Genomic DNA, 123,930 nt, shown 5'->3' with positions numbered 1-123,930 from the left:
CCTCAGCTAATCTTTTGTCATTTCTGCACAGAGAGACATCTGAAAGAGGATTTGGATTTGTTTTTGTTTTAGTTCATGTTTAGCTCTAAACCATGAAACAATAATCACATAACTTTTGGTTAAACAGACAAACAAATCAATCAATTATTTTGTACCTCATTTACCTTTGTGTTTTCTCCACACATCACCTTGAAAATACTATAATATGAGACGGAAGTTTCCTAAAAACATCTTAAGTTTATAAAAGTTGACTAATATCCTCAGTCATTGTAGTGTAGTTTGTCTATTGTTTTTAAGATTTGTAAAAACATCCACTGGAGCTCGTTTTAAACATTATGGGAGAACCAGACCCACCAAAATGATATTTTTTGTGCTTTATGGCTCATTTCTGCAGCACACTGAGCAGTGTTTGTGACTCCGGGGGAATAAGAACAATATTTTTGATATTTTCCTGCGAACACTGGCTGTGATAGCTTTTATGATGATTGCCAGCAAACGGTCAGTTCAGCCCCGGGGTGTCATTATACCACACGTAGCGGCGCATTCAGTATATTTTACTATATAAAACAATGTTACACCAAACCACAAGAGCAACTCTCTTTGTACTGAGCAAAAATGATGGTGGCGTGTTTGAGCATTTATCAGGTTAATAAACTAGTTCTCTCTCTCTCTCTCTCTCTCTCTCTCTCTCTCTCTCTCTCTCTCACGAAACGATGAGTCTTCACTTGAAATGTCACATAAATGTTTACAATCTGGAGGCAATGGAAAGTGTTTTCTTCTTATTCCAATACCACACATAGCCTCTGTGTGTCTGGATAAATGTGTTCACACTCGGCTTGTTGGAGATCAGTGGTGTCAAACATTTGGCCAACAGGCCAGAATTGGCCCAAGATGAAATCGACCCGCTTTGAGAAATGATGGCACTAACTGCAATACACTGATTAATCCTCCGGGGGCACCCTTTAGTCTGTATTTTGTGGGGAGTCAGTTCAGACGCTCAGAAAGTTGTGTGCAGATGAAGGTTTTTGAAGGTCAAGAAGAGCTGAAGGTGTGTTTCTTGTATGTTTATCAAATACCTGCAGCAAAATATCTCATTGGATGCGGTTTAAACAAAAGTGTGCCAAGGCAAGCATCGGTGCTTCGCTAAGACCATGAACGAAACAGTTTGCGTCGGCTGTCAAACGCGCCACTCTTCAAGCTCGTGGTTCAGGCTCTTTATGCATCACAGCCTCAAGTTGCCTGTTGCGCACACTTTATGAATCCCCACGCTCTCGTCTCAATAGCAGAATACCTTCTCCTCTCGGTCCCTACTATAAAAGCTAGGAGCCCAAAAGCACAGCGGTGCGCAGTGTTTGCACTCAGTCACTCGGAAAATACAATTATTCTCCCTCCCCTCGGCTGTGAAATTGCTGTACGACCGCTGTTAAACACGCTGCAGTCATAATCACTGATAAGAGATGCATGGGGGCCGGCCTCCTCTGCCAATACGGTATGCAGGCGGCGCCCCGCCATTCAGCCCTTCTTGTTACTGAGTGATATTAGGGTTGGTAAAGACACTTAGGGATCGCAGCAGATGTGGCAGCTGTCGGCGAGTAACCCCCCCCCCCCCCTCCCCACCCCCCCATTCACTCCCTGCAATCAGGACTCCTGGTCAGAGCACATGGAGAGCCTCATGAGTGATTAATAACATAAACGTGCACTGCAGAGGCACAAATAAAAGAGGGACAAAGACAAAGAAGGAAAAGTCTCCATAACCTCAGAGTCCAGCAAGTTCTTCCTTAACTTCCTGGGTTGAGGCCCCAGTTCCACACAGGAAACATTTTAAAGTGAAAACGTAAAACTTCTGTTGCGTTTTGGACGCCCATTTACACAACGGTGCTCGGAGCCACTGAAAATGTGACTTTTTGAAAAGGCTGCAATTCCCTCTCCATAGAAAATAGGGAAAGTGGAACTTTTTGGAAATGCTGCGACTGAGCACGAGCACCAGTCAGTAAATAGTTCTTCTGCACATGCACAAGTAGATGGACAATAACAATGTTTTCCTCCAGAGTGCCATGACTCCACATCCAGGTTTATGGTGACTACAGTGTTCAGATATATAGAACAACATCCAAGAACCATGAAAACACATCTCAAAAGGCTTCATATGATCTGGAGCCAGGTTGTGACGCATCTTCAAGGTAATCAATGAGATGTTGAGACAAATCCTTTTAACAAACTGCAGCGAGGCTGAAACGTGATTTTGTCAACGGGCTCTGAGCGAAAGCCTTCTGTAGAGCTCTGAAGTCGTTGAGGCTTTTTGGAGTACGATTGCAGCAATAATCTGTCAGAGGCGGCATTCAACAGCTTCTGTAGCTCTGAAGGTTAAAAGAAATATTCTTGTAATGTTACTGCGGTGATAAAAACGTGATCCAGCAAGCCTAATGAGGAAATGATGAAAATGTGAGATTTCCATGAACAGATTTGATATATTATAAAGGCGACTGGTAAATTGATTTGTAATATATGACTGCAAAGAAATAAAGATGTATGCTTCACAATATTGAGCTGAAATAATTACTTTATTTTTGGGGTTTCAGACCATCCTGTTATCAACTCGACTGTGAAAACTCTCATGGCCCCGTTTAAGTTTCTCCTCAATTTCCACGGAGGTGGAATCAAAGCGTCCTTGGGAAGCGTTTTAAAAAGTTGCCTTTTCAGTGGCTCTGACTCTCTGAGCACAGTCGTGTAACGGACTATTAAACATGACAAAAGTTTTTTGTTTTTAATTGAAAACATGAAAGCAGATCCAGAACGTCGGATCAGAACTGATAGATTAGAGTCTGAAGACAGTAAAACTCCCTTTAAGTTACAACTAAATAAAACAGATTTTTAAAAATATCATCAGCTTACAGTAAATATAAAAAGAAAGGATATGTACTGAAAAGAGAAGTGGCTCCAGGATGGAACCTTGCAGGATGCCAGTACTTGTTTTGGATGTCAAATAGGTTCAGTTTTGAAATTGATAAAAGTCTTTAAAAACCTGAAAACGTTCAAACCAAGTCTTTTTATTCAAATTTACTCAGAGGTCTCATCGGTCTCAATAGTTTGTGTTATTCCAACAAATGTCTGGCTCCTTTGGCGCGAACGCAAGTTCCGTTTTGGAGAGAAACTCAGCCTCTTCAGCCCCGCGTGGGATGGAGTGTTGCTGTAGTGGCTTCTTCGTTGTGACTAAACAAATCATCCAAGATATTTCCAGCACGGCTGTTATCTACAGTTTGACATAAAGATTCATATCGGGCTAAAAATAGTGCATCACTGCAGTTAAAGTGGGTCATATCGTCTCTTATTTCCTCTCCTAAAAAATATGTTTTTTTTCACTGCTCTGACAGAGATTCAGCGTCGTCTTGGGTGAAAATACCACCGTGGGTTTGTTTGCGTCTCCGGCTGAACCGCGACACACCTCCACACCGATGTGCACGCCGAGCCAAACACAAAGGGAAACAGCAGAAGGTGGAGTGCTCCGGAAGGCTGCTGGGATCCAGGTGTGTGTGTGTGTGTGTGTGTGTGTGTGTGTGTGTGTGTGTGTGTGTGTGTATGGGGGGGGCTTCAGACTAAAAACAGAAGAAGAAGCTCCACGTATTACACCCCCCCCCCCCCCCCCGCACAATGTCAATATCAGACTCACATCCAGACAAAACAAACGATCAGAATATTTCTTACCAAAAGTTTAATTAAAAAATATCTTACACATAAATCCTAAACAGGTGAAAAACAGAGGGAGTCTGATAATCCATAATAATCCTGCAGACTACGGTACTGACTCAATCGAGCGCCTCGACACAAGACTGTGTCATTAGATGTGTAACATTTAATTAATTAAAGCTTCAAACTATTTATTAGCCACTGGGATGAAATTGCGTTTTGTTCTTCCACCCTGCTGCATTATCAAAGTCTCACAAAGTGTTTGCTTGAAAAGAAAAAAAAACAAAAAAGAGAGAGAGAGAATAAGTCATAAACAGCACATCCAGGTGACACGTTAGCGCTTTGAGCCGCCAGTCCTGTGAACACAAACGCCTCGTCTGTGTTTGAGACGCAGAGAAAAAGTGAAGACTAGAAGTTGTCCACGAGATCCATGACCCTCTTCCGCTCGGCCTCCTTGAACTCCTCGCTCTTCCCGTCCCCGATGCTCTCGGCGTACTCTGTGGAGAGACGGAGAGGAACCGGAGGATTAGTGGCTTTGACTTCGGAGGACGTCCGGAGACTCCAGAGGCTAATGAGGATCGACCTGCTCTGCTAGAAATGATTCATTTCAGGTTGAGGAATTTAGCCGCTACTTCTGCTCAGTGCGGGGGGGAGAAGACGTCCGGGACGCTTTCGGGTTTCAAAATGAACAAGAACATCTGCTTCATTAAGCTTGAATTGCTGATCATGCCGCCAGCGTACTTAACTTGTACTTCATCAAGGAACAATTGTGAATTCTTTGGTCTTTTGCCACTTTAGAGACCAAAGTGTCACATTCATGATCGTTACTTCAACAAACATCAAGATCCAGCTGCAGAGAAACGGGCGACATGAGAACACGTGCAGACAAGACAAACCTTGATACACAATTTGTTGTTGGAAAAAAAAAATCTAATAAGACCTGTTGAGTCTGTTCATCTCTCGAGTCATATTGGCTGCAGCACAACATGTCTGAAGCACAAAGACTGACCCACAACTCTCATGTGAAATGAAAGCAAATGGGGAGAAGCAAAACAGGAAAAAGAAGAAAAGAGAAAAGAGAAGGAAAGAAGGAAAAAGAGGTCAAGAAAATGGACAAAAAGGGAGGGGGGGTTAAGAAAATTGTCAAGAAGAGCTAAAACTGCTGTAACCAAAGTAGAATAGGTATAAAAAAGTTTTTAAAAAAAAAGCCACAAAAAAGAGCCTAAAAGAACCAAATTGGCTAAAGGTGAAAAATCCTTAACTTAAAAAAAATACCACAAAAGCTACAAGTGGAATAAAATGTATCTAAATTGTACCTGTGACACAAGCTGTTTCCAATATGGTTTTCATCCTTTGTTTTGTGGCTCTAAAAAAAATGTTATTTGATGGAAACTTGTGAAGGCAGTGGGGGTTCAGGTTGCAGACCCTCCTGCCAAAACATTCAAATTAAGAGAGAGAAAGCACAATTTGTCTGTGTGGAATGAACATTTCACCATTCTCTGCTGTATAAAAAGAGAAAACACATTTTTGACTTGGTGGAAAAAACAAGCAGAATCTTTCTCTTGAAATTCAGTGCGAGGCAGATTGTCTGGATCGACTGTGATCCAAACGGTGTTGTTGGGTTCTGTTTGGAGGAGAAGTGGCTCATTGGGAGTCACGCCGTCTATTTTGGATTTGGAAAGTCAATTATAAGTGGGCTGAGTTTTAAAGCGAATTAAATACAAACTAAAGGGGAGAACCGACAGATTTGCAGCTATTTCTGGAACCTGCACATCAGAGCAAGAGATTATATCCAACTTCTAATTATTGTCAACTGTGGTCGCTTCAAACCAACACAGTGGATGAAAAAATATTAGAAGTTATGGTGCAGTTGGTGGAGAATTTTAAGGTTTTCTAATCCACGTAGCAAAAAAGCTTCAGCGGATGGTGAAAAATCAGAAATACCGAAAAACAAGACCATATAAATCCACAGTCAAGGGAACTTCAGTTCAACGTGAAACATTTCCGAGAAATCTCATTGAACGTAAAATGGAACTTCGCCAAGTCTTCAAACATCAGGAATCAAATTTCCTTCGTCTCAGCTGGAAACAGCCAGTCCATTATCACGAAACAAAACTTTATTTATAAGATCTTCCCTCTGAAAATATGTCTTCAGCGCATCAGGATATTTCCACCTGAGCCACAAGACTGCAACCCACACTCCGTGCTGCAGTGCTTTATTGCGTTTCCTGAGGTGCTTTCTGTTTTGCCTCACGCCGGCCCTTGGAGACGCCGGGCTGTCGATTTGTGAATCTAATGAGCAGAAAGCGAAAGTTGCAGCTGCCGCGGGCCCGGTGGAGTCTGGGCATCCGCTCCGTCTCTCAGCCGGCCTCTGAGGCTGGGATTACACATTAAAACCTTGGAACGAACGGGACAAAGAAAAACAAAAGTGTATTTTTTTTTTCTCAGGGAGACGCCGCAGAGTGAAGGGGAACAATGAGGAGTTTCCTGACAAGAGCCCGCTGGGTACAGGTTAGTTTGTTTGTTTGTTTTTTTTAAAAGGAGAGCGATGGATTTATATTATTAGATTGTACATAATGGACAGTGATGAATGCACTGGAACCCGGTTGGTCCACGGAGATATCTGGAGGAAATTTCTCGGCTATTTCAAGAATTGCAGGTAAAATCCAGCACATAGAAAACTGTTCCCTCAGGCCGAGCTCGCGGGCCATCACCGCCGGTTCTGAGCAGAGCTGCGCTAATAATTAAATTCTAATCAAGATCACGATTTGGGCTTTTAAGATTGAATTAAATTTTGGCTGACGAGATGAAATTAATGAATTGTCTGGATGGCACAATTAAATTTGCGGCTCTGCTGCATATCGAAACAAACGCTTTCTTATCTCGACAGTCAGTCAACAGAACGGCGACGACGGATCACATTTCAAATGGGGAAGCGTCACAATCCACTGACGTACAACAAACACAGGAAGCTGTGTTTCCTACTTAGTTACTTTTCAAAATAGTGACTGTCTTTAAATCAAGTAACTTTGTTTAGTATGAGTGTAATTCAGTAAAAAAATATAACATTACATTTTCAATCCTTGATACATGATTTATTTTTTAGTGGAGGGTCAATAAATGGAACATTTAATGTGTATTTTGCGTCACAGGTTGAAGATATACATACTGAAGATGAAAGATTTGTACTTTGATAATTTGCAGTAAAAACAATAGAACAGAAACTATTTTTTGAAGGTCTGTAACAAACCAATAATAGAATAGAATATTTGAGCCAATGAAATTTGACTAGTTATTAGGAGTAGCATTTAAAAAAGCCTTCAAAATGGAAAAAACCGCGGCCAATATTAAACTAATGCATGAAGCGTTTTCCTGAAAATAAAACCTTAATCTGCAGATTATGAGCAGTTTGCTCGCCATTAATACGGAGTTGTTCCCCCTCTGTTCAGCCGATGCGCCTCTCTTTCTCAAATTAAAAAAAGTCTTTTGTTATCTTATGACATAATTGGACTTTATTATATTCAGAATGGCCAAAATGATTACATTACTGGTTGTTATAAAGCAGAATAAAACAGTTCATTATAAAATAATTGCGATTCATAATTGTGGGCAATAAATAGTTCCAGGCAGTTAATTTCACAACAGGACTTTGTCCATCTCGAGTGTTGGTATAGAAACTACTTCATCATCTGGTCGTTGTTGACGTTGTTGCTGTAGTCCCACAAGCATCTTAGAGACGACAGTTTTGATTGACTAACCCACAGCTGAAAGTGGACGAAAATTGGTTTTCATAAGTCTTTATGGTACTCTGCTCACAACAGGAATCCCTCCCAATACAAACATTTCTACCAAACTTCAAAATGAAAGCAGAAATCCAGAGAAAACTAAACCCAGACAGTCTGGAAGCAAATTCCAACCAGAGCTTTCAATTCCGTAAAACTACTCAGAGTTAGTTCGTCACCATGGTGACTTCAGTCAGGCAGTCAAAAGGTTGGAACAGAGCGACTTTTCCAAATGTAGAGATGTGACCCCATGGCAACATCTTGTATTCTTTGGTGAAATCCTACAAAGCATCTTCCAGAGCTGGGAAACGGTAAAGCAGTAATGGGATCATGGGTTGACTCGCCTCATTGATTCCTGTTGGACTGTTTGGAATCTGCACATGGGAGGTTGATTGTCGAAGAAAGCAGGATCGAGAGACGGACAGAGGATGTTTGTCTGAGTGTTGATCTGGCTCTTACGTCCTCAAATCATTACTAAAACAACCAATAGCGCCAACCCGTGACCTGCCACGCTCAACACATTTTCAGTGTTTCTGCCATTTACATTATTTTCAATGGAGTGTCAACATAAAACGGTCTTGAAACAAAAATACTAAAACCATGTGTTTTCTACTTGAAACCTTGTCATATAAATGGAGCCAGAGTGCAGTGACTGGAAGTAGAGAACAAATCTGATCCATATATTTGGTAGGTACTGGTTCCTAAACCACAGCACATTAACACGGTTAAAAGTATAGATGCAATACATCACATTACAGCAGTAGCCGGCCGTCAGGGCCTTCAAGGTCTGGTCTGCAGGCCCAAGAAAAAGAACTGAATCACAGACTGACGTTGATTATACTTTGTCCATGAATTAAATAATTCCAAACAGTCTTTCCACTTCTTCACACAGCTTCTCCCCCCGGCTGCGCTGCTTCCAGAGTACTTCCATATTAAAGCTTTTAACCAACCAATCACATTTTAGCATCACCTGTTGCCAGGCTAAAGAAAACTGCATTAGGCCTTCACTTTCAATTCTGCAGGCATCTGCAGTGTAAAACTAGTGTTGGTGACGTGGCTGCTTCAACCAATCAGATTTTGATATAGCGTGATGTCAGTGTATTCAAGCCCTCTGATTGGCTCATCAGAGAGTTCACTCTCCAGCCCGCTAGCTGCATCTGTAGCGAGCTGCAAGAACAAAAATATAGTTGTGTTTATTTAATAGTGGTTTTATCAGCCTACAATGACTAAAGGAGAAGATAAAGACATTTGGTTGCAGATTTATTGCCAAAACAATTTTCAAGATGGACTTTTCCAAGAAGTCATTGAACGCACCACAGCACTCCAAGCGCACATCCGGTGCCATTTACCCACACTCACTACAAACTCCATGGCCGGAGTCAGAATGATATTATTTGCCATTTCATTATTTTCAAGACCACAAAAAACTGACGTCTATCACCGTCCTCGATCCCCAGAAGTTTCTGGAAAAGAAGCCGCTTTTGTATGCAGCTGCAGCAGGAGAAGAGACGTGAACTTGGATTTTTTTCATTCGTAAAGGCTTTCATTCCGGCTACACGAGTATCCATCTGTGATGCAGAGGCTTTTTATACTGTATTTCTGCATGGTAACATGGTTTTTGTAGCCATTAAAAAGTTATTGAGGGGTGGATTGACTCAGACCAGCAGTGACGGCCTCGGTCTGAAATGCACGACCCGCCACTGCATTACAGCCAACTCCTTGTAAATAAATGAAACGTGTTGTTTTGTTGAGCCTCTGTGTCTGAACTGGTGAACTTTCACTTGGACATGCAGCGAGGAGCTCACAGGATCGACTGCTGTAAACCACAGCAACACTGCAATGACGGCCGAGCTGAGAACACACGATGGAGCAGAGCGTAGAAAGGAGTCTTTTGTTTTTTTATTATCGTTGAAACAATAATGTAATTCAGAGCACAACAGAAAAAGGCAGCAGTTTTGTAGCTAAGTAGTTAAGTCAGAGGCATCAGGATAGGAGAGCTGCGAGGGGAGAACGTGAACGGTTTGTTGAGACGGAGGTTTCCGGTTCAGGTTGGATCAGAAGAGGAACAACTGGGGATCAGAGGACACCCCGTCAATGTATATTCTGCTTCTGGTATGAAGGTGCCTGGACCTTAAAGGACCACAAGACTGATCCGGAGCTGCTGGGACCATTTCGTTTTCTCGCCCAGGTTGACTGAGGAAAGCAGGTGAACAGAACATGGAGAGTGATTCAACAAAAACATGAAAATCTCCATCTGCTGGTCCTGCCGGCCCGTCACTGTGACAGTGTGTGTGTGTGTGTGTGTGTGTGTGTGTGTGTGTGTGTGTGTGTGTGTGTGTGTGTGTGTGTGTCTATAAATGGCGTCGCAGTCCCCCCCACACAGACAGAAAGGTCAGAGATTATGTGACTCTTCAACTCACTGCAGAACCTTTTCTTTGGCATGCTGGTACGCTCTCCTGCTGTCACCACGGCAACACGGCGGAGGACAATACAGTGCTGAGCATCGCCATTATTCAGGTCAGTGACTGGGACCGAACTGCCACGAATACACGGAGAATCATTTCTACAAGCAGCCTCCGCAGTCGGAGTTCATGCTGGAGGACTTTCGGTGGGTCTGCAGCTGCAACGCGGCCGACTCGTTTAGAACACTGTTATCTGTGTTTGACCCAACATCAGAGAGACGCTCTGGTTCACCCCTTCAAGCTGGGAACCAAGGTTATTAACCTCTGATTGTTTATTGAGGAGATTTCTTTTTCACAGTGTGTTTTATGGGAGATTTGTCTTAAAATTCAAGTTTTATGCTTTATTGTAACGATATTTCAATTTATTCTTTTACAAAGAAAAATATATATGCCTCTGCTGGTGCCCGTACCTACCTCGGGAATAAAAAGAAGTTTAATTCGATTCATTGCCGAGAAACCACAGTACTACATTTAACAAGAAAACAGTTTCAGTCACAATTTGTCTTGAACAATATTTTGTGAAAATCGTAGCGTGGCCATAGCATCATGAACTGCAGCGAACCGTGAGCTCAGTGAATCGTTACATCCCTACTAATCAAGCAAGAGGTGCATCTAATAATGTAAAAAAATGCCTTAGAATGACCTCAGAAGGTCCGTTACTTGTCAACACAAACGCCCTCTGACAATACAAACTTTCCAAAGAATGGAAACTTCACAGCAGGTTTTCACAGCATCAGTGAACTCCATGTTCTTCCTCGCTGCCTTGATCACACTCCCTTCCTGCAGAGCTGCTTCTCATTTGGTGAATTAACACCGTTAAGGTCAAGGCTGCGGAGAGGGCACGGCGCAGAGAGAGGGCTCCACACGGTGGCCTAATGAAAAGGGTGAAGACGCACGTATCTGCAGACGATTACACACGCATATAATGCAGACACGTTACGGCGTCCGTTTGATGACGAATAAATAAAACCCGCCAAGATCGTGCAAGGGTAAAAAAAAAAATCTGCATTGGTGTGTAAAAGACACACATGAATACAACATGAAAACTGCATCATAGTGACACAGGCGGCACCTGCATGGATTATCTCTCAGTGGAATGCTAATATGGAGGAAATATGCAGATGAAAGCTGGTGTGCTTGTGTGTGTGTGTGTGTGTGTGTGTGTGTGTGTGTGTGTGTGTGTGTGTGTGTGTGTGTGTGTGTGTGTGTGTGTGTGTGTGTGTGTGTGTGTGTGTGTGTGTGTGTGTGTGTGTGTGCATCAATATGTAGACATGGTAATAGCAAACACAACAACAAAAAGTAAGCAGAAACCGACTGCGGACAAGTAAATATGCAGATGAGAAAGAGAAGCCTCGCACTGCCACAGTTAGGTAATAGATTCCTACACACAGCACAAAATCCGAGGTGTGCTTTGCACACACACACACACACACACACACACACACACACACACACACACACACACACACACACACACACACACACACACACACACACACACACACACACACACACACACACACACACACACACACACACACACACACACACACACACACACACACTCGGGGAGGACTGGAGCGTTGCCACGCTGGCTGGCACTGCCATGTGTGACGGATGGCTCTATCTGCACTGTTACATGCCACGCGGAGCCAGCGGCGGTGTGAGCGGCGCCACGTCCTCCAGCTTCATCCCACAATGATACGGGGAAGAATGGATGTCGCACCGGGAGGAAAATAACACACCTGCCCGCCCGTTGACAAAGCAAACAGGGAAACAAATGCGTCGGGACAGGAAATGTTTGGGCATCGGGTGGTGGGGGATAAAAAAGAAAGTAGAAAGGCAGCCTTTTTTTGTTTTTTTCCCCCTCCACGGTGACAAAAAGATTAAACAATGGGGGATTGTTTTCTGACTGAATGCATTCAGCATATTGTTTTACTATCAGGTGATGCAAACACACTTATTAAATTCACATTTACATGCTTATTTACTGCTGCTATCGTCATTTCTCCATCTATTCCATCAAAGTGGGGCGTAATGACCCGGGCTGACATGTTGACCGAACCCTACCAAAATGTATTAGGGCGTAGAACACAGTTCTATCGTATTCACAGCACGGGCTTCCCATCAAACACTGATTACACCAACGTTTTACCCTGAAATGATGCTTCTCGGAAATATGATTGTGCCAAAATGTGTCAATAAAAATGCTTCCCTCAAAGTAACACGAGTCACCGTGAGGTGCAGGATCAGCAGCATTATGTGTTATTTCAGCAGAGTACACAGCGTTTTTCTGCTTTCAGCCTCTCTGAGAACAGTGGATTGCTTCCATTTATTGATACGTGCCATTTCAAAATAAGTTGGACTGAATACCTTTATTCGATTCCCAGTAGAACATGAACATACCAGATGTTGAAACTGAAGTGTCGAATCATTTCACGCAAAAATATCGGCTCATTCGGAGTTTGAAGGCAGCGAGACGTCTCAAAAAAGTTGGAACTGATAGCGCCGCGGTTACCGTTGTTTAGTCCCTGCTCTTCTTTTAACGCCTGGGAAGTGCAGGTACCAGAAACCCCATTTTGGGAAGGTAACGTATCAGAATGTTGTCTCAGGTAAGAATCAAGCTGCTCTATATATCATGAAATGTTTGGTCTGGATGAAAGGTGTGGACGGCAGGCGCCTCGACGCTTCCTTCCACTGTGCCGCCATTCTGGATGCAGGATTAGGTTTAGTACAGTCTCGTTGAAAGATCAAGCTCTTCCCCAGATGGGACAGTAGATGTGGGAGGAAATGTTGCTCTAAAACCTTTCAAAGAAGCATTGACGGTGCTTTTCTAGCTGTGTAAGCCACCTCATCCACACTCATTGTAACAACCTCGTACCATCTTACCTGCAGGCTTTACACCTCTATGGAGGAATGAAACTGCCCGTGACTTCTCTTTATATAAAGATATATACCACAAATATAAATATAAATATGTACAGTCATAACAAATGCAGAAGCATAAAAAGTATAAATAGGAAGTACAATGTGTGGCAGTTTGCTGCGCAAAGTTTGCAGGTGAGGTAGACGTGTGTTGCGTGTGTCAGTCCTTCAGTTGGTATGATTCCACACTGAAGTGTGTATCCTGTGTGTGTTGTGTGTCTAATTAGGGGGGTGGGGAGTGATGGAGGCCACGGCTCTGGGGTAGAAGCTGTGTTTCATGACGGTTTGTGCTCGACGTGATTGTTCTGAACCGCTTCCCAGATGGAGGCGGTTCAAAGAGCGAGTTGCCGGGGTGTTTGTGTGTCAATAGTCACATAGAATAAGAATTTATAGACGCAACGGACAGAATTACAGCTGAATTCATCTTTTGTGATTAAAAAAAAAAAAAAAAAACACCAAACAAACCACGAGACGGTGTGTAAAACCTGAGGCAGTGCCTCTCGGAAATGCTCCTTTCATTAGCAGATATCTAAGTGATCTGTTTTCAATTAACCTAATGGGGCGTGAAATACTCCTCTGGTTGTTTTTGATTTGATGTTTGGCTCCCCTGTTTAAACACGCACATATATTCCATTATATGGCAAAATTGTGTTCTGGTTTTATGGAAATAGGAATATGGATTACGTTTTATGGAAAGGTCAACGGATTGTCTTTGTGTCGGGGTTGCAACTTTAACGACAGTGTCGCTGCTATGTTGGCGCACGTATGACCATTTCTCAAATTTTATCTGGAAGCAGGCCTGTAATTGGAAAATATACCCAATATTTGCATTCTCATAGGCTTGGGTTGTATATTTTGTTATATATAAGTAGGGAACTGTTAATATCTTTGGTTCACGCTTAGAGTTTTTCAACATGAATGCCCTAAAAGACACAACTTGTTAAGAAAGCTGGATTTTTATTTGACCAACATGGGGGGAAAAAACGAAGGAACTCACCTCTCATGATGTGACGCACCACCTTGACAGAGCCTCCTCTCAGGTTGAGGATCTGATGAACTCTCTGCTGCAGCTGAATGCAGAAGAAGAAATCAGATCAGAAATGAGCGATCAACCTCGTCAGGACATTTGAACTCTCCTAGATTACATCCTGGTCGCTTGTTAAGCATTAATCATAGACGCTACTGTTGGACTACATCAACGCCCAAATCAAAGTAGTAAAAACTTGCCACCACTCTTTTCTAGAACTCTCTGGATTCATTGGCTTTTGACACATTTCTCTGCTTCTCCCTTTCTTTACGTGGCATCTCATCAAACACAAGCTCTTCTGAATGCCCGCATCAGCATTTACATCAGAGCTCGCTCTACAGGGAGAGAGAGAGAGAGTCTTTGTTCTTCGGGGGCTTAATGGAACAACCATAAAAAGGAAACAATGCATTTTTTTCCGGAATACAGTCTGAAAATGTTTGCTTTAATCACGTAAACAGACTGATGTTTGCAAAACATACGTTTTAAGTTTTGTAGAGTATAAATCCTTTAGATTTCCTCAAAATGTGGCAACGATGGCAGCCAAACCAGCCACTGCAGTGATCAGTTCAAATGAAGGCAGAAGAGCAGCCACAGGTGTGACTGGCTCTTATTGGACGCTCCACTGATGAATATTTTCATTTTAGGAATCCTTCATTTTGATTTACAGTCAGCAACATTATTGAAATTCAGCCAGATGTCTCTTTTGTATTAAAATGTGACTGCTGGTCTCCCCGAACAGTGAATAATATGCGGATGACATTGTTATTGCAGAGCACTGAAAACAGACGTGGGTGTGATTTTGTTCAGGAGGTTTAAACACTAAAACAGAAGTTTGGACTTTAAGAAAAATCCATCGACACTTGATTCCAACACCTTTACAGGTTTGGCAGTAGAGTGTGTACAATCACAACAGCGTGAACTACCTGGTAAGAAAGCCATCCTGAAATAGGTTTTATTTCAGCGGCTGTTGTTCAGAGGCTCACTTTACATGTGAACGGGGCTTCAGATTGTCAGAAGAAGGTACCAAACTGACATCTAAAGTGCTCAGTGGTCAACAGCAAGCTGACTGAACAGATGTGTGATCCTGCCGTCACGTCGCTCCTCTTCCTCCCGCCTTCTCCGCGTGTTGCAGATTGCAGCATCACCAACAGCCTCCGAACCTCCATCATCCACACGCCTTTGACTGGTTTATTGTTTTCCTTTGCTGGGACTAAACTGCCTCCCCCGTCTATGTTTTGTCTTTGCAAAGTGAGTTTGGTGTGCCTCTCCAGACACCATTGCTTTAAAGAAGCGACAGTAAAGTGATGCATGGGTGCAGGTGAGCGCTGGCTTCACAGCAGCAGAAGGAGCAGTGAAATAAATGCAGCGCTAATGAAAAGCACCCGACGGCTGCCTGCTTTGATCGCTCGTCTGATCAGACGTCTTGACGAGAAGGGATCGGGAGCGAGGGAGCTCGTTCGGCCTCCGGGTGTTTGCCTGTGTACCTGTGAGATCCCCGAGTTGCTGATCTCCACCATGATGTAGCAGATGAGCTGGAGGACGAAGAGGCCGGCGTCCAGGCGCCGCAGGTAGAACTCGTCCTCCATGCTGTCGTCCAGGATCTCTCCCCGTCGAACCATTTCCTGTACCGACACGGAGACACACGATGTTAACAAGAGCTTGTAAAAGGAAAAAAGGAAAGAAAAAAAAAAACACACCTGAAGCAGCCAGTAAATACCATTTTACTGTTCTTCTATTCTATTAGAGTGAGAATCACAGAGCAAGTTTAATTTAGGAGTTGTTTTTCAGCCTTTTCCACAAATCAATTTTCTCTATTGACCAGACAACAAAAATCAATTGATTTCACGGCTAAGCTGCAAAAATGGAAGGCGGTTGGTGGAGGGGGGGAGGGGGAGGGGGGGGAGCGTATCCACACTCTCACACACACAAACACACACTTGCATAGTTATCCATCTTAACAACCCTGTCAGTATGCCAATAACACGGTGCTGCCAATAAGCACGGAGCCCACATTAATCATCATTAGAGATTAAGAAGCAGAACTGAGGGGGGAGAGGCGCAGTCTGGAGTGAAAGCCATTGGAGTGCTGCAGACAGCCAGACAGTGGAGGGGAGGAGCGCTGTCGCAAAAACTCACAGCCATGGAGATTGTTCTGAACTTTTTTTTAACGCAGGATAAATGTGCGTGTTTGCTTTAACTCACAGAGATGTGGTTAATAAGACATTATTCCGGGGAGGTCGGGGTTACAGCAGCACACAAGCCCAACAAACCATCTTCTATTAAATTTACCTGAGGATACCAATTAAAAGCATCTAAAAAGCACAAAAATAGGTATGCTTTTGATATTCCGAGGAGCCCAACAGTGACATCAAAGGGGTGTTAAGTCCTCCAACAAGCCAGAGCAGGCCGGGAAGTAGCACCAAGTCCTTGTAATTTGACACCTGCAGCATGTGTGTCAAACATACAGGTCAACACGAGACTCAAGTTGAGACTGTGGGATGCTTTTGCAAACAATGTAGAAAGGAATGCTTCATTTTTACTTTTATGGTGGATTTGATGAAGAAAAAAATCATCAAATGTGAACATTCACACACATTAACCGTAAAACTACAGGAGTCTTTCAGAATTGTTGGTCACTGTAATTTGTTACACTTAAATTCTGCTGGTCTGGCCCTATTGAGATCAAACATGGCTGAAGGTGGCACCTGAACTGAAAGGATTTACAGCAATTTGAAAGCATAGCTTTACTCTTTAATCATTAAAGCATTATACCCTATATACTATGCAGCATATCTGGCTGGCCTGAATATGCAAACGCTTTCGTATGTAAAGGATGGAGCGGCACTAATGAGCGGAGGGAAGTGCTCTACAGTTGCCACATGAGATAAATCAGCTTTTCCCACAGTTCCTAATGAAAACAAATAGATTTAAGCACCTGGCTAAAGGGTAGCACACATGACATTTACATCGCAGTGATTTAATCTCTTTCAAAAGGCCTTGTCCTTAAAGATCAATCACACTGTAAAACCTGATTACAGCCATGAAGTTCAACTCATTAATGTGCCTCGATCAAAGGGCAGATTCAGAACACTACAGTGCAAAACTTTTCCGGAGGAAAAAAAAAAGAAACACTTCGAGAGACACGTATGTCTTTTTGGAAATGCATTATTAACACAGGACGTCATCTTTCTTTAATGTCTTCATCAGGATAATCAGATTCAGAGCAAAGCCTCACTGTACAATGTTAAAGATGCAAAACAATGTGGATAATTAAAACAAGAACCTTTAATAAAGCCATTAAATGTAGGCCGTGTGTCTCCCTGTGTCCTCTGGGTGAAACACTGGCCTAGAATTCTGTTTTAATCCGACGAGGAGAGCTCTCACATTGTAAAATGAGACACAGAGCCGGGCCTCGTTGCTGTCAACCGGCTCCCACTAAAGATGCAGAAAAACTTTAAACAAAGCCATTTAAATGTAAACTGTGTTTCCTCACCTTCCTGCAGGAGTAGAAAAAAAAAGAAGAAGATTATCTCAGTTTCCCGGACAACTTGGCTCATTACTGCGAGGAAATACAGTAGCTGGTGGCAAAGTTACACAAATCTCTCAGCCCAACTTCGGCGAAGACACGGAAATGCAGCGTGTGACAAATACACAGGACACAATACATACATGTGCCCCCGAGGAGGGGGAGACGACAACATGTTCCCATTTTCACACAGGAAGCCACTCCATTTCATGTCGTCCTCATTACCGCTCCCCGCAAAGCGGAGCTGGAGGCGTTCTCTGAGCCGGCCTCGGACGACTCAATTATCCACCTGCCTCGGCTCGAGCCGATAGCCGAGGAGCTGCGACAGCACGGGAACTCCTCCAGAACACGTGAAGCTGCGTGTGGAGGTAAGATTAGCACCAGCGCCGAACACGGGCTCCACACCTCGTGTGCGAAAGTGCATAAATTAACTCAGAGATGAGGTGTGAGCATCAGAAAGAAAACAAAGAGAAATAAGTGTGGAGGCTGTTTGTGGTGGCGTGCTCCCTCAGCACAGCACTTCATCATTCACATGCATCAGCCACTGGGACTGCTTTTCAAGAGGGACGCATTCGGGCTGATTATACACTGAAAGTACAAGGTATGGCCTGATTTTAAAAATAGACGCAGATTTGCATTGCGATGAAAAATAACCAGTATAACACACAGATGTGTAAATGTAACATCCTTCTGGTGTGATAGGAATCTCATGTCATTAGTGACGTCCCGATTCATCTCTTCTATTTGCCAACGCCAATACTGTCCTGATCTGATACGTACTTTCTTTTTGTGCATTGACCTTTAAAATACTTTTATGGTATACGAACAAGCGTAAACCAAAAGAAGAGATAAAACCAAGATCAGAATTGATGATTTATATTCTATATATACTACATTATACTACACCGATGTACATTTGTTGTACAGTTATATGTACAGTTGTTTCTTAAGAATAAATAACTACCGATTAGCACTTAAACTAGCCAGAAAAAAGATAAAGAGGAAGTCTTTAAAAACTATTTGAAAATCAAATGTTATAATTTTGGATTCAAGGTTGCTCCAAACACGACAATGGAGCTCTGAGCCAACTGAAAATTTATGTTTTTAACAAAGACTCCCAATCTGCAATTTTTCAAAAACACTCCCGACTTTGTGGAAACAGCGGAAAATACAGCTTTTTCGAAAATGCTGCTCCTGTGCATGCACACCACGGCTGTAGAAAATAATTGTTATGCACCTGTGCAAGTAGATGGACAATACCGATAATGGCGGTCTCCAGAGCAGTATGGCTCCTGGTCCATGTTCTCCCGGGTGATAAAAGGGTTTTATGAGAAATGGGAAGCAGGTCCAGCCGACCTCTGATTCTGATCAACAGCTGTATGAATAAGGACATCGGATAAACGCTGACTCGGCGAGATGAACCGTCGTCAAAACGTCATTAAAATGTGCGCAATGTCAATGGGAACACGTTTGAATGGTTCGAGCGTCCCTGCAGTCATATAGGAATCATGCAGTTCAAAGTACGACTGAACGTCAAAGAGAAGCAAACAGCAACGTTTTCAAAATTCCAAACTCGCAGTGACAAAGAGTCAAACGTCCATCTGTGTGTAGGGACAACTGACACATCAAACCAAAGGGACACAATGCTTTAAGCTCATACGCAACGTCTGAGTTTGACTGAATGTGGAAAAGCTTCGTATGGACTCTAACTCGTCCTGTCGCGTCTCTCGGAGCAACAATTGGCCTCGTCATTCAGAACCAGGAAGAAAAACCTTCTCCAACAAGGTCTGAGACAAGTCAACTGCCGGCCCCTCCAGGGAGCCTCCCTGTAATGGAATATAGAAAAGATGTTCAGCGTATGATGAACTGAGCCAGACCTTTGAATCAGTGCCGGGAGAGGATGATTCTGAACAATGACAAGCGCATTAAATATTCATTATTGTGAGCTGTGGAAGCGGACGTTTGGGATATTAAAACCGGAGCAGACGCAGGCGGCGTGGCCGTATTCATTACAGCGGCCCGGTTCGTTCCGTTTGTGAGTTTTGACATTGCGGCCAATATCTTTTTGTGTGTCGGCTCGGACCCTCTGGCAAACACTGGACAGAGGCAGCGGAGAAAGAATAACGTGTTGAAAGGAAGGATTGGACAAGTCAATTACTGCAACCTCGGGGGAACCTGGGAGCCTGGCTACAGTACAGACAAAGTAATAAGCAGTGATTTTCAGTCTCGGTCCCTTTACTGTAACCCGGCCGCATTGTGTGTTTGTGTGACGGCGGGGTGTGTGATTGATGGAAGACCGCGAGTGTGCCGGAGAGCTGTTGTGCCCAGTGGAAAGGCTGTGTAGGTGTGCTTGTGCTGGTGTATGACAAATGAAGAAGAAACAGCTAGAGCTTGAAACAAGAGCCTTCATACGCTCTGTTCTTTCAGAGGTGTGTGTGTGTGTGTGTGTGTGTGTGTGTGTGTGTGTGTGTGTGTGTGTGTGTGTGTGTGTGTGTGTGTGTGTGTGTGTGTGTGTGTGTGTGTGTGTGTGTGTGTGTGTGTGTGTGTGTGTGTGTGTGTGTGTGTGTGTTATTTGTTATTTCTGTGTTTTCTATTCCACTGGGATGCTTAGATGCAGAATTAACGTGATTTCTTTGTCAGCACTTTGGTGGAAACCCACTGTGACTGCACAAGCGTGTGCGTGGTTGTGTGTAGGACATAAAGCTCTTTATTAGGCTTAAGCAAACACCAGAATGAGAAGTTAGATGGCCTCATTAGAAGACACGGATACAAAAGTTGATAATAAGGAACACTCGGAGGGAAACGCTGCAACTTTGTGAGAGCACGACACAACACACTGACTTCCAGTTATGATGGAGAGAGAGAGAGAGAGAGAGCGAGAGCGAGAGAGAGAGAGAAAGAGAGCGAGAGAGAGAGAAAACAGCCCCTGTGCTTTTGGGCACACATCAATTAGAGTTTACTCATAAAGTGGGGCAAAGCAAAACAACGGCGTTACCAGCAGGGAGGAGGTACTCGCTATCGGGAACACTGCATTCAGGCTGTGCTCGGCTTTGTCAAAAAAAAAAAAAAAAGATCAAATCTGTCGTGGATGGAGGAAAACACGATGTCCGAGCGGAGCGCAACGCGGCTTCTTGTTCCTGATCTACGACGCCCCCCCCCCCCCCTTTGACTGTCGCTATAGTTCGACAATCAAGATGTGGTATAAATAACAGAAGCTATCCTGCCTGGATGAGTCACTTGGTGAAGCTCCAAGCATCAGCAGGACGCTGCTCTTAATTGGAGGTGGTAAAGTTACCCACATATACTTTCGGCGAATGAGACCATTTTTTTTCCCTCCATGTTTTGAAATCACATTTTACACAAGATGAGAGGAAGACCAACGTAATAAATGTTTTATGAAGCGGGCAGTGGTGGAGTAGAGGTTAAGAGGAATAAAGGTCAGGGTCTGAGTCTCATTGAGGGTTTTGTCAAAAAGGGAATCTTGAGTTAAAAGAAAAAAACAAAAACTTGTACCATAATACATTTTCCATTGCAGCCACGCCAGATGGGATGAAGATATTAAGCTTCGCCCTGATGGTATATATGTTATGGAGCACGGTCCTCAACCAATTTGAATCTTAGAGCTCTAAAGAGAGCAAAGTTGTATGAATCAGCCGCCTTCAAAAAGTTTAGGAAAATCCCAGAGGGTCACTCACAAGAACCAACAAAGCCACTATGTTCCCGTGGGCAATGTTAGTGTGTAATCCTTGTGACACCATAAAATTTGGCGCCAACAGTGTTTTCATGACATATCGCACCCAATCGAGAGTTGTCATGGTCACAATTTTATAAATGCGATGGAATTCTTTCTGATTCTGGGGTCAGATTGTCCCCGTTTACATGGAGAACTGAGTCATCGGAATGTTGTGGCGGTTTATACACACCGAGATTCATTTCAGTGGGCCATTCCCATAATGCATCAAACAACCATTGAGAGCAAGCCAGCCAGCGCCTCTTTTCATTTTTTTTTGGAAGTGCAACATGTGCCGTTTGCACGACGAGCCGGTTTTTACCACAAACAAACCAATGAATAAAACTGTGATTTTAAAGAAGGAGCGATGGGGAGGGGGGGGAGGATGACGGACGCAGAGACGTGACGACGGGGAGATAAACAAGCTGCCAGACTCGGCGCATGCGTGAATCGGGGGGGAAAAAACACATCAGGAAACCCAGAGAGCATAGCGAGGAGGGCATTTAAGAACAACTAAATATATCATATCCAGGTGCAAAACCAATTTCAACTTAACACCAACTTTCTCTGGGAAAAAAAAAAACCATGCTGTCAGCAAAGCTAAAGTCGCTCGTTTCTGCTACAGCGCCATCGAGCACGCACGCACCTGGGCTGTTTGGCTGCTGCAAAAGTGCATTCAGGCATTTTACGGTATTGAGGTCGGCCTCGGCCATGTTTCGCTGAGCTCCATCAATCTCAAAGAGCCGTTACCGGTGATCTGAGAGCAATAGGAAGGAAAGGAGTATGGGAGGCAGACGCTGTAGGTACAACGGAACCGGAGAGGAAGACTGACTGTGTGACGGGAGATGGAGAGCAGGTAAAGAGACGAGTCCAAAAAGAATTTCTTAATGAGCACAAGCAATAGAGGGAATGAAGACAGTGATCGATATGGAGGATGAGCAAAAGGCAAGACAAAAAGTGAAAAGTGACAAATAGAGCAGATTTAACGGAGAGAAGAAGTGAATCGGGAGGCGAGAGAGAGACGGGAGGGAAGAGAGATACCAAGGTGGGAGGGAAATAAGCAGCTTATTAAAACGGACTGGGCTGGAGATGCAGAGAAAAAGCAGCAGCAGCTTTTTCTTCCGCTATCCTCCTGAGAAATCTGTGGATAATATGTTGCGGAGGAAAAAACATTTTGCTTACCACCCTTTAAAAACAGGCTTAACTAGGGGAAAACCAAAAGGCACGGCGGAGAGAGATAAAACACTGCTGCTGACGGCAGCCGAATCAGCCCAGGCGCCGGACAGAACTGGGTTGGCGTCTTTATCACCTTATTTAAGGGAACGCGGCGTTTCGCGGAAGCTTTGATTCACAGGGACTTAAAATATCAGCAGTGTTTTTTCGGCAGGAGGGGAAAAAAAGAAAAAGAAAAAAATGGGAAAAACAAGAGTGAAAACACAGACTCAAACATTCAAGATGAAGAAAGTAATCAGTAATATGCAACAGTCACGTTATTTCACACTAAAGAGATTAAATAAATCAGTACACAACAAAAAAAAAAAACAACAACAAAATACAGAAAACATTATGGGAACATAACAGCCCCTTAAAACCTTTTGAATTAGCAAACGCGTCTTTATCTTCAGCTCAGTTTTGAAGGTGATGATAGAACGATTCTTAAGGGACCAATTCTACTTGTTTGTGCCTGGTGAGTGGGTTGAAATGAGCAAATATAAACATAGAAATGTTTCATTAAACACCATTTCCTCCCACTCTGATTGTTTCGCTATGTTTTCTGGCATTAGGTATAATTGTTTTGCAGCAAAAAAAAAAAAAAAAAAAACCCAAAACATTAAGTGAGATTACGCCGTGCCCTAACAGAAGCTGCAATATGTTTTTTTTTATTACCTCTGATTCATGTTTACCACCCCCAGGTTAGCGTGCAAACTCTAGATAATTAGCATTAAACACAAACTACATTTAAGCCAAACCTATTTACTAAATTCAAATTTGGTGTTACGAGTGATGTCGCTGTTGCCTTTCATGGTAAATGCTGGTGTTGTATAGAGCACCCAGTTTATTTATTATTACAGTCATACCTGGATTGTCCAGATAGTGTTAAGCTGACACACTTTCTCGTGTGTGGATAATAAAGAAATGTGACTTAAAACACAGTATGTTTTAAAGCAAAACTAAATTTTTCAATGAAACACATAAGGCATGTTCAACAACACTGTGTCATTCCTTTTAAACTTGTAACAGGATGAAAATAAGTTTGTGTGTAGCAATACAGTGTTGCTTAAATGTATAGTTTATATCAAGGGCCCCAAAACCACCGGGGTTGTGAACCAGCACCGGCCCAAGGATCATTTGTTTACAGATCCGCAGAAAGTGTTAACAATTTTTTTTATCATGTTTTATTTTGGAAAAAAAATGAGGGGTGGGTTCATATAAGTTCTTTGAACTTCTTCCTACTCCTTTGGAGCACAATTGTATTGTTAAAAAACAAAGTTTGCACTACTTTGCTGCTCAGATAAATAAATAAATTAAATGAAATGAACTCCATCACAGTCTTGTTTTTTTTCCCCCATGCCTTCGAGAAGGCCTTTTCATATACAGTCCTGCTGGAGAAAGGATGTCGCTTAAAACTGGTCCGTGGTGCAAAAAGAGGATTTAGACTACAGCTCCACGACACCTCCAGGCTCAAGTCTGGGACCACGCCTGGGGGCACCTGATCACAAATGGTTACCACGTGATGCAGCGCGCAGTTCGCGAGAATCGAAGCCGGATAACCGAGGTCAGACTGTACTGCCATAAAACTCAATTCTCCATTTATATTTAACGTAGTGAGATACTTGAAAACCGAGGCCCTGTTTAATGAGGGACGACGTTTTCAAGTGAAACTAGGAAAAAAATAACCCCGATACGATTTCACTCAAAACGTTATATTTTTGCTTAACCATATCAACAATAGAAAGGAATACCACCAACTTGACACCAGTCTTTTTTATTGCTCGAGTACTTCCTGTTGCCTCCAGGTAATGATTAAATGAGTTTCCACTATTATCGGCAATTGAAGCACCAAACAGCTGCAAGATCCTGGAGAAATATTACTCACTAAAATCTGTTTACAGGTATTAAAAATGCATAAAGGAGTTTAGCATAAACCTTTCCTAGCTTCAGATGTGAGAGTGGAGTCGACAGAAATGAGCTGACTGCACCTCAGACGCCCTCATTTCATCCCCTCTGCAGGCAAAAAGGCTCCAGGCAACACTAGCCACTCTAATCTACTCCCATATAGATACCAAGCTCATATTCATGTCAGGTTTCTTTGAACTGGCAGTCTGTGGCTTCTGCATAGGGATCCTTTGCAGCGCAGCATATACTTAATAACATATTGTGAGTTTTTATTGCACATACTGAAGTTCCGAGGCCACAAATTGGTATTTTATCACTTTCGTTTCTTTCTTTTCTTTTGGCCTCGCGTGTGAGGGCTCGCAGCACGACTCTTGACTGACGAGGGCTAAACCATGTGGCTTCAAAGATAGCTGCACACACAGACAAGGTTTCTTATCATCAGATTATCACAAAGTCACACTTTCGACATTCCCAGAGGAAGAGGCGAGAGAGCGACAGAGGGACGCCGATGGAGAGGAGGGGAGAGAGAGAGAGAGAGAAAGAGAAAATGTCAAACTGTCTGGCCTTTTCTTGGTGATCCCACCCCGATGTCGGTCTGAGAAATTAATCTTCTGTCATCTCTCGATAGGAATCCCACACTTATCTGTCGCCACCCCTCATCGTTCCCTCTTTCGCTCAAGTTCCGTCACCTATCCTTTTTTTCGATTTCTTTTCCTCTTGCATTTCCCACCGTTCTGAAGCGCCCGCTCCTACAATTTGTGTCTGATATTTATAGCACGTCTCTGGGTCGTCCCCCCCCCCCGTCTCCCCCTCATCTTCTCACCTTTTCTGAGGACAGGATGATCTTTCTCTCCCTGTTCAAGCTATTATCCCCTGCCTGGTCACTTATCTTCCATCTGGATCCCGCCATCATTCTGTCTAGCCCACAGCTCAACACACCGACGCACGCACACACACACACACACACAATGGGGTCCCTCACACTCGGCTATCAAAACTTTTCATTTCTCTGTAAACTGTCACACTCTTATCAGTGGGACTGTGATGGTATTCTCGGTCTCCTCTCTCCCAGGATGCAACAGCGCACGCGACTGCATGTCTTATCTCGCAAAAAAGTGGTGGTGATTGCGCGACCCTCCCCTTTATAACTGGGACTGCTGGTGATATCTGATCCTGCATAAAGCAGTTTAAATGCTTTCTATCAAGCCGGGGACGACAAAAACCGTGAAGGAGTGACAATAATGCATCCGGAGCCCATGTTTCGTGTCTGAGGACGACCCTAATGGAGAGTCATATCTCCTGCTTTACTTCTCTCTCCATCGGGTTGGTTTGAAGTCTAAAGCACTGATTTTTAAAGTATTGGGCAGACTTTCTGTGAACGGTGCTGCAGGAGGAAAACAATGGGGTAGATACATTTTACAAGCACCATTTTATTACTTTTTTTTTAATTTTTGAAAAGAAAGCAGGATCATAAATATTAATAAGTACAAGGTTTTGGTTTTTTGTTTTTTTTTTACCTCAGTGTAGAAATTGACAAAGTTCAGTTACAAAAGTTGCAGACTATATCCGATATGGTTCAAGCTGTTTGTAGAATCTGGTCTAATGCAAAATGACTCTCAAGGTCGACCACCTGCTCAAAGAATGGGTTTTACTACTGCTTTAATACTGTTTCAATCATTCTTTTCAGAATGAACTGGGATTCCTTCCAATCTACCAATCCAGCTCTTCTCTATCCATCTTTGTCCAACTAAAGGTTTCATGACACTGGAGGAGAGCCCAGCTGGGTTTGGGTGGAGGCTGGCTGCCAGTACACCACAATGACGCGCAGACATTTTAGATTTCAAGTTTTGTTTCTGCATCAAAAACATAAAAGAACCAAGTGAATAAGTGGTTTGACAGCAAATAGCCGAGTGAGAGGACTATGTGAGGTGATGGCTTCAATCAGACCCAGTTCCACAACACATGTGTAACACACTCAACGTTCCCCAATTTAACGAAAACATTACTAGAAATAAACACATAGAGCTGTATGTAAGCGTTGTATTTGTCATTTTACTGGTCCGGACCATTCTACGTCAAAATGGCCCTCATTTGGGTCACGCCCCGAAATAAGTGTGAAACTCCTGAATGTCCAAGTTCCAATACAAGCTGGAGGATCTTTATCGCAACTTTCCAAACGACTTGGAACTCCAGCACACCTCAAACACATTCACTTCAACGTGTGGGTTTTCTGAGCTCAAGGAGCAAAACGTGCTTCATTTACGCAGGTAACCTTGCTACGTGCAGTTGAAACACTGTTAAGCGCCACTGCCTTCATGCTCCCATGACTCCCACGATGTTGTGTCTGTCAACGTTGTTGATTTCAGGTAGAAACTTTGAGTCCAAACATTGATGAAATCATTTGATGTCCAGGTGAGGTCATGTGGTAGATTTGTCTTTCGATGAAGGGGTTGTTTTTTCTGTTGTCGTCTAATTTACCTTCTCTTCTTTGTTTCAATACCTGGTCAAACATTAGCTACACTGCCTCCACAGGCCATCAATGGTTTTACTCGAGTCTCTATTTGTCTGTAAGATCCCTGGATACGTTCCGAATTACCAAATGCAGAAGACTGATGAAGGGTCCTGTCCAAATCCCTCGGAGTACTTATCATCAAGCATATTTGAGCTTAACATGAGATGGGGAACAGGACAGAACATATATCAACTAACTAAATGACAGCCAACAAGCCAGTCCAGGAGAAATAACAGTCGTGGAGGACTAAGAGAAAACCTGTACTGGCAAATATGATGGTTGAACACAACAACACCTGCACCCCTCACCAGTTATCACAACCAAACCATATACTGTGATAAAACAGTGCGATTTTCACTCCATCAACCACTAACACCTCTGACAGTTCATTTATTATGTTTTTACAGCTTTGGCAGCCACATTCAACCACACACACCAAAGATGAGTGAGCTGCTATGCATGGCCTCAAATAGCCTCAAACGTTTGCTTCAGTGTCTTGCCTGAGGACAACTGAGCAGACGGACAGGTGAAAATGCAGATCAAACCAGCACTCTTACATTTACAGACAACTGGCACTACCACCCCCGTGCCAGGTGGACGTTTACAGAATCAAAATGTACATCGAAAAATGATCAAATATGGTATATCTGCAGCTTGAACGTGATACTATAATGCAGCTGAAGAAGAGTAGTAATAACTATGTTGGGGGGAAAACCAGTGGGAGACTGTTCACGTGCAAAACTAGCCAAAACGATGTGATACAAAGAGATGAACTGCATAAACAAGAGTCAAAAAAAGGTTGTTTTCTTGGCTAGAATCTCTTAGTCTCTCTCTTTCTTTCCCTCTGCGCCTCTGCTGTGGTTTGAACCTGGCTGGTCCTCTGTGTGCCGGTGATAAAAGCAGCGTCGGACATTTAACACATGCAAATGCTACATTTCAGACACAACCTCCTCTGCTGCTCGGGGTCAGTCTGGCCTCATAAATTAGCTGCAGCGGGCCATAAATTTCCTCCTCTTCGCCTCCTGTTTTGCTCATCTAAATAGGAACACCTCAAAGTACACAGAGTTTTTGTTGCCCCTACGGAACAATGTACACAAAACTTTCGGAAGTAAACTTCTGGTAAAGTCGTATATGTACTTGATGCTCATTCTGACACAAAATCCAGGAACTGGACAAATGAATGAAAACAGGGCTGACATTTTCAAAGGCCAAACAATTCATAGCCATAATCGTCAAAACAATCACTCCAGTTAATAATGATGAAACTTGAAGGTCAGATACCGAAAAAACCGGGATCATTTCTGTGTTATTTGTATGTGTTGTGGAACTTAATCAGAGTTAAATACCCCAAAATCTACATTGCCCTTTAAAAGTTGCCTGTAATTTGACACCAGCGTCATGGTCCAGCTGCCTCCATCTAATTTCATTTCATAGTATCAAGTACCCTTAATCAAAGGTTTCTCTTCTCAGGAAAATCGGACACGGTTTATATCGACGTTTGACAAGGGAACGTTCAAGAACAAAGTTCAAAGTTATGCAGAAGACATCGAATAATATCTGAATAAATCAGGAGTATTTGCGGTACACAGTGTAGCAATTTAACCGTTATAGCTTTTTTTAGCTGGGGTTTGCTTTTTGTTGTTTCTTAGATGTTCGTTTGTTTGGTGACATGTTGCATATTTTAGGTGACAAATTACTGAAATATTCTTTATCCAAGAGTCAAATTTGTCACCTGTCACCAGACACGGGCAAAAAAGGAAAAAAAGTAAAAATATGTGTTTAAATGTCACATTGTAAAAGCTGCAGGGAGCCTCTAAAGAGGGGCTCATCAGCTGGACGCCGCCAGTAACATCCATCCTCACAGCAAAACACCAAACAAGCTGCTGAACATGACTCAATCTCATGATGTCTCAGTAAGAACACCGAAGACAAAGTAGAAAAACATCCAGGTTGGGTGGGAATGAAATGAGCGGTATTACATAAAGATGCAGCACAGAGATGAAGATGGAGGGGATGGACAGAGTGGGCAGAAAGAAGATCCGATAGAGAGAGAGAGAGAGAGAGAGAGGGGTGCTTACATGTTTCTCCCCTTCGATCCTCTTGTCGGCCTGTTGAACAGCCTCCAGGTACTTAAAATGCAACTCCATCAGTCGATCAACCTGAGGAGACAACCAACCCCGGGCGGACGGGGAGAAAGTGAATGAGGCGGTGTACAAGAAAACAACTTGAAAAGAAGAGAAACATGAAGGGAGAGGAGAGGGTACAAGGCCGAGGTAGATTAACACCACGGCAGATATGAAAAACACATACTGGAAGGAAAACATAACAGCTTGAATAATCTAATGAAAGGACAGTTTCGAGACTTCTGGCCTGAAACCGTTACACCCTGAATATATTTGCTTTGCATACCCCCTCCATACAAGTCAGTAATAGATTGGGATGCATACAATCGGGTGCTTGGTGTGGTTTCGTGTCGTGGTAAAATTGAAATCCCTGAAATGAATACGTAAGCACAGAGAGACGCTGATGGAAGCGAGTCCCTGGGATGGCTTTGTAACATGAAAGACATCCACGTTGGATTCCTGCGATAGGCGGCTTCAAAAGTGCCGTGTCTCATTCAAATGGCCCTGGGCGAAAGACTGAACACCAGACATTTCTGTCCATGTTGCTAGAACTGAACAGGTGAGTGGGGAAAATAAACTGGCGGTGAAGGTGTCAGGTGTGATGATGTGATTGTGTAACATACAGTGTTCTCGCCAGCACATTTCATCGTAGCGGGTCGTTGGGAAGTTCAAGCTGTGATTAGCTCTGCTTCACCGCTCAGTGCAGCGGCGGCTACCTTAGTGGATTTATCGGGGTCCTTTGCGCGTGCGTACGGTGTTAAAGACCGATTCACCTGCACCCTTTGCTCCCGCACAACCTCCGCTACGGCTTGGAAGCTTGTGACGAAATGCTAACCGTACCAAACTTTTCAGAGGTGATAAAGAAGATTGTGTGAAATACCGCAACTGCAGACTAAAAGCCTGTGTAACATGACTGTGTGAAGGTTTGGGTGTTTGATTTGTCCATTACAATAAACGGAGCAATGGCACCTCTACGCTAAAACACTGACAGTTGTTGCAAATTTGATCATCTTTGACTCTCAACCGTCGGCTTTGGCGGATATATATATATAAATTGGCCTAAAAGTGTCTCCACATTTACAAAATTCATGACAGGAATGCAAAAGCCACAACACAAATGCAGTACAATGGCAGAAAGTACAGTTAGATCCTATTTACTGCTAACTTTGGCTGTATTTGGCTGACTCATCGGCGCCGAGTACCTGAAAACAACACTTAAAAAAAAAAAAGAAAAGTGCCACATTTGCAAATCGCATTTCTATTCATCTGTGTAAACAGGGAAAACAAGCCTTTTCCAAACCTACTGCACATGTGCCATATGGCAAATAATTTCTGTGCCCATGTGTGAGAAGAAAACATTGACAGATACTGAGTGGGCTCATAGGATGAAGGAGGAAAGGGAAAAGCAGCTTGAATATTTACATCCTGCTGCTCTCTGTTGCTGTATTTGAAAAACAAACAGCAACGAATGCAAACTGCAGCATTTTCGGCCTCGCTTGCGTTTCCGGACGGCAAATGTTTTCAAAAGGCTGCTGTCTGAACGAGGAATTTTCCTGAAATGAAAATCGACAAATCATGTGGAAAACTGGATGTTTGTCAGCTGAATTCCGCCTCAATGCAACGTGGCTGGGTTGGATTGTTGCCGACTTTGAATGACAGATATGAATAACAATATAAAAAGCTGTTATTTGGTTTTTAGAACTGTGCTAAGACTTTTTTCTTTTGAAACATTGTCCCTTCTGTAACAGGTTTATCTGCATTTGCCAACCTTTAGTAAACAGAACTCCATATTTAAGCTCGATTAACATTATTAACAGTTTTTACCTCAAATAAAACTGCCTATAGCGATGAGAACACACCCCCTTCATCACCGCAATAAAAGTCTTCTTAAATGTCTATTTCATGACCACATAAACATGATTTTAATGTTCCTGAAGGAGCAATCAGCTTACAAACAAAAACGGGAAATGCGACAACACACACACACACACACAAAAAAGAAATTGAAGGAAGAAAAGAAGTCGAGAGGAGAGGTGAACGAGGCGCTAACTAACCTTCTCACAGTCGTTCTCTGTGAACTTGTTGAGGAGCCTGCTCCTCTGCTGGGACTTCAGGTTTCTCAGCATGGAGGCGATGATGGAACAGACGTGTTCTGCAGAAGAAGAAGGAGAAGAAAAGCTGAAACTCAGGCTCCATTTACACAACAGCTTAAGATAAAACTGAAAGCTTTTGTTGCGTTTTGAGGGTCCGTTTACACGATAACGTTGCTCGGAGCCACTGAAAAGGCAAATTATTCAAAACGCCTCCCAAAGTGGAACTTGGTGTACTCACCATAAAGGATTAAAGCGTATTGTTATCTGTACCATGTGTGTGGTTTCACTACAGAACCAAACAACAGCACCCACTAGTGGCCCTACATGAGGACTACGTTGCAATCAGCATTTCTACGGAGTAAACCAGACGTCGTTTTTAAAACGTTCCCGATCACACCTTTCTAAAGATGAAGATCATGTGATGACAGAAAGACAAGAGCCGACCCATCTTTTAACTCTGCACAATCTTTACGTAAGCCATGAACATCAGCTAACACCAACATCCTCACTCACTCACACATCCATAGAACCAACTAATTGATTAGCGTTTGATCGTTTGCAATTACAGAAAGCATGCGGCTGAGCGTGGATACTCTTACTGAGTGAGCACGGAACAAGGAGAGGAGAAAATGTTAATGGAATTTAGGAATCAATTTTCATTTTAGGGCACGCTGGAACGTGTGGAACAATTCTGAATTACATTTAGCGAACGGCGGGGAGTCTAAAACGCGTTTATTAACTAAATTACCAACACAGGTTTGAGAGCCCCGCCGAGTCCCCTTCTTAACCCAAGACTCCAGTCCTGTGTGATCGTGGTTTAAAGCACCGTTTGGTCTCTGGCTGCAGCAGGAACTGACCACCTCTGTGATATTTCACAATGACAGTGAACGAACACAACAGGGTATGGCAGCATGAAGTCTTTGGATTTACACAGTGGAGTGGGGAAAAAAAAAAAATGTAATTGGACTTTATCAACAAGAGGTCAATATTCTCTCTCAACAAGGCTTTGCAGTTGCTAAGCAACAAGAGCGCAAGAATCAATCGCATTTTTGCCGTTTAAAAAGGGGTCGTGTTTAATGTCAGCTCCCTCCGCGTGATCCCCCGTGACCCGCGGCGTCTTTAACCACGAGACGCCAAGACGGAGAAAGCCGTGGGCTGGAGCACCTGCGGGCGTCACATCGGCCACATTATGCAAACATCTCGCAACGTTATAAGTGGGAGGGGGAACCTCGGTGGAACACAGAGAACGGGCCGGAGACGAGCTGCTTTAAATAAGACTGAATGGGAGAGTCGCAAGCAGCTGAGCAGCACGGAACGTTCAGACATCAAAGTGCAGAAAGAAATGCACCCGAGTTCTGTCAAAATGGGAATTCCTCATTAAGAAACTGGGAAGTTTGCGAGAGATGAGATAAGAAAAATTTGACATCAGCCAACATGGCAGCATTTACATGTATGTTTGGGTAATATTTCCTGACGAGAAACTGAAGTAATCATACTTAATACCACTAAGGTTAAAAGAAAAACAAGGCTTTTTTGCCAAGCTCAATAGTTTGTCAGCTAAAAACAGCAATAAGTCCAAAATGTAAACAAATAAACCGCTTATGTAACCTCAAAATAATCTTGACATTTGTTTCTCTGGTTATGAATGTGAAGGTGGCTGTGTTTGTAATAGGTCTTGGGATTATCTATGAACTGATGTGCAAACTTTTCTGCTCGCTTCCGAGTGGAATTTCCCAAAATGTCAGTTTTCTAAATTCACATAAATTCACCATTAGAGCTCCGTTGTGCCAAGAGGGCAAACGCATAAAAGATTAGAACACCAGTTTTACTGGGTGGAATTTATAGGTAAATGACTCATCTCAAGTCTTTTATAGTGACAAACCATGTCTGGGCCCAGTAGAGAAACCTGGGGGACACTGAAAGTATGATTTGTAGTCCTTTAACTTTTCTGTGCTCTTTGGCCCCGTTTACACGTTTCAAGTGTAAACGTACTATTTTTGTGTTTCTGTTTCAGAAACATGTCACATTTACATTACATTTTGAAAATAATGTCTTTACACAAGAACATAAACCCTGAAAATGATGTAGGGAGCATGCCAGGTCAGGGTTAGTTGGTTCTGTTGGTTGTTTTTGTAAATAAACCACAATCATGAGCACCGACAACAACACGCTCTACACATTAACAAAGTACACACACATTTGCATGGACTGATGACGAAGGCTGTTGCTATCATGATGGACATTTTCACTTGAGAACGTCGTGTAAAAGGGCCGGAAGTTATTGAAAACCACCGAGAGTTGGAGTCAATCTTCTGGGAGTGAAATGCCCTTGAATGCCCTTCAAATGGGACTCTTTGTCGTCCAAAATGTAAAAAAAAAAAAAAAAACATGTCACCAGTATTTATGGATGTAATAGAAAAAAGTTAATAATTCATTGGTTTGTCGCCATCTATTACATTTATTAGACCTGGCAGTTATTATTAAAGCCAAACCAGGGTTTGTTTTATTAAAATGTGCGTGCGCTACAGATACCAGGACCTTTGGGGATGTTTACTAAAGATTTACGGCCCGTTTTTAGGTGCGGAACGGCCTAATTGTGATTGCTGTTTTACTAAAAGACCACAAGTGGACCAACTGAACCGAGGCTAAAATAACAGAATCAGTCATTTAGATTAAAGTGTCCGGCGTGTTTACTGAGGCAAAATTAAAGTTTAATTAAGACATTTACCTCAAGGTTTCATAAAATGCCACAGTGAAACATTTCAGCTCAAACCTTCCAGTCTTTCTGAGGACATGCCCGTAGAGCAAGTTCAAATGAAACTGCAGTTTTAACGGCATGCTAAGTGTTGCACTTTTGTTTTGTTTTTTCCGTCTTTGTAACATGTCAGGATTGTTCACTCAACAAATCTCTTGTTTTAATGTAGACAACCTTATTTCCTGCACACAATGACAAGGAGACGCACTGCCATTTCCAAAAGAACACTACTTTATCAACTTGATCCAGCCTGTAATTGATGTCGCCACCTCCACGCCCTGCCACGGAGGCTATTGATCGCCGGCTGTGGAAGGCTCCCTCCGAAGAGTTGAAAACTACACAGAGAGCCGCTCCTCGGAGATTTGTGAAGGGGTGGAAGCGGCCTTACATCGTAGGCACCAGATCGAGGGCAAGGCCGAGTAAAACAGCTTCCTCGCCTGTCTGTGGAAATCAATACTTGATTTACATGTACTGCTCCATGTTTCACTATTGAGGATAAGAATAAGGAATAGATGAGAATAAAGGAGAAAGTCTAACGCACCTCATCTCCCCCCCGCACATACGGCAAGAAAATTCAGAAAAGACGTAAATAAAAATGTACTCTTTTGTTGCGTAGTACAATTACAAGTGCCGCACAACCAACTGATCCACTTTTGTCTTGGGGTGTTTTGTGGGGGAAGATTATTGAACTGCATACAACTTAATAGTAAATCCTTTAATATCAAAATAAAAGTTTATAAGTAAGGTTAAAAATAAAAATGAAATAAAATAGGTAACCTGATTCAAAACAAAAACTAAGACGACAACCCAAAACATACAGACGGGAAACTTGTGCGAGTCAATGCTATCCAAGAGTATAATAAAGACACAGGTGGAAGCAGGGGGTCAAACACAGAGGTCAGAGGTCACATCCAGCCCCCATTTCATGTTGAGTCGGCCGGATAGGTAAAATACTGCCATCGTAACCTATTAATACAAACATGCTAGTTTTTCTTTATTGTGGTGCGGCGTACGTGATGAAAATGTCTACAAGTTTGAAAAAAAACCAAACAATTACTATTGAAAATGACTACAACCTCAACATAAATTCAACTTTAATGCAAAGTTGTGGTGCAAAATACATTGGAATGTGCAATGCCTCATGTCTGACATCCATGGGTTAATGAAGAGGCACAACTGATCGTGACTGAGCCCTCCCTCCGTTGTGCTTTATCTCATTTTAGGTCACGGTGGGCTGAAGCCAATCCCAGCGGACTGTGGGAGAAGGCAGGATACACCCTGAACAGGTATTACTGAAGGTGCATTACATTGAATACATACAATCGCAATTATTAGGATTACTACTGTGTTTACTAACAGAAACTGTTATTTTTAAAGCACAATTCCTCCTGTAAGTCAAGACAATCACCTGAACACTATGTGCTCCTCGGATGGACAGATGAGTTTCTGAACAACCCCAAAATCAATTTACAACATTCCGTCCATCTCACCTCGATGGTGAAGGTTTGGTAAAACATTCCCACTGTTTTCTCCAGTCGTATGCGGCAATGACAATGTCAATTTAATCAGTGGAAAACATAAGGCTGTGGCAGAAAACCCATTTAGTGTGAACTCCTCTGCCAGCCAACAGGAAGTGATGCACCAAACCCTTCCATCACATCAAATTGATCCACAGCAGTGAATGGTCTCTTCCACAGCTCTTCATTCACATTCACGGTACTTATCTCAATGCGAGCATTCGCTTATCCTGCATTAATCATTCAGCAATTGCCTCATTGTGCAGGAAATCCATACCTCTGCATTAACATGCAAATAACCCCAAGGGGGCTGGAGTCATGTATTGACTGACAGCTGAAGGTAGGACGAAGTACACACACATCCTGCAGATGATTGACAGATGGGGACTGGACTAAGTGTGCCCTGGAGAAAACAATCAGTCTATGAGCCCCACAGGCAGGCCTGGCCGGGGTTTGAAGAGTCTGCATCCACTGTCTGAAGAAGCAGGACTGAACTGTGGCGCATAAACCTTGAGGGTTCGTAAAGATGTGAAAGCCAGGACAAATAAGCTGTGAGTACCGGCTTTTGTAATTGCGTGCTAAAGTTAGCTGTGATGAATTCCGTGAAACAAAGAAATCTCATTTTTAGATTTAAATGCTCTGCTTCCAGCCTCGAAAATTACTGTCTGGGAATTAGCCCATCATAATAATACACTGAATACGTTTGAGTTTTGGACTGATAGCCACATTTAGTGAAGCTGTTTTTTTTTAAAACATTTTCTCTCAGATTTAAAAACTATGAATCTGTGACTCTAAAGACTTAACAATTGGGTTTAGCAGGGGAATGAAAATCAATTGCAACCCCAAAAAGAGATCTTAGTTTTCCACCCATGCAACTTAGGTATCCATCATGAGACACCAGAAATCTTGCAAATAAAATTACTTTCTATTTTTCGAATGAATAAAAAAAAAAAAAAGGATGGTGCTCTTAAATCCTCCTGATAATGTTGTTTAAAAACATCAGCAAACACACCGAGGATGCTAGAAAATTAAACTGAACTGTAACAGTAATGGAACATTTTCCTGTTTAGTTGCATTGATTTTCACACACCATCATAAAAATTAATTTTGTAGCCACAGTAATAATGTTGTGGATAAATTTGCTGCTCGCACTGTACTCGCTAAATAGCCTTATGTTCATTCAGCATAGGTGATCTGAAAAAACCCATTAGTGCCACAATCTGGTTCATTCCACCGCGTTCTGAAATCACATTTAAGTTCACAAACACGTCATAGACAGAGCTTTGCTTTACCTAAAAGAACTGTAGTTTCTGGTGTGTTTTTGAACTTCAGGATACAAGAAAGAAGTAAATCAATATAATTATAAAAAACATAAATATGTATACACCAGCATAGCTGACAGTGAATTCAAAGTAATCTTGGGTGCAGATTCCTGCAAATCCCTACGCAACCAGGGTTTCAATCCCTCTTCACAATATCTGTCTGTCCGTCCGATCCTTTCCTTCCCCTCTACCCCGTAACCCCAGCTGGAACAGCAGAAAGTCTCCACCCTGTATTGTTTCTAAAATGTGACACTACACAGTTTACCTTAACCTATGTATGGTCCACATTAACACATATTATTCCACTCATGCCATGCCTGAAACATATCTTGCACAATATTTCACATCTTTGCCCAACAAAACCAATGCCGCATTATTCAAACTTTTCATAAAACAAAAATCTGTCACATATATTTGAGCCATTTTGTCCCAGTACAACAAGCCTCCTGCACATTGCATAAGGTTTTGAGTTATGATCATCCTCCCAGTGAGTGATGCATTCCTGCCAAGCGTGCATGTGCTCCTCCTGATCAGAATATCAAGTGTTTGGAAACCAAATCCTCATGTATACATCAAAATATACCGCCGCATTTTTTCATTAAAGTTTACTGAGAGAGTGCAAGAGAGAGAGAGAGAGAGAGAGAGAGAGAGAGAGGGAGAGAGAGAGCGATCAATCCCCACCAGAGGAAAGACCAAACGTGAAGAAGATGCTAATTAGATGCGTCTTTACACAAGGATCGAGCTGCAAATCTCTCCCTCTGAAATACACTAATAATAGGATTACACAGCACGACTCTGACAACACAGATTACAATCAAACTTGCATCGTGTAAAATGTTACTGATCGCAATCTGCTCCTAAGGCGCTCGGTTAGCGGGCGGGGGCGAGCTGATTAAAGAAGGGCTCCGTTTGATTCGCCGCTCTTGACTGCAAGTTTCGTCATTAAACTCGGATAACTAAGTTTCTCCGCTGCACTCACTTATCTGATGTCATATATTCGGCCATGCAGTCACGCTTTGAACATTTACATTTGTTAATATCAGAGGCGAGATAGCAGTGATAACGTAATAGGCTGATAAAATTCCCTGTTTAGTCTTTGTAATGAAGCCGACATCTTCTCCTCTTCCTTTCTCTCTCTCTCTTTTTTTTTTTTGGTGGGGAGTGGCTGTAATAGAGGCACTCTGTTTGCATTAAATAGGCTATTCCATCTTTTTTTCCCCTCGCAGCGCGTGCATCCAACGGAGCGGCGGAAGCAGGAAATATGAGTGTTTTAGTAGCGTGGGTCTCTCTCTGCCTGCATGCCTCACTCATTACCTATTGTAGTGCATTCATTAGAAAATAAGGGTCACGAGGAGGCCACTCGCAGCACTGGAAGGTGTTTGTGCGGCTTTCAAAACATATCAAAGTACAAAGGCCCGAGTTCCCCCCCTCTCCCTCTCTCTCTCTTTTACACTTTCCCCGGGTTTGGAGCTGGAGTCAGGGAGCCAGGACAATTGTGCCTGGTCATGTAAATTACTTGTTTACTTCTGTTCCCCTTCCTCGCACTCGCTCGCATCATTAGCCGCCTAAATATAACAACCGGCTGCCACCAATTTCCATCACACAATCTCAATTTCACTGGTAATGACAAGAGTCCACCAATGAGCTGACGCCCTAAAACAAGGTGAACGGCAACGTCATGGCAACAATACCCGCCATGGGCAAATGTATTCGCCGTTTTGGAATAAAAAAATGTTTTTCCCCTCAGTTAATTATGTTGTTCTGTGTGGTAATACGGCCTGGCAATCCCTCGCCATTTAGCCTGTTTCAGTTTGAGAAAGGATTTCACGGGGATCAATCTTTACACTGAGGTTTTACAGAATAAGTGGGGGACGAGAGAGAGGACCGAGGATAGAAGGACTGAGAGGTCTCCACCTCCTAATTACTTCTGTTTGAAGCGCATGATAGTTAATTAATCGACAGTGTCGCTGTGTTAGTCAGGAGAGCCACTTGATTTATGCCGTTTTCAATTAGCGGTCTCATAGAGAAGGAGGGCTCACTCAATACGTCTCGCAGCATGACAGGCATCTTATTACACCTGTGGCTTGTCAACCTTTCGGGGGGGGGGGGGGCACGTATGATCCTCGTCTCCACGCGAGCTTGTTATAGACAAACAACACAAACATGGCCTGAACCACACGGGCAGGTTTGATTTTACCTCGTTGTTGTGTCAGATGTTTAATTAGTAATCGTGTGTAACATCACAGGATTGTGAGGCGACGCCTAATAATGGCTTACCCTGATTCTCTTACAATAACGAGCACTCGTGATATTTAAACACAAACCAACCAAAGCCAGGGTCGGTTAAACTCCCTTTAAAAACTTATGGAATTCAGCCTCACCACTGTCCCAATGTTCTTATTTATAGGCCAGCAGTAGAAATAGCAGCTCACAAAGGGCTTCCTACACACTTCATATGGGGGGGGTAAAATTGTTTTTAAATATTCTGACTTAACTAAACTTTTCTGAAATGCTACTACTGTGCAACTGCCACGTAAATAATTCTTCTGCACGTGTGAGTAGATGGACAATAACAACAATGTTTGCCTCCAGCGTGTCATGACTCCCAGTCCATGTTCTCCTGCGACCTGGTAGTTTTATAGTCGAGTCACCAGAATCACAATCAACCATGTTGGCAGCACATTGCTCTGTGCTCTGCATGTGTGTGTGGTTTCATTACAAAAAACAACCAACAGAAATATCTCCTGGCCTGGCACGAACTACATCATTTTCAGCCTTTCTGCAGATTCTGTTTAAACAGAAATGTTGCCGTGTAAACACGAAACCTTTCTGAAACAAAAAAAGTAAAAACGATGTGGTTTCACTTGAAGCGTCGTCATGGAAACGGAGCCCGAGACACAGCTTCTTCTGGGGAAAACAAATAAATCAAGATTACACTGGTCTTGCTTCACAGGAGGGGCATGAACCCTCTGGTTGGATTTAAACAACTGTTTCTGTGAGTGTGTCTGCCTTGCTGTGGTGGGGGGATGGTGGGGGGAGGGGGGGGTGTTACCTGAAGAATAGGTTATCTCAATCACTGTTCCTCCGACTGCTCAATGGGGTCAAAGGTTAATTCATCAAGTCCCTGTGTGGGATGGGACACAATGGAAGACAGGTTGTTCTCCTCCACCGAGGTGGTGAACCTTAATTAATAGGAACAGTGTTTGTGGGGGTGGGGGGTGGGGGTGGTATTCATGCGGTAGATGCAGGTAATCAAACAAAAGAGCAGATAGACGGATGGAGTTCCTGCTTCTAAATCTATTTTATATGCTCTTCCCGTATGACATGGGCCCGTCTCTTTCTCCCTTTCTATCGCAGCCGCTTGTTTGCACTTCCGAGCGCTCACTCAAGAGACAAAAGTGGTTTGAGAGTCGCAGGCAGGAAAATCAATCAAGATTGAATTGATAGTGTAAACTGACAGGCTGGAGAGGCAGCAAACCGTGATACATGAGCAGATTAGGGGCCGAGCGTGTCTGCAGGAAACGGGTTTGACTGCACGCCGAGAGGCACCACCAGCAAGAGGGAAAAGAGAGGCCCTGGCATTGATTAGCATAATCACGTATATTAGTGCCGTCAGCAACGTATGGATTTTTTTTACTTGACAAATAACACAAATCATGAGCGCTGAAGGTGGTTGAAAAAGTGGCTGTAACACTTTATCAGTCGTCATCTACATCTTCAGCCGTCGTTATGTTTTCATCACAAAGCCTCAATGATGTCTGACACTGGAGCTTTTAAACAGAAGTACCATTTCTCTCTGCGCTGGCTCAGATAGTAAAGAGGGCTGTGTTGTAGTCCTGTGGTTGCAGGTTCAATCCCCCATTTACTCCTGCAGAAGTGTCATCAGGGGGGAATAACCAATCCTCAAGTTTCACACAATAGGATCAATAATGCAGGGCATCTCTCAGCATGAGTGTGTGAAAATTCGAAAATAAAAGAATCTATTATTGGAAATTGTAGAAGATATGTCCAAAACTTAATGAGAATGACTTCTAGATATTCCAAAGCGGATGCAGTCAACAAGACTGATAACGAAAGTGCACAACACATGACAACAGAACAATCAACCGCTTTCTCTCTCACTGACTTTTTTGAAGAAATCGCATCCAAATAAGAAGAATTACAAGGTGATACCAATGGAACAGTCAAGGAAAACTTTAGGTCAGAAAACAAAACAAGCAGTTGTGAAAAATCTGAAGTTATAGTTGCAGGAAATTCCAGAGAAAAAGCTGAAATTCCATTTGGGTCTCAAAATTGTATTTCTCTTTACATTCCTTTTGCTTTTACTTTAGAATATATCAGGAATGATTTATGAGGAAATTCAGCATTCAACAGAGGATTATTACCCGGCATGAAGCTTGTGTAGTGTATCGCTTTAGATCTTCTACAGGGGTGGAGCCAGGCGTACTTACTTTCCCAATGAGATCCACAATGGCTTCACTATCTTCACTGGCAGTGCCACAAATAATCCAAAAAGGATCTTTCACTCACTAATATAACCACCTGTCTGATGATGCCACAACATCAAAATTCAAGCTATTTAAAAGGTCCGCATGCACGCATTGCTTTGCTCTGATCACTAACCTTCATGCTCTTTTTCTGAAGTCCCCGTTTTCTTCATCTTCTTGGGAGTTTTCATGAAAAGGGGGAAAATGGTCCGCAAGCCCAGGATGTCCACAAACTTATGGCAGTTATCTCCTCCTTCTGGTCCGATCATGCCGTGGTCCAAAACCTTGAGAGCACTGGTTCGAGACATCTTCTTCTCTCTACATCAAACACGCACACAAAAAAAAAATGACATGATAATGGACTGTACAGGCTGTGGTAGGTGTGGTCATGTGACAGACCAGAGGTGTCCCACATACTGCATGCGGACTAAACGTAGCCCTTTGTGATTTGCTCAATTTCCTTTTTAATCATTGAAACTAAATCTGTAAATAAATGCAGATTGAAGATTGCAGAAATCTTAAGCCAAAGAAAGTGTAACTTTTTTTGCAGGCAACCAACTTCCAAGAGAAAATATTGTAATAATAAAGTTATTATAATAAAATCAAGTTATCTATGAGATACTTCTTGTTCACAAAGTGCCTTATAGTAAAATATTAGCTGCAACTAACTGAACTTTGCATCAGGTGGTGTAGCAACCAATAATGTAAAAATATAGACCTTCATCAATCTAATAAGCCATAACTTAATATTGTGTTTATAGTGTTATCAAATATATGATCATTATGGCATTTTTCTGTTTGTCTGAAATTCGATAAGGTTTTGTAAAAACTTACTCCAATAAAAGGACTTTTTTATATTGTACTCTGCTTTTTGTCTTAACATAAAGGGAAACATTAGTTGTTTGTTGTAGGTTATCATTTCAGATGGGATTGGGCTGTATGCGGCCTCTGAATTAAAATGAGTTTGACACCCCTATAATAAATACTTTATGTTTTAATTAAGCTTGTGCAAGCTGTTTTCTTAAAAAAAAAAAAAAAAAGTTGCTATCCTGGGTATACACTGGATTTAATCAGGAAATATTTAGAAAAAAAAAGTGTTTCAAAGAAATAAATTGCAATATAGCTATCCATCTGTTCACCATCAGAACAACATTGCAGTGATAAGAACAACCAACTGCTTTCTGCTCAGCCCCCCCCCCCCCCCCCCCCCCCCCCCCCCGCCACCTCTCAGGAAATGTAGCCGTCTGTCAGCATGTCACTTCCTGCGTTCCCACCAATGACATATGACAGCATTTATCTCAGAGGAGGGACACATATTTCATGCAGTTGGGTCTGGATCTGCAGACAGACACATTATATATGACAGACGGCTGGGGAGGGCAAAGGGTGGGGGTGGTGGGGGGTGGTGGTGGGTGGAGATCTTTCTGGGGTGATTCAGTGGGCGAGACAGCTGACTTAACTCAACGTGCCGGCGCCGTGGAAATGCCTGGCTGTCAGCTCGACGCCGATCGCAGGTCATGTCTGGCGGATCCAGGAGTGACAGTAGCGGCAGGGATAGTCGGGGCAGACTGAACGACGGATGCTGGTTAGATGGTGGGAATCGGGAAACTGAAAAGCTCGACTGATTGGGTGTAAAAACAGGTGCAGAGTCTGGCCTTACACACCGAGCCAAAGGGTCATCACGACTCCAGGTGCGAGTAAAATCTGGGCAAATCGGAACAGGCTTGAAATAGAGTTTCTGAGAGAAGTAGTCCCATGATAACAGATCTTTTTTTATTACGATTTCTGGCTTTGTTTATTATTTTGGGCTTTGTGCAGGTCAGAAAGCAGGATTAAAGTGAACAGGACCAGGGGAAGGATACAAATTAAAGTGAGATAGCAAGATGAGGATACATTGTAAATTAAGGGGTCCGTTAACTCTTTTTTTAGCCATTTTTAAATTTCCTTGTTAAATTATATTTATTCTACAGCCAGAATTGAAGAAGGCTGATAAACTATGGATACTTAAAGAAGACTATAGCAAACTGTATACGATCAGAGTTCTTGTTATAGTCTTAGAAAGTTTTACTCGAGTTAGATCAGTTCCCATGTGGTGATTCGTCTACAATCTCAGTTATTTACAGACTCAACCACATTTTCTTCATCAAGTTTTATATTGATCTATTTAGCGCCCGTCTGCAGAATCAGAACAACCCCACTTCCCTCACACACCTCATTTGTGTCATTTGTCTTATTGAATATTATTTTGATTCATTAAAAATGTATTTTATTTCGTTATTTTCAGAAAAATCCTACAATAAGCACAGTGGTGTTCCACCCTTGTTCCTCCTATTTGCCCTCCTCCTCTCCAGACGGATGATTTAACAGAAAAAGGGGCTTTTTGCATTCCGATAATGAGATATTGATCGCGGCTTTAAATCTCCGCGCAGTGGTGTGATTATCAGCATGCGAGTCTGGGAGCTGTGAAGGTTTCATAAACGTGTCTAATGTAGCTTTATGAGTCTTTAAGGTCACGTCTTCGTCTTGCTGCACTCCAACTGTTCACCGAGTGGACCGGGTGAAATAGACAGATGTACAGAATAAGAGGAGGAGGGAAAGTTGAGTGAAAGCTGAGGGTCAGGTTGAACATCAAGAGGTTTCTACTCTGAACATCTATTTAAAACTATTTTTTTAAAGCAATGATACACTTACTGCCACAGATCCAGCTTCATATCCCTCCAGACAGGAGGATAATATATCAGGACCACAAACTTTAGCTGTTTTTCTGGACGTTTCAAAGAGCTTCGACTTTGAATGCTTCCCACGAAACTAGAAGTAGAAGCTCTTGTTGCAATAAGTGTGTTTTCATCAAGAGTCTAGATTTAAAGAGAACTACCTTAACCTCATCTGCGTGGAAAATGATGCTCCCGCTCCAGTTACATAATCCACTGCAAGGCGTCGTTATAGCGTTGTTATTTCCACAGATAGATGAAAGCTGCTCCGAACACAGAGGTTTGCCGTTTGTGTGAGCTTCAGAAAACCTCGGCTTCAAAAGCGCGGATGCAAGTTGACAAACACACTTTACTAAGCAACCATGTCAAGAAGTTTTTCCTTGACATTTTCCAGAGATTTCAAGATGAAGAAGACACTTAAGTGTCAAGTAAAAAAATGTGATATTACCATAATCATCCTAATTTGTATTCAAACACTTTAAACCTGTATGCTTAGTGGTATTTACCTTAAAAAAAAAAAATATGTATTTGAACAAAGAAGACATTAGATCCCCAAAATGCAGTAACTACGTTACTTTACCTACTGAGATAAGTGTTTGTAAAATAAATGCATTGGAGCATAAAAATGATCATTAGTAGGCACAACATGGAGATGAGGCTCATGTCAAATTACAGGCACTCAATGCTGCAATGCTCCACCATGCCGGCCTGTTGGATCATTGAAAACTGCCCAATTTGACAAAAGTGGGCAAAAAGGACACAGTTCACCCTTTAAAAACACTTCAAGCTTTTGCGAGGCTTCACTGCACCAGCATCAGATTACAAAACCAAGTGCAAGTACATGTAAAAAAAAATTGTTAAATGACATTTTGACATATTAGTCGATGTACGTACTGCAAGTCATCAGATACCCAGGTGAGAACAAAATCTGGCTAAAGGGGAGACAGAAGCCACAGACATGAAAACAAGAAATCTCCCCACCATACATGGAGGGTTTCACCCCAAGTCCAACATCCTGAGACGACATGAAGCAGGGGGAGTTCAACCTGTGGCTCCCCAACCTTTTCTCTAAGTTTTCTCTAAATTATATGTGAATAAACCCAAGTCATCCTACTTGCACATCAGTCATTTCCAAAAGCATCCTTGTCTCATGGGGGGAAAAAAGGGTTTTGAAAAAGCACAATAACTCCTATGTAAAATTGCTCAAGATCGTTAGAGCCTCAATCCAAGCTCAGGAAGATGACCCCAAAGAATGAGCTCTTGAATTCCTCGGGCAGCTGAGACCTGATGAGGATGACGAGGAGCAGGTAACATGGAGAGACAAGCCCCGTCATGGCACGAAGCACTGGCATATAGAAGAAGAAGATATCGAGAAGACCTAACAATGACTGGAAGCACAACAACAGCCAGTGCTGGAGAGCCACGCAGGCCAGACTCCACCCTAGTAGATCAGATCCAAGGTGCAAGCTGTGCAAAGATGCCTCAGAGAAAATGCAGCACATAGTCGCAAGATGCAAGATGCAAGCAGGATCAAACTCACAGTTTCAAGTTTAAATTTAAAGATTATTATCGCACTATTTTACTGGTCCGACCAACTCAAGATGGTATTGAGCAGCACGTGGTCCCTGAACTACTGCCTGAAATGAAAAATCTCCTCTGCAGAGGTAAGACGTATTAAACATCATGTGTACATTTTGCAAGCATGCACAATTTTGTACAAATGAGCGGAGGTGCACAAATTACGGATGAAAATAGCATCCCTGAATGATGATGATGACGATCTTTGGTCCAGTGATGGTAATCAAATGCGACCTCACCTCAGCATGAGGTTCATGAGCTGCAGCCCTTCTCCTCGGAGGAAGCGGTCCCGGTTGCTGGGCAGCATGAGGCAGGAGCACAGACCATCGAACAGGTTCTCCATCATCTCCTGCTCCTCCGCTGTGGCCGGGTTGTGACGTTTGAACACCTGAGAGGGGAGGCGGGCGGAGAAACCACACAGATACGGAAGTCAGCATTTTAGACCCATTTTAAATAGTTTTTGGGGAGTAATTTGAAGAAACGGGCGATGACGGAGGGGGAGTAAGCCTAGTGTGAACAAAAGCTGCTAAAAAAAAAAAAAAGCTTAGACATCAACTTTTGTACATCATCAATTATCAGTTGTATGCCCTCCCATGGCTGCGGTCCACAAATAGTCACAGAAGGCTGAAAAAGTATGTGTGGGATTAATTGTAAAGCTTAAAATAGAAAATGAGTGAGGGAGTAGAGTTGATTTGGTATGAATCTGTGAGCTGGAGCATTATCTCACAGCACGTGTGAATCTTGCAGGACGACTCGTGTCTTGAGAAACAATTAAGCTGTGCCTCAAAACGGATGGTGGGAGACTTCGAGGGTTAGTGGGGTGGAGAAACGTTATAAAAAAAAAACAAAAATAAAAACAGTGTCAAAACAAACTCTTACAGATAGCTGCTGCAGTAACACATCAATGCCATCCATCTCGCCGAGAAGCTCTCTGGTGTCTGCGGGGGAGAGGAGGAGGTGGTAAACAGAGAGACGGAGGAGCCGAGGCTTCGATTCAAGAGACATCCACTACTGTGGTCCGGACCAAGTCTGGTTTGCTCTGGAGTCACGCAGCAAATAAGCCGACGGCGATTCACATTATAACTTGTGCAAAGGAGAAATGTTTGCCTCCCTCATATACGAATGTGGACAAATGTATTAAAATGAAACCAGAAAATTGCCACAGATGTGAAGAATCATCAGAGCCGAGATGTTCCCAGGAAGCTCTTCAGTAAAACCATGAATGTTAATATACTTAAATAAACACTTTCAAATGGTTTAACGGTTTAATGTCAGACAAGAAGCAGTCTCAGCCTTAAATCTCTCAATATATCAGTTTCCTATCACAGAAAATCACTGTTCACACCTGCAGAAACCTGCTCACATATACAATTTCTCTATGGAATTTGTGAATTTTATCCCTATTTGTGTCCCAAAAAAATCTACCAATGTCTAACTAATGGCCCTAAGTTACCAGGAGCTGTGGCTCTCGCTGTCTGTCCTGTGATCAACTGGACGGACACACGCATGAATTAAACAATACGGTTAGTAATTCACATTTAAATGTTTTATCTATTCCAAAGAGTCATTTAGTTGTAAGGTTTTAGTAAGTGTATTCCAACATGGTGGAAGGACCGATCATTTATCTCTTTACTATCTTTAGTTTTGTGGAGATTCAACTGACTCTGTTAAATATCATTTATGCATGTTCACAGTTATGTAGAAGGATAAACACAAATCCATCCATCCGTACTTTGTGTTCACGTTGCAGTACCGACAGTACTCGGTGTTAAGTTTCAGAGCCAATAACAGAACCGCCAGACGTTTCTGTAGAGCGATGTAAAACTTTGAGGTGGTGAACAGCCTCACGCACTCACCATGATAACTATGTCGTCAATATTTCTCATAACGTATGGAGGCCAGCATGTTTAATGCTCGTATCCGTGTGTGTGTTTGCATAAATGAGCCTTTGCAGGTGGATAATAAGCTGGTGTATAAGGTGTATAAGGTATATAAGGTGTATAATAAGCTTTCATACTGACCAACACATTGTGAAAGAGAAACTCCAGGGCAACCATTAAAGTGAGGGCACTGAGCAATATGATTCCACATCATGTTTAGACTTTTAGTCAACCCACATGGAACACAAAGAAACACTGTGAGCTGACACCAAGCACTTGTAAGTGAAGGTAAAAGGCTTTTGGTGCAAAGTGCAAGCAGTATTTTCCCACAGAACTTCGAAAAAACTGCATTCTAAGTCTAATTTAACAGCGGTAAGTGATAATTACATTGAAATGAGGACCTCAAGGATTGTTCCCGACCTGTCATTCTCTTAATAGCGGCCCTGTGCTTTGCCTTATTCATGCTTCAAACCACCGACGGTATTAAATATGAGACATTATTCGCCCCGGCAGGTTCCCTTTGTTTAGTGGAAAACAACATTTTTCAGATTTGGAATTTATTTTGTCTTCGGAAAGCGGGAGGGAGAGGGAGAAAGGCGGTCACCGGGGGAATGAGTGTAAAATGAGACACGACTCCGACTGAATTTAAATGCAGCTTGTACCATTAATGAGAACCTGTCCATGGACCTGATAGGCCCGTGGCTACCCGAGGCTTTACAGGGTTTTCAAGCGAGGGATGGAATGGATGAAGAAAACAGCAAATAGACAAGGAGGGATTGTGGGAAACAAGAAAGGCAACATCAGACCGTAAAGAGGTGGAGGCAAATGAGAAGGAGGAAGGGCCTGAATAGCGAGGTTGAAAGAGGAGAGGCAACAAAAAGAGATGAATATGACATATAAATGGGAGAGAGGAAGAAAAGAAACACACTGAGAGAGAAAAAGAAAAAGAGGGGTGGAGGCGGCAGAGATGTGGAAGATAAACTAATACCATTTGGAAGCCGCAAAGCATTTACTGAGATGCACTTACTGTCATTGTTTTGCAGCAGGATGGCCAGGATTTCACTGCAGTACAGCTTGTTAGCATCAAACGGCATCTTTGCCTGGGAGGGAGATGGAAAGAGACCAACTTCTAATTACCACTCATCTTGACAAACTCTTCTCTGGAGTGCAGCATGTTAGAAAAGCACTGTTTTCTCAGACTAAATCAGCTTATGAAAAAAAAAGAAAACTAAACAGGGATTCAGTTCCGGTGTATTGACTAAAGCGGTGGTTCAATACAACTGTAATGCAAAACACATTTCGATATTATAGCAGCCTTTCAGAGAGGAAATGCAGGAAAAGAAACCTTTTAGAGAATGTGAGTTAATACAAGCTAGTTGGCCGTTCACTCGGGATGAAATGGGGATTTGGATCAGAGGGCTGGTTGGCTGGTTGGGCTGGCCGGTTCATCGGTCGGCCGGTGAGTTTGCTGGTCGGTCAGTTGGTTGGACAGATGGCTGCATAAATCTGACGGACTTTCCTCAGGCTGCACAATATATCGCAACTTCATCATTACTGCAATAGCAACAAAGCACTTCTTGGGAAAAAAATGCCTTAACGGTCGTAAATTGTACTTCCAGGGATTTAAGTATTAAAGAAAGTGCCATTTATAGATAAATCATTGTGCTACCAACTAACTTAATAAATGACATCTCTGATTATTTAATACTTGGACACATTGCAGCAGTCAGGAGTGCAAAATGAAGGATAAAATGACCACAACAACACACGTGACAGAAAAAGCCCCAAAAAGAGGTAGCCCAGTTCCAGCTCTTGTAAATTAGGGGCAAGAGAAAGACCACTGTTCATATATAGAACAAATCTCAAAGAGCAAACAAATAGTATCTACTTTGATGTATTTATCACACATCATTTAGGTTTTGCAATATTCAACATTATCGCGTTTGCCTTGATTCTAAATTGTACGATCGGACCTGAACTTCATGTCAACTTGAAATTCTGTGCGAAGGTCTGTAAGAATGTCTTTGTGAGCCTCCAGCTATGAAGCACGAGTCTCCAGTTGGAGACGCACAGCAAGAAGGTCAGAGCATCTCGAGTGGGCATCGAGAGGTCGAGATAACCTTCCGCTAGCACGCCCCCTCAAACTGTGCACTGCATCCTCCAGACGGCTGAATCCTACGCCGACCGAGTCGGAAGCCTTAAATAAAATATTATACTGCGGCGCGGCTGCACTCGGGTGCTTCATCTTCACAATGTAACATAATAATGTCTCCCTTTCCCACCGTTCACCGCGTGAAGTTAAAGCCGAGCGGTCTCATTTGGCCTCAGCGGAAGGAATCCGGAATATTTTCCACATGCCTAATACACTGAATGAGCAGGACTTCACGGGTGGTATTAGCTGGAGGAGCACTGTGTTGCGTCAGCTTTGAAGAGGATGGGTGCAACATTTAAGTAAGGTGCAGGATTTTTTATTTTTTTTGCCTTTATGGGGCCGGTCTCTGTACTTTTGGTCCGGCTTCCTCCCTCTTACCTTGATTCTCTTGAGCAACCACTGCATGAGTCCCTGCTGCGCCGCCTCGGTGCAGAGGCCCGGTCTGAACTCTGCCATGTTCTCTACGATGGCTGTGGAAGAAATTGAAAGGAAAAAAAAAAAATGTTGAAAAAAATGTATGAACTCAACCTTTAAAGCTAATATCCACCTCACTTCAGTCGCCAGTTCTTCATTAAACATTCATGATAAACATAAAACATTCAGTCAATATATAAACCTGTCATGGACTCTGGGGTATTCGCATGTTTATTACATGCTACATTGTGACATATTGGCTTTACCAGCTTGGGTAAAGCATCAAGTTTAATACAAGCACAATATTAACTGCCACTGAATCAGAGTTTATGTATGTAACGTTGAGAATCAATACGCAAGATAAAACAAGGGCTTTCTGTACATCATTTATATAGACTCCCAGTGCCATTTGGAGATGAATAACAGAAGCTATAAGCGATTTAAGTCATTGTTCTTGTCTCGTTAATGTTCATGGCAGAATGTGGGTACACTCTCGCATTTTATTTCAATGGTAATTTTAATTGTATGGGTCCATAACTCTTTCAGGTATTTTCACCGGAGTGATGGTCTATGAACTCTCCCCATAAGACTACCAGACTGTATTCAGTGTGTTCATTAACCAGCCTCAAAAAGAAAGAGTAACGCGTATCGTATATAATGGGATTGAATTCAATTCAACTTTATTTATTAGTGCCAAATACAACCCAGTGATGTCAAGGCACGTTTACTGAGAAAACCCAACAATTCCACATGAGCAAGCATGAGCAAGAATGGAAAGGAAAAACAGAAAGAAACCTTCGCAGAACCAGGCTCATTTTGTTCTCTGCACATGTGTTTTGTCATTACGAAACCAACAGCACCCACTAAGTGGCCCAACATGAAAACTACACCACTTTCAGCATTTCGGCCATTTCTGTGTAACCGGACAACGTTTTCAAAACATTGTCGCGTAAACATGAAACATTTCTCAAGCAAAAACGATGCATTTTCACTTTAAATGTTGTCATGTAAACAGGGCCTAGATCTTTGTAATTATTAGTTTAATGGAGAATAGGTGAGAGGAAGTTATAGGTCCTGTCACTCCTTTGTGAAAATGCTTGATTGGAATTGTTGGTCTTGATTATGCACATTCAATACCTTGCAGTGCGTCGTCTATAATTAATATGGATTGTCATTTTCTCAACACATTCCTTTTTTTCTTGTTAATTCAAAACAATCAAACAAGACCATGAGTTCAATTAAATGAAAAATGACATGGCCACTGTTTGATTATCCCTTTATATGGGACTGCAGACATTGCAAATTGCAGTGTGCATCCTCCTCCTTGTATAAGACCTGGAAGAAAAATGTTTTCTTTCACTCCAATAACTCATTTCTGCATTTCTTTTATGTTTATGGGTTTAATTTAAAGTGCTTGTACCCTTTAAGCTCAGAAGAGTCTGTTAAATAAACCCTAATCTGATTATAAGACGTGAAAAATTGTCTCGTTAACTTCAAAATGACAGGTTAATACAAGTAACAGCAGTGGCCCCTTGGACAGTTTTATTATCCAATAATACTACATTGGTAACATGGTCTTTTCAGTAATATTTAATAAGCTGCCATTCTTCATGCATAAAGGCCAAAAGCACTTACTCATTACCCATTTCCTTGGAAATTCTACAGCCATACAAATAAAATAAAAAAACTAAAATCCATCCAATTTAGTCCTGAGAAGGTTAAAATGTCAGTTTGCTTTTGTTTTTTCTGTAGCAGCTCTATTATTAGAAAGCCCTCTTTGTTACCCGATGGGTCTATCAGGACAGGCTGGAGAAGAGGAGAGCAGAGAAACAAAGACATTGCGGGATGGTCATTAAGGAAGGGAGGAGATGGACAAGTCGGAGGAAGGAGGGGGAGACGAGAAGCAGATGGGAGGGAGAAGGGGGTGGAAAGACGAGCCAAAGATGGAAGACGGCAAGCCGAGGGAGCCTCGGAGGGACTGAGGAGATAAGGATAGATCACGGAATAAAGCAGGTGTTGTGCGAGGATTTAAAATAAAATGATTTATCTTTATGAAGCAAAAAAAGAGCAACATCTGGAGCGAGAGGCTGCAAATGATTTAGAAATGAAAAGAGGAGGGCGATCAGAGGGGTGGACGGGTTCTGAGGGGAGCGGGAGGAGAAAAAAAAAGGAAGGAGCCCTTTATCGGGGATTCAGACAGAGCAGACAGACAGCGTCCTGGAGGACGGCAGGCTCAGAGCAGAGAGCAGCCAAGGCAGACAAAAGGCTTATTCAAGCTTGGAGAGCTCCCTTGATAACTCTCACACACAAACTTCAGCAGAGGATGCACAAGTGCTGCTCCCACGTTATAACTCATATGCAAGGAGCCAAACACACACACACACACCTAAACAGCCCTCCTGACACTCGGCCTCAATCTAGCAGGGGGAGTGGGGGTGTTGGAGGGGGTGGGGGAGGGGGAGGGGGGGGCGTCTCAGTGGACTCATCCGACACAAAAAGAGCTGAGAGGCAGAAAAGTCTGATTCATGTCAGGCTAAATACAGAGAGCAGGACTTTCCCAACTATCTGCTGGCCCTCGCCCTGGCAGGAACCTGCTGTCTGCATTAAATCTAAGCTGTAGATGATGGAGGGGGGGGGGGGGGGGGGTGCTCTTAAGAATACATGTTATTAAAGTGATAAATCTTTGCCCAAACATTTAAAGGAGACATTGTCAGCTATGTGTCGCTGTCAGTGGAAATGTCTGGGCCTCGTCGCTGAAGCACACAGAATACAAAAATGCTAAATCAGACCGCGGCCTTCTCGTCAAACACAAGTCCAGGAGGACCGGCTGTCACCGCTCCACCCAAAAAAAGCTTCAACTCCAACTCGCTCTCACCTTAAAGCCCCCAGGAAGCGCCTGTCATGTTTTAGTGTGCAACAACAATTATTCCTGCTCAGGATATTCTAAAGTCACACGGCTCATGTCTCTGTGTCGAGGCGAGGCAGAGTTTTTTTCCACCGCGCAGTAAAGACTCAGAGTCTCTGCAGGTCCTGCAGTGAATGTCCCGGATTCCTCGCCGATGTTTCTCTCACGTGTTTGAATAAAGGCACAAAGCCGAGCGGGACCTTCCAGTCTCCAGCGGGTACGGTGCTGGTGAAGACGTGGCGGGCCCGCTGCGCTGCTGGGACCGCCACCTGCATCACTGTGTGGACGCTTGAGCGCCTCTGGGCAAATCATGTACTTTGCTGATTTCTGAAGCGAAAATGAGACAAGTACAATCCTAGGAGAGCGCTTTCGAAACCAGACTTTTTTTCTTTTTACTTTCACATCGCTTTCAATGTAGAAGGGCTTGATGGACTATTGTCTCACAGCAAGAATGGTTTACTGACAGACCTTTCTGTGGAAGGGTTGCATGTTCTACCTGTGCTCATGTGTTTTCTCCTCAATCAATCCAAAGACACGTTTCTAAATTTGGCAGTTGGTGTGAATGAGAGAGTGCTCGCCCTCTTTTTTTTTTTTTTTTTTTAAACAGCTTCAGCTGAGATCCTACATGAAACGCTCTACTGACTAATTGAAAACCGGCGGATGCAAAAATCCCGAAAGTGTGAATAACGCCCCCGTTTACACGACAATATTTCCAGTGAAAACACATTGGGGTTTTTTTTTGTTTTTTTTTCCAATTTTGTTTCAGAAAAGTTTTGCGTTCACGCAGCAACGCTTTGAAAACGCTGTCCCTTTACACAGCAACAACACTGAAACTATGTTGTTGGCATGAAGGGGAACTGATTGTTGTGTTGTTTGCTTTTGTAATGAAACCACAGACACACACACACAGGGCAGAGAACAAAACGCTATAAACATTAACAATGGTTAGTATACAACCACGTGTATGGACAGACAATTCAGTTTTCAGTGGATCGGCGTGAAAGGGAGCTTTATACACTTTTGTAGAAGAGGTGGGTATAGTTAAGTTGGCAGCATAGTAGCAGTAACACTGATGCAAATGTAGTTTGATTTCATCCCAACGTTCATGTTCTGCAGCCAACTAGAAGAAAGTACTCAGACTGAGGTTTCCTTGCAGACGGGTCGATCGAAACGTGTCGTCTCTGCAGCAGCCAACTGTGAGCGGAGTTTGACAAATCCCCGCTGTGTGTTTCCAACTCAGCACAGTGCAACACTGACACATAAACCATTTGGATGTATTCCGTAAATCTATAGACCGATGAGGAATGCGCGAGTATGTACAGTTGATGACGGCAGATTTTGCTCGCCGGTCTCATATTTGCTAACCGCCGCAGAAATTACAAAACTGGTCTGAATATGTAACTGAGAAGTGCCACTAAGCAGAACATGGACATGTTGCCACACTTCTTGTGATGTTACTTCGATTCCCCCCCATTGAACAACCAGACAGAAAGTGACTGGGTAAATAAACACGCGTCCACATTTCATGTTTGGCACGTCTTTTGTCTGGCCACTCTGGCAGTTCTCGGACCGGGTCCCATCCATGACGGATGCTTGATCGCAGCGTGCCAGATTCTTTGTCGACAGTTTGATTCTGCATACATTGGACAGGTGACAGCGAACTGACTGGAGTTTGTGTCTTTTCTGCAATGACTGGAGTCGACCCATCTGTTCCAGGTAGCGATGTGGCACATTACGGCGTCTGCTTAACGCAAGGGTGGAAAGTTTATCTTCTGAAACGTCTACGTCAGGGTTGTCAAACATAAGTCCCAGAGCCCAACACCAGCCAAGAAGAGGCTCCAATCCAGAACACCAAACCACCGAGTAAATGATAAAAAATTCAAATAAAACTATCTTTAAATACATTTCTTAAGAGCAAGAGAGGCGACAACACTGAGGTATCAGCATTAAAGCCATCGTGTTGCTAAAGACCACGCTGTCAGAGTGAGCTCGTAAAAAAATAATGCAACAGCTCGAGGCTAAGTTTTAAAGACCTTTCACCGTCTTTTACACCGCAAGGTTTGCTTCAAGTTGGTTTTATAATGAGATTGGAGCCATTTTTGGTGGTAATTGTTTGGTTTTGTGAAAATTGAAACATATTCATCAAGTATACTCTGCGCCACAACAAAGAAAAACTTTGAAGTTTAAAGTTCAAGGTTTTTATGACACTATTTTACGAGTTCAGGTCCACTTGAGGTGAAACTGGGCTGTACGTGGCCCCTGAGCTAAGATGTGTTTGACACCCCTGATATACACGACGAACTGGGGTCCAGAAATAAGTTTACCGAAGCATTTCAATAAACAGAAACGTAAAACCTTTAGGTGCACGCCAAGGTGGCCAGCAGAACTTTAGGCAGTGAGAAATGATAAAGAAGATACCTTCTTTAAATCCAATGGCTAAAATAGACTGTATCAATCCCATTATACCAATACTGTAACAAGATAAGGAAGAGTCTTTGTTACAAGGACATTACATTGAGTGAAACGTACTATATACACACTATTTATAGGTTGTTGTTTTCTTTTAATGCCGACGTTAATTTTCTTTAGATTGGCAAAACTTGTGAATACATTAATCAGGCTTCGGTGTCAATTTCCTTACCCAGCGTGTTATAGATCCCATCGGATTCTTCCTTCACCTGCTCATCCAGCCGCTCCATATTCTGCACCAGCAGAGCCACCACCTGACCCTCCAGCTGCAGGAACACAGCACATATCAGCTCCAGTTTGATCAAACATCCTTACACTGAGCAGATCACCAGGGTTACACACAAGTTTGAGCAAATTAGAGACAGCAAGTGAGCTAATGTGTATGCGTTTACATTATGGGGGGAATCATAAAGTCTCACAGCCAGGAGAGTGCCGTCACTGCCTATAACACACATACGACATGCCAGAAGCATTTGATCACAAATAAACATTTTCTTTAATTGCTGCGTTTGTCATGACTACAGTAAAAAAAAAGTTTAAATTCTAAATATTTTTACTGCAAAGAAGCAGACCATTTTTTAGGATTTCGTTGTCAGAAAAGACTCACGTTGACACGGCAACGTTGTGAAAACAATCTCCGTTGAGACTGAAACGGCAGAAATGCCTGAAACGATATAATTATCATGTTGGGCTACTTGAAGGTGCTGTTGTTTGTTAAGTAATGAAACCACACACACATGCGCACAGAGAACATGCTATCAACCTTAACAATGGTGAGAAAACAGACTTTTGTATGAACAGACAATGAAGGTGAATTGCTATTGCTAAAGCGAGAGCGTCCCAGGAGAACGTGGACTGGGAGTCATGACACTGTGGAGGCCGCCACCGTTGTTGTCACATGTGCTGGAGAACTATTTACCATGGCCGTGGTGCGAGTCACAGCATCAGTGTTTCAGAAAAGTTGACGTTTTCCCCTATTTACAGAGTCGGAGTTTTTTCAAAAAGTTGCATTTTTGTTCCGTTTCCACAAGAGATGGGGCGTTTTCATAAGTTACACCTTGGAAACGGCTTTCAAAAGCGTTGTGTTTTCAGTGAATCAGGAACTCCCACTTCCAAACACTGAAGTAGTAACAAAAGCTTTCCATTTTCATTTGAAAACCTTAATGTTTTCTCACAACACCTTGCCAAGTTGGGCTTTTTTTTGTATTTTTATTTTTTAATTACAATGACTAAGATGCTATTTTGAACAAATAAGGTAGCTAACTTTCACTACGACATGACTGGTCATTGGGATCAACAATTACTCTTCGCAATCTCGTCTTGCTTCAGCAGACCACGTCTCCAGTCTTCTTAACTTTTTTGGGAACTCTTTCCAAGGAGATTTTGGAGAAATGACTCTTCAGAAAGAAATTCACAACGCAGGAAAAACACAAAGGCTCGACAAAGTAATGGTTCCCCCACTCCGGAGTTTTTTGCCGAGGAAACTCGGTTCCTGTCGGAGCTTTTCAGAAAACGTCCCGAGCGTTATCAGTCAAGTCAAGATTGGAGACTCGTAACCAAACAGAAGTCGCAGGGCGCCGGCAGTCTGGATAAAAGTACTATTACAGATGAAAGAAGACAGACAGTCGACAGAGATTTATGAGGCGCCGGAGACCGCCGTGGATCATTCTGATTTATCTTATCAAGGATGCCACCTGGCCTTCTGGCAGCAAGGACAGAGGGGCTGCAGGCGTTACAGCAAAGAGGAGAGACAAATGGATTCAACCAACCCGAGCTGCCCTCAGACCGTTTGCCTTGGAAGGAGCTGTGAAGCAGTGTGAGCTTTATGGCCGCTCTATTGCACGCTAAATGGACTGAGCTTCTGTAACGCCTTCATCCGGAGGCTGGTGCCAACGCTGCCTGAGCTACTATGTCATGTCACAAGCCCACTGACGGTTTTCTGGCATGAATCTTTGACACTCGTCCGGCCGTCTCAATGATCCGCGCTGACAGGCTGAAACCGGCCCCCAAAAGACGTTTCTACGCCTTTTTGTACGGGAGTTCAGTTGGAAGTGTTTATTACAATTTATGACATTAAAAAAAAGACAATGAAATAGAATTTTATGGTGTTAAAATATACGATTCTTAAGTAAATGGATGTCAACACATCAGCAAATAATAAGCCATGGAACAATCAATAATGTGATCATTCTGGCCTATTTAAATGTAAAAAGAAGACAATTGCCCTTAAAGTGTCAGTAGTGATTTTATTTGAGTAAGGGTAACTTAAGTATTCAATGCATTACGACATGAGTAAATGGAGTTATGACAACAAATTCCTTCAAGTTAACGAAACTCCAATCTAATAAAATCCGGTATATAAAATGTTACTGCATAATATAGCAGAAATTAATCATTGCAACATGCATATCACAAATAAGACAGAAGTGCAATAAATTTGGTTTCCATACACTCGACATTCAGGCGCTGCAACTCTACTTACTGCACGAGATACCCACCGACTTGGTAGACGTGAGTGTGTGAGTTCAAAGTGTGTCACGAAATAAACCACAAAGGAAACGTAGGGTCAATTTAAGGAGCACCGTTAATACGAAGCATAGAATTCTTTTACTTAAGTGTTTGTATGCGTCAGAAAATCACGTCATTAACTCAAGATTAGACATCTCATGTCCACACAGATGAGAGGGAGACGCCTCATCTGAGTCACTACGAGACCGAAAATCTCCTCTGCACCAAACTGTATTGACTCAAACGGCACCGATCAAAGAAGGTAAATCCTCATAATCTGCAGCCAGAGCTCAACGATGCTGGGAGGAAGTGAAGACTGCTTCACGTGAAAAAAAAAATAATAATCTACAGTATTCAAACTGCTCAGAACAGTGCCACTTGGACCCTTGTCCAACACCGAGAACAACTCCAGTGTGCCTGTGTGCATCAGAACCGGGTCATTAACGGAGGAGGCCTTGTCTGCATCATTCACCTGTGGAAATAACAAGCCAGCAGAAATGCCGTGCCTCTTTGAGCAATGTTGTGCTGGCAAACCTTGAGTACTGCCATTCATCACGAAGTTCCTTTGAAAGTATTTGAACCTTGCAGATTCAGATGGATGAATGGACAGACGAATGCCAGGAGCCCGACAGCACTTGTTTACCGCACGGTTCGGAATTCGCTGCGCAGCTCTCATTCTGATCGAGAGTCCTTGGGATGTACTTGACAGTCACACAATCTCACCGTGAAGCTTCCAGGACTAAAAGGCTCGTGGCCGTTCAAGGCCGTCACAGTCGTCTGGACGACACACACAATTGTTTGGTGTGGCGATTGAAGGAAAACTTTATAGATGTAGGTGTGCTGCAAAGGAAAAATACACTTTCCCCTAGTTTACTTAAGTGTATGTTCTGAATTGTCTTGATAAATGATGCTTATTTAAAGCGTCATGCGTCTGGGCACCATTGACACAACAACAGTGCTCGGAGCCTCTGAAAACACAACTTTTGATATTGATGTGGAAACTTGGTGGGCTTCCATGGCTGGAGAGGTCACTGGACTTTCTGGACGTGTTTTGTTCCGTGTGAATATTGACGTGCAGACGCCATTTTTTTCCGGATACGTGAGAACGTCCTGACAAGACTCGACCAAAGGAAGTTATGTCAAGCCTTTGCCTTTGAATTTTGTTTTGAATCATTTAATCTATGTGGATAGCATGAAACTACTCAACACGCTGAACCCCGAAGCAAAGGATTTCCAACTCAAAACACTGTTTTACCTCTTACTTGATGATACAACTGGGTTCCAGGTCGCTTTGCCAAAAACAACACAGTGAAAGTCACACGGTCAGGAAATGTCTGCAATGATCGAGTCAACAACAATAACAACCTCAAGAAAACCTTGGACATTCCATTAAGGTCGTCTCCACTGCGGTGAGAAACCAGCCAGCACACTCTGACGGTGTGTCACAGTGACAGGCGTGACGACGCACAGGCGTACAGTCATTTCCTCCTTTACGGGCGTCCACGCACATTATTGTAGTTTGACCTTTGTCTGCATCACGCTAAATGTCGGAGAGCATAATGGGATATCAAGAGTCTTGATGCGCCATTATGTATGAATCCCCCTGCTTCGTTGGCGACGTGACAGGCTCAATGACATAAAAGAAAGAGGACGAGGGGGCTGGGAAAAAAAAAAAAAAACAGACGGGGGAAGAGACGGGGAGAGACTTCGAAGTGACGGCGCCACACACAGCTGGAGGGTGACAAAGAAAACTACAAAAGGAAGAGGCGCGGAGGAGATTTTCATCATTATGCAGACGACACTCCACATTGAAATGTTTGTTACTTGTGGCAAAGTTGCTGCCACTTTGAACGTTCAATTGTTTTCTGAGCCCATTCATTTCTCACCCTGTCACTGCTGAAAGGATTTAGCATAGTTTTCTTAACCATCACTCCGAGACTGTTCATTACGCACTGAAAATTACAATTAAAAAGAACTGACAGAAGCTATAGAGCTTTGCCCTTATATAGTGGACCGATCCACAGAACAACTGTCCAAACACAGACACCAGCCATCTGCGTGTCACACTATTCTAACACTAGATCCTCAATACTGTCAAAACAAAACATCAACAACTGTCAAGTTATCTTAGGTTAGCAAAATGCAGTAAATTAACTTTTTAACCATTCTACAGGCATAATATCTGAATAAACCCATCTGCCTTTATCATAAGGAGACAATCAGGTTCAGTTGAGGGCTTTATGACATTAGGTGAGCATGTGAGAAGTAATTATATTGTTGAGTTTTGCAATAATTGTGTGATTTTTGATAAATAAAAATGCTTTAGGGATGTGTCAATAATGAAACCAGTATCGGTCACTGGGCTTGATACTACAGAGTACTTGTACTCATAAAAGATCCCCGATAGAATCCGTCAAGTATCAGTCGATGTCATTACTTTAACTGCTCAGCACGTAACAGGAGCCATGCCCCATGTTACATGCTACATGCTACATGCTAAAGAGTTTCAGGGCTCACACATTAGTGATGCTACATGCTGAACATGATTATAGTACGACTGTGGTTTTATACTCTGTATTGTATCGTAAGCTCTCGTATCGGCAAGTATCTAAAGCAGGGGTGGGTAATCCTGGTCCTCGAGGGCCGCATTCCTGCACGTTTTAGATGTTTCCCTGCTCAAACACACCTGCATTATCATGATGAGGCTCTGCAGAAAGCTTGACAAGGAGCCACTAATTGCTGTCAGCTGTATTGATGTGAGGAGACGTCTAAAACGTGCAGGGCTGCGGCCCTCGAGGACCAGGATTGCCCACCACTGATCTAAAGCTTGGTACTCATTGGTGCATCCCTTTGAATAACGTTAATGTGCTTGGAGATTTGTTATCCAGCTGCTGTGTTCATGGTTTATGTCCATCACATTGGTGGTGCTTAATTGATTCTTGTAATTTTTCTTTCACTTTTTGCTTCCGATTTCCACAATGAGGCCACCAGGTGTGAAATCATTCAGCCTGTAAAATTAAGCAATTATTTAATCACCTATGCACGCAATTCTTGAAATTAAACACGAGTGCATGAAATTCTAATTTATTATATATGTATATACATTTATATTCATAATTTTATTGTGGACTCCCTACTTAAAATTTTTTTTATTTAATATGAATACACGCGTATCCCCCCTAACTTCTGTTTGTGTTCTTTTTGTATTGTTTTGTTTGTTCTATGTTTAGTTTTTGTTGCATACAATGCAAAAATGTTTAACATTAAAATAAAGAGCGACAAAAAAAAAAAAAGGAATTTTAATTTATCGCAGTTCAGTCAGCCCTGCTGCAAGTGTGTACATTGTGCATGATATCACAACACTTAATTTGGGATATCTGGTGCAGCCCTGGTTAAAAAAAAAACAACTAAATCACCCATAAATTGTTAAGGCAGGGTAAAATCACATATTGGATCAATGAAAATATATCAAATGTCAACAGAAACTGATTTGAAAAGACATTTACCTGCAGACCAACAGTAGCTGTCCGATGAAAAACACCTTTCAAAAATTAGAAATGTCTGCATGTACATGAGAGCCGAGCCAAAAAGCAGCTTTTGATTCATTAACAAAGACCAAGCGATCGATTCGGCTCTGCCTGGTTGGAAGGCCAGGGCCTCCCAAAAACTTAAAGTATTGACTGCAGAAAGTGCAGATTCATCAATACCGTCAAGGACTTTCAAACTCACCAGAGCGTCTATGAGCACCTCTGCTCCCTCTTCGCTCTCGTGGAGAGTGTCGATATCCGTCAGCTCCTGCAGCAGGTCCACCACGGCGATGGCGACATGTGCTTCAGGCTCAGGACAACAAGCAACGCTTCGATTCGCCAATGTACTGCAGTCACTTCCTCACAAACGAAGCGTCCACATTGACCTCTGCTTTCTGATCGTTGACTTTTTTTTTTTAATGGACAATTCAAGCAGGCCGTTCATCATTTCTTTCCCATCCTCAATCATGAAATCAAACATGTCACCGAGTTGTTGGTTTTGTCATTTGCTTGAAGACAAAAAATTACAATGAGGCTGGTGTCAAATTCCAAATGAAATTAGACTTCTTAAAAGCAAATATTTAAAAAGTAGTTATGTTTAAGTATAAAAGAGATTTAATAAGGTAAAGATAACTTTGTTTTGAAATGAAAATTCTCAAAAATTAAGCTAGAACAATAAAGAATGGTGTCAATGTGCACGGCACTAAATGACACTACCATCTTGTAAACAGGTTTACATTCGTGGTAATTGTGTTTACAATTTAATTGAAGGACACTGAAATACAAGAAATTCCATATAAATCCCGCAATGCGGCAACATCTCAGAATGCCCAAAGCTTACTTTTAGCTGCCAACTCCAATTTTTAGGAGGTTCAAAAACTTTTCTTTCAAAATAGCGATTTAGTTCGAATAAATTTGTTGCTAAAAACATCCATCCAGGGTTTTGGTGCACTTCTGCGTGGGATCAGGATTTCAAAAACTGGAATTACAGTTTCACAAATGTATGAATCTATGAAGCTAAATCGTAATCAGGGGGCGTCACAAATAACTTCAGTTGAGTTGCCACGAACTTAAATGACAAAAACACCAGTTGACATAATTAGACATCCTTTGGTCCTGGAAAATGACGTACAATCAAGAGCTTATATTGATATGAACTCTCCTGTGAGAGTGTGAGATAACTGCGTTCCAAAGCAACAGACAGCCCAAATGGATGTGTAAGCGAAAGGATATCGGTGTTTTCGTGACTGAGGAGGCCCAGCAGCGAGTGGACGGCGTTCAGCTCCACCAGCAGGTGGTAGAGGTCCGGCATGGTGGCGATCACGTGCATTTCCTGGATGATGTCGTTCAGATCCAGCTCCGACTCCATGAACCTGGAAACACCAGGATGTGAGCCGTCCGTTTGGCTCCGGTCCGACTCGGAACCGTTGACCGTGAGACACTTCAAATGTGCGATCAGAAGTCACATCCGTTTAGTTTAACTCTCCGCCTTATATAACGAATCAAATGTGAGCAAAAGAGCAAATCGCTGTGTGCTGTCGGTGAAAGGGCTTACTTCTCTGGATTATCCGGAAACTTTATCCTCAGTTCCTGGTTTTTGTACGACCTTTTCTCAAAGGTCAGGATCATTTTCTTCACTGAGCTCTCGTCGACCGGCTCTGCCTGTTTGATTAGTACAAAAGAGGAGGAGAATGGGACAGAAAAGTGGGTTTTTACTGAAGCGACCGCTGCAATAATAACAGAGACGCGTCACCTTAACAGGGTCACCTTAATTATGGCCACACGTTTTCTACAATCAGAGTGACTCTCACCGAGGAGAGAATGTGTTTTGACCCCTTTAAAAACCTGCGGGTAATGACGGGTCAGGACATTACAGCTGCCTGACGGCACATACCTCCGCAGCTCTTGACACAACCGGGCGGTGGAAAAAGGCTGCAGTCGTATTAGAAACTTTCACTGCTTTCACGTTTCGCTGCGGATGTTTTCCGCTCGTTCTGCCTCAGCAGCTGTCGCCTTCTCCCTCTGGGTTCTGTTGTGTCTGGACTCTGGAGCGAGTCTCACCGAGTAAACACAGTTTGCGGCGACGCCTCCGCAGGGAGCGCTTGTCTTGTATCATTACGGAGAACGAGACCGCTCCGTTAGTCCGCGGTTTAGAGACGATGAGCTATTATAGTTTTTGATTGCAGGGACAGAAAGTGACACAGAGTTTTCTCTCTCGACTCCAGGTGTCAAACATGGGGCCTGTGGGCCAAAACGCACCCGCAACAGCCTTCAATGTGGCAAAACCCCAAAAATGTCAAGGATTCTTTTTTTTTTACAAATTTCCCAAGAGTAGTAAAACACACTCAGTGATGCTGTCATGAAAGTTAGCAAGGAAGCATTAGCCTCAAAGTCATACTGTCTAGGTTGAGTGTGTAAAAAAAAATAAAAAAAATAAAATGCAGCACAACAGCCATAGCTTTTAAACATTTCACAGTGTTTTGTCCCAGAAGGTGTCATTCAAATTGGCTTTATGTTGTAATGGTATTCCTTTTCCAGAATAATTGATTGATTTTGTGAAACTATAAAAGTTTCCAGCACATATACCAACAAAGAAACACTCTAAAGTTTGAATTTATAGGTTATTGTGGCACTATTTTACCAAGTCTGGCACGCTCAAGATGTAATTGGGATGTATGTGACCCCCCAACTAAAATGAATGCAACACTACTGGCCTCTGGCTGGGCATAAGAAATTGACTTAAACAATTGATCGAATTTGTTGCTAAAAAAAGATTTGATTTTGAGTGTTTTCCTCCCCACAGTTTTTGGGCATTTTTCACATTCTGTTCTCCCATTCCTTGAGGGTTTCTATATTTGCTGTTGCAAATCACAGAATTCTTTTTTATTTACGCCAAATTGCCCAGCCCTACACTGGACTAGACCAAACTGCACAGTGGAGCGTCACGTGTGGTGTATCCGTGAGTTTACCCACTGATATTTCAGTTAGCATTGCTACACCCTCCTCCTCTCAGCTCAATTTTGTGGCTTTTGCGGGCCGTTTGGTCGACAGTGTACGTAGACTGCTTCTACTCCGGCAGAGCCGCGCAGCACTCAGACCAGAAACTCTAAATACAGCCAGTGGGCAGTAATGGCTTACATGTTAGACCTGCTGGGTTTACAGGATCACCATCTTGAACCTGCAGGGTAAGCAAAAACGGCGTTGCGCCAAACTGAGCTGGAAACAATCAGCCAAACAGGAAGTGGGTCAAACCGAGTCCGACTGGGATAAGATCGCCAGATTACCTCAACATTGTTCAGAGTGGCAGGTTTTTGTGGATAGCCTATGCAGCTCTTGGGAGCGATGGGGTTCACCAGCTTATGCTTGCTCCACACTGTGTGATTTTAACAATGTTATAAGCCAAGTCTTCACCCACCTCTGGTTCTTCTCCATCCTGGTCCATCAGCTTGTCCAGGATCTTCTTCCTGTCTCCCGTCCCCTCGTCAATCTCACTACCTTCGATCCCCTCTGCTGCCGCCACCGCCGCCGCTACTTCCCGGTACCTGGCCTGCTCCCGGGCGCTCAGCCCTTTCTGCTGCTTCCCTCCTCGGGAGTCCTCGTCTCCTCCGGCTGCTCCTCCATCCCCCACCCTGGGACGCTTTGCTCCTCTGTCAGGCTGCAGCAAAAGAGAAGAGATGTTCACTCCAACAAGAAGAAAACAAAAACTTAACAAGATGTCATAATATGTTCTTGTTCTTCTTTAATAAACTCTTCCTGTATGTGTAGAACCAATCAGATGCCTTCCTCATGGTATTATAAGATGGATAAAAAGCATCATAAACCTGCTTTTTCATCCTGCCCACTGTCACTATTGTGATATTGTTACAAGTTATTAACTGATCATGTATTTAAAGTTGTGTCTTGACAGTCACAGTGAAATACAACAACACCAAAACCTTAATCAGGTGTATGCATTGCACATCTTCCTTTTGTTCTACCCCAAATAGCATAAATAGGATCAGACCACTGAAGGCAAAATATTCAGCATGGAACTCAATCTATCCTCCAAAGTGTAATCTAATATTGTGGGAAAACCTCACCACAGTCAGAAAGCTAGTGTCTGTGTCAATACTGTGGACTATTCTAAAACTAACCATTAAGATGGAACAAAGTCTGTTTTTGCAGAATTTAAGAATAAAAACTCATCCGATTGACGAGATACAGCTAATATAATAACATTCCGATGATCAGGTTTAATGTGGACCATCAGAATGGAGAGCGTTTATAGAGTTATGTAACCCAATACGTGATTAAAATATATATTTTTTAAATACAAATCGATGGTGTTAATATACTTTAAACTGTGACATCTGCTATTGTAGTAAGTTAGTAAGTAGATGTGCTTCCCTGCTCTTCTCTCTGAAGCATACACAGCTAACATGCTAACACAGCTAACGGTGAGCAATGAGCAGAATCAAAGTTTAAAAGAGGTGAAACACCGGGACAACTTACTCACGTTTAACATACTGTCCTAAAGAAAAGTGTAAATACTGCGGCTGAACTTTATTCATCATTAAACATCGCTGTTAGAAGCTGTGTTGCATTCATCCGAATGAATGAGCGAGTTAAAGCCAGCAAAGCTCCGACTCAACAACATTTAAAAGAAAATTGCAGCTCTGACCTGGTAGTTGAGAAGCTCCCCGACGTCCATGTGTGCAGGTGAGTGATGTCTGTGGCCTGGTTTAGCGGTGAGAACAGAAAGATCTGCAGGTTTGTGGTGTTAGCTGCTCAGCTAACAACAAGCTTCCCGCATATACACATGTCTGCCGTAAAGCGGTTTAGATCATCGGACTGTCGTAAACACGGCTGCTGTCAGTGTGGAGCGTGTGAATAAATCATAAAAAGTCAAAAGTGGGAATTAAAATAATCAAACGCCAAATGCTCAATACGAATTCACGAGTATACGTAGTTTTAGAATAGAATAGAATAGAATAGAATAGAATAGAAATACTTTATTAATCTCAGAATGAATACAAAAGAGAGTTAAATGTCAAATAATGCAGGCTAACAATAAATAAGTAATAATATTAGATATGATATTAATGTACAAGCTTTACAGTGTTTCATATCAGCACAGAAAAGATTAAATTAACCACAAAACACCAAACACTATTTACAGGGAGGAGTTACAGAGCTGTTTTTGTCACATACAGGAAAGAAGGTTCTCCTGTGAGTAAGCAGAGCACAAGACAGCGTTGGCCCTTCTTGTAAAGAGCTTCAGTGTTCCTCACCCAGTTGGCAAGGAAAATTGATTTCTACAGAACTATTCAGACACAATGCAAATCACAGTGCTTCATAAGGACATAAAGGAAACACAATAAACTAAGGCAATTAGATTATCAAAAACATAAACACTTTCCTACAGGGAAGTTCCAAGTTTCCATTAACACTCCCCTGTAGGAACACATAGTTACACCTGGAAATAGTCTGTACCGGAAACTTCTGCATGGAAACAGACAGGTGATGCTCTATAACAGCAAACTTGATTTTTCCAAACTTTTCTATGGTGTAATGCTGCATTTTATTCAAAACAAGCACATATTTCTTATTTTACGGTCAAATGTTTCTCCATCAACATTTGTTATTTGTCTGCATGCTGTGAATCCAATATGGATTTATGTGATTTGCAAGTATTATCTTCATATTTTCACCCATTGTTCCAACCTTCTTACAACTGTATTTGTTCTATTTTCATGTTAGAAAAAGCTCTGAGAGACATCACTTTAATTAATATCTTCATAAAGCTTAAGGGCAGAGATTATGAAGCTTTTTAACATCAACAGAAATACTCACACACAGTACACAGAAAAACATAGTACGGTACAAAAATATCAAATTAAAGCATGGAGTCAAATATGCGATGTGTAAAATAATTTCAAGTCATTATAATACAAACAACGGTCCTGCAAAACAGCGTTTACTTCATATTCATGTGACAACACGGAGCTGTTGTTTGCAGACTTATCAGGTTTTGTCCTCCTGCTTAGTATCAATTACAACCACAGTCATAAAGAAGCTGATTAAAAGGCTTTGTGCTGTGTGAGGTGCATTATGCTGCTCAAGTACTGCATTTAAGTGCAGCTTTGTGAATAATTAAATTATTTAAAATTAGCTGTAACATAACAGGTTTTATAAGTGTGCAAATTCTTTATTAATGTGACAGGACTGGAGGAATATGATAGTCTGAAAGATGTAAAACTATCAGTTGATAAATTAACCATACTATTTGCAATAATGTTCATGCATATTCTCACCTGCCCTGGTACAATCATGTTATATTACATACACTATTTTTCTGGGATGAACATGCTCAAAATAGTGCAGCAACCTTTTTTTCCATTTAAGCACATTTTCATGGCATCATTTCATTTGCATTATAGGGGCATTATTGTATGATGCATTGTTTTTGTGTGTTCGTTTTCGTGTTTCCACAGCAATATTTTGACAACAAGGTTTGTTTACAAGAAAATTGCGGAAATAAGGTTAGGGTTAGGGTTAGGGTTAAAACATGAAAACAATGTAGTTTTCATGTTGAACCCCAAGTTTGCGCTGTTGGTTGTCTTTGTGATGAATCCACATCCGCACGTGCCCCACAAAACATTATTGTACATTATTGTACATGGATTATTATTGTGTTGATTCTCAAATATAAAAACATCAAGTCCCAAGGGAAGTCATGACATTTGTTGTTATTGTCCATCGACTGTTGCATCTGCAGAAGAACTATTTCCTTCTGCTGTAGAGTGCATGTGCAGTAGCAGAGTTTCCAAAAGTTATTTACATTCTTTTTTAATAAAGTAAGTTTTCCCCATATCCACGGTGATTTAAAAAAGTTCCCTCTTGTGAGGCATTTTCAAAAAGTTGGACCTTTAACCTTCACTTTAGTCTGTTTTCACTCCCGAAAAAATACATCAAATTGATTGAGTTTTGCGTTTCACAAGTTAGGTTGAGTTCTTAGAAAGTATTCCTGTGTAAACATGATCAATTAGTTACCATTATTAGAATAAAAATATATATTCAACAAACTGCTATCTTCACTCGTATTTTTTTTTAACTGAGATAATCTGTTCAATTCAATGGAGTGATTTTGTTTTAGTAATTGTTTCATGAAGTATCACTCTGAGGTGCTTTTGTTCGCTTTCCATTGTGAGTGCAACAAAATGGGGTCGACAAAGGTTCACTGGCCTGAAGTTCATTTGTTCAAAATGGGCTCGGCGTATTAGCCTTTCGACCCGCTTTCAATGACTGGATGTAATTGGAAATGTTCAATATTCTTCCATTCAAAAGAAACAATGGGCCCTTTTCTATCACTCTGTAACTCTGTGTTGTTATATGTACTGTGGACTCAGTTAATCATTGAGGTCAATTATTCTTAGCTAATACATTCATACAAATACAATACAAATGTTTCACGGCTTTGTGGGAAAGAGAAATGTTTCATCGATCTGCACCGTGTTACAATCCTCAGATTCAGATGTCGAGTTCTCACAAGTCAGAATAAATGTTTTTAAAGAATTATTGTTTTTGTCGGTGGTTTTAACCATCTTCATTTAGGTATGAAATTGCTTTTTGATGGTTGCCATGACACGCTTGTGAAGAATCTAATTATTTAACACAGATGTGAAGTGTTGCGTGCTTGTGTTGCGTTCTTTATCACGCCTTGCTACGTCAACGCGAGTTTCTAAATAAGTTTAGGCTAAGTCTATTGAGTGGGCCAGGTTTTATCTCATGTTTGGGCTGGAAACTATTCATCAGATCTGGCAACACTGGTCATTACTGCTTTAACTAATTGTCTGCAGTAATCATTTGATTTTGGGAAATAAAATATTTTCATTACGTATACTCTGCACCACAACAGTTACTATTTTTACACTCAAGATGAGGAGAGGCTGCATGAATGAAAATGTGTTTGACACCATTGATTTAAACAGTCCTTTTTGTTGGAATGATGCCCTTTTTATTATTTATCATAAGACATAAAATGCAAAAAAGCACAACTTTCCTCAAGTTAGACGCTGTTTGAAATGTTCACTGATACTACTTTGAGTTATGGGCTCCGATACTGCATGGAACACTCATTCTTGTAAAAAGCTCCCAAATTCAATCCGGTCAGTATTACGTTACGTCATACATCAGCAACATCACTCGAGGACGAGCGATATCAACGGTTTTGAAAATTCTTTATTATAAATTAATATTACGAACATAAAACAGATATGTAAACTATCAATGGCCACAATATCAAGATGAGGTGAAAGATAATCCGTCCAACACCAGAGACGTTTGGTTCAGTTCGCCTGGTGTCACTCGTGAGTTTAAATGCTCGGCACATAACTCTACACGCTGCATGCTACACGCTAAAGACTTTCAGGACTCACAGCAATGCTACAAGATAAACATGATAGAACGCGTGTAGCGTCGACTCGAGGCTGTCTGGAGATGATTCGCTGCAACACATCGCCTTCGCATATCGTTTGGATGTCGAGTGTGAATTATGCTGAATGACATTTTAGAAGTACCTGTATCGCTATTTATTTATGAGAAAATCTGTGACATTTAAATATATTCTGTAACTTTCACACTTACTTGTTTGCTCTAAAGTTTGATTTGATCTGTAATCTGACTCACAACCCCCCCACCCCCCTCATTTAACAGAAGAAACAAAAATCAGCCAATCTCTCGGATGTCTCCAGGGAACACTGTGAAACGAGGGTTTACAGTGTTTAAAGGTCACTAGAAGGAAAGCATCAGATAATTTGATTAAAAAGTGCACATTTAGTTTTATGAAAACTTTTCTGAATCCTATAATCTAATAACCATTGCTTTTATCTTTTTAATTAGTTTTAAACATGAATACATTCTTTCCCAATAAGCTGATTCTCCTGATGTTTCTGAACAACAACCTGAACCCCTTGTGGCTCAGTCAGCTGTAAATGATATGTAAAATTAGACCAAAATGTTACCTCATCAGACCTCACAGGCTGAATGCCGTCTCAGCATCTCATGCCAACTGGCTCACTGTTCCAGACAGGCAGAAAATCACCTTTTCAATGAGCATCATCGGGAGATGTATGAGTGGCACGCGGTCCAGAAGCCTCCGTCACCACTCCAGTCTCTGGCCAGTGATCTGTGACAGTGGAGCAATGGCAGCAACGTTGAAAAGGAAGGCCTGTGCCAGACAGCAAGAGCTTCACGTCTCACCAAACACAAGGGGGAAAAAAACACACACAAAAAAAACCTCTGAGATCAAAAGACAGGGAGGGGAACACATAATACGAAAAAGGAGCACAAAAAGCACTACAAAGACACATTTTTAATGAAAAAAGCCGACATACATTTTAGTTCAAACATGAAGTAGGACAAGAAAAATATATTTCATCAGAAGCTGCTCATTATGAGTCTTGATGGTGAATTGAGCTAAATATGACAACTTGTGTGTAACATCGTAATTAAGTACCTCGTCTTGGTGACGGATGGAGAGGCAGCCGATGTACAGCACTGGTAGTAATGAACATCAACCACAGACACACACACACACACACACACACACACACACACACACACACACACACACACACACACACACACACACACACACACACACACAGCAAGAAACTAGTACTCAGTTTTAGAAGATGGTGTAAAACCTAAAAATGAAACAATCAAAGGGATCCAAAAAGCGGTTCAGACAGGAACATGAAGAGATGACACAGGAAACACAACCAGAACTATGACTATGACTAGAACTAGAGCTCGTTATACAACTGGAATGTTAATTAGAAATTAGAACTAGAGTTAGAACCAGATCTAGAACTAGAATGAGAACTAGAATTAGAACTGTGTCCAGAATTAGAGCTACATCTAGAACGAGTACTAGTCCTACGCTTAAAACTCGACTTAGAACTTTAGCTAGAACCAGACAAAGAACTAGACCTAGAATTAGAACAAGAACTTAGACTAGAACTAGACCTAGAATTAGGACAAGAACTTAGACTAGAACTAGACCTAGAATTTGAACTACAATCAGATGTCATCTTACAACTAAACCTAGGCCGAGAACTAACCCTAGTATTAGAACTAGACATCGTCTGAAAACTAAGCCAAGACCTAGAACTAGAATTACAACCAGAGGCAGAACAAGAACTTGAGCTTGAATTGAGACGAGGACTAGAACTATGATTAGAACTATGACTAGGACTAGATCTAGGACTAGTCTTAGAAGCAGACCTTTGCCTGGAACTAGAAGTAGAACTCGAAGTAGAACTCGAAGTAGGACTGGAACTACAACTAGAACTGGAACTCGGCTGAAAGGCTAAACACAAGAAGTAAAAACCTAAATGTGAAGAGCAAAACTATGGATGTTAAACCCTTGACTATAGACATAATACGAAACAAGAACTTTAGTAACAGAACCATAAACAATGAACCAGAGCCGTGAGAGAATAATATTTTTAAAACAACACATGACAAATCACTGATTCCAGTGACAAATTAACATCATCAAATTAGTGCCGCAGTTACAATTACTCACGTTTACCCACTCAAACAAAGACCTGAATTACCCAACATGATAAGAAATGTTTGGCATAAGGTTTGTGAACATCTCCAAATATGCTTCGCACTGCCTCACACAATAACACTCTGTGTTTGATTCAGTACATCAGACACAAACTTTTTCCACAACAAAGCTCATGACTTTGTTACTAATACTTTGTATCCGCGGATCCTTTTCACTGAAAACATCCTGACATGTCACCGCACAAAGAGTCCAATTGTTAAGGCTACAGTGATTGATTGCTGGATTGGATTCAGCCCCGGCTACCGAGTCCAGGTATTGTTCACGCTCCTCTCCGTCATATTAAAGCTGCCATTGCTTCCTGGGATACTCGAATGGATCTGAGCCGCTGTTAGTCACAGATGGGCTCTCTAGCTATGACAAGTCAAAATGTCTCTGTGGAAAAGGCCTCGGAAATGAATCATTAGGTGCACAAAACATAACATGTGTGTGTCCTCGCTGGGGTCTCATGTGATGGCAACAACAGAAAATACAAAAGTGTGGGTGGAATAGCTCCAACGTGATCAGAGGAAGCTTTTCTCTGAAGGTTTCGCCATGACGCTTGAATACATCGACACTTTGAATCAGAATATGAGAATATTTGGCCGGACTGTTAATTCAGTGTAAAATGTTTATCCTTATTGTACACTTCTTTTTCCTTACTTAACTTAAAATGTACTATTACATGGAACTGCAATTTATCACAAGAAGAGTCTGTAGTGTTGATGTAGAGTTACTGCTCTCATTGTGTGAAACGTCCTTTGCTTTATCTTTGACATTTTTCAGCGCAGCCTGCTATATTGATGCATGGGAGATACATTTAAATCCTCTGTGTTTTAAAAATAAATAGGCAGAAGGCGGACACAAGGCACTGTAACTCACAATTCTTTAAATGTTTAAGGAAGATAATCATGATTTCAGACACTTGAATAAAGCAACTTCGACCTGAAAGCTTTTATTACAACAAATCTTTTTTTGTCCCATACAATGATCAACACATTTCAGGATCCCTGAAGGAGCCGGGAGCTTTCATAAGCGACTGTCTGCCTAATGACACGGCCTCATCAGTTCCCTCAAGACACTGCGGGATCATTTCCACAGAGTCGTACTCCACTTCCTTTCAAATCTAAACAATACAATTTCACACAAGCTGTGAGGGCTGATTGCATTAAATCACATGAGGTCAGTGTGATTGTGTCACGCTGCGGCGGCCGACGTAAGTGTGCTCAAAATCCACAGTGGCGAGGCTATTTTTAAAAAACAGAAATGATCGAGAGGGAGCGAGAGGGAGAGAGAGAGAGAGAGAGAGAGAGAGAGAGAGACAGATGACGAGGAATGATTTGCCTTATCATTTCCCTGTCGTTGAGCCAAGTGCTGCAATCAAATTATTTTCTCTCCTCTCAGATGGTGATTTGAATAATGCGTGACATCGGTAGAGTCCTTCGTGAAGGCCAACTCCCCACCGACACTCGAATCAACATAAAGCACCGAGAAGTCGTTGGGGGTCATGATATATGACGGTACAATTTAGGTGGACAGATAATGTGTCATGAAATCAACACAATTAGGACACTGGGTTTCTCCCAGTGGTGGCTGAGCACCTTACCAAACAGCCATCATGGCTGGTCTGTGAGCGAGTGTGAGCAAATGCGACTGATGGTGTCACATTCAATCCCGGTAAAAACATGCAACAGAAGAGATTTACCATTCCATCAACAAGATCAATCTTCAAACGAGCGTGTCACTGAATGAGCATGAGCACTAAAGATCGCTTAAAGATGATTTCAAGACAGATTTTAGCCCCTTTTGTGACTTTCCACCAGATCAATTAGCCACAACCACTCTGCCACCGTGTGGCCCTACGTATGAAAATGGCATCTTAAGTTGCATTTATGAAGTTTCGATTACACTTTAGAATAAATATTTCAATACATTTCCAACTGTTTTTGAACCTGATTTTGGCGGTTTCTCCCTTTTTTTAAAAGCATCTTTTTATGACAATTTTGGCATTTTTATCTGGTTGAATCATTGTGGCTCTTTTTTTCTAAGCAGTTATGTTGATTTTTCTGTTATAAATTCTCGGCTTTTGAGTGTTTTGAAGGTGTTTTAACAATCTATTCCTATTTCTTGTGGTTTTAGATATTTTTCTCATTTATTTTCTTATTGTGTTTTTTTTTTTTTTTTAATCCTGTTAAGCCAAGAAATATGAATCCCTTTGAAAATAACTCTGGAGTGTAAAAAAAAAAAAAGGAATATAAGAAATGTTTCTCAGCAACATACAGTGTATTGAAAGCTTCAGATAGCTGCAGATTGCACCCAGGGCGACTTCGAGAAGGAGAATGAAGGCTTCTCAAGTCCAAAATCACAATTGTTATGTAATTCAAACTTTGTGAGATGAGCAAAAATGCACAGTACATTTATACAATTCCTTAAAGAACCTGCAGCTGAAGGGATTTATCATTCAAAATTTCTGATGCTTTTAAGCCAACAACCCAGATAAGTTACCAAACAATACACAATTAATTTAATTCACAATGCCAAGGGCAAAGATATATAAGCCAAAGAAACCTCTTTTTCTATTTTTGTTTTAAAAAAATACCTGCAAAGACCTGTTATATTACTTTTTGCTCTGAAAAGGGTACATCTAACAACTGACATTAATTGATAGAACATTTATGTAAAGTGCAAAGTTATTCACCCCCCAAAAAATTAATAAAAAAAGAAAAAAAATAACAGCCGCTTAGGAACAAGCATAAACTCAAATATGACAAACAACTAAAAGCTAGTACAGCAGGAAGTCAGAACACGTTTGACAGGGAAAACTACAAAAGCTCACTGATTTTCCTGATCCACAACCTCAAGTAAGAAGTTCACCGACCTTTCGGGCTCCGACTGCAAAAGCTCACCTTTAATTCTCAGACGCTATTATGAAAGAGACAAAGGTCGTCTACCAGAGAAAATCAGTATTCATTGGTTTGTGTGCAACTCAGAGGTCTGGTTACACAAGGAAATCGGCCATTTCTTTCCCATTTAGTGCCCCAAAAAATGTTTAGATCCTAAAATCAACACAACATATCCTGGTTGTTTTACCGGCTCTGCAGCCGCGGCGGCTGAGCTCTGTCTGCACAGATCGAAACCAATTAACTGAAGAAGGTGTTGCAATAGTACAGGAAAATGCATAAACTGATGCTCACCAAAGAAGGCAGAGGCCAGTCGTGGAGGTGTGCAGATGTTTCAAGAAAAAAACGGTAAAGATCAGACCCAAATGTAATTGAAACTTTGACAAGCAAACTCGATGCCAACACTAGTTTCATTGTGCAGGCTGCTGCAAACCGGCTTGTCTTGAAGTGAGTTCCTGTGTGAGGAGGGAATTGAAGCTCAGCAGTGAGAGGAGGGAAAGCTCCAGAACACAAATAAAAGTCAGATGGTGATGCTACAGCTACGGCTTGTTTAGTCTTATCTGGACCAACAGCTTCTAAATCTTAGGTTGTTAACAAAATCATTTTTCAAATTTTCCAAATCATTTTCAACATCAGAGTCCTGATCGTTAACTGACATTTGTTGATCGGTGCACCTTATATATTTATATGGTCTCATTTTTGACTGTATGGATAACTGAAGCTTTATTTTTAAATTCTCTTAAAATAATAATTTTTAAATTGAAAGTATTCGTCTGTGTTTTCACTTGAAATGTTGTGTGAATGGAGCCTTACAGTCCCTGTAGTCCATGTGCAGTCTCAATAATGGATGGATGGATGGATGGATGGATGGATGGATGGATGGATGGATGGATGGATGGATGGATGGATGGATGGATGATGTAATTTTTTTCTGCTCTTCCTTCTTCTTGACTGTTAATAGCAGCTCACTAGCATGAGCTTTGAGTGATGCATGAAAGTGATTTGTGATGCATTGTACACATTGTAACTGACAAAAGAAAACTACTGATGGACAGAGACATGCACAGTGCGGCGTGATGTTTTCTGATAAGCAAGAGCAGGAACAAGCTCCAGTCTTTTGCCCCGTAGAATGCTTTCAGGAAAGCCTGGACGCTTCGCTCTCCATTGTCTGGAATACAAACTCGATGCCAATAGAGGCAGCTGAAACATGGCAGAGGAGCAAAGAAAAGAAAAACACAGGGACCGACGCTGTGTGGAAAAAAAGGCAAAAGGCAGAAAGGAACTATGTCGATAATTGTATGTACGGACAGAGTGGGAGCAGTGAGAGAGAGGAGATAGAGGAGGTGGAGAGCAGCAGGCACAGATAGAGGAGGGGAAAGCAAATTAATTTTTATCTCCATTGCGAATATGATGGCGGTGTTATGCTGTGCTGGTGGTGGTGGCCCACGCCTTCAGGTGATAGTGAACCAGGGCGAGCTAATCAGAGCAGCCTGCCCACACACACACACACACACGCACACACACACACACACACACACACACACACACACACACACACACACACACACACACACACACACACACACACACACACACACACACACACACACACACACACACACACACACACACACACACACACACACACACACACACACAGTTTGCTGAGAGAGCCAAGTCACTGACATATACTTTCCTACTCCTAAACCTTACCCTGTACTTCATCCAACTCTAATCTCAGATTAATATCTTCAACAAAGCAAAGATTAATGTCCCATATAGAGACCACATTGTTTATTTACCATTGGCATGAGTCAACAATTATTTTGACATCCCCCACTTTGACAGGAAAACTTAGACACACACACATACACAATTTCAGGAGACATTGTGTTGACTGACACTGACTTATTTTAACCACACACACAGATATCCACATGTGCATACACACATTTTGTTCTTCACTAAATGGCAAAGCCTCTGAAACAGACGTGAGAACAAGATGTGATACAAAAACTCTGTAATATAAGTGAAAGTGATGAAAGTGGATTAGCAGCTCCTTAAAGGCACGGACATTAATTAAATGACTTAATCTGCGCACCCTTGTGTATAGTGAGTGGAAGCCCCATTTAAAGTCACAGAGACACAAAACAATGTTAATAGTCTTTGAACATTTGTAATTTCATGTACAGTCGTCTACGAGAAGACTGGTGACAGAAATAATCATAATCTCCAACCTCTTATATAGACCCAGCGTTATTGTTGGTTCTTATTAGTCTCATAGATATAACGTAATAAGACTAAGATTGTATAACCATATAATGCAGCATATGAATTTAGGAGGGTCGTAAGGGTTATATCATGTTAATAGATGATAGAAGGTTTATCAATACAAACACATTACATTTATTATCTACATGGCCACCACCATAATTACCGTGACCACAAGAGGTCAGCATTGATCTTATGTACTGTATTTTCTTGGTGTCGGTAGACAAAATAATATCAAACAAGCCTCAAAGCCATGTTGTCAGGGTGAGTTTATAAAAACATGCATGATCCAACAGCTGCAGCAGAAGTTTTTTTGGGGGCATTTCACTGTATTTTGCACCAAAAGATCCCATTAAAATTAGCTTTATTTTGAGATTGTAGGCCTTTTCTTCAGTGATTGTTTGGTTTTGTGACAACATAGACATGTCCATCATGTATAATCTGTGCCCCAACAACAACAAAAAACCAAAAGATTTTAAAGATTAAATTACAAGTTTATTATGGCACTGTTCTACTACTCTAGATGAGGTAGGGATGTGTTTATCAGTTTAACTCACATATAATTGACACCACTGTTATTGACAATATTATGGTTTGGATTTGAATACAAATTTTACTTTGTCTTTGCTGTGGAAACAGAAGATAGGAGAGAAAGTAATGTATTAAAAGTGGCACACAGTTTCTGCTTGTTTACTTTGTTCACACGCGTCACCTGACGACACACACTGCTTCTGATCACACATGAAACGTTTGTATATTTACATGCCAGTTAATTGTATAATTGTGTTCTTGGAAATATCCACAATAATATTTCATTTATTGTTAAACTCATGTTGTCACCTCTACGACAGGTGGCAGTATTCACTCTTTCGTCTTGCCAATATTGGGAAATTTCCAGACAACCTGCAACATGTGTCAAATTCAAGATCCGCTGGCTAAATCTAGTCCCCTGTGTGATCATATGTGGCCCTTCTTGCTTGCTGTTGGCTAAAAAAATGTCAGTTGTATGTATCCACTGACTCTCCGTGAGACACTTCTGGATAGTACTCCCACACTTTAACACACACACACACACACACACACACACACACACACACACACACACACACACACACACACACACACACACACACACACACACACACACACACACACACACACACACACACACAGTCTTTTCAAAACACTGCACACATATTTCCAATGTGAAGCTGTAGTCACAAGTGATGCTTGAAAATCAAAAGTGTCATTATCTCCCATTTTTAATGAATTATTCACAGCACTGGAGAAATCCTATTGGATTAATCCCTCCATCGCTTCTTCTTAGCACTCACACAGGATCAAGTCCCTGAAGCATTGCCCGTTTTTGAATGACATTCGCTCGCACGCGCACACACACACACACACACACACACACACACACACACACACACACACACACACACACACACACACACACACACACACACACACACACACACACACACACACACACAAGAATGTGGATCACAGATCTACCTTGCTGCTTCTCCTGCTGCTCTTTAAGCCTCATTTACTCCATGAAGCTTTAGCAAGAGTGGAAAGTCTGGAGAAGAGAAGAAGACTCCACATACATGATATAAAGACATACAAATAACTCAGAAATTCCCAAATGTTTCACTCCCTCATCCACATACATTACAAAGGTCGTCTTAATGTTGTCCAGTTGAATTTTTGGAAATTACTCATGTAACTATGTTTAATGGACACTTGTCCATTAAACATACTTTTACAGGAGACTGTGCTCAGTGGAGAACAAGCCTGAACAAGCTGATGCTATGTCTGCAGGAGAGAAGATGCCAGGAAGAACCAGGCAGACTATACCTGTCGGAGGCCATGACCATCAGAAAACATGAGCAAAATAAGCTATTATATTACATTGCATTACATTAATAAGAGGTTTGGTGGTGTCATGTTCTTGTGTTTGATGGTTGATAGCAAAAATACAAATACAAATGACAGTGAGACTTCAGGCTTGGGGGGTTATTTTTATTCATCCATCAATGAATTATTTATATTGTACATAATGAAAATAAAATATGTGTTAAAGTTTTGCTTAAACAGTCACAGGTCTACAAATTAGTTGCTCCAGTTGATGGTTGTCATGGCAGCAGGCCCAATGGAGGCGGGGCTTAACTCCTTTGATCCTTTGTGATACACTGTGCTTTGAAGTTGGCAACCCTACCTTGGAGAATCACCAGAGTTTACAGAACCAGTTGGCTCGTCACTCAGCAGTTTGCCTCAGGAGACACCGGTCCAGGAACTTTTTCAACGAGAATCCCACCATTTTAGAACTGCATTCCTCAACCTTGTCCAAGACTGTTTTGACGTGAGAAGTGAGTATATTGATTGTTTTTTTTGCTCAAATGAAAAAGTCAAGGTGAAGCCGCAATATCCATTGATGGAGTTAATATTGAGAACTTAAATCAGTTTTGGTTTTCGGAAATCATATTCATGCTGTGTGGGTTTTAAACTTTAGACACTAGGAGGTGCAGTTTGACGCAGACGTACGATTTTGCTCCGTCTGACTCTGACAAATGCTGCTTCAAATTGCAGGAACAAAAAGAATGACAGCATTGTTCTCTCTTGTGAAAAAAGTCATATTATATTGAACTTTCCCCACATATGTTACATCGTCTCATTCTGCAGGTTCTTGTCGCGCTTCTGATCTGCTCGCTTTGTTGATCAGAGTCACAGTTTAGCCACAGTCGCCACATGTTTGAGGTGTTCTATCAGGGGGAGATTCTTGAGAGTCTTTTCTTTTGCCCATGTATTTGAACGAAACTTTAATTTAATTGTGTTTTGTAAGCTCAACAATCTTCGCCATCAGAGAAGATAGCGTTTGCGCCTTTTTTGTGAAAATCTTGTTTTGAAGGGCAAATTGCGGACTTCCTGTTGGATTTAGGGACAGCGTATCAGCATGTGATTTTTAGGTCTTGATGAGATGAACAATTTAGTTTTGGTTGATCTCTCTATGACAATACTACATTTTGTGAGTTTTTGAGCATATTTAGGGGTTCAAATTTGGGCCTAATGATGCAACAGAATAAGAACTAATAATAATAAGAAACATAACAAATACAATAGGGTCCTGGCCTTTCGGGCTCAATCCCTTTTACAATTTCTAGTAGTTAACTACTTCAACTTCTTTATTAATACAGTTTACCTTTATTCAGCACCAGCTTTGTATTTTCTTCAGGAAATACTGAATCTTTCATGTGTTTTGTCATTTCTTTTTGTTTACTTTCTGCTCAGTGAATCAACTATCAACAACAGCGATGATGACACCAATGACAGTGTACTTCATCCCAGGACACGGGTTTAACGGCTCACAGGGTCCCGTATTCCACGCCCCCCAGGGTCCCGTGTTCTATGGCCCAGTGGGTCCCGTATTCCACGCCCCACAGGGTCCCGTGTTCTACGGCCCAGAGGGTCCCGTATTCCACGCCCCACAGGGTCCCGTGTTCTACGGCCCAGAGGGTCCCGTATTCCACGCCCCACAGGGTCCCGTGTTCTACGGCCCACAGGGTCCCGTATTCCATGCCCCACAGGGTCCTGTGTTTTACGACCCACAGGGTCCCGTAGTCCACGCCCCACAGGGTCCTGTGTTCTACAGCCCTCAGGATCCCGTGTTCTACGGCCCACAGGATCCCATGTTCTACGGCCCACAGGTCAGTGCCTTCAATTCTTTGAATTTAACCTATTAGATTTGATTAATTACCAAATTCAGTTATTGGGATCAGATGAGAAGTGAAAAAAGGCAGATTGCTGCATCCGTAGGTCGAGGCAGAATCTAGATATTAGGTATTATTAATGTTATGATACATCAAGCTTCAACATTTACAACATCTTTCTGACCGTTCTCAGCATTGTCCTCAGCTTTTCTATTTCATTTTCTCTCACATTGATCCTGTATCTTCTGTTTCCTCCTGTCTTCTCCTCCATTGCCATTCTCTCTATCTGATCACATCTCTTTGGACTAAATGTTTCTGCTTAATCCTGCATTTTGGACTTGTTTATTTGTTTGTGTGCATGCTTGCTTACATCTCGTTGCCTCATTTTCAGTTTTTTCTGTGTTGCTTGTTTTAATGGCTGCATCCTCATAATCATCACATTTTCTACCTCAAATTGCAGCAGCAGAGCATGAGCCCAGCTGAAGAGCCGCAGCAGCAGCCTCAGTTTGAGGGGCCTCAGGAGAAGCTGGTGTGGGATCAGCAGCTTGAGGAACCAAAGCCTCAGCAGCTGGAGGAACCAAAGCCTCAGCAGCTGGAGGAGCCAGAGTTGCCTAAGCAGCTGGGGGAACCAGAGGTGCCTCAGCAGCTGGAGGAGCCAGAGGTGCCTCAGCAGCTTGAGGAACAAAAGCCTCGGCAGCTGGAGGAACCAGAGGTGCCTCAGCAGCTTGAGGAACCAAAGCCTCAGCAGCTGGAGGAGCCAGAGGTGCCTCAGCAGCTGGAGGAACCAGAGATGCCGGAGCCGTCGGAGGTGACACAGCAGTTCAAGTGGCCAGAGGTGCTAGAGGAGCCGAAGTTCAGCCGGGGGACCCGCAAAAAACATCGGCAGTTGCTGAACCTCTACCAGTGCCTTCACGAGTCTCAGCAGCCTGAGGGGACCGAGGAGCCTCAGAAGCCTGAGGAACTGGCGGAGAATCAGGAGCTAGAGGAGCCAAAGCCCAGCCGGAGGGGCCGGAAGAAACAGAAGAGGAAGAATCCAAACATCCTCAGTAGCTGGGATTGCTGGGAATGATCTAGTAAGTAACATACTCAGACACACTAAAGCTGGATTTGGGGAAAGACACTTTGAATACCTGCACTGTTGTTGGACCTCTGTCACCCTGTGTGAAATTGTTGAAGAGCTGTTCAATATGTGGCCTTTAAAAAGTCAATTTCTCACTGTGTGTTTGTGTGTTCCAGGCACCTTCTCAGACCTTGGAGTGGAGAGGGAGTCATATAAGAAGAGAGTCCAAGTCCAGAGAGGTCCCTCTTGGTCAAACCCGAGATCCCTCGCCCAAAAATTTAAATAAAAATTACAAAAAAAACATTACATTACTACTTGTGGTCATTAAAAATGTCATCGGTGGCAACCGAACAAGTCGGGGTCTGAGCAACCATAATTTATATTGTTTTCTATTTTCAACTCTCAGTATTCATTCCATTTTAACTTTCATTCTCTCTCATACACTCGTCCTTTTCATTGGATCAGCTTTACTCTGCGCTTTTCCCATATTGGTACTTGGCGTCCCAAATAAACCCACAAATATTACGTCCTCTCGTCAGACAACAGGGCGCCTTCCCAAACAATGGACTCACTCGACGCATCCAAAATAGAAATAATTCATTTCTACAAGAGCGGTGGAAACATTTTACTGCATCACTTCAAATAATAATCCCCGATTCATTTCAAGGAACAATTTTTCAACTCAATCACTTTTCCGAGTGTGAATTGAGTGTCACACTTTCGGTTTACATCCAAAAAGGCTTTACTGGGAGATAAACATGCTGGAGCAGCGAGCACAGACTGCTGAATCTCATTTGCAATGAACTTCTGTAAAGTTGTCAAGATATTCACAGATTCACATTTCTGGCATCAGTAACTAACAAAATGTCACACAAACGAAGCCTGAAGGCATCAGAGAAAATTCCTGAGACAGAGCATGGTCTGGGTCGCCGATGACTCTTGTGGTTTGTCCAGCTACTTGTTCCTCCCAGATTGTGCTCAAGTCCAATCATTTTGGAGAGACTTTGATTACATTATATTTACAATTAGATGGATTGAAGAGATAAAATCTGACATAATACAGGTAGAAACATTGATATAATGCAGGTTGAGTCAAAGCCATAAAACAGGTAGAATTTGATACACACACACACACACACACACACACACACACACACACACACAAACACACACACTTTTAGTGTGTTAGTGTGTTTGTTTACTTTGTTCAAACACGTCACCTAACGACACACACTGCTTCTGATCACACATGAAATGTTTCTATAATTACATGCCAGTTAATTGTATTATTGTGTTTGTTCCTGGAAACATCCACAATAATATTTAATTTATTGTTAAACTCATGTTGTCACCTCTACGACAGGTGGCAGTATTCACTCTTTCGTCTTGCCAATATTGGGAAATTTCCAGATAACCTGTAATATGTGTCAAATTCAAGATCCGCTGGACAAACCTAGTCCCCTGTGTGATCATATGTGGCCCTTCTTGCTCGAAAAGGAGCCATTGGCTCTCCTATCTCATATGTATGGATTCATTGAAGAACAGAAGTATTATTTGAAATGAAAATACTAAACAAATGTTAGTTGTATGTATCTATTGACTCTCCGTGAGAAACTTCTGGATAGTACTCACACACTTAAACACACACACACACACACACACACACACACACACACACACACACACACACACACACACACACACACACACACACACACACACACACACACTGAAGGAATCTGGACTTCAGAACCAAGAGAGAAAGGGGAGCGCTGTCTGAATGAATGTCCATGAATGCAAAACGTATTTATTCTTCACATATGTTTGTGTATGTATGTATGTATGTGTTTATGTATGTACCTGCGTTTAAGTTGTATGGTGTGTGTGTGTGTGTGTGTGTGTGTGTGTGTGTGCGTGCGTGCGTGCGTGCGTGTGTGTGTGTGTGTAAAACTGTCTAAATCATCAGCATGCCAGTCTCAAAGCTCCATACATCACTTGCATGGAAATGAAGTTTTAGCTCTCTCGTCAAGGAAGTATTACAAATACTCACATTACTGTGATTAATTATTAATTTTGGGTACTTGTGCTTTTTTCAAGTGTGTAATTCTCGTCATATTTAACCCTCAAGCATCACTTTAATCGACTCTTCAGCCCAGAAAATGTCCACTTCCACAGAGATGATAGAGAAACTTTACTTTACTTCTACATTCATCTATTAAAGAACTTCATTCCTGCACAAAACTACCAAATACTCAGTTTTCCCTTCATACAATAGATGGTATGTTGGATGGCTGGGGGATTTTGAATAATCCATCTTGTATGTGTCAAAGATTTTCCAAAATATGTACTTCAATGCTTTATTGGTTGTTGCATAACGTCAGATTTAAAAAGTACTGCCCTGCCAATTCTCAATAAATAATAACGATTAAAATTTGCTGTGCTTTTAAAAGAAAACAAAATCTGTTAAATGACTGGAGTCCTGATCAAAAATTGAATATTAATCAGGATTTAAAATCTTTAAGTTCCAGTTTGATTATATGATAGATTTAATACACACAAAAACAATTATTTTCTATTTGACATGTTTTTATTTTCATTTCATTTTTTCAGTCTTGGGTAAGTCTAAGAGTTTCCAACATATGGACTTCAATTCATTTTTAATTGTTGTGTTGCATCAACATTTTTTGAATTCAGATTTAGTTGCTGCAACACTTCAATATGTTTGATAACTTCCTCCACCTAAACATTGCTCCATCAGAGCTCCAGCTAATCCTTCCAAGGTGAATGCAACACTGTGTTAGTGGATTATTTATGTGTAAACGGGTCCAAATGTCGATCATGTTCATTTCTTGTGCCCTGGTTGAGATCCTGACTCTGGTGACCTCCGTCTCTCAGGATCCTTCTCTCCCCTGGTTGTGATTGACGTTTCCAGTCATGATGTGTTTCACCTGTTCCTGAGTGTGTGATTGTCTTCACCTGGTGGTTGTGGTATTTATTGGGCATGTTCTGTGCTTCCTGGTTCTCGGTTTGTCTGTGTTTCTGTGCCGGCCGCTCTCCTGTTGGTCTCAGTCTGTGTTCCACCACTTTAACTATAGTCTCCAGGATTTTGTGTTTCTGTTTTTTTTTGTGCTCCCAGTAACACGAGCTTCAGCTCCACCAACACCGTCTGTCTTCATCCTCTGAACCAAACTTCTCTTCTTTCTATGACTTGTTAACACAGCAGCCTTGAGTGGAAAAGGAAGTTTAGGCTTCTTTTACTCACAACAGGTATATCCAGAGTTAAACCTTAAAACCTGTTTCCTTCATGTAGCGGTGAGAATGTTTGCTTGCTCAAAATCGCTGCGCTGTTTCGCATTTAATTCCACAGGGCTCATCAGTTGTGACAAAACGGTGCGCTTTCTTCGTTCTATATCTTTCATGGAGAACAAATTAGATCCTACATGAGGGCCAGAACTGGCCTGCAAGATGCACCAGTCTGGCCAAATCACCAAGTGAACTACAAATTCTAAAGAAAACATAAATTATATATTTCTTTTTCTTTTTTCTTTTTAAGGGAAGTGGGCACAACACAACACTGAGAGCAGTGTAAACAAACTATCCGTAGCTTCCTGGCCATGCTGTCAGAGTGAATTCATAAAAACCTGCATAATGCAACAGTTTTTTAGGGGATTTTGCACCAGAACGTTTTATTAAATTGGCTTTATGTTGAGACTGTAGTCATTTTAGGTAATTGTTCGGTTTCTGCAAAAAACTATTGATATTTTCATTACGTATACAACAAAGAAAAACTATATTATGGTAGTAGTTTGCTGGTCCGGTACACTCGAGGTGAAATTGAGTGGAAGTCATAAGTTTGCACACCTTTTTTCTGAAAAGGCACCAGGTGTCCCTCAAACAGTTGTACCATGTGCCTTTCGAAAGAAATGCAGACAGAGTGAAGCATGAGGATTGAGTATGTTCAGGTATGTTCAGTTTCATGATGCTTGTTTGTGAAAAATTCCCCACCTATTGGCGCATACAATGCAGAACTCCTTGTTGCATTTCTTGACGAGCTCCAGTAACTCTGGTCTGCAGAGCTGTTGGTGTAATTGATGTCATTGTGTGGGACAATGTCAGGTTCCACCATTCTCATCTGCTGCAGGCATGGTTTCAGGTCCTTCCACAGTTCCTCACTGTGTACTTGCCCCAATACTCTCCTTTCCTTAAAGTAAAGTATATGATCGGCCTCCACATCAACAAGTGACCCTTCTTCAGGCCATGGACGATGTGATGACATAACAGCAGCCCAGGTTCAGGCCTGGATTCACCAGGCACGTAGGTTCTTTCCAAGATGTTTGGCAAATGAAAAGATCTTTGCAGATGTGGATGAGAACCTGTGGCCCAATCCACAAGACAGGGTTGATGGGGATGACGAGTGATTGTTCCTTTGTTTAGCTTTTTTATTTTCTTACAGTACTAAACAGTATCCAGGTGTGGAACACATCAGTTTGTTTTGCAGGACTTTTTTTTTCGTTACAGTAATTGTTGCTTTCATTCAACTTGTGTTGTCATTGAGTTTGTATTCATCAATACATTTCAGCTTTGTTCAATGATTCCACTGTGTCTGTGGTGTTCTCTCTACTAATCATTTTACAGTGACATTACGTGAAGCACAGGATGAAACACGTATCACATATTTTGTACTACAATGTTTAATGGTTGTATGAACGACTAAACAGTGACATTGTGTGTATGTTGTGTGTGTGTGATTTAAAGAAATGTCTCTATGGTATTTCATGATAAATTAGTTATTTGAATCAATTATTGTGTGAGTGTAAGCTTTCTTTAAAGATACTAATAAACAATGCAATGTTTTGAACATTGGACAGTCTATGATACAAGTGCTGACTGTTTTGAGTTTTGTATCTAGAGTTGTGAAAAATGACATCAAGGTTCTGAAACTAGTCTCAAAGTGATTAACAAAAACTGTATTTGTTTTCATTGTAAATAAATATATTTTTTGGAATCATGCTTGCTGTGTTATTAATGTGCACAAGGGTGAATGAAATGTCGACCTCTTCTGTGTCAAGAACTCCAAAATCCTTCAGTCTTTACTGCTAATTCTGGTCATTGTAATTAATTTGACTATTAATTCAAATTCCTGATCAACTCTTTAGTATATCTTATGAGACTGATATAACTGAATTGGCTATCAGTTCCTGTAAAGACAGGTGGTGCTCTGAGGTATTGTGATACAGATCAGATTAAAATTTCAATAACATAATTAATAACTATCTTCGATAATTATCCATCATTATTGAGAGCCAAACGCAACATAAATGGTACCTAGTGATCCTTATGAGGTAAGAAATCCCTACATAAATGGTGCTCCGAGTGACACCTAATTGAATGTGACAGGAAATAAGTAAATTAAGAACAAAATCAGCGGTTCTTACTAGAATATAGAGATATATATTTTTAAATCCCATTAACTTTAGAGAATGTATTTAAAAGCTCCTCATCCATATGTCTGTCCAGGACATGAGTCAGGACCAGTAAAATGTAAAGCTAATTGTGTTGCACTGCCACTGAGTGACCAAGTATTGATTTGGGTCCTTTTAATGTGAGATAAGTGGGACGTCACAAATCACACAGGATGTCATATATTGTAGCCTCAGTTCAAAAATGTTGGTTGATATCATCCAGGAACTGGCATCGACTGCCACACTGGCTTTTATTTCAGGCAGCAGTTTGTCAAACTAAAACGACCCCCCAAAACCCCTGGAAGAAGAAACAATTCAAATAGTTTTGTAAGAGTTTTATTTGCCCAACAACACACAAAATGAACTAAATGAACAATATATACAATCTTAACTAAATTAACAATATCCACAACATTAACTAAATGAACAACATCAACCATCTTAACTAAATGAACAACATCAACAATCTTAACTAAATGAATAAAATGAGCAAAATTAATCAATCAGTTTGTCTGACAAAACAGCAACACAGTGTGTTTCGGATCCTTCTCAAGAATCTGCTGATTGTCTTTCTTATTTGTTTGCATCGTCCTGTGGACGTGGCGCCTGGCAGAGGCTGTTCTGCTGCCGGTTGAAGCGAGCTCTCACTGCTCTCCTCCTCAACGAGGACTTGGTCCTTGAGGACGGTGGCAGAGACCCTGGCCACGATGTCACTCAGGAAGTCTGAGAGGTCAGCGAGTTCTGCTCCACTGTCATCAGAACTCTCAGAGGAACCCACCTCAAGAAGGTCCTCGTCACAGAGTTCTGAGACGCTCACAAAGCTGCAATCAGACTCGGACAGCTCAGATAATTCCCAGTCCGAGTCCGAGTCTTGGCAGTCGAGTTGGGCAGTGGTGGGGGGTTCTTGGGGCTGCTCTAGTGGTCTCACACTTTCAGCCTCCAAGGTTCCACTTTGGGGGGGCGGCTGCTGGAACGACGTGGTAAAGAAGGGGTGTTCGAGCGCAGCACGGGGGGTCAGTCTCTGATTTTGGTCGATGTTTAAGAGACCCTTGAGGAGGTCGACCAGCGCCTCCCTATCCTCAAGGTCCGCCTCATCCCTGACTGGAGAGATCTGCATGAAGAAACAAAGTCAGGTCAGTGGATCGGCTCGGAGGCGGATCACAAACAAACAAACAGAGAGCCTGTTTACACCACAACGGTGCTGGGAGCCACTGAAAATGCAACTTTTTGAAAATGTCTCTCAATGTGGAATTTTGCTGACAAGTCTCTGACGCCATTGATTTGTTGACGAGGCGAAAACCAAGCAGCAGACAAAAAAAGTTATTTCAGTTTTGAAACAAGGAAAATTACATAACCTGGTGAAATGAGCCACCGTATTATTACGTTTATTCATAAATTGATGTTTTCCTAGTTGTCCAGTAGTTAAAATGATTTACTTCAGCATCCCGAAGAAATGTTCTGTAATTCCACAAAACATTTCTTCTAAACATCAAGTTACTTGAAGGTTGTATGTGTCAAACCATTAAAAAAATTTATAGAATTTATAAATTACAGTCAGTAATGAAGGCGCCATTTTACCAAGGTGCCTTGTTAAAATCGATGTGACAAAGTGAAGAAGATGGAAGCAGTGAGAGAGCGCCTACCTCAACTAGATCATCCAGGCTGCGCAGCTGCAAATACTCGTCCTCCTCCTCTACCATCGTGTTGTTTGCCACCACATATTCCATATATGTCTGCAGGAACAGAATTATCACAACTGTTATAGAAATGTTCAAGTCGGATGATTAAACCAAGATCAACCAGAAAAGTTCCTTTACCATCAGCCGCCATCTGGAATCGTCACCAGCCTGCTTCTCAGTGAAGAAGTTTCTGGTGAAACCCCCCGCGGAGAGCAGGTGGTCTGGTGGCTGACCAAGTGTGGAAACGATGCTCCTCATCTGCAGACAGAATCCCAGACACATCAGCAGATGTTCCCACAAGGTTTCCAACTTCTTGGGGATATATGTTAGTACAAGCAGACCTACCATCCGATATTCACAGGTTACCGGAAAAAGATGGTCAGCCAAGTAGAGGAAGCCGAGGATGCAGCCCACCGCCCAAACATCGATGGCCCCGGTGAAAGGAAAGCCAAGGGACACCTCCGGAGCTCTGAGGAGGGAAACGCAGGGAAGCTGAAGAACTGATCAACATGGAGCCTGTGACTGACACAGGTTGTGTGGATGAGACCAGGACGTGAACATACCTGTAGCCAAGAGTTTGGCGAATCAGCCCAGGTGTGATGTCTGAGACCCGAAGTGCTGCTCCGAAATCCACCAGTTTCACTCTGTACGGTCTGGTCGTTGGATCGACGAGCATGACATTGTCCGGTTTGACGTCCGCGTGAATGATGCCGAGTTCTTTCAGTGCATCCAGACCCACCAGGAGCTGCACAGACAAAGCATGAGAGGACAAACAGGTTAGCGAGGACACACTCACAGTTTCCTCTCCTGATCAGACAGCGAGAGATTATTGGAGCCAATAAGACAAACCTGTTGTGCAATGGGCCGGATGTCACATGGACTCAATGGTTGGTACCCAATGGGTCCAGGCGGATCAATGAGGTCGTACAAGTCCATGGCCAGGAGTTCAAAGACCAAACATGTGTAGCCCTCGTGCACAAAAGAGCCGTAGTACCTGACCAAGTTGGTGTGGTCAGGATCCAAGATGCTAATAGCATCAAGCATTGCCAGCTGGAGAGAACAAAGTGGAAGATGTGTGTCAGGATCCTCGAACAAATTCTGATGTTGAAGAATATATTTGGATACAAAAAAACAAAAAAACTAAGCGCAAGTAAAGGTCCAAACATTTACCTCGTTCTTAGCAACCTTCGTCATGGCTCTTTTGAGGACTTTGATGGCAACGGTCTGGTGAGTCTCATTGTTCACACAATGGAACACTTTCCCGTAGCAGCCTTCCCCAACTGCCGCCATGACAGTGTACACAGAGGAGGAGCTTTGGAGAAGATCTCCTTCCTGGAGGTTGAGTCCTGTTAGTGTGGAGAAGAAAGATTGTTTCGTATGTGTGTGAGAAACCATGGATCTTTGGAGGAAAATGTGTTTAATCATCTAAAATGTTCGTCATTAATGAGAAATTTAATGTGCAAAGTGTGGAGAAAAGCAACAGGAGCTGAAATATACAGGAGCATTTAAGAAAAAAAATGTTTTAACTGTCACAAATTGCAACAGGAAAAAAAGACATATCACGTATATTGGAGCAAAAATCCATGATAAAACTGTAAAAACATCTTGAAAATCAATTCTTAGTGTGTTGTAGAAACTAAAATACAAACAGGGAAACTTTGATAATCGAATGAAGCAAGAATCAAGTAGTTTCAGAAAATCGAGCATGTTTAGCTCGATTTTCTGAAACTACTTGGTTTGACATGAAATGAGTCCAGCAGTATTTTCCATGAATTATCTGTGTTTTTGTCATTGTCCAGAAGGATGCTCTGAACTACTCAGTGCTAATTTACATTGAATAATCACGGCTGTTTGTTAATTTGTTTGGAGGATGTTACTCACCTGAAGACATGTTTTCTCCTTTCCTCGTCTCAGGACTGTTGAAAAAGTCGGGATTGAATCACCAAACTTTTTTTGAGAGCGTTTTTAAATCTCTTGCGACTGTTGTCGTAGAAAACTCTCCTCTGACCTCTGCCTGCCGTCTCTCGGAGCTGCAGCTTCTGGGTTGCTAGGCAACCAAAAAATGCTACGACGCAAAGCACTATGGGATGCAATTTTTCTGACGAGAATATGCAAATGAGCTTTGACCAGAATAATAATAATAATAATGCTATATAATGAAAAAGTTAGTAGATATTTCCGATGGCCAGTCCCTGTGACTTGTGCAAAATTAGAAATTCACAATCCAACTTACGGAGATTTCTGATCCGTGAAGTGTCTCTGCTTTGACTTTACCTGCTGGTTGCTCTGCTAGGGAAGTTAGCATTGCAGCTAACCAACTTTTCATGACATGTGCGCTGTTTAAACGTATTTTACGCTCAAAACACCGCAAAGCAAATGTAACCTAGGGTTATTTTACCGCCAATGGTATCGGCGGTATGGTATTGTTGGTATTGGTATTGTTTTATTTTCCTTATACATTACTTTTTTTGTTGTGACATTGGAAATTCCCAGGTACCTTGAATGCACCGCAACGGTGAATTGAGGAGCTTATGAGAGTTGATCAAGAATATCCTGGTGAGTTTTTGTACCGTGTGAAAGTTGATTTAAGTTATAAAACCAGTCGGGGTATGATTTTTGTTGAGGAAATGTGTTCATTCTGTGTTGCTACAGTTGTTTTGTGCTCTGTGTGTGGATAAGTCCATAATATGTCTGTATGAGTGTAATTAGATAAATATGGACATTATAGATATATTTAGATGAATTATGTATATTTGACAGCTGGAGTAATTGCTCTGTACAATTGTGTGCAGGCTGTTTTTTTTTGGGGGGGGGGTTTGTGAACAATCCTGGACAAAGACCCGAGTGTGTGGTCTGAAGACTGGATGCCACCTGAGGTCCTCTCCAAAAGGTCGCCTACTTCCAAGGAGGGTGGCAGGAAAAGGATTACCAAGCTCGCTTGGAGGATTGTTGATTTTTTTCATTATTTTTCTGAAATCTCAGATCATTCGAGTTGCTGCTTTCTTTTTTCCCTCTTTTTGTTTTGGGTCAAACTTGATACCAGGAATAACTGAACTGGAGGATTTGAACCTTGACAATTGAATGGTCATTTGAATCACCACAAATAATCGAATAATCTTGTTTTTTTTTTCATATGTTCATAGTTGTCTAAATAAACTGTTCAACTTTTCATTGGAAATTGTCTGTATCATTACTGGGTTGGAGTTTTTTTTTTTAATATACTAATAGTGAGTATCTACTGCCAATCTCCTAAGGAACCTTGAAGAGCCTTAAATTGAGTGAAGGTAAGGTCCTGAAGTTTTTTCATGATCAGGTTGGTCAAGATTTAGATTTATTTTCTGACTACTCAATTGAAAAGGGTGACACAAACATCAACGTGGATGTTTGCAAAGCCGTTGTCCAGCGAGCCATTGGCTCTCCTATCTCATATGTATGGATTCATTGAAGAACAGAAGTATTATTTGAAATGAAAATACTAAAAAAATGTTAGTTGTATGTATCCATTGACTCTCTGTGAGAAACTTCTGGATAGTACTCCCACACTTTAACACACACGCACGCACGCACGCACACACACACACACACACACACACACACACACATGGAAGGAATCTGGACTTCAGAACCAAGAGAGAAAGGGGAGCGCTGTCTGAATGAATGTCCATGAATGCAAAACATATTTATTCTTCACATATGTTTGTGTATGTATGTGTTTCTTCTTTCTATATCTTTCATGGAGAACAAATTAGATCCTACATGAGGGCCAGAACTGGCCTGCAAGATACACCAATCTGGCCAAATCACCAAGTAAACTACAAATTCCAAAGAAAACATAGATTATATATTTCTTCTTTCTTTTTAGTGGAAGCAGGCACAACACAACACTGAGAGCAGTGTAAACAAACTATCCGTAGCTTCATGGCCATGCTGTCAGAGTGAATTTGTAAAAACATGAATAATGCAACAGTTTTTTGGGGGATTTTGCACCAGAACTTTTAATTTGGCTTTATGTTGAGACTGTAGTCATTTTAGGTAGTAATTGTTCGGTTTCTGCTAAAAGGTATAGATATTTTCATTACGTATACAACAAAGAAAAACTAAATTATGGTAGTAGTTTGCTGGTCCGGTACAGTCGAGGTGAAATTGAGCTGGAATATGTGACATCGCTGCCCTGCTCGGTCTCACTTCCATTGCATGCAAACAAGCACTTTATTTTTAGTTTAACTGAAAGTTGAATGTTCTCTCTACGTGCGAGGAGCAGAAAACCAAAGTTGTTTTTTTTTTTTTTTTACAACTTGGATTAAAAAAAGAAAGTGTTATGAACCACGATGAGAACTGTGCAGGTGTGCAGTCCCAGAAGACATGCTCCTCCTCTGATGGTCATTAAAGTTTAAAAAGACACTATTGCCCATAAAAGCGTGTAAAAGTGGATTGCAGTCAGCCATTTTGCATGCAGAATATGTGTCACAGTTTATTGAGTCAGTCAGCCATTTTGGCTCCTGGAGACGTGACTTAATCAGCCAATTAGAGCGACGGTTGATTAATATGACTGGACTGGGAGCAGCCTCAGCCAGGAGAGAAATGGGCCGCTGAATGAATAATCACTGTCGGTGTGCCGGAGCGCTGGCTTCTCTGTGAGTTCTAATCATCCGAGATTAAAAGGGGAATAAACTCAAAATTTCAAACATGGTCATGGCTTCACACCTGGATGATCCACCAGCGACTTCTGCACAAAAGAAAAGCTCAAACGTGGTTATTTGCCAATTGAATAATAACGACACCTCCGGGGGCTTGGAGGAAGAATGCGATGAATAAAACAGGACGGGCTGTAATTCTTAACTCTCACTTTCCAAAGGCCGTGACTCAACAAAGCCGGACGATGTGTTTTAATAATCAATCTTTTATGAGAAGGAGAAGCGTTTCCATCACCCTTCAGCTCCTTTCCAGTCATATTGGAGCCGGGACACATTAGATTAGACTATTAGACTATCAAAGCTGACCGATTGCAAAACTTGCCTCTGAGGCAGCCGTGCTGAAAATCCAATACCTAGAATGTGATTGCAGGACTGTAGTTCCAACTTTCCTCCCTTCAGAAACAATAACAGATTATGTTTGGACCTGAAATTGCATCTATGGCTCCGGATGTCATTTGAAGACGGGTGCTAAAACAATTTCAGTCCTCTGTTAAACCACAGCAGCAAATCATAATGTCAATATTCATGCTGTCATACTGACAGGGTTTGCTCCTCCACAGTTTCCAAACACACTGTGGTCTGCTGGAAACCAAAACGGGTGCACAACAGAAACGTTAACCCGGTTATCCAGGCTCACTTTAGTTTAGCTTTGGATCATCCTGATGTCTGTATGAATAAACATCACGGCGTAATGTGGAGTGTAATCTGTTCAGGTTCAGTGTGGCACATTATATCTCTGAGAAAACTCTTCCATTGATTAAAAAACAAAACCAAATCTTCTTTCTTCTATTTTTTCTTCTCCACAACAACCACGGAGCATAAAGTCACCACTCCAGGACATTTCGAGGCACTGAGTCGCTCTGCGTGCACGTGTATGGACTGTACCTGGACGAAAACAAGCATTTCCACATACGTGAGACAGGGATGGAACCCAGGATAGTCTTGCAGTGTGGTGGCAGCGCTCACCACTTCACCGTCCTGCATAAATACACAAAGGACGAATCGCAAATATGTTGAAAGATTTGTATTTATTGTACATCTTCATAAACACGTTTTTTCAATTCATTCGGACGTTTTTCTTCACAGAGGTAAAACACATTCAATAAAAACAGTTGACAATTATCGATGGGAGTTCACATTAATTCAATATCTCAATGATGCAAACCGACCCGGTGGGTTAAGGACACATTTTGCACACACGTGTACATGTAAAGGCTTTTCTCATTCAGAGTGAGTTGTCACGCAGTCACTGCTTATTTGTTGGCTAGTGGCTGATTAGAGCCTGGTTCTGGGGTGGCAGGTGAAATCCCTCTCATTTAAATCTCAGACATTTAATCGCTGTTCCTCTCTTCAGTATTGAAGGGTGTGCTGCTGGTCGCCAAGCAGGTCTAAATAGCTTCCTGAAGAAAGGGGACAATGTCTTTGAACCTGAGTAAAAGTCTCCAAATAGCTTTAAGTCACTTATTTCACCGCAGAGAACAAAACTCTGCAAGTGTTATACATTTCAAACAAGCACTGATTTGTCCAGGACCGGCTGCTTCGACATTTTCAACCCTTTGTCAAGTGGAGCCGTAGAAGTTTGACTTTCATGAATGAAGAGGCGTCGATTAGTTTTGGATGAACAGGAACACAATCCAAATAAATGGCTTTCTCCTTTCAAACAAATACGGACAAATTCAGTGTTATTAATGGCAGAAGAAAGCCCTTGTTAAAGCCATAATGATCTAAAATAAAAATTAAAAAAAACAGTGGTGGAATAACAAAGGAGCCATTAATAGCCATCATAATGAACTACATTGTATTTTTCTAGCTTAAACTTATAAGCCTGCCAGCTCTGAGGGCTGTATAGGAATCTTTTCAGTTTTTAAAATTCAATTATTCCCCTCTTTGTATTATAAGCTTCTAAATAATGTGTTTGTGGGGATGTGGCTGGTTTAAGTGAAAGTGATCTCCTGCAAAGTTATGTTTTATTGGTGATGAAGGTTGAGACAAATTGAATATCTCAAATTTGAAGGACAACTTCCAGAAATCCTGGGAAAGGGAACTGCTTCTCCATTGTGTGGCGTGGGATACTTTGGGGGTATTTCTTTGATTGTTCTGTCTATTTTCAACAATGCGTCAGGTTGATCCTTAAAGTGCACACAATATTGTTATGGTTTGCTCATAAGGAACTCGGAAATGGGAAAGATCCCACTTCCGCAGTAAAACTGGAAGCTTCCCTTTGGGGACGGTGGAGATTTCTTACACTGGGATTTCATTAAACAAGGCAGTCGTTTTGGTGAAATGGCCTCGAACCTTCCAGTGGCCCCACATGAATTCAGAGTTTTTGTTGTTACCATGTAAATGGCGATTGTTTTCAAAACGTTGCCATCTAAATGCAAAGTCTTCTGTCGATTGTGTGCTTTATCCTGCTGCGACACCTTGTTCCTTTAACTGAAGCTTTGTTGTGAGTGATGCTTAATGCTTGATTACTGGACATACTTTTCACATATTTTGTTTGGAGACTCAACTCTTGATGACAGCTACAGAAACAATCTGTATTTCAGTCTGGTTTGTAACACTTGCATGCTTCATTTTCTTTCCCTTTAAAGTATGTTTCTAATATCAGGACCCACAAAATGGCCTTGAAAACAACATGGCCAGAGCGAATACATTTCTGAAGAAAAAAGAAAGGCTCTGCCGAGACACTGGTTGTGCGCAATCACAGAAAAATTAATTAATTGCCAGAGAACACAGCAAAGCTTTGTTTGACGCGGCTCCTACCTTCTCCGAGGAGAGTCATGTATGAACAACAGCACCAGGCGGCGGATAATTCCCCCCGTGAAGCCAAATAAGTGTAAAAAGTGTTTTCATCACAAGCCTTGGACCAACTCCAACCTCATCAGAAGGGCAAATTTATTTCAGAGTCAGAAATGCATTGGCTTTAATTTCACGCTGTACGCATTTCGATAGCAGCACAAGGAGCGAGTGAGAAAAGGGAAGGATGGGGCGAAGAGAGAGAGAGAGAGAGACAAAGACAAAGAGCAGGAAAGGGGAAATATGAAGTTTCATTTTCTGCCAAAAGTCGCCATACCAAAGAGAATTAAACTTGATACACTTACATACAAAGGAGGGAAAATAGGGAGGATACTACACACAAGGTTTTATGAATTCACGGGAGGTAATTGGAATTTTGCTGTGGAAATAATTTGATTCATGCAGTGCCTGATGTGTGTCTTTCGCTTCATATGACAGATTTTCTTTCTTTTTTTTTTTTTATTGCCTTCAGTTCATCATTGTAAGAAAAGCAGGGCTATCTACCAAAAGGCTCATTGCGTGGAGGACCTGCCCAGATATTGGCCACTTGAGTTCATTCTCTCATAACAATCGAGACAATTCGCATAGATCAAAACAATCTTTCCATAATACATTTTTTTAAAATGTTGTTTTCTAACTCTTATTGTGGGTGGAAAGCTTCAGTGGATTTGCCAAACCTGCTGGTGTCTTAATTTTGGCCCCTTTCAAAGTAAGGACACTTGCCAACGAAAAGCCTGCAGTCTTGGTTCACAGTGTATTTTACTGTCTAAAGACTTCTTGTAATCACAATGCTGATTGACTGCTATATATATATTTTTTTTTTTTTTATTATTATTATTTTTCCATGAATGCCATTACACACTAGTTTTGACTGGAGCTGTGAAATTACAACAAAATGTTTACTTCCTCTGAAATGTCTCATATTTTCAAGAATATTAATGTGAATATATCATCATTTTTCAACAATTGTGCCAACAAGGCAGCATGGAGCCGCTGCATTATTGGCAGAGCAGAGGATTTTTCACATCATGACACTAAGTTCACTCTACAAAGAAAAGGCCTTCATCTTCTTGTCCCAACTGTGAAATTATCCAAACTATTTAAAAATACACAATTAAATAGTGTTAGAAAATACATTTGCTCGTTTGTGTGACAGAATGTGACGCATTTTCTGATGTATCTTTATTCTGATATCCTGTGTTGATGATATGGCGACAGCCCTGATCATGATAGACAGAGATATAGAGTGAGATGGGGCTTCAATCAAAATAATTGGGATGCATCACACACATAATATACAGTGTGTTTCTTTCGCTAATCTACAAATATTAGTGGATACAGTTAATGTTTAAAGACACAAAGATAGCACTGTCTATTCATTACTCAAACGTTTTGAGTATGTTAAATAGTTCTGACAATTTGCAGCCAAACTGAAGTGAAACACATCAGTTACTCCAGATGCAACAATCACAATAGTCACCCATCCGTCCTCTTCACTTCCTTCTTCCACACATGGGTGATCGAGCTTCATCCACATTGATCCAGTCAATAATTATTGAAAAGTTTTGTACTGAGTCATTCGTTAAAAGTCAATGCTTTTTGAAGTGACACTTCAGATCTTATGGAGCTAGGAACCATCATGTTGCACTTTAAATTGGCCAAATTTGTACAAAGCAATGTTCTTGGGGGATCATGCAGCATCAGATAAAGATGGAAGAATTAAACTTTTTCAGAAACACAAGAAAGAGCTCTCTTTGAATTTGCAACATGTTGTTAATCAAGGTAGTGTTCATCCAACTGAACACAATCACAGCTCTTTTTAACCATTTTTGAAGCAGAATGTGAGGCAATTATGTTAAACTTCTACCCTGAATGTGGCTAAAAATGCACTTTTGTTTGGTTTGCGTTCAGCTCAGCCACAGACTGACTCAGCAGGAACTCCAATTTCATCATTATTCTCTCTCTCGTGTCTTTCTCCCCTCATCTCTATGTGCTTGTCGACTCATTGAGACTTGAAATAGGTTTTTATGTTTTTTGTCCAGGAGCGGAAACAAATCTAAACATTTTGAAGTCATAAAAATGGGCATGTCACTCTGGAACATGAATCCATCCGTCTTCTGTACCACTGGAACCCATCCCAGCTGACTATTGGAGGAGGCAGAAAATCACACTAAGTCACACCTCCAGTCAAGTTAGAGCCACCAAATAACCTCAGCTCCTGGAAGCTATAGTCCCTGGACAAACATGCAAACTCAACAAAGAAAGGACCTCAAATTCAGACAAACTTTGGAGGAGCCGAATGCTATAAATGACGCCCTTCAAGTAAATCCCGCCTCATTGGGTCTTTTCATTGAAACGGTTGATTCCAAATGTCTTCATTCAGTCCGACATGCTCAAATCCAGTTTTAGTGGCGAACAGTCTGTGTCTGTAGAGACAGGTAGTGCTGCTTCGATTCTACAATGCGACTGTATTTGAATGTACGAGTTGTGACAGTGGCTTTGTGTTCCCGCGTCGGCTCGTTTATCATGTAAGCCGAGCCGCTGATACATAATGTCATCATTTACCACCTCAGCTCACCCACCGTTGACATAGAGATGGAAGTATAGATCCTGTCTGAGCAGGATTGGGATGGATGGGGTGGAAAAACGGCTCGCACTGTGTGTGCGTGTGTAACAAAATGCCCAAAAAACACAATTGAATAGACGGGAACAAATATGTCGGGCACACATGGTTCCACACTCAAGGTTATTCCAGAGTTTTACTCATTGAAAAGTATCTGTTTTTTAGGGACTGAGCTTGAAAGGCTGAGTATTCTTTTTCCCGCTCCTGACGCCTCTTTGACGCTCAAAAAATCACCAAATTTGGTACGCTCGTCAAGACTGGCTGAAAATTTAAGGAAATGTAAAATGAACCCCCATAGTGCCAAAATGTGCTCTCTAGCACCACCTAGAAACACTCAAATGGCCACCAGAGCCAGTGGGAATGTCGTAGGGAGTTCAAACCAAAACTCAATTGTTGATCTCATTAAGACCGAAACATCACGCACTGATACCCCTGACCTCAGTCCAACAGGAAGTCTGCAATTTGCCTTTCAAAATAGGTTTTTCCCCCAAAACAAGCCCTCACGCAAACACTATCACCTGTGAGGGCGAATATCGTATCGGCTTCAAAACATGAGCGGTTTCGTTTTTATTAGCCATCAAAGTTGTAAACGGCAAATGCCGCTGCCATTATTCTGGTACTTCTTTATTGGTTCGGCGTATTTAAGGAGAAATTGGACTGTATGTGGCCCCCGAACTAAAATTAGTTTGATCTACACAGAGATGCAGCACTGAGAAAACAATTAAATTAAACATTTTTGCCATTGCTTCCCTATAATAATAATAATAATAAAAATAAAAAACAACAACAACTGGATAGATACTCAGCAGTTAATCATCCATTCAAACATTCTTCCATGAATTCCACAGTTAGCCGCTGAAAGGCCCGTGGTAAATTGTCTTCAAAAAAAGAGAAAACAGGATGCCAACACACCTCCTCCTCCTCCAAACCCCTCAAGCTTTTCAAACCATCAACTGCATCCAACTTGGCAACTTTACAAACTAAAATCCTCCCAAATATAGCAACCCCCCCCCAAAAAGGAGAAAAATCTACCCCAGAACTTTCCAGCTCTGTCAGAATTCTCCTCTTCTCCTCAGTATTCAGCCGCCTCCTGCCTGCTTTACTGTACCTGCCAAGAGCTGCTTCTATTTCTGGAGCTGAGAAGCTGCTATGGGAACTTTATACAACAACATCCGCTGCGATGGAGCGCAGGATATCATACGACAGCGGCGTTTTGATGCGAGTGCAGCACTGATGAGGTAAAATATTCTTTGAAAACAGAATTTGCATGTCGAAAAAAAAACCTGAATTTTTAAAATATCATCAGAAATAATCAAAATGAAGTGAATTATATTCACTATTCTCCATAAACTGTTGATAAACAAACTAAAAAGGTAAATATTTACTGAAACAATGGCATTCTCTCAAGGTCTCATTCATGAATCTGGCATCTTGTTGCCATTTTACTTTTTTAATTATGTTTTCTTGAACTGTCTTGTTTTTCTATAGTTGTTTGTTTTGTTGTTCTGAGATTTTGCTTGTAAGTTACATATATTGGAGGTCGTTCTGTAGAATTTATAGGACAAGCATAAATAAGCCACCAGCTTTGGGTTATTCTATCTTGGTTATTGTTATTGAATAATATTTGTTGTATTTTCTGTGTTGATCTCTGACCATAAACAAGTGTATTTTTTTTTTGTCTGTCAGTCCGTCTGTGTTTCTGTATTCTAGTGTGGATAGTGCTGCAATGACCGTTTGGGATTTTTCGTTTTCCCATTTTTGAAAGAAAGATGAGCATATGTTCCCTCTGTGGTGGTATCTAGAGTATTGAGTCCTGTTGTCAGCCAAACCTGACAAGAAACATGTTACACACAGGTACAAATGCATGTGTGTGTCCATTTGCATGGTCAAAAGCAACAGGATGATTCGTGGAGAGATTAAGTACCGCAATATATTGACAGCCAGGAAGAGGAGGGAGGAGAGGTCAATTGTCATACTGTATGTGGGTTTAAAAAAAAAAAAAGCTTCTGCTTACATGGACATCGATATGAAAAGCAAACCCTCATAAGAAATAGATAACCTCTATATGTCTTCTCTCTTATCCAATTTAGAGTTGCACAGGACCTTTACATCCTGGACAGGCCAAAACACACACACAAATACCTACGTGGAGTCGGTTCAAGTTTAAAATAGCCCCTGCAGATGATTGAGCATGCACCGAGACACTTCGGAGGGACAATTACAACCATCATAACCCACCGTCTACCTATCCTCACCACATGCTTAAATTAATATTTAATGCTTTGGTACAAACTGTGACGACGCGCCGACAATGATGGATGGCTTTATAAACCGAGTCCGGCACCAAGAAACATGCTCTACATGCACAAGTGAGAAAGCAATTACAGCAGAGATCATTTTCATTTATACACAAATGTCAGAGCACTCGTCGTCTTCATCTAACATCGGCTTGCTATCTGCCGCCGCTCTCTTCTTCTAATATTTGATTCAGTCAAGCAGCACTGTATGTACATATGGTATGATCATGAAACGAGACACATCAGCGAGGGGTGAGGAATCTGAGGCGGGGGCTATATTTCACGTCATCGACTGTGTGTTGAATTAACTGTGATGTTTCAGGACACTGAGGATTGGAGGTTTATTGGCTTTAGGCCCTGTTCACGTGACACCGTTTCACATGACAACACCTAATCCATTAAAAAAAAGGAGTGTATTTACACTGCAGCAGCGGACACACTGACAACGATGTAGTTAGTATGCCAGGCCATGGGAGGGTGCTGTTGCTTGATTTTGTAATGAAACCACGCAGACATTTTGGAGAGAATATGCTATAAATGTGAAGAAAATCAAGAGAACCCGACATCCGCATGGACTGATGATGGATCGGATGCTATCAGGGGTGAGTGTCAACTGTAAAACACCTGATATGGACAATAAAACTAGAATACTGACCGTGAGTCAAACCATTCCACCATGTTTGTTTACAAATGGATCAGCACACTGCTGTCGTGTAAACAGCTCCCTAAATGTGAAGAAAATTTTGCAGATACACTCATATTCGTTTTTGTGTAATCAAGGCCTGAGACAGCGACGTCGGGGTCTTGAGACGTCACAAAGGGGGCGGGGCTATAGCCCAGGTCACAACTTAACATGGATTTTGCAAACAGACGGTCACATTCCATTATCATTGGGTTGGCATGGCGACACTATTCATGTTCACACTGGCTCTTTCAAGGAACATCACTGAAACTCATATTCATTCATTGTCGGTTGCTTGATTATTCCTCTCTTTAAGCACTTTCAGTAGAAAGGAATGTGGCTAAGCTAACATCGGGAGCCTCATACATCACGAAGAAGGGGGCGGGGCTATAACTCAGGTCACAGCTTAACCAGGTGTATGGACAGACACATCTGCCCTGAAGCTGAATCAACCTGTGACCACTCTAAGTGTGTCAGATGATGGAAAGTCATGCAGGTTGGGGTTGAAGAATAAAATTAAATAGAAAATACATTAAAAGAATTGAAAATGAAAACACATCCCTGCAGTAGGGAACTAACACGCTGGACAGAAAAAGTCCACTCCCGTGTTTGGTTCCCCCACGCAGAGCAATGGAACCATTTTCCACAGTTGGAACATTCAACCTTGGGATGGAAACATGTAGTTGGAGTCAAACATCTCAAGTAATTCTTATTGCCAGTCTTTATAGTTACCTACCCGGTCACTCACAGGACCCTCTGAAATGTCTCTCTCCACAACTGCGGCACAAATCCGACAGGTCATCTATGAGGAAAAAAAGAAAGATTCCAAAAACTTGGCAGTGTGGCTTAATGATGAATTATTGATCATTATACCAACCAGAACTTCCAATAAGGCTTTGGGCCATTTCTCTTCTAATGGCAAGGATGCTGTAGTGATCAATCCCAAATGCCATGTCTGTTCTCGAAGTAGTGTTTCTGAGACATAAAAAGAAAGGAATTGTTCCATTTCTTGTTTTGGAAACATATCCTCCACGAACACAGTCTTACTTTGCAGACAATCACGCCACATGAGGTGTCGTCCACCATTCAATATTGCACCAAAGTCTCCAAAGACAATAGTTTGATTACGTTGAATGTTGAACAGCTCAACTGTACTCGTCAGAGATGTTTACCTTGTGGACTCACAGCAGTGTTTGAGCTGGGCAGTCGTGGCTCCAAATGGGTCAATAAAGATGGCTTTGCCATCATTTGGAAACACCACCTTTTATAGAGATGACACGTCGTACACAATGTGAGGATTAAATCGTAGAACCAGGGCTGCAAATAACGATTATTTTAATAATCGATTAATTGGCTAAAAAAAACATTTCAAATTGAACGACCCAAACACCAAATATGTTATAGTTATTTAAAAAAACATAACTGAACCAATACAAAGATGTATACGACATATCTACATATATACATGTATATAAGATGTAAACAAGATAATTATTAAATAAGATTTAGTGTACTTCAGGGACCACATACAATCCAGTTTCACCCTGAGTGATCAGACTGGTAAAATATTGCTATAATAACCTTTGCAAAACAATGAACAGCCGCTTCTCCGCGGTAGCAGACGATTCACACCTCCGTGAAGCTGCGTATTACTCCACGCCAAACTCCCTGAAAATAGTCCCAATCATTTGTGTTGCGTTCGAGCTGGAAAAATTGCTGTTTGTGCTGCGTTGCTAAATGATCTCCCCAGGAATTAAAGAAGTGATTCTGAGGTTTTAAAGATGGAACTAGTTTATTATGAGACGATGACGTCACACAGACCCCCACATTGTCCTCATTGAACAAAAACAGTTTGTACTGCTTCCTTTTCTGACCTTCTACTAACCTCAAGTTGTTTTTTGAGAGAATGCATGCATACATTCCTGCATTTCATACTTTCCTGTGGAGATGAATTTATTACAGCCTCATATAAAAAAAATATTTTCATCAAACTTTACTTCAAGTCAAGTAAAAACTGCATGATTACTGGACCAGTGTCCGGTAAAACATTTAGACATTTCGCCATCCCTGATACACATGTACAAAATATTACATACAGGTTATTGGGTCAATTGGTGACACATCACTCATGTAATGGCAGTTTACTTACACACTGGCAGATGTCCTCCATCCCATCGCCAATAATAGAGGCCGATTATGGCGCGATGAGTTTGTTTCTACTCCACAGTGTGCCCCAAGAGTTCTACAGTGAAATTCATCAAATATGGCATTTGCCTCTGCCGCTGTGGTGATGACCTTTGCCAGGTGTTCCTGTTGGTTTTGCCTTCTTCAGCAAATGTACCATAAAGAATCACCTGACAAAGACAAAAGTATGTTAGAATCGTGTCGTGACACAATTTGGAGAAACTCTTCATCAGTGACGTTTTGTGAGGCCATCAGGTAGACAAATATGGAGTTTCCACTACATCATCTCTCTGAAGTGCTCGCTGTTCATTTTTTGTCCAATACTTCGCTTTTTTTTGTGGCCTTCATTGTCATTTGAGTCTGCGTTTCTGTTTTTGTTATTTTCTATTTTGAAGTTTCCAGACATTGTTAATCATTTTCACAGCCTACTGTAAATGTACAATGCCCTATATTACGATTAAATTACAGTATAGATGCACACACATTATGTATTGGTTCCTTTCCACAGTAGTTGCTTATGCTTCCTTATGTATGTGAATCTTTCCCGAATTGACTATTTGGTGCTATATAAATAATATTGCATCGAATTGAATTGTTAGTCTGTGAATTTACTTTTCTTAAAGAGCTGCTGTGTCACATTGGCCAAGATGCTCTAACAGATCAACGACCTGACAGGGTCACGGGCTGATTCAGCTTCAGGGCAGATGTGTCTGTCTACACACACTCTATGTTAAGTTGTGACCTGCGTTATAGCCCCGCCCCCTTCTTCATGACATATGAGGCTGCCGATGTTGGCTTAGCCACATTCTTTTCTCCTCAAAGTAATTAAAAAGAGAAATAATCAAGCAACCGACAATGGATACGAGGATAATGGAATGTCACCGTCTGTTTGCAAAATCCATGTTAAGTTGTGACCCTGGCTAAAGCCCCGCCCCCTTTCATGACATCTCAAGACCCCGATGTTGCCGTCTCAGTATTATCAGTGACTCTGAAATGAGCGGGTGCTGCAGCAGCTGAATTGACACACACGGTCTTACATTCATCTAAGAAACATATCCACTCTCAGAATGCAAAGTACTTTGAAACTTTATTGTGCATGCGCTTAAACAGGTGTTCACCAGGACAGCAATGAACCTCCGTCGGGTTTCCAATTCACACTAAAAGAAATCGGTCACCACTTAAAATGTTCACCTGTTAATATGAAACACCGGTAAGTTAAAGACTGCACTAAATATTACCTCTAGCATGCATGAAATAAACATCTGCATTGCACCATAAAAAAGTCTAAATCACACTATAAGCATTTTCAAATATAAATACATGCAGGCTTTACTGTGTCTCACTGGCCGCTGAGTCAATGTATGAGTGGTTTAGCTCTGTAGACCAGCGGATGTCTTACGACACTCGCGCTGCTCTAAAGAGTTTAATTTAACAGTATGACGATCAACTATTCAAAGTGACTAAGATACCACATCGCATGTTAATTTAATAATTTTTGCCTTGAAAAATAACAGTTAAAGGTATATTTGCCTTCATTGGATGAAAATATTTCTATTTCTTCACTTCCGTCCGCCGCTGTGTTGAGCCTGTTACTGCTGTTACTTCAAAGGCCTATTCAATACTCTGACCGTTGCATTGTGTGCAGCTGAGATTCAATTTAAGTTCACATGTATGCACATTGCACAGGTTTGCATAAAATTCACCACGATGATAATATAAGCAATCTTAAAGAAATGTTCTCAGAACTTTTGTACTTAAGTAAAGAAGTTGAATCAATTCTTCTATCGTTTTTGTTACGCAGATCTCTGTCCTTCTAAGTTTTCAAACTCGTATCGGAACACGAGTATTTTCTCTCCGGCCTTTTTCTCACTACTTTCTTTACTCCCCTGCTTTGCACTTTCACCGTGCAAGGCACACTGGCATCAGTACAGCATTAACACACACACACACACACACACACACACACACACACACACACACACACACACACACACACACACACACACACACACACACACACACACACACTGCACTGCCTTTGTTGTATGAATCCATGTATGTCTCCACAGAGCATACAGACGGGCTTATAGGATAGACAGTACGTTTGTACCCACACACCACTAAAGAAACATTGAGATGCTCATGCTTCCCAGAGGACTCGGTTGCTATAGTAACATGAGATGAGCGATATATCCAGCATCTTGTTTGGTCACTGGCCTTTTGAAATGATTGTCCCCGGAGGCACTTTTTCCGAGAACATGAGGGTGGAGGCTAAAGACCAGCTTCTCTTGCAAAACCAACAACTATTTGCCAATATCAGTCACATGGAATTCTGCATGGAGGGACTCCTACATGTCAGAGGTGGGAGAAGAAGTACTTCTACCATATTGAAATTACATATGTACGTTTCTGTTGATTTCAGCTTGAATTTTGTATACAAAAAAAATGCATGATAATTAGCCAAGGGCATCAAAAGATATAAAGAATAATTGTGCATGTTGAAAAAAATTTTTTTTTCAAAAATAAGGCAAACACAATCTTTATTTTTTGGAAACTTTTCACTTGAAGATCTTTATCTTCTCAGTTGCATTTTAAAAATAGTTTGTATCACTTCTTCCAGGTTTTATTACTTTTGGATTATAGACACGTCTAAATCAGGCAATAATCAAAACAGACTTCAACAACAAGTATTAGACGACGCATGCAGTTGATTTTCTGGTCTGCAACAGGCTGAGATTAGCAACAGTCAGTGTTGTAACATTCTTATCTGGGAGGTTGTCGCTGTCACTGGCGCTGTGACGTTACATCTTGATGACTGCTTAAGTGAGTGTACATTTTTAGTTTCAAGTGAGGAAACCAACTGTTGCATTATAAATCAAGTTATACTTGAAACGTCTGCTATCGTCTTGCATTTCATGATGGTAATGTTCAAAAATTGCAATTCTCCTTATTGCGATTTCTGTGAAAAGCTGAAAATCTTATGAACCGGCTTGTTTTAGTGCGTACTGCACGAGGTGTGCTGCAATGAGAATTTTAATTATTCTGATAGTTCTGGTTCGTCAACATGATTTTATAGTAAAAGACTTTTGCAATCTGTGGATTTGACAGATGATCCCTTGTGGCGGTGTTAAAGCAAATACTAACATTGGACCAGCTGTTTAATCCTTCAAAGTTACTGAGCGATGTTGCTCTTCTTGAACATACTTTCTTAGGAATTGCAAAGATTGTGGCTCCAATTTCTTGGTGAAAACTGAGGCTTTCTGCACTCAGCAAACTTTGACAGATTTATGTGTCTTCCCCATTGAAAGGTCTATAGCAACCAATTTTGCATTCATGACCAATAATGTCGTCATTTCAGGCCATTCTGTCAGTAATAAAGCCAGTGAAGCTGGTAATAAAGCAAGTGTAAACCAAAACGTTTTTTGCATTCAGAGGGTCCGTTCACACAACAATGGTGCTCGGAGCCACTGAAAGCACAACCTTATATGAATAGCTCCCAAGGTGGACCTTTTTGAAAATGCCCCAACTCTGTGTAAACAGTAGAAACGCTCTGGTCGTAGTAAACAGCTCTGAAGATGCGTGAGAAGTTCAACAAAAAAAAAACAATAAATGAACCTAGGAGTGGGTAGTGCCGTTCATTCTTTAGATTTTAAACAGCACAATAAATGTACACTTACGACACCATCATCTGGATCGCCCGTGGTGGAAACATTTTTTTTTTTTAACCTCTCTGTCTTGAACTTTTTGTTTCTTTGAGTAATATTTGTGTTTTAAACTACCTGTTTTGGATTTTGGAAATAAAGAGTCAAAGCATCACATAATTGTTGGGTGGGTTTCTTTTGATTTTGAGCATAGGGACGTGGATTTAACTGGTGGCTTTGTACCAGCATTTGGAAACGCACACAAAGACAATGATGATTCCTCAATGAATGAATATGGCAACTATCACATCTACCATTTTCTAAGACCCCCCCTCCCCCCAACAGAGGTTTTTATTTGCAAGAAATTAAACTCTAATTATGTATTACTACATTTTGAAAACTGCTACTCTTTCAATAACTTGAAAGTTATTGAATAACTTTTTAAACTATTGGCAAAATGTTTATATGATAATGGCTGAAATATCCTATTACTTTGTTACTACATTTTCTACAATATTGGCTTTATCACATTTAAAATGATCAAAATTATGACATTATTGATAAGTTACTTTATGAGTTGTTACACTAAAACAAATGCTGACTGGTCAACAATGATGAAAATGTCTTTAAAGTTATAAAAAAAAACACTATTCGGAGCGGATATTTCTTTCGTCTGCCAGGGAAAATGCAAAGAGGGATTCGAGGCAACACAAACATGAATTCTGCATCAGGAGCGGATGCAGCTCGATATTAAAAGGGTTTCAAGTGACACCGCGCGCTCGATGTGTTGCTCTCCGGTCTATATGAATGCGAGCCGCGTGGGTGGTGATGCACCGCGGTCGATAGCATTCACGCCGGGCCCTTCGATATCGCAGCATCACACAGTCTCTCCAGCTCAGAGCTCCATCTTAACAGAGGTAATCATTTATCCTCTGTGGGTCCACTGGAATGACACACACACACGCACGCACGCATGCAGACACACACACGAGTCAATTCTCTCTCTCTCCCCGTGTGACACCATTGCCGATCGTGATGAAATGATTTTCTCCTCCAGTGCTTTTCAATTCACATTAGGGGAACGATTGTGCTCTCTTTTTAAACGGCCGCAGGTAAATCAAACTATATTGGGCCCATTGAAAGCCGACCCCAGTCTCTTTATCAGCGTCTTCTCGAGTCGGCCATATATGTGACTGCATATCAAGCTTTTTTAAAGTGGAGAGTCATATAGTAATATAGTCCAAGCTGGATGGGGTTTCTTTATGTGAAGTTTAAATTAGAATCATTTTCCGAGCTATAACTTTCCTGCTATTGATTTTGGTGCTGAGGTTATTTTAGAATATCAGTGTGGAAGGGTCAGACTTCATTTGCACCACTGCAGCGTGAAGTCCTGATGGATGCTGCATGTGCAGAATCAAAAGCTTTTCACCGGTCACAGTCATTCTCCCTGCTTGGACGGGTGGAAAATCATTCACTCGCACTCGTACCTCAAACAAGAAATACACACACTCAGAAGAAAACTGAGATTCCTGTAAGCACTGGCTGCAGTGACGCTGGCAAACAAGCGGTTCTCTCGCAACGCGAACAAAGCCCCACAAAGCAAATCAAAGCTTCGTTCCAGCGTGATGACAACAGGGAATTAAATTGCTTCTGAGAGATGCAGTCAGGTAACTGCAAAAACAAAACAACAAACAAAAAGCACCAACAAACTTGCCAATTCAAATTGACGGCAGAAACTGAAAACATCCGTTCTGTTTCTGTCTCTCTCCACCTGGCTCAGGATTGATGTCATGACAGCTGTTTTTAGTGTTGAGATGAGCCAGCGATTTGTTTTTACTGGCTGTGTTTTAGTCTGGTGCTCAGCCCAGAATTCTAAAATGCATGAAACACTAAATTCACCTTATGTTACCTCTTTCGCCCCTTTTTATTTCATTTCAACCGCAGATAAAAGAAGCAGATATGGGAGACGTCTGAGGCTCCATTCAAACCTGGCATTGACATGCGTTTAGGGTGATCAGCCCTAAAGACGAGCGTTAACAGGCACCGAAGGCTTTGTGGTGGGCGGAAGAATACGTCATAGGAAAATGTGTGCCGTGTCTTCGTTTAAGAGAATGCGCCAGCCTGAGTTTTAGTCTTTCCAACTTTCTGCAGAAACTGTGGAAAAGAACATGGGTGCCTGTGGCTGGAGGTCTGCAGAGACACGGCGCCTCGTAGCAGCCTGGCCAGCGGATACTGGATGACTCATACTGGATGACTCGACCAGGCCATTTAGCGACGGGGACGTAGAGGCAGCGACACCTAAAACACATGATAATGACAAGTGTTACCAGTCGGTGTAAATGAGCCCTCAGTATTTCTCTGGTACGTAGCCTTTTTAGCTCGTCTGAAGTGGTGTTACAAAAACTGTTTTCGTCTGAGAGACAATGATTTAAAAGGTGGACATTTATTCAGCTTAAAGCAGCCCGTCATGTTCAGCATTTCTGCTGTTGTCCGGGAAACAATAGTCACTTTCAAAATGCTGTCATCTAAATGCAAAACTTCGCTGAAATGAAAGAGCAAAAATGATGTTTTCACTTGAAGAGTCGTCGTGTAGAAGGGAGACTTATGTGAACAATAAATGTGCCGAGTTAATCTTTGTCCCAGAACTTCAATGTACACAAAATGTAAAGAAATCTGTATAAACATTTTTAAATTTGACTTCCAGACATACATTATTGGCAACATGAAAGATGTAAACATTGTCCCGACGCACCCCTGCTCCTTTACAAGGTAATCACTGATCCAGCCTGATCCACCGTCTGAATGTTCTGCACGCAGACATTCCTCATCACGGTGCTTCAGATCCTTAATTTCCCCCCAAAGTTAAACAAACATCGAGAGTCTGTATGAAAGCACCAACAACAGAGCGTCGTGAGCTTTCTGAGAACTGACAGAGGTCACATTTCTGCGGCGGTATCCGCAGAGCGCCACTCACATAAGAGGCAAAGCAATTTGGAGAATTTGCTTGTTTGCTTTATCGCGGAAATGAAGTGCAGCGATGGGTTTACTCTGATGTGAAATGAAATAATATATTACACTGCAGCGTTATGAGCAGCAGCTGTAGCTGGAACAATTACTAAAATTCATATGGGAACGCCACACTGGGAGAAGCGCTTCAGCATTCGGTGGCTCTGTTGAACATCTTCAAGACTAACTAATTCATAATAATACATGTGGTTTACACCCGGGGCGCAGCTGTGGGCTGGAGGCAGAAAGCCGGAGAAAGAGAAAAATCACTGTGAAACCCAAGACAGGGAAGTCAGGAGAAAGAGAGATTGCCACCTTCAATTCTCCGCCGAGGGATAAAGAGATCGCTGGCCTCCACTTTACCAGTCGGTCCCTGATGAGCTGGTTTAGTCGGTTCTGCTTAGTGGTGGGCCGGCCACAATTATGGGCAATCCACTTAACTGGTGACAGCTTCCCTAAACGTGATAAATTACACTGGCGGGGCAGAAATAACATTCTAAACTTTTGTTTGATGAATCTGCCCTGTGTTTGGTTCCAAAACTTTACGAGTTAATGAGTGAGGTCCCACAACTCCCAGTTTCTCAAATGGTACTTGATCGACTCTGTGGAGGAGAGTTAATGGAACATCTATCTATCTATCTATCTATCTATCTATCTGAAAAGAGTGTTTTTCAAAAATACAACCTAAAAGCATTCTTCTGACTGGACAGAATGCTCGGCTTGACCTTTTGTGTTTTACAAACTCCAGATTTAGCAGGATTTAAAATACTTTTTCAGTGGTTTAATGCAAATGAAAACCCAGTAGCTTCCAAAACATACCAGGTCAAGCATGTGGACACACTAGAAACAACGGCAGTCTGATGAATGTGTCTCCCTGTGTGCATAATGAATTTGGTATTTAAGAAGTACTCGTACTGGTACTCGGTACTGGCAAGAGTTTGTACTCGTACTTGTTTTAAAAAGTTTTTTTTTTTTTAATACTGAAAATATTTTCAGAATTGTGTGATTGTTTTTTCTAACATCCATTTCGATCTGTGTAAATTGACTTCTTCACTGGAAGTGATGGCTGTGCTTATAGTACTACACTCCACATAATTGGCGATGCTTGATATTGGAAGAGTCAGTGAAATAATTTATCCTTCTTTTTTTTTTATTTAATATCAAATAGGAATAACTACCGGTAATTATATTTCTTTCAACAGTACAGGTAGAAAACATAATGAATGTTTGAATGTGACGACGGTGTACGGTATGGACTGTGTCTCTCTTTAGGAGTCGGTTTACAGAAACTGGAGCGTCACATAAAGAAAATGCTAAAGCTTATCTTTATGGCCGTGCTGGAGGATAATCACATTGTGTGTGACCACTTCCGAGGGTCATAAAATCCTAGTTTATAGCCTGAGGCTGGATTGAGAGGCTGATTAGAGCAGCTGGACATGAGAGCCCGTGTATCTTTGGAGCAGCCCATGTTTCCTCAACTGACTAATGAACCTTTATTATAAGTTATTAATAATAACTCATTACATTAGCCTTCTGTATTTCACAAGATGCATTATTTAATGTTGGACTATAGTCATTTCCATTGCAATAATGAGCTATATATTGATACAGTACGAAACCGCAATGCAATAGATCCGACAATCCCAGCATTTTTTCAGATCTTTCAGCAGGCAGCCAATAAAGGTCAACAAATAAATAACTCTCAAAACGGCCTCAGTTGGCATCCAAAGTCGACGGCAGCCTCGGCTCCTCAAGTTCCTCAATGTCAAAGCAATATTCCCATCAACACGATTCCCTGTGAGCGCGAGGAGACAAGGAGGTCACACCAGAGAGGAACCTGAGAGTGAAAACCCTTGGTACTTCGTTAAAAGCATCACACGGACGCAGCAAATGGCAAGTGGTCCTTTTGTTTCTTTTCATCTGCCTGTCTTCCTTCATTTTGCTCCCTCTGTGAGAAGAGTGAATCGTTTCTCATCCGTGTTTCCATCGGGCACGAGCAGACACAATCCCAAACCCTGCTGGTCGGACTTTGAACGCGCCGGGAAAATGTGAATATCGGTTCTCCTCTGTAGAATTGTCGGAACTATAGTGTGAATGGTATATTTAACTTTGACATCAATATTGTAGCAGATGAGTGGTCTGAGACTTTGTTTATTGTAGATTTCATTACAAAAACAACCAACAGCATCAACTACTGGCATGGCATGCAAACTACATCGTCCCATCGATTCTATGTAAATGGGCATCACTTTCTAAACGTTGCCTTGTAATTGCGAAACTCGTGTAAGTGGGGCCCGGATTCCAGGACCCCCTGAGGTGGCATTGCTTACAATGTTTGGGATTTATAGAGAATAAGAAACCTACGCTCACCATCTGTTAATTGCTGAATTCAAGTGTTTCATTCAGAGTCTTTGCCACACGTGTATAAAATCAAGCTCATATGTGGACAGTTTTGACAATCCAATAATTCCAACTTTATGCACTTATTTGAACAGAATAGCAACCCAGTCCCTGTTGGTTTAATCTGCATGCTTTTGCCCATATAGTGTAATTTGCTTGTAAAGTTTGCAGTTTTGCAGTTGAATTTTTTCTTTCGTAATAGATTCAGTGATATAGTGATTCAGTGTGTGTGTGTATATATATATATATATATATATATATATAGGCATTACCCTCTGTTCATTACTTTTTAAAACTACTTTTAAAATCAAATATGAAGAGAGGCATGTTGACAAAAGTCCTGATCCCAAAATCCCTCCCACACACACATAAAACATAAAACACTAAAATTGTAGACATGAAGTTGGTGCCAGTTGTGCTGCCACTTCACTCCCGAAGGTGTGACCTCTCCCGTCTTCTAAATTCTTCTAAACTTGTCCTGTGAACTAAAAGGATATTATGGTTTTTATTAGAGAAACCACTGTTCGTATATACTGCATGTCTTCTTTTGCTTTGTTTATTTGTGAATGTATTTCTTCTTCTGTCTTCTCTCTGCTTTCCGCAACTCATTCACTCATCTGCGCATGCACACAGGCACGCACGCTCACACAATTGTTTTCATTCTTTACCGTCATCCTTTCTCTGTGCCCTCCCCTACGTCTCCTGTGCATATCTCCTTTGTGGCACACACAAGATCATTGACATTTTCTCTCTCTCTCTCTCTCTCTCTCTCTCTCTCTCTCTCTCTCTCTCTCTCTCTCTCTCTCTCTCTCTCTCTCTCTCTCTCTCTCTCTCTCTGCTCATTCAAATGCATGGCTGTATATTTGGCCTTTGTAAAGGGAGCGTCACTCCTGGACGATTCTCCTGGAATCAATTTAGCCCGGCTGTGCCAAGCCACTGATCAACAATTTACAGGCCATCAACTGCTGGGGCTGCTGGGAGGCTGTTTAACCGCTATATTATTTGTGTCTGACATGAAGGAGCATTGATAGCATGTGCAAGCCTAAACTTTAGGTTTGCAATTTTAACTTTTGCACTATCGCACTCGTTGACCTGTTGGTTTGCAAACACTCAACATTTCGGAGACCTGCAGCAGATTTATTTCCGCAATATAACATCACTGTGCTCTCAGCACAGGTTTGGAAACCGATCAGACAGTTGCTCCACATTGTTGCTCCAGCTGAGATTCCCATTCGCAACTTTGAATTCGGCACTTTTATAGTGACAGTGGTTTCCTTCAGAGAGAATTGCATCCAACAAATTTCTGTGTGAAACCTTCCTGAATACAAACCGAATACAAACCCTGCGACCCTTACACGCCATTGCTCTTCCTCGGTTTGCTGTAAAAGTTGACAATTCAAGACCTAAAATCTGTTGTGCTGCCTCTGTGGAAATCTATTAGGTTTGTTCGGCTTACGTGTTCAGCCTGTTGACTGTGCGTGCCGAGAACAGACGGAAGGAGCAAGTTGAATAAATGAAGATAAAATAAAGAGAGAGAGAAAGGGGAAGCATGGGAGACAGTCCGGGGCAGTTCAAGCCACAGACAGGTTAGGTAGGAGCACAGTGGTTGCCATGCGACGGCCATATAGAGCGGTGATGGTCACAGTAATGCTACCTGGCGTTCTGTTCAGTGATTTAATCAGCTCACCCGGCCAGCCATAAATCATCATCAAGCTGAGCTGCAAAAGCTTCAAGAGAGAAACACTGACAAGCAGCAGAACGAGAAACTGATTTGAAGTTTTTATTCAGGGACGGATCACACGGTGTTTTGTAAGAAGGAATTTATTATGATAGAAAGGCTGAAATTGAAATGTTACATTTTGATACAGAAACACATATATTAGGCCCCGTTTATACAACAAAATTTCCAGGGAATCATTTTTGTGTTTTTGTTTCACAAAGGTTTCGCTTTTGCACGTCAACCTTTTGAAAACGAAAACTGTTGGTCGTTTTTGTAAGGAAACTACTAACACAAATGCACAGACATCAATACGCTGTAAACATTCACAATGGAGAGTAAACAGACATTCGTATAGACCAGGGGTCTGCAACCTTTATGATCACAAGTGCTGTCTTTGCTATTTTCCACAAAATAAATATTGGTCTGGAGCCACACTGCATGCTAATAATCTAAAATGAAGAATAAAGTAAAATACCACATTCATGAAATTTAGTAGTTATGATTTAAAAACACTCTACCTCACTTTTTTGCTTCTGTAGTTTATTTTGGGGGGTTTTATTTCTTGGATTTTTGCTGCTTTAGCCATTAATGCATCTTGACTATTTATTTATTTATATAACCATTTGAGTTGCAAGCAGGTGACTCTCAACCATAAACCTACCGAGTCCAACTACCAAATGTAATATCTTACCCAAAACCCAACGAAGCTGTGATGCGTTAAACACGTTGAACCTGTTCCACCATCTGACAAAGATCAATGAAGCAGAAAACAGGAGTTTTAAACACCTTTGTTTACCCATAATGGGGATTGAACCCCGTCAGCTCTGTTAAAAAAAAAGATTGAAAACTCCTGAACCGAGTCTTCATATTGAACTGTTCAAGTCTCGTTTCTTATGGAAGCTGTGTTCAGATGCTTTCAATTTTAAACTATTCTGACACAGTCTTGTAATAAATGTGAGTCCAGCCAAGATGAAAGGGGCTTGTAAAGAACATTTCAAGGACCATTAAATAATCAATGGCCTTTATTGTGTTGCGGTGGGAACGGCAACAACAAAAGAAGTCTCTTTCTGCTATCGGCAATCATTTTGTTCCCCATGATGTTTGACTGGTTAATATTTGCACATTTAGCATTTAGCACGCCCGGATACTCGTCACTGTCTCCAGAGCGGCGCCCTCCAACTCCCCTTTAGGCGCGGGACAGATGGCTCCCGTGTCAAGAAAGCTGTCTGGAGTGAGAAGGCAATGTGCACGGGCACGTGCGCGCACGCAGACACACCGGCAGGTAGACGTGAACCGCAGGTCTTATCAGGTTGCCCCAGCTGTGTTGCCAGACGTGAGCCTCCACTCTCCGTCTGTCTGCCGGAGTTAAACTGGGTGTGTTTAAAATTAGATTTAACATCGATCATTTCCCCGGCCTGAATGGGGCCCGGTGTCAGAGGCTGGCAGGGGCAATCCCTCACCCGCCGTCCGTCTGCCTCGCCTCGGCACACCATCACTCAGTCCTGGGAGGGATGGAGGGAGAATAAAGAAAAAAAAAAACATGCAGAGGAGGGAGACTGAAAGAAGTCAGCCAATAAAACTACACAGACAAGATAGAGACAAGAAGTCAGGAATATGTGAGTAAGGTAAAAAAAAAGATGAAACAAGCTGGCACCAAAAGAACCAACTTCCATCCTTCTAGATCAGGGATGTCAAACACATTTCAATTCAGTGGTCACATTCAGCCCAATTTCATCTTGAGTGGGACAGATTAGTAAAATAGTGCCAAAAAAAGCATTTAAACTTTTAAACTTCAAAGTTTTTCTTTGTTGTGGCACAGGGTATACATGATGAAAATGTCTCTAGTTTCAGAAAACCAAACAATCTGAACATAAAGCCAGTTTTAAAGAAAGCTTCATGTGCAAAACAAAGTGAAATGTCAAATAAACCTTCACCTATTTGTTGTTGCATTATGTATTTTTTACGTGACCATATTTCGAAGTGAAAGCACAAAACTTTTGCTTTATTTTGGTGGTCGGAGCCACTGAAAAAAGGCTCCCAAGTTGGAACATTTGAAAACGCTCAGAGTCCATCTGAGTGTAAATGGGGAAAGAAATGCAACTTTTGTGATATGTTGCTACAGGGCATGTCACCGCATGCATGTAGCAAATAGTTCTTCTGCTCACGTGTGAGTAGAAGAACTATTTTAACAATGACGGCATCCAGAGTGTCATGACTCCCAGTCCTTATTCTCCTTGGGACATAGTAGTTTTATAGTTGATACTCACTGTAATAATGTCCGTGTACTCCCATTGTTAATGTATATAATATACCGTTCTCTGCGCGTATGTCTGTGTGGTTTCTTTACAAACACGACCAGTAGCACCAGGTATGACAACTACACTGTATGCAGTGTTTCTGTCATTTCTGAATTTCATTTTCAAAATGTCGCTGTATAAACACGTAACTTTTGTGAAACTAAAATGCAAAAATGATTTGTATTCACTTGAAACGTTTTCCTGTAAGGCTAATGATAGTTAGCATTTTTGGAATGCGGTAGCTGGCTCAGCTCAGGTCTCATTGTTCTTATGTTTATTTTGTTATTTAAACAACTGTGTTGATCCCCTTGGGTCAATTATTGACCCACAAATTAGTGCTCAGAGGGAGAGCTAGTGTGGGCCGAGGGTCTTTCTCAGGGACCCACAGTGCATGTTTTTTTTTTAATGTCTGCTACTCTTAAGAAATTTGTTTTAAAACATGTGTTTTGTTGGAAATTTTGGTGATTGGCTTGGTGGTTTGGTGTGCTGGATTGAAACCTCTTGCAGGCCTGTTTTAGTCTACAGGCCTTATGCTTGACACCCTTGTTTTAAAATGTACTTTAAAGCATGTTCAGAGCAATTTCCGGTTGAGACGGAGTTTAACACATAAACACCAAAATATTAGATTATTACGGGCTCTGGATGAAAGGCAGGGATTGGACCACCATGATGGGGACTGCAGCTTCCTAACAGTGGTGTCATTTACATGACTTATTTGCATGGTAATTGCATTTTCATGCTACGTTTCCCTTTATGCACTGTTACCACCGAGGAAGAGGAGGAAGGTGATCTGCATATTAACAAGTTACAATGCGGCTAATAGCAGCACATCGCCGCATTATAATTAAGCGTATAGTTAAACTGTTCCTGGATTACCGTTCCTGTTTTTATTACCGGCTGTGGAGGAGCATTAAAGGTACTTTAGATGGATAGGACATTTCAGTACTTTCAGGTGCTCTTATATCCTTGGTGACAGTGGTGTAATTGGAGAGCAGCACACTAACATCGCCTCCCCAGCAGCATGCCTGGGTCATAGACAATAAACACACCTGAAGGAATAAGATAAAGCTCTACTGTGGCCAAACAAAAAGGGATTTTGCTGCAAAGGGAAAGCTCTTTGGGATTAGGAAACTGTCTTCAAAACTACAACGCGCACTCGGTAGAGGCAGAGCTTTGCCGACAACAAATTTGTTTTTGGAATGGAGCATGTTAGCCGTTAACTCATATCGATGCTAACTCGCCTGTCCGATAGCAACATCACTGGGTGAAACACTGAGCAGAGGAACACAGATAAACCACTACCTGAGTCAATGTGCTCACACTAGTGTTTCTGGATACTCGCTGAACTGAGATATTAGTAGCGAGCTCCGGAGCGGAGTTAGCAGTGTGCTTGTCACAGGCGGCTAACAGTAGCTTCCTTACTGTAGCTGTGACTGACGGCTCACCGCAAAGCCGTCTGTCAGGCCGTTGTGGACACATCTTACCTCTCTAGGAGCTGTTCGATCTCAAAATCTAGTGGTTTGGTCCTTGGATGGTGACAAATCATTTCTGAAGGTTTCATGCAATTCGGGTCTGCAGTTTTTGCGAAAAGTTGGTTTCATGCATACATACATACATACCAATAAAAAAAATACATGCAGACAAGAACAAACTTCCCCTCAACTTTCGTTTGTAACAAAATTGTTATGTGTGTAGTAATAAGTGTTTGAAGCTAATTCTTCTAAAAGTGATAATACTGAAAAAAGCCTAAAAGGTCAGTTCACATGTAAACATTATGGGAAGTGTAAGCATCAAGTCTCAATCATGGGTGTTCATGGTTTCAAAATGATCTTTTGATATGATTTATTGTAGTTTAATCCTCTGTTATTCATTATTCATAATTTGTTAACAAATAAAAGGAGATGTTACAATCTGCCTGTCGTCGTCTCAGACTTGCTTTGAGGTGGTTTTGTGAAGCTGATTTTGTTTTCTGACTTAAATCTATATTGATTTAACTCCAACAATAATAATCAAACTGGGAGAAAATCCCAGTCTTTGGCCCTTCTTGTCTTCTAACACTGATTTTCACGTCACACTTTCTGTACAATGGATCAACCCAGTGCCTTATCAGCCACATCAATGTGATTGATAAAAGGTGACAACTGCAATTTAGCCTTGTAGAATTACCTGAAAGCTTGACATTAGGATATTAACCATGCAGGACACCAGCTTAACAACCATTTTTTTTCCTGCTTTTGCACCACATTTGCTGATTATCTGCAGAATGAACTCAGCTTCATCTTATCTTTTCTTCAGGTTGCAGCAACGTGTTGTGAATATTAATGAGAATCGTCTCAGCTCCAGATTTAAAATATTTTCTGTTATGTTTACTCTACTGGTTGAAAAATGTTTTTTCGGAAAGGACAAATAACGCAAATAAAAATGTCAGAATGTGAGCCAGGGCGGCCTCATCACATCTGTGCCGCGCAGGTTCCTCCACCCTCTGCTAGTCAAGCAGCACATCCTTTAATAAAACACACAATAAAGCCTTTCCAAGCATGACACTCTCTCTCTGTACCACCATCAATCCGCCACACCTCCGTTATGGCCTTGCAGCCGTAATGCCCGCTCATCGGCCTGCGTACGGCCATCAGCACCCTTGTTACGTTTGTGAGGCATGGCCTCGCCGAATGCGAGGAACATTGGTTTTTATATCCCCGCTCCCAGCAAGGTTTGTAGCATCTTTAGTGTCGCTGGCCGACTTTGCATCTTTGCAAGGACAATGTTGTTTGAGTGACCACAGTAAATAAGGAATTAGGGTCTTTCTGATTGTTTGATCAGTGGCTTGAAAAACGGTAAAAAAAATAAATAAATAAATGCCCAACTCTGTTTCTGTTCAGTTAATTCCTGAAGTGGCTTTCTCATTACTGTCTTAATGGCTGTTCAATTATACTTTCCATCACTTTGAATTGAGAGTGAATTAGCCCAACACTCCAGTCTACGGACTGCAGTCAACTATTTGTACAAAAGGGCCATTCGGGGCGTGATAATGGGTTTTACTTTGGGGATGAAATCATAGAGCTGTTAGAATAATGAGAGGCAAGATGGCTTAATCGCGACGTACACTGAGCCAATAATATGTATGCGGTTTCTGAAATACTTTATAAAGCATGACTTTATCATGTTCAGCATACAGGACTGTGGATGATTAGCCACTAATCAGACTGAGATTTCACAAATTAGGAACAATATGCCATCATCCCATTTAGTTTGAGCCATAGTGATAAATATTCACGCCTCTTTTCTGTTTCGTCCAAAGATTTCTTTAAGTAGAAATTATTAAATTTATTATTCCAACTTGGAATATATATCATTTGATTCAGTGAAGCATAACTTCAATTTCAAATGTCATAAGTATCACTTGAAGTCACCACCAATTGACTATTAGTACTAGTTTCTCATTTGCGAGCTGCAGGGATTAGCATTCCCCATTCTGAAACCTGTATATAAAAAAAGGTTTTCAGTCTCCTAAAACACTGCGCCATGTGGATGATTGGCGAAAAACGATCTGAGGCTACCTCACTAGCCTGGAAATGGTTCAGATTTGTCCATCCATAGAGGTCCAGGTAAGCAAAAAAGTTAGTTTGTAAAGAAATCCCATTTTAAAGGATATCGTCAGAATATCGTTATTGGAATATTAATTCCAAATCAATAAACAAATCACGGTGGTGACTTGTCTGGGATTTGAACCAGCAAACCTCTTGGGTCTTCTTCCGCAAACCCTTGGCGAGCTCATATGAATGCGGTTATTTATTGTTCAACAAAAGTGACGACAAAAACGTTACTTTTTGGTAGTAATCAGTTACTCGTGTGACCAAAATTGTTCCAGGAGCACCTAACGTCATTAAAGATATTGACCACTTTGGTTTTATACACTTTTCAGAGGCTAAGAGTTCACTTCACAAGCTTTTTCAAGTGTTTTTACTCCATCTGCAGGATTGTGGGATCTCATCTTTTTCCTCAGAGCTACCACTTTGCACAAACAACGATTAGAGCAATTTCTTCTCGTAGGAGAAACACATAGTCCAATTCCATCGAGACCCCAATGAGTGTAAATACCGTGTTGACACAGTTCTCAGCTTTGTGGAAGTGTCACCCGCAGCACCCTGTTATTGGCTTCTGTTGTTATAACAGCAATCAGACATGTTCGACACTGCACAGCCTCCTTTCTTTATTGTCTGTATAAATCTTTTTGGAAGGGTTTTCTCAGAACACTTCAGCAGTAAAAGTGGAGGTGGTGACGATATATTCTCTCCTATGGAATCGTTTGCCTGATTTATAACTTATGGCGGGACAAAAGTGTCTTGATAATGTTAATATTGAGCGTAAAAGCTTAATTTGGTAGCAAAACCCATATGGGATCCATCTTGATGGGTCTCCATAGATGGTAGATACGTGTGCAATTTACTTGAGAATGTAGCTCTGAAGAAATAAGTGAACCCTGGAGAGTAAGAGTACCGGGTTTCTGTTGTCACTGTAACAAAACATATGCTCACTCTTTTAATATGTTTCCATATTAAAACTATTAGTTACAGGCATGGAAAAACACATTTCTTGCAGCTTCAATTTTTCAAACAGACTGGCTATCTCAAATTCAAACAGGTTGTTGACCTCTAGGGTAGAAAACCCTTCCAGCAGGAGCTCAGCTTGTGGATCCAAACGCCTTAGTTTCTAATGCGAGTTTGATTCACAACAGAAAATTAGTTTTCAGCTGCCGTCAACCTTCAGTCACAGAATCAGACCTTCCACCTACGAACCCATAAAGCTTAAAAAAATAATCAAATCCCCTGGCTGCTAAAAGATCTGTACCAACAAAAAAACCCTCTTCAGTAAAGCAAAGTGACAGAAACAATGGGTCGTCTCTACTGGAGCCCCCAGCCTTGTGATTAGTAAGGACTGTGAGTGGTCTCTTGCCATACCTGTCCTTTACCTCAAACTAAACTCACTTAATTTTCCATTTTTTTCCTCCCCTTCCAACCATCACCATCTTCTTCCCTCTCGACCCCCTCTTCGATATCCATCAATCCTTAACTGTTGAGGGACACACTCATTTCACAGGTCAATTAATTTTAATCAGACTGTGTCAATTTAATCTGGGTTCAAACCGCTAGACGGACACTTTGTGAAAATCTCATTAACCTTCACATTTCCAATCTGCTCACTTCATCAGCAGGGCACAGCAATGACTCAGTCATTTTAAAATCACGTTGTTGTTTTTTCTCGTACTTTTTTTCCCCCCCCTCCTCCTGTCAGTAAACAAACTCCTGAATTTTTATAATGTCACGAGAAACGAGGCGCACAACGAGAGGGGAAGCACACAACATCCTCTCACAGGGAAAATGACACTGACATTGACTTAGTGTCCTCGGGAAGGTGTTTTAATAGCAATAACACTGGCAAGAAAATCAATGCGATCTCCTGATAAGGTTAAGGTTAAATGATTGCCGGGAGGGTAAAGGATGACTGCAGCGGCAAGACAAGAAGCACAACAGAGGCGACGCGTAATGCAAGATAATGCAAAGAATGGCACTGAAGTTAAACAAGTGTCCTCATCAGAGGAAGTGCAAGAGAGGCCTCAAAGCCATGTCGCACTCCGCTGTTCCAAACACCACGAACAGGTTGTTTTGGCAGCAACACACTGAAAATACAACCCGGTTTATCTTTCTCTTTTGTTTGGCGCCATTTTTTCTCTTCATAAGCTCACCTTTGTGTATACTGCAGGCACTTCAAAATGCTAATTTTTATATCTTTAAACAAATAGTATGGTTTGAATGTTAAACTTAGTAGTTTTGGGACATAAATTTATTAAATGCTGAATCCCCCCCAGTAGGTCAGACCCCCCCCCCCCCCCCCAGTAACAACCAATACTGTAATAATGGCTAATAATCTAATGTAAATTTTGTAATAATTTAGTAAAAATATATGTGTCATCTATATTAGATAGTATTGTTTCTGTATATGTGCATAGGGAACGATATTTCTTTAATACATACAATTCAGGAAGAAGGATAATTATAAAATTTGAGTATTGGATATTGGAAAATTGAGAGCTTCAAAGAAATGTAAATAACAGTAATATTCAGATTTTAAAGTTTTCCTTTGTTGTGGCACAGAGTACAGAGTATACATGATGCTTGACACCCCTGACGTAGACTGTTCTCATGCTGCAGCACTTAGCTTTCATTTTGGAAATACATTCATAATGTAGAATAATGTAGTTTGTCACTGTTTGCGAGGCAAATATTCAACAGAAATTTGGTACGATGACCCATTAAATTAACAGAAAAACTGTGCCATCAGCTAAAATGTACTAACTCTACACGCTCGCTGATTACATCATTTCAGCAAAGGTTACACACACTTCTATAGGCCTCAGCTCTTTAGTGCAGAGGTTTCAATGTGCTTGGCAGACCAAAGCAGGCGCGCCCGACCACCAAGTCTTCATTATTTAGACTTCAGTGACGTGGAGAGTCGATAAGAGGAGTGCTCATTTGCACGAGAGAGGGTGAGACACCCTTCAGAAGCTGCAGGGCTGCACAGGCGATGGTCAACACCGGCCTTTCATCTCCATCTCTATCTTGTTTACCCTCCTATTCTCTTTCTTCACTTCTCAACGCACATCCACTCTCCTGCTGCCAGGCACAAAAGAAGAATTCGCAGGCACTG

The 123,930-nt window shown here is 41.6% G+C and overlaps 1 protein-coding gene across 1 annotated transcript; it reads right to left on the bottom strand.

Annotated features, from left to right (window-relative positions):
• Window positions 1–3,713: 3,713 nt before the first annotated feature.
• On the bottom strand, window positions 3,714–65,993 carry ctnnbl1 (catenin, beta like 1). Its single transcript, XM_080496180.1, has 16 exons — window positions 65,867–65,993; window positions 64,622–64,861; window positions 62,762–62,868; window positions 62,440–62,579; window positions 61,409–61,506; window positions 55,344–55,437; window positions 49,762–49,853; window positions 48,259–48,331; window positions 46,231–46,289; window positions 45,591–45,739; window positions 41,199–41,380; window positions 30,943–31,040; window positions 28,844–28,924; window positions 15,365–15,502; window positions 13,851–13,923; window positions 3,714–4,181 (listed from the first exon to the last, which is right to left on the bottom strand). Exons 1-16 carry the CDS (start codon window positions 65,894–65,896, stop codon window positions 4,093–4,095), a joined length of 1,743 nt encoding a protein of 580 aa, XP_080352306.1. The 5' UTR covers window positions 65,897–65,993; the 3' UTR covers window positions 3,714–4,092.
• Between the last annotated feature and the right edge of the window lie 57,937 nt (window positions 65,994–123,930).

This window comes from Blennius ocellaris (assembly GCF_963422515.1).
Source record: "Blennius ocellaris genome assembly, chromosome: 5".
In the NCBI taxonomy this organism is placed as follows: domain Eukaryota; kingdom Metazoa; phylum Chordata; class Actinopteri; order Blenniiformes; family Blenniidae; genus Blennius; species Blennius ocellaris.
Note: the sequence above shows the minus strand (reverse complement) of the source record. Positions and strands in the feature narration are given on the sequence as shown.

Bases quoted from the DNA above. Each gene is read 5' to 3' on its own strand.
- ctnnbl1 (XM_080496180.1), bottom strand. From the start codon at position 65,896: ATGGACGTCGGGGAGCTTCTCAACTACCAG. The intron at 46,290-48,258 runs GTAAGTGCATCT...TCTCCCCCGCAG, and splicing joins CCTGCTGCAAAACAATGACA to ACACCAGAGAGCTTCTCGGC. The intron at 28,925-30,942 runs GTTAGTTAGCGC...TTGTCTCCTCAG, and splicing joins CAGAGAACGACTGTGAGAAG to GTTGATCGACTGATGGAGTT.